The 107657-nt window shown below is 49.5% G+C and overlaps 1 protein-coding gene across 3 annotated transcripts; it reads left to right on the forward strand.

The window, feature by feature from the left end:
* The first annotated feature begins 44013 nt into the window (after window positions 1-44013).
* On the forward strand, window positions 44014-107125 carry LOC146806328 (uncharacterized). Of its 3 annotated transcripts, none has more exons than XM_085620628.1 (2): window positions 44014-44125; window positions 105768-107125. In XM_085620628.1, exon 2 carries the CDS (start codon window positions 105801-105803, stop codon window positions 106926-106928), a length of 1128 nt encoding a protein of 375 aa, XP_085476754.1. In that variant the 5' UTR covers window positions 44014-44125; window positions 105768-105800; the 3' UTR covers window positions 106929-107125. The 3 variants fall into 3 exon arrangements, with proteins under 3 accessions (XP_085476754.1, XP_085476755.1, XP_085476756.1); XM_085620629.1 differs by having other exon boundaries at window positions 44026-44130; XM_085620630.1 differs by having other exon boundaries at window positions 44045-44083.
* The last annotated feature ends 532 nt before the right edge of the window (window positions 107126-107657 follow it).

The raw sequence follows: 107657 nt of genomic DNA on the forward strand, positions 1-107657 counted from the left end.
TTTATAGGAGGAATAACTACTTGTGCCAAAACATCTGTCAATTCATTTCATTGCACTTAAAACAAATATGTTTTTTTTATTCTGGCCACTCCATTTGAACCACTAAGCAATTGAATGTGGTAATATAACTTAAGAAGTCTTGATAGCCACGTCTCAAGGTTGGCAACTCATTAAAGAAAGAGTGTGTGACTTCCTATCATAGAATTTCCATTTCTGACCACAGAAAGCTGAGAACCTTATATAACAAAAGATACTTTCTCCCCACGAACTGAACAATCCAGTTTCAGTATTCCCACTGAAATATAGCAAAACAAAGACTACCTTGGTTTGATCATCTGAAAAGATTAAGGGGAAAAAGTAATCAGAATGGTTAAGCCATAACACTCATTTCATTTGATGTCCAAAAATTCTTTCAGGAGATGCCAAGGTTATGGTAGGAATCATTACTGATTATGAAAGTGTAACAGACTTAATCTTTGGGAAGGGAGAGCCTATCCCTTATAACTGCAACTAATGCTGAACTGACCTACTGCTGCGGGTTGCTTAAGATCTCATGAATCTGAGACTGCGTAATGTCAGAATCCATGTTTTATATTGGATAGGAATATGGGCTACTCAGTGTGTCAGAAAACAATTACTTTGTGCTCTGGATCGAACGAGAGCAATGCACCCTTTGACCCTCCGTACTACTGACCACACACAGTATATGTGAGACAAATAGTGGAAGTGGAGAAAGAGGAATGAATAAAGAGAACATCGTATGTCCACTCTTACTCGTCACTCTGCTGGGCACTGATGCCTGCAGGTTGGAAGGAATATCTGAAGGCCAACAAGATATCCTTAACAATCTGCCGTGAAAGTTCTGCGTCTAACTTGCCTTCAAGATATCTCTGTGTTGTTCTTGGTATGAAGCTGATTTTCCTGCCAATTAAATATAGCAAGATATAAGTGACCACTGTAATGTGTTGCAATCCCCCTCCCTATCTGCAAGATGACTACCCCCGACTTCACATGTGTACACCTCCTTATACTCACATGTGTGCACCTTCTGATACTCACATGTGTACACCTCCTTACAGATGTGTACACCCTCTGATACTCACTGGGAGCTATATTTCACGAGGTCCTGCACACTAGCTCCCGAAAGGGAATGTGTATAAGAGGGGTGCGCAGTTCCTAATTGGACGTGAGGGGAAAGGGAGGTCTTTCTTCGTGATGCCCTCACACACCCCGGAGGATGTCATGCTTCATCATTGGGCCTTGCCCCTCATCGGGCCGGTGCTGCAATGCCCGACGGGCTCCCGTAAACAGGGCTCTTTGTCGGAGATCTTTTGAAGAAGCCATTGGGAGCGTGCGGGTGTGAGTGCTGGGTAGTGCATGGGTAAGTGAAATAAGATAGGTCACGAGTAGTCCTACTCTGGTCTAGTTTTATTGTGTAGGTAGCTCGAACCTGATTAAAAATGGGGTGGGTGCCCTACGCAGATTTAATGTTCCTAGATGTTCCTAATGTTCCTAGAGGGCTGCCAAAGTGAAGTGGGTAAACATGTTTCATGCCCCATTAGCCCCTAAGGGGCCAAGTGGCACTTCATCAGGATCGAACGAAACTAAAGTGTAAATGGTGCACTACCGTCTGGTTCTACAGTATTTCTGACTAGTCACCAGACACAGTAAGGGGTACCCTAGTAGGCTTGTACTGGGGTGTTATAGACCTGGTGAGGAGGGGAGAGAAAAAGGGGGAAAAAATGGACACTCAAGTAGTCATTAACAAGCATTTACAATGCAATGGTCTCGGCATTGGTAAAGTTAGAGCTATTGGCATTGCTCATGACATTATTTTAGTTTATGTTTTTGTTTTTAAAACATTTAAAGAAACGGCATTGTCACGAGCAATGCCAATAGCTCTAACTTTAACAATGCCGAGACCATTGCATTGTAAATGCTTGTTGTTTTCTTTCATTGTTACTATGTATTTGCCTTTATGGTGTCTAGTTTTTACTTTCGTAATTTTTTTCCTGGGTCTTGAAGATCGGATTCAGGCTCTATGATTGGACATTATAAAATAAAAAGAAACTAAACGCTGAACCATTTGTGTGTTGCCTGAGAGTCAAACTACCAGTTCCCGGTCAGAAACCTCTGTGGTATTTAAATGACTTTCGGAAAAATGTCTGATGCTCAAAAGAACCTACGCCAACAGGGTAAACGTGTCCCCTCCACACGGAACGGTGACAACAATAACACTGGCCATTCATGGGTCACCAGCATTTTAAAACAGAGTTATTTCCCATCTCAGTGTTACTCATTTCATCTACTTTAAATGAGTGAAAGGCTGACACAACGCACTACTGTGATGTGATTACGGAACCGGCAGATTTCTGCAGTGGTGACTCAACCCACTGAGCTGTCTTGCCAGCTAAAATGTTAACTTTCTCGTACATTCCTGCCAACGAGAAGACCCCCCCCCCTGTGGAGTTTTAGACATTTTAAATGTAAAAGATGTTGACTGAAAGAATAGGCACATAGGTGGCCTTACAAACTGTGCCTGGCCGAAGGTGAACCGCTTCTGGGCGCTACTGAGGGGATTAATGCTCTAGAACGGTGACAAAACTTCAGCACTGAAATCGTACGTGCGAGGCTCATCACACCCAGTCAGTGCGCATCAGACCCGGTTCGATCAAGAACAGCGTTGTGCTGCGTCATGTTATGGCAATGAACGACTATATTATGTCCCTCCCATAAACGGCCTATCTCTAGCATGTCTCACTCTTTCAGGCGAGCACACATTGTACTTGCGAAATGGACGATGCCAGGCGTTGCTTTGTCAATCAAAGAAACACTCTCTTCGATAGTCACCGACCACTGGTGTATCTCTTCCCACAGATGCAGTGCACGAGTTATGGATATGGGCACAAGGAAAGGCTAAAAACCTATAAAAGCCCGTGGCACGTGACGTTAATGGTCGATGCCACCGGCTCCGCTCCAGCGAGCGCGCGAGACGCTGGAAGCAGACCTGTCACTCCTGGCAGGTAAGTGCACACCTCCTGCCTGAGCGTTTTTGTTCCTTCCTCCCACGCGCACGTCTCCGCACAGAGCAGCATGAATGTAGCAGGCCAACAAAGCCGCCAATAGAGCACCCTCTGCCGCGAAGCCGATGACTGCATTCAGAAGCAAGGAGAAGCGCTCGTGAAATGGAGGCGCTCATTCCACAACACGGGCGCCAATTACTCACTCAAGTGGATGCGTGGATTGTTTGAAGCCTCACATCGTCTACATCCATACCCGACCACATGAAATGGCTCCTACGGCTCTCCACAAAGGTCTCTTCTGTGAAGACCCTGCCCTCCACAGCTCAGGAGGATACCAGAGCAGCAGCCAACACGGGAGCCACAAGCAGGGGGAGAGGACGCCATGAACACCGCCGCCTTTCTCCGAGGTCAAGAAGAAATGCCTCGGAGAAAGGCAGCGTCGTTTTCGGATTCGTTGTCTCCTCCCTGAGACTTCTCGCAAAAAACACGCCCCCCGATCCGAAAAGGACAGGGCCTAATGGGAGTGACTGACCTCTTCTCCAGTGGCTGGCCAGCATTTACAAGGCCAGCCAATGGAGAACAGGGGAGAAGAGGGGCGGGTTCAAGCCCCTCTTCTCCAAGTCATAAAATCTCCGGACTTCCGGTCTGCCGACCGGATGGTCCCGAGACCTAAAAAACAGAGCGTGTTTCATAATGCCAGATCAACAGTTATAAGGGCAGTTTGAATTAAACTGTGTTGGGGCATGCACATGCATGTGCCACTCGTGGGTTTAAAGCACGGAGCTGCCAGATGATGAGTGTAATGCTTTAATTTATCAGATGCAATTTCATCATCAAATGCGCTAGTGAAGAGAACAATTGCGTCATGTAACGGACTAAGTTCCGTTGTTGCTACTGTCGTGCTTGGGGAGAAGAGCTGTTAATGCTTAACCCCGTTATGGTAACTGGTGGGATGCGATGGATAGGAACACTCACGCACGTGTTTCAGTGATCATGCAGGGGTCGTTTTCACAGGATGAAATGTGCCTGTGCTCGCACAGGAAATAAAGTACGCCTGTACAATCATTTCTGTAACGTATTTGTTGTAATCACCACATGGTGAAAGGCGGACATCAACACGGGTGCTAGATTACGAAATGCCGGTATGCGGTGGTTCCATGCAAATTAGTATGCGTCGTTCGTAAAACTGCTGCAGGCGGCGCGAGTTGTGCCAAGTATAACAAGCATTGGCCAAGCCAATAGGTCTCGCTTTTGGGACCTTATAAGTGTTTAGCCATGCAACAGTTGCATAACTAAATACTTATAAGGTCCCAAAAGCGAGACCTATTGGCTATGCCAATGCTTGTTTCTGTTTATTACTGCTCTGAAGTAATGGCGGCGCATGGCCTCCATTACTACATAGAAGTAATAAACAGGGAAAAAAAACGGGCCCACGGACAACATCAGTGAAAGTGATCGCGATCAAACATCAAAGCGGCCGTGCGGCCGCGAAAGTGAGGCGCGCGCGCGCCCGCGCACATGCACTGTAGCTCGAGGCTGGCCTGGTAGCACTTTTTTGAGCCCTCACAAAAAGTCTCGCCAGACCCGCGCATGCGCTGGATCAGACGAGCCCTAAAACCCGAGCTATTACTAACATTCGTGTAGATTGTGATCGTGCCAAGCAGTAAACACGCTATATGGGAAGTGGTCACAGGTGGGTTATAGTTTTTTTAAAATTCAATTCCTGTGATGGAAAAACACTCACCCCCAATACACAAGCCTAGGGCTGACGGGGGAGGCAGAGCACGTTATTGCTCTAGTGCTGTAGGGAAACATTAGCAATGAGTCAAGAAAGTGAGAGAGGTTTTTGGCTTACCGAGATTGTAGGTGTCATTGCGATACTCACTTCTGGAGGCAGATGACTTGTGTTCATCCTACCCTTTGCTCCGTAACAGTTGCTTCCGGATTCCGGCCTTTTATAAGAGCGTCTGTGGCGTGCATAGGCTGGTACATTCTGATACTCACATGTTTACACCTTCTGATACTCACATGTGTACACCTTCTGATACTCACATGTGTACACCTTCTGATACTCACATGTGTGCCACTTCTGATACTCACATGTGTGCACCTTCTGATACTCACATGTGTACACCTTCTGATACTCACATGTGTACACCTTCTGATACTCACATGTGTACACCTTCTGATACTCACATATGTACACCTTCTGATACTCACATGTGTACACCTTCTGATACTCACATATGTGCACCTTCTGATACTCACATGTGTACACCTTCTGATACTCACATGTGTACACCTTCTGATACTCACATGTGTGCCACTTCTGATACTCACATGTGTGCACCTTCTGATACTCACATGTGTACACCTTCTGATACTCACATGTGTACACCTTCTGATACTCACATGTGTACACCTTCTGATACTCACATATGTACACCTTCTGATACTCACATGTGTACACCTTCTGATACTCACATATGTGCACCTTCTGATACTCACATGTGTACACCTTCTGATACTCACATGTGTGCAGCTTCTGATACTCACATGTGTACACCTTGTTATACATGTGTACACCTTCTGATACTCACAGTTCTGATGTGTCTTTTATACAACTGGGAAATAATTAACATTCATTAACATTCTGTGAGTCCTAATCGTAAACACACATACATTACTTACAAAATATCGGTTGCTCTTTAAATGCACATCATGTATACTTATCATATTAAGTGGGCTAGATGCTAGAATCCTTTCTGTCACGTCACAAAGGATTCAAGTTCAAAAGGAATGCAAATGTTACCAAAGTTTTCAACTACTACGATTAGGTAACAGGTTTTTTTCCCCGCTCAAAATGATTTTCCAGAATGCTTCTCTGAAACAAGAATGACTCCCAGCAAACTCTTAAGGAACAAAGTAGTTCATCCAGACACAAGTCCACAGAGCAAGGGTCCTACCTGCAGCAATATGTAGGTTGATTGCCCAACAAGGACGCAGTGAAGAGAGGGAAAGTTACACTCATCAGTCTAGCAAGGGGCACTGCCACCTCCAACCCTCATGCGAGCTCAGCGGTATCTGAGAAGAGTAGTTGGACATCACCACAGACTAACTTCCGAGAGTATGTAGCCTTCCGCCAGACTGCACTGGCAGGCATTACTATTATTGAGAGGGAATTTGTAATATGTTCATGTTATTGTCATTGTGTTCCCTTTTACATTGTAACTAGCTTCTGAATTTTTACAGTGTAACTACCACTCCACTGTTTGCACTAGGACCAGACACTTGCAAGAGAGACTTTGCTTTACAAGTTCCTTATTATTTAGTAAACAGCCAAGTTTTAGTGATTTATGAAACTTGTGCAATGATGCGTACAGGCGAAAGGCTAACCGAAGGGTACTCCAGATCTTCGCTCTCTGTACTCTGAGAGCTCAAGCTCTCCACTTTATATATTTTGCTGATGAATTACAAAGTTAGCTTTGTTTTGTGACCCCACATTCTTGTAAGATACATATTGCTTACATTTCTGCTCTATGAACTTAGAACATATTTTGTAGGAAATTGGACTATTAATTGGGGAAGGTGACTACTCACTCCAAGGAGCAATCACAAACCTTCTCAGGATGCACGTTCAAAGTCAGTAAATTAACCTGAGCTCAACTCCCTGGTAGCTATGGTACAGAGCAGACTTTGGCCAATATGTAAAGTATTTCTGCAGTTCTAAAACAGTAATGAAGTCAAAATGCAAAACAATAAATAATCCCAAACCAAATTAGAAAATTAGAGTAAAATGTATTAAAGAAAATGACACCAAAATGACAAAAATCAAATAAGGGAAACCAGACATATGAATTTAGTACTTTCAGTGGAATAGTGCCAAAAAGCACAATGTGGCAATGATAGTCATTGGTCGCGGCAGATGGAGACTTAAGCACAATTTGAGGCTGACCAAGATAGAGCATGTGTCGAATTGACCAACCAGCTTCGTTCTGGTCAAAGATTTTACATTCAGACTGAGGCCCTGATTTAGAGTTTGGTGGAGAGGGTAGTCTGGCACATTGGTGAGAGAGTGCCTTCTCCGCCAAATTGACGTTTCTCCCACCTCATTTTCTTCAGTAGCTGTTATCTTTCTGACAATCTCTTTTTTTTTATTCATTTAGGAGGCTGAAGTATTAAGCTTTGAATACATGTCTTTTTTGCATAGCATCATGGTCCATCATTAGGCCTTATTTTCGTGATTAAGGTATTCCATGAAGCTAAATGGGACCTAATCCTCTAAAATGATTATGCTAATTACCCTTTTGATAGTTCAAGGAGACAAAGAGTAACTTTCTAAAAGTCACTTTCCCTTAATATTTATTAAAAATCCAACTTCACCATTAAAGTTGATCTTTAAAGCGCATTAGAAATAGTTGTTTACTTTTTATCTAGCTAGTCCCATTCACAAGATATACTATTAGGATTTGTAATCATTACTCTGGTTTTCTACTTAGGACGGCTAGGCCCACCACAGAGAAAAATAGCTTTTGGGGGCTAGTCATCGTAAGGATATGTTTACATTATATTTTTAGATGTCTACTTTTAACTGTCAAGCAATCTGGTTTGTGGGCTACAAGGCCCACATGGGGTGACTTATTAATATTTAAGAGGAAGGTTTTTATTTGTCAAAATTCTTATATTTTGACTAGTCGAATTGCTGTTTTTATACTGCTAGACTCAGGCTAGAATGACAGGCCTGCTTCTCCCCCATCTGCCATGTTGCTTGTCACCATCCCCATTCCCTACATCGTGTCATTCTTTCTAAATTTGTTTTTAATATTTTAAGCGCAGTCGCTGTGCCTCATTTTGTTTTTTAATTACCAATCTGCAGCTGCCGTCTAAAGTGTTTACATTATGTCTGCCTTGAAAACGGGGGCCCAACCAACAGCAGTTATGCTGGTTCGCCGGAATCATGTTTACAAACACTGTGCGCTGTCTAAAAAGAGCAAGCACACAGCTGCAGGTTTCCTCGCTTCACACATTCTCAGAGCAGGAGTGACTGAATAATGTTCTTGCATTGTTCAGCGGTTAGGTTCATTAGTCCACCTTCCTGAGAGATCTGATAATTAGGCCTCCTTTCCAGGTGAGTGGTTTTGTGCTCATAAGTTTATGGCGTTGGAGATTATGTCAGATAAAAATACAAATTATTCTGCAAACTGTTGACCACTGCTGTCACGCTTCTTCTGCTGAAGTGTTTCAGAGATAGTACCTCTGGCAGTTTATTTCTGATTTAGTACCTTTAGGCAGTTTGTTTCTGAGACGGTACCTCCTGGCAGTTTATTTCTAAGATAGTACCTCTAGGCAGTTTATTTCTGAGGTAGCACTGCTAGGCAGTATATTTTTGAGATATTACCTCTAGGCAGTCTGTTTATGAGATCGTACCTTTAGGCAGTTTATTTCTGAGACAGTACCTCTACGCAGTGTGTTTCTGAGCTAGTACCACTAGGCAATTTATTTGTGAAATAGTACATCTAAGCAGTTTGTTCCTGAGACAGTACCTTTAGGCAGTTTATTTCTGAGATAGTACCTCTAGACAGTTTGTTTCTGAGACAGTAGTTCTAGACCATTTATTTCTGAGACAGTACCTCTATGCAGTTTATTTCTGAGGTAGCACTGCTAGGCAGTATATTTTTGAGATGTTACCTCTAGGCAGTTTATTTCTGAGATTGCACCTTTAGGCAGTTTAGTTCTGAGATTGTACCTCTAGGCAGTTTATTTCTGAGGTGGCAGTTCCAGGCAGTTTATTTCTGAGATACTACCTTGAGGCAATTTGTGTTCTGCGAGAAGCTCCTGCTCGTGTGAGATGCCCACATATAGCAGAATCCTTTAGACATACGTCCAAGGTTCCTTATTGAGATTGTCACATTGACCAGTCAAATGTGTCTGCTGTAATCACCCTTGACTCTAGGAAGACGGCCTAGCCAGGGGCAAGCAAACTGAAAGCTGCTGTCAAGATATATATTCTTGCTGCACTTATCCATTTTTATTGTTATCCCTTCATTTTGTTCTTACGTAAGAAGTGTGCCAGGAGTGACAGAGTACTAGCAGCCAAGACGAACCCGGATGTAGGTTTTCACTGGTGCCAGGATAGATTGTGGTGTGATTCAGGTCCATGAGTAATCTGGTGGGCAGGCACGGCTAGATTTTATGCTGTCTGCACTTTGTTGTCTCGACTAGGCAGGGTGTTGCCTGCAAAATAGAGACGAGCGGGTCATCAAGTGTGAGGTCCTGTCCTTGTGGCCAGTGTAGAAAGGTTTGATTTGGGATGGAATGTCTCTTGAAAAACACAATTCCCTTAGTGTACTAGGCCCCATCTGGGTACCAGTTTCTTGACTGCTTGACAGAGAATGGCAGTGTTGGTCAATCATTGATCCAATGTGTTAATTCCCTCCCCCTGTGCCACAGTGCCCATCTTGCACCTTTGCCTGGTTGCCAACCTCATCCACGGTCTCATCAGCCGTTGCTGCGGTGATCTTTGTGGTGGGGACATGCTGCAGGGTCCTGGTTGTGCACATACATATCGATTCTGTATTTGGAAGAAGTGTGTTCAGGGCGTATGTTGGACAGGCCACATGAAGGGCTTGCTCCCTCCCCGCATGACAAGGCCCAAGCCCCGGACTCCCAGGTGTTACCCACAAGAGCAACCCGCACCCCGTCTCCCGACGGAACTCCTGCCCCCGGACATCCATGTATCATGGGGCCGAACCACTACCGGCTCCCCCGGCCGGATCAGCCGCCATCTTGGACACTGCGCCACGAGGCCGCGTGGCCTCAGCTCGACCCTAACCCTGGGCCTGGCCCGGCCCCGACATCCCGGCACCACCATCCACCCAGGAGGTGAACGGACCACTTGGCAGGTCAATGGGAGAAAGAAGTGTCGATGGCTCTCCCCCGCCAGGTGCCGATCGCCCTCCAGCTCCCCCGGGCGCTGGCTCCACCCCCTGCTGGGTGTCTGGACTCCCTCATCCCGGACCCCCCGACCTCCAAGTGCGAGGGTCCGGACATCAAAGGGCGCTAGACCTATAACTATGGCAGCTCCAGAGCAGGAAGGCAGTTGTATCCTGGAGTCGAGAGACACCGAGAAGAACTCAGCCTTGACGGACTACTGGCGCTGCCATAGCCCTGTCTTGTGAATTATCGTCCTGCCTGCTGGCGCTGCCGCGGCCTTCTGCATCATCCATCCTCGTCGGGACCTGCTGGCGCTGCCGCGGACCGTTGTAACGACCACCTTCATCGGGACCTGCTGGCGCTGCCGCGGACCGTTGTAACGACCACCTTCATCGGGACCTGCTGGCGCTGCCGCGGACCGTTGTAACGACCACCTTCACCGGGACCTGCTGGCGCTGCCGCGGCCCGTCCAAGCTAGAACACCGAGCTCGAGGATTGTGAGCTATCCACCATACCATCTCAGCTACCAGATTGGTAACCAGACTGTCCCGCTACCCCCTTTTCCCAAACCAAGAGACTAGAATCGAGGGGACCCCTGAGTCCAGACCTCCTTGTACCATCTCATCGTACCTTAAGAAATCGCCTATAAAGAACGTTAAATCCTATCCTTGTGTGGTGTGTATCTGTGGGGGGGGAAGTTACTCATCTGTACGATCACTGGAGACGGCTCTCCCCGGAGACCTCTCCCCTTGTCCTCGGCCGACCCTCCCGGTCCGTCTAACATTGGTGGCCAGCGGCGCGATCCGAATCAACGCGTAATCGTACAGAGAGTAGCTCACCCCACGACAAAACCACGATGTCAGCCAAAGAGAGCGGATCCACCGAGAAATTCCAGATGGATAAATTGGGAGAGTATAGCCATCATGAACTGAAACAATTCTGCATGGAACTAGGCATTGCTACCACCGGCCTGAGTACCAAAGACGATTTTAAGCACGCCATTGAGTCGTGGGCAGAAACCGGGGTCGCCGGATCCCCAGACCAAAACGGTGCAGCATCGGAGAGGAACGCCACGGCTCCCGAGGAGCGAGGAACGGGCCTCTCGCAGGAAGAGATCCAAGAAAGAGAAAAAAACAGATTACATGAGTTAGAAATGGCACGACTCAAAATGGACGGTGAACTAAAATTAGCCGAGCAAAAACTGAACCTAGAACATCTGCGGCTCCGAGAAGAACGGGAAGAAAAACAGAGGCAGAGAGAGCTCGAAGAAAAAAGACTAACATTCGAACACGAGCGCAAACTGGCAGAAATAGAACTACGGAAGCAGAACAAAGAACCGGAGGTGCCCGAGCGACCGCGCACCCCGGGAGCGACAGAAAAGAAAGTCCACATCCCCAAGGATGTTGTCCGAGAGTATGTCCGAGAGGACGACATACAACAGTGGTTCAAGGCCTACGAGATCGCCATGACCTCCCACCGGATCGATCGAAGTGACTGGGGAGCCGGCCTATGGGGGAGGTTCGTCAACGAAGGCCGCGATGCCCTACTGCAGCTCCCAGACCATCAGATGTCATCCTATGACCACATGAAGGCTGCCCTCCTCACCCGATATGGGCTCACACCCGAAATGTACCGCCAGAGGTTTCGGGACTGCACCCGGATCCCGGGTACAACGTGGGTGGAATATGTCAACTATTTCAGCCGAGCCTTCGAGGGTTGGATTAAGGGAAGCCACGTAACGACCTACGAGCAACTTTTTAATCTCATGGTGTGGGAGCACCTGTCTAACAACTGCTTCGTCGAGCTCAGGCAGCACCTCCTCGACAGTAAATTGACTGACCCACGGCAACTCGCCGCCGAAGCTGACCGGTGGGAAAGCACCCGAGTGGGCCGGAGAGGGCCACACGAGCAGAACCGGAACAACCAAGGTCAGCACCGTCCCCGAGGAGGAGGAGGAGGCCAGGGGCGAGGGAGAGACACCGTCCCGGCCGCTCCCGCTGCCAGCACCCCGCCCCCGGCCAGCCGGGGGAACCCCCCGATGCGCCCGGGGTTCCGAGCCAACGTCACGTGTCACCGATGCCAGCGAGTCGGCCACTACGCCAATGACCCGAACTGTCCACAGAACCAAACTCCAAAACCCCGCCAGGTAGCTGCCGCCGCCCTGGGGGGAGAACAAATCTCCGAAGAACAAGAAGAATACGAGCAGGCACAACAAGAGTGGGAACCGGCCGCCATGGTTCTAGCGTGCCTAGGGGGAAAAGACATGGTCCCGCGGGCCCCCCTACCCGCCAACACCAGAAAATATAGCCAGTGGGTAAACATTAATGGGTGCCGGGCCGAAGCCCTACGGGACACAGGGGCCAGTGTGACGGCCGTCCGCTGTCACCAGGTAAAACCAGAGCAGATCCTGCCGAACATTCTCTGCCCCGTCCGCTCAGCCGACAATTCCAAGAGTCTATGTCGGATGGCCTGCGTCCCCTTCGAATGGGGAGGGGTCTCCGGCATGTTGAAGGTGACGGTCCGGGATGATGCCCCCGTGGACTGTCTCCTGGGGAATGATCTTGAGAGTTCCCCGTGGGCCGCCGTCGAAAGAAGAGAGCACCTGGGGATGCTGGGCCTCCCGGACTGGGCGTGCGTAACCACCCGGTCCATGGCCGCCCGTGCCATCCCCCGACCAGAAGAACCAGAATGGCCTGCACCTCCTTCCCCGATCGCTCCAGTAGAGGACACCGACTATACCGACCCCCCAGAGCAAACCCCCGAAGGGGTCGCCCAGCCCCAGGCTCTTCCCGGCCTGGCTCAGTGGCGTCAAGAAGGGGGGCCCACCCAGGAACAGTTCCGCCAGGAGCAGCAGACCTGCCCCTCCCTCGAGGGACTCCGCCAGCAAGCCATCGCCCAGAGCGCAGGGGACTCCACCGGAGCCCATTGGGTCTATTGGGATAACGACCTGTTATACAGCGAACAGAGAATCGCGGAGTTAGGGGCTAGTCGAGTGCTGGTGGTGCCCCTCCGTTTCAGAGACTTCCTGCTAAATTTGGCCCACGATGTCCCTCTGGCTGGACACCTGGGCCAGGACAAAACCTACAGTCGCCTGGTGACCCACTTTTTCTGGCCGAGGATGCGAAACGACGTCCTCAACCACTGCCGGTCCTGCCCCACGTGCCAGGCCAGCGGGAAGAGCGGCCGCAAGCTCAAAGCACCTCTGCAACCCTTCCCAGTTGTCACCACCCCGTTCGAGAGGGTGGGAATAGACATTGTGGGGCCCCTGGACCCCTGCACAGCACAAGGACATCCTGGTACTGGTGGACCACGCCACCCGCTACCCCGAGGCTGTGCCCCTGCGAACTGTAACAGCTCCGGTGGTCGGCCGGGCCTTCATGGGGATCTTCTCCCGGGTGGGCTTCCCCCGAGAAGTCGTCAGCGACCGAGGCACAAACTTTATCTCGAAATATATGAAGTCCCTCTGGCAACAGTGCGGGGTCACCTACCGATTCACGACCCCCTATCATCCTCAAGGAAACGGACTAGTTGAGCGATTCAACCGCACGCTCAAGGGAATGATTGGGGGATTGGAAGAGCCCCTCTGTCGCCAGTGGGATGTACTACTTCCGTGCCTCCTCTTCGCCTATCGAGAAGTTCCCCAGAAGTCCCTCGGTTTTAGCCCTTTCGAACTCTTGTACGGGCACCCTGTGCGAGGGCCCCTCAGCCTAGTCAAAGAAGGTTGGGAGATGGCCCCCCTAAAGACCCCTCCAGACGTCTTCAAGTACCTCCTGGCACTACGCAATCAGACCCGGCGATTCAGGGAAATGGCAAAAGCGAATCTTGAGGCCAGTCAGGAGGACATGAAAAAATGGTACGATCAAAATGCCTCCTCCGTCGAATTCGAACCTGGTCAACAAGTGTGGGTGATGTCCCCCACCGAACCATGTGCCTTGCAGGACAAGTGGACGGGGCCCTTCAAAGTGGTCGAACGCAAGAGCCCCGTCACCTATCTCATCGATATGGAGTCTCCCCGGAACCCCCTCCGGGTCCTCCACACCAACAGACTCAAACCCCACTTTGTGCGATCGGAACTCAGCCTCCTGATGGCTACAGACAGTGGGGCGGAAGAAGACTCCGCGCCTCTCCCTGATCTCCTGAAGACTCAGGAGAAAGACGGTTCCGTGGACGGGGTCCGGCTCTCCGATGCCCTCACTCCAGAGCAACGCCAAGGCTGCCGGGACCTCCTGCTGCAGTTTGCTACTCTGTTTTCCCTCACCCCAGGGGTCACCCCCTGGTGCTTGCACGACGTGGACACTGGGGACAGTCCCCTATCAGACACCGGGCATACCGCGTACCAGATCGGGTGCGGGCCTGCATCCAAGAGGAAGTGTCCAAGATGCTCACGCTCGGGGTCATCGAGCCCTCGGACAGCCCCTGGGCCAGCCCGGTCGTGCTGGTCCCCAAAGCCGCTGCCCCCGGCACCACACCTGAACTCCGATTCTGCGTCGACTATCGGGGCTTGAATGCTGTCACCAGGACCGACGCTCATCCCATCCCCCGAGCGGATGAATTGATCGACCGCATGGGGGCTGCCCGCTACCTCAGCATCTTCGACCTGACAGCGGGCTACTGGCAGATCGGTCTCACACCCCGAGCCCAAGAACGGTCCGCCTTTTCTACCCCCGATGGCCACTACCACTTCAAGGTCATGCCCTTCGGCATGAAGAATGCCCCAGCTACTTTTCAGCGACTAGTGAACCCGGTCTTGGCGGGGCTCGAAGAGTTCAGCGCCGCCTACCTGGACGATATCGCTGTGTACAGCCACCACTGGTCCGACCACCTCCACCACCTCCGAGAGGTCCTGCAAGCCCTCCAGCGGGCCGGCCTCACAATCAAGGCCGGCAAGTGCCAAATTGGTCAGGGGTCCGTGACCTACCTCGGACACCAGGTGGGAAGTGGTCTGGTGGCCCCTCTGCAACTCAAAATCGCTGCTATCCAGTCCTGGCAACCCCCAGTCACGCAGACCGAGGTCCGAGCCTTCTTGGGACTCACCGGCTACTACCGGCGGTTCGTGAGGGACTATGGCAGCATTGTGGGGCCCCTCACGGGTCTCACGTCCAAAAACCACCCGAAGAAGATTAACTGGACCCCCGACTGTCAAGCGGCCTTCGAGAAGCTGAAAGCCGCCCTGTGCACCGCCCCTGTGCTCCAGGCCCCCGATTACAGTCGGGAATTCATTGTGCAAACGGACGCCTCCGACCACGGCATCGGGGCGGTTCTCTCCCAGCTGAACCCCGAGGGTCTTGACCAGCCGGTGGCCTTCATCAGCAGACGCCTCCTGGCCCGAGAGCAGCGCTGGAGCACAATCGAGAGGGAGGCCTTCGCAGTGGTGTGGGCCCTCAAAAAGCTCTGGCCCTATCTCTTCGGTACCCACTTCCGGGTGCAAACCGATCATCGACCCCTGCAGTGGCTAATGCAGATGCGGGGGGAAAACCCAAAACTATTGCGCTGGTCCATCTCCCTGCAGGGGATGGACTTCACTGTGGAACATCGACCGGGCCAAGACCACGCCAACGCAGATGGCCTGTCACGCTTTTTCCGCCTCGACGAGGAGAGTCCCCAAGAGGATGGGTGACTCTCCCCGCCTTCAGCTGGGGGGGACGCATGTTGGACAGGCCACATGAAGGGCTTGCTCCCTCCCCGCATGACAAGGCCCAAGCCCCGGACTCCCAGGTGTTACCCACAAGAGCAACCCGCACCCCGTCTCCCGACGGAACTCCTGCCCCCGGACATCCATGTATCATGGGGCCGAACCACTACCGGCTCCCCCGGCCGGATCAGCCGCCATCTTGGACACTGCGCCACGAGGCCGCGTGGCCTCAGCTCGACCCTAACCCTGGGCCTGGCCCGGCCCCGACATCCCGGCACCACCATCCACCCAGGAGGTGAACGGACCACTTGGCAGGTCAATGGGAGAAAGAAGTGTCGATGGCTCTCCCCCGCCAGGTGCCGATCGCCCTCCAGCTCCCCCGGGCGCTGGCTCCACCCCCTGCTGGGTGTCTGGACTCCCTCATCCCGGACCCCCCGACCTCCAAGTGCGAGGGTCCGGACATCAAAGGGCGCCAGACCTATAACCAGGGCAGCTCCAGAGCAGGAAGGCAGTTGTATCCTGGAGTCGAGAGACACCGAGAAGAACTCAGCCTTGACGGACTACTGGCGCTGCCATAGCCCTGTCTTGTGAATTATCGTCCTGCCTGCTGGCGCTGCCGCGGCCTTCTGCATCATCCATCCTCGTCGGGACCTGCTGGCGCTGCCGCGGACCGTTGTAACGACCACCTTCATCGGGACCTGCTGGCGCTGCCGCGGACCGTTGTAACGACCACCTTCATCGGGACCTGCTGGCGCTGCCGCGGACCGTTGTAACGACCACCTTCACCGGGACCTGCTGGCGCTGCCGCGGCCCGTCCAAGCTAGAACACCGAGCTCGAGGATTGTGAGCTATCCACCATACCATCTCAGCTACCAGATTGGTAACCAGACTGTCCCGCTACCCCCTTTTCCCAAACCAAGAGACTAGAATCGAGGGGACCCCTGAGTCCAGACCTCCTTGTACCATCTCATCGTACCTTAAGAAATCGCCTATAAAGAACGTTAAATCCTATCCTTGTGTGGTGTGTATCTGTGGGGGGGAAGTTACTCATCTGTACGATCACTGGAGACGGCTCTCCCCGGAGACCTCTCCCCTTGTCCTCGGCCGACCCTCCCGGTCCGTCTAACAGCGTACCTTCCAAATACCGAATCACAGTGGTATGTATGAATGCTCTGTGACTGAATTATTGTCTCAAAACATTCATTTTTTAACGACTACTAAAATGTACTGGTAACAATTTGAAAATGAGAAGGTGTCCCCAGTGGTCCTCTTCTCTTTCAAGAATGTAAACAAGCATTTACAATGCAATGGTCTCGGCATTGTTAAAGTTAGAGCTATTGGCATTGCTCATGTCATTATTTTTGTTTATGTTTTTGTTTTTAAAACATTTAAAGAAACTGCATTGTTATTTACAATGTCAATAGCTTAATCTCTCTCAAATGCGAGACCTATTGCATTTGCACCCACATACAGAGCCACACACAAACCCACCCACACAGAGCTATTCACATAGAGCAAACCACACACAAATAGAGCCACCCACACAGAGCCACCTACACACACACACAGAGTTACCCATACACAGACAGAGCCACCCACGCATAGAGCCACCTACAAAAAAAGCCACACATACAGAGCCACACACATACACACACTCACACACACATTGAGCCTCCCACACACACACAGAGCCACCCACACTTACACAGAGCCACACACACAAAGCTTGTATATTATTGAAAAAGCTTCCACTTGAAGCCCTGGTGAGACCACAACAGTGTTGCTGCTCCTGAGTTTCAAAAAGTGAAGGGAAATCCAGAGAGAAAATTACTCTCTCACCTGGCATAACGTCATGCCGTAACTTTTCCACCAGTGAGAAGTGAGCAGTGTTCGCAGGCGCACATCGATGTGCCTGCTGTCACTGCAGTCCGGAAAAAAATGGACTGTCTGTGCCAGAGCAGAAAACATAGACCGATAGAGACCTGTTTAGAGGTCTCCTTTAAAAAACTGCCTGTACTCAGACCCGGTGAGACCCGGCCCACTTAAAGCCCTGACCAATGGGCACTTTTATTGAAAAAGAAAGACACAGAGTTAAAACGAAACATTTCCTGGTTGCTGAATTAGCTTGCTTTCCATACGTCGTGAAAATGTGCCTCATAAAACGTCAATGTTTGAGCAAAAGAAAACAGGGAAGTAACACTTTAATTTTCTTTGAACAAAAGGATGCTGGTAATCTTTCAAGTTCAGTAAGAGTGCGTTTGTGACAAGGCAGTTCAACAAGAAATGTACGTTGTGCATTTTGTACACTTTGGTGTTTTTTAACCTCCAGAGAACAAAAGTTCCTTTCTAGCAGCAGCATTATCGCCGAGAAGATTAACGCGGAAGGTTTAAGAGTTAACTCTGAGAACTTAATACCAATGTGGTAAAGGCAAATTGCATACTGGGTCTTTCTCTGACGTTTCAGTTAAGGATAAGATATTGCTAATTATTTTGGAAATGTGAGAATGTAATGGATTGGGAACCATTTATTGTTACGTTAAAACCATGACGCAGTGAGGGCCAAAGGAAATCTGTTTAAATGCTGGAGGAAAGATGTGCCTGCCAGCCCCATGTCATATGTTGCTTAACTAGACAGACGAGGTATTCAGTCACCAGCACTTGGGTTTTCCAGTGCTTGTAATTTTGCTTTTCACCATTATAATTTGGGGACTACAAGTCCCAGCATGCACAGGTATTTGAATTGATATTTACAAAAATTGTCCAGGCGAAATCTTGTTGAGAGAACGTGAGTTTTCCTCTCCCATTTCTAGCATGCGTTTGCTTCTCTCGTGCCGGGGTTAACTTCCAAAGTTTCCTGCAGGTCTTGGCAAAAGCTCAATTTCTCCAGGTTGGCAGCGTTTCAAAAGCGTCCCATGCCACTCGTGCCATCTCTGTGTACACTCTGGCGTTTGTGTTGTATTTTGGCCATGATGTAGACAGACAGGACTACAAATACCAGAATGCAACGGGAAAATCCTGACCACAGTAGGTCTACGTATGACATAGGCCAATAAAATGACTCTTGAGATCTGATCTGTCTTTAAAAATATTCCTTGCACATGCCAACATTTTTCTTTCATTACAACATTATAAAAATAATGTGAGAAAGAGTGGGGTTTGGGAAACACTCTGGCTGGTCCAGCGCGCGGTGGAGGAGAGGTGGGAGAGAGAGCACAGCCGCGTTTTGAAGCTGGGCGGGCGAGCTCCTCCTCAATAACTGAATTGGGCTGAGCCTCGCAGAGCTGATAATTGGTGCTGTGCGGGCTGAAGGATTCGTGGCCCACAGACCTTCACAGCTTGCCTCCTGCACATCCCGAGCCATGGCACAGGAGCCCGCACGCACCACTGGTCCCACCTCGGAGCCCGCGAAGACCCCATCAAAGGAGGGCACTGAGGTAGGAGTGGAAGGGGGTGTCTGTCGGTGCGGTGTCCTCCCACGTGGAGACCGGCGAGGGGGTGGGGATGGCTACTCTTCACAGGGAGGAACTTTAGGGGCGGTGGTTGAGGCGTGTGTGCTTGTGTCCTCAAAAAAGTGGGGGTTGATGCTTGGTTATTAATGAGTTTGATTCTTTTAGCAAAGCGACCAAACTTGCTTCCGATCTTAACAGTGAATATATTTTTTTTATTGGAGGGGCTCTGGTTTGGTAAGCAGCCATGCAAACAAACATATGCCCCCTGCGTCACTCTGAATTCTGCTTTAATGTAACGAGTTTCCTCCTGCCTTATAACGTTTTGATTTGCTTTTTATCCAAAAACACAATTTTCTTTGTTGCAAGTTTCTTCGTACACATTTACAAAAAAAAACTCGGAATTAATACCTGATCAGGGGGGAGGAGACCAGAGCAGCAGCCAACACAGGAGCCAAGAGCAGGGGGAGAGGACGCCATGAACACCGCTGCCTTTCTCCGAGGTCAAGCAGAAATGCCTCGGAGAAACGCAGCGGCGTTTTCGGATTCGGGGGCGTGTTTTTCTTTCTCAAACACGCCCAGAGAAAGAATCGGAAAAAAACACGCCCCCGAATCGCAAAAGGACGGGGCTTGTTTGGAGAGACAAACCTCTTCTCCAATGGCTGACCAGCATTTCAGAGGCCAGCCAATGGAGAAGAGGAGAGAAGAGGGGCAGGTTAAAGCCCCACTATTCCAAGTCATAAAATCTCGCGAGCGAGACTGCGCAAGCGCAGCCTTCGCTAGCCGAGACCTAAAAATGAAACTTCGAAGTTTCATTTTTCATTTTAAACGTGTCCCGTTTTCTTTAAGGAAAACTGGCTGCATTAAAAAAAGTTTGCTTTATTAAAAAACAGTCACAGACTTGATGGTCTGCTGACCCCAACAGGCTGATGACTGCAATTCCTAATGGGTCACAAATTGTTACCTATCTCATTAATATTCATGAGATAGGTCGATTCGCCAACCACTAGGAATGACTATTTAAAAGATGTACATTTTCTTACATCGGGAATTGTGATTTCTGAATTTGTTAAGAATCATAATTAGGAAATCACAAATCTAGATTTTTGTACATCTGGCCCATAGAGACGGATACAAACATGTATGGAGAATGATGGATGAAGGTGGGTGTAGGCTGATGCATTCTGATGGATGAATGTGTACAGAGACCGAAGGATGAATGTGTTTAGAGATCCACAGATGAATGTAGTAAGGGATTGACAGAAGTATGCGTATCGAGACTGGTACAAACGTGTATAGAGAGTAATGGATAAAGATAGTGTGGTAAATAAAATAAATATTACCGGACTGAATTTCATACGGAATCTTAAAATAAAGTAAAATAGCTCAAAATAACAAGAGGCAGAATCCGTGGTATAAGAGGTTTTCTAAGTGGGCTTTATTCCATTCAAAATGGCCGACTCGAGTCGCGGCCCTCAGGTTCCGTCACCACGAGGGTTCAGGAAGTGAAGTACAATAATTCATTAACAGACATGTATTTTTATAATAAGTACATTACAATGAAACGAATGTAGAAGGCGTAACATTTGATAAGAAAAGTGACAAAACAGTGACATAATCGAAACTAGGCGTAATAAGGAATAAAAGAAACATGATTGGTTAGAATTATCAGACATAGGTGGATCTATAAGATAATACTTGGCATAGATGCGCGCGCGGCAGCATGACGTGTAATTGACGTGCAACTAGGGGGTGAAGGGGACTTGACATTTAGCTCTACATGTGGAGACGAGAAGTCTGGGGGTCAAGTCATCCTAATCCCAAATCATATCTAACATCCTATGTTTAAAGAACTATGTTATCCACAAGGAAGAGACTCTCGGACAGAATCTATTCTATACTGACTGTGTACGTGTACAAGCGTCTAAGTGTCTATATGAGATGCGAGGGATAGAAAACTTTCCATGGCAACAGGGCTATGAATCACTTGCAGGAGGACGGAAAGGCTGAGTCCCTTGCTTGTGAGCTAAAGGAAATGTTTACCTAAATCACTGGACAGGAATGCATCGGCTGGAGAGCAAAATAGATAATTCGAAGGTGAAATACAACTTCTTGGCAGACAGGCGAAAACTGGCCGAGGCAGGCACCGTTAGCTGCACAGGGAGTAGGACAAAGTTCATGGATACAGATGCGAGCTCAAGCTGAAGCTGTCAGAGACAGAGAGCAGGGAAAGGCTTTAGGACAGAATCGGGCCTACTTGCCTGAACTGTAAAAATGAAGTAACTTAGCCATATAAAGTCGGTGGCCTTTCATACTTAGGAATCGAATATCCAGCCCATTGATGGCGGATCTGACAGAGAACATGTTGACGGTAGACACACATATGTTTGCGTCTTAGAAACTGGAACTGGAGGGAACATACATGTACTTGTAACATGCATATAGAACCGTTGGGGTCCAAGATAGGGGACATAACTGATCAGGAAAATCCACATTTCCACATTCCCTCCTTGTCCCCTTCTTGCCCTTCACGAGACATCAATCTTCATCATTCCATTGATTTGCTCATGGAGCATCATTTCTTCTTCCTTCCGGCATTCTGAACGGGACCTGTGATGTGGAATGCATGATGTGGCACACAGACCACAAATCGCTGGTCCACCTTGCAGGCATAAACAACAACTGAAGAGTATAAGAAGGCCAATACCTAGGAAGGATAGAACTCTCCATCCCCAGGCTGATATCACACTCCAAAACCACCCGGACCACGTCCAAGTGCCTGGATTCTCGTGTATCTGGCTTACAATCTTATGAAGGCGTGTTATAGCTTTATATACAGATGGCGAATTTTCTGGTATGAATATGCAGCAGCTGGATCCGATGACCCTGCAAGCTCCGCCCCTATCGGCCAGGATGACGTCAAGGACAAGACGATTCTGGAGAACAACAATTCTCATCACTGATTGTTCCTCTGTCAGATTGCCTAGGGCGGCTATAGTCTCGTTTACTACAGCTTCAAGAGTCTTGGTGAGTCTGCGTATCAGCTTACTATTTGATATTGTACCTATATAGGGAAAGATACCTTTATTGAAATCTACATACTTGTCCCATGCTGTTTCAGTATAATCGACAACTGGGAGATCTCTTCGCTCTCTATTGTGTACTAAATGAACATTTCGATAATAATCAGGGGGAGCTAGGAAAACAGGTGGCAAAAGGAATGCTATGTAACAGGTACCATCCCAATCTAGAGGCAGACGCATATATGCCGTCTGACCACATATGAAGTAAGAATGGCGAGAAGCTCTAAATGAAGATTTACCTTGATCACTATATTCTACTATGGTAACGCATTGGCTATGGCCCATATGTATGGAACCAACTTTTCTTACACATAATTCACCCTTAACTGGAAATACTGACATAGTGGGCAGAATTAGTTCAACTTCGGATTTGACATTCAGAATCATAAGATTAGGCGTAAAATTACCTAATTTATACACTTCATTTTCTAAATCAGTTCCTGTTCTACTGGGGTGACCCTCCTTATTAGGGTGACAGACTTTGAATAAAACTAGATTCAGATTTCCCCATATCCAATGTTGCTGATAAACTGCTGTGTCTGGGTCTATGGAATTTAATAAACTAAACCATGCTCCACAGGAGCCATTGTGTGTGAATGGATGTGGAAAGAAAGGCAGAACTCCTTTGTTATTCTGATAGGGAGGAAGTCGGCCACACACCCAACAATTGGTCGCATTACTAGTCTGATGGGAATGATGTAACATACTAATGAATGTGTTATTGCGCAGCGCAAGTCTATAAGATAATTCATGTGGCGGTAGGTCACTAAAAGAATGTTCATCAGTTATATTGAAAACACGTTTAGAAACAGGATAATACATATGCAACAATATACTTGCAGTAACTATTAAAAAACTCAAGGAAGACAAAATTAATAAAGTCACAATACAGTGGTTACGCAGTAATTTACAATACGCCTGTCGTTTCAACATTTCTCGGGTATTTTCTCTACTCAGGTCCAAGGGATACATGTCGGAGACAATTCAACCGCTTCACCTTGGAGAGGACTTAAACAATCAAATTGCTCGACTGTTTGGGCCTAAGCTTTAATTTATAGCACTGAGAGTCATTCTGTTCAACAAAAGGAAGTTTTGAATCAGTCTGTGAGGGAGTGCAGGGCACAGTGTCTATATCTGAAGGTAGTCCATGAAATTTTTTGACGTGACTTGAATGAATCCACCCTTTTCGTCCCTCGATCTTCACGGCTGTTCTTGTGGTCAACAGGACCAACTTGGGTGCTTTCCACCTGGGCTCCAATTGACTTTTCCTGTCGAAGTTCCTCACAAAGACAAGATTACCCGGAACAACGTCATGGGGTTTCGCCTCAGTGTTGTCGGGAAAGGCTGCAGCTACCTGTGAACGAGAAGATTGTAGTGCAGACATCAAGGAAGCCAAGTAATCTGTCAGCATGTTACAGTCAACATCAGTTATTTTACGTGGTATAGGCGTCCCCCACATATTCGGCGGTCTACCAAAGATCACCTCATACGGGGATAGCCCTGTTCTAGAGTGTGCTACCATTCTCATGTAAAAGAGTGCAACTGGTAATGCTACTATCCAGTCGACACCTTTCTCTCTACATATTTTGGACAGTCTGATTTTCAGTGTCTGGTTATGTCTTTCTACGAGACCTGCTGCCTCAGGGTGTCGGACACAGTGGAATTTCCACTGATATCCCAACAAGAGTGAGACATGTTTCATTAATTCGGATGAGAAAGGCTGACCGTTATCTGAATATACAACACGTGGTAAACCGTACCGTGGGAAGAATTCTCGAACTAGCTGCTTGGCAGTAGTCGGGGCAGTGTAATCTGATACGGGATACGCCTCTGTCCAACGGGAGAGAGCGCAGACAACTACAAGGACATATTTGAATCCTCGACAACGTTCCATCTGAATATAATCCATCTGGAGGACTTCAAAAGGATGGTCAGGAGGCTGAAATCCACCCTGCTCTACGGGAACACTCTTTCCTGGATTAAACTGACAACATATCATACAGGTACGAACTTTTTGTTTAGCTGCTGCTCGTAAATGTTTGTTGAACCAAATGTGCTGAATGCTGTCTAGCATAGCCTTTTCTCCTAAATGTGCTGGACTGTGAACTGTAGCTATAATGGCTTGAACCATGGAATCAGGGAGAAACCATACAGATTTCTCCTTCGTCATCCATCCTTGATCTGTCTGGATCCCTCCTAGTTCAGTCCACTTCTTTATTTCCTCTGCTGTGGCATGTGTCTGTATGTCAATTACGTCAAGTGCGGGATCCTTAATTGTCATACACTGTGTTGGTGTCTGAACTATTGGCTTTGTCATGTCTAATGTGCGATTCTGAGCAGTCTGTTTAGCTGTTCTGTCAGCTAAATCATTGCCTTGAGAAATGGTATCAGTAACCTTCGTGTGTGCTTTACATTTCATAATCGATATAGCAGTGGGTAGATGTATTGCGTCTAACAAAGCATGAATGAGGGGCCCGTGCTGAATGTGGGCACCATGGGACGTTAAATAACCTCTCTCTCGCCATAGCACGCCGAAGTCGTGTACAACTCCGAATGCATAACGTGAGTCAGTGTATACATTCACTTTCTTATTTGTGGCTTGAATACAGGCTTGCGTTAGAGCAATAAGTTCTGCTGCTTGGGCTGACAGAGTATCTATACAATGTGTCTCAATAACTTCAGTGTCTGTTGTGACTGCATACGCGGCCACTAAATCTCCTGTACTTGCTCTCATGCATGATCCGTCTACATACAACGTCAGGTCTGGATCTAACAATGGAACGTCTGTCAAGTCTTGTCTAGGTTTCGTCTTTATTTCAATGATTTCAACACAATCATGAGCTAGTGGGTCTGTTCCAATTACAGGTAATAGTGTAGCAGGATTCAATGTATTACACCGTCGGATCTCTATGTGTGGTTGAAACAATGTCAGTTCATAACCGGTAAGTCTTGCTATGGTCAAGTGTTGTGTTTGTGTTCGGTTCACAAGAACCTCTACTGCATGTGGTACTTGAACTGTCAATGGGTGTCCTAATACTATGGCATCGCTTTGTCTGATTGCTAAAGCTGTCGCTGCCACTGATTTCAGGCATGCAGGCAAAGCCTGAGCTACGGGATCTAATGTACTGGAGAAATAAGCACATGGCTTGCATGATCCTGCTTGATCCTGAGTGAGTACTGACAAGGCAGTACCTTCGCGTTCTGTAACAAAGAGTGTAAAAGGTTTGCTATAACATGGTGTTGCTAAAACAGGTGCTTGACATAAAGCTTCCTTTAGGCTTTCAAAAGCTTGTGTATGTTCCTGAGTCCAAGGGAGAACAGTCGATGTGGCTGCCTCCTGTGTGGTTAACTGAATGAGTGGTTTTGCTAGAAATGCGTACTGAGGGATCCACTGCCTACAATATGAAGTGAGGCCTATGAAAGCCCGCACCTCCTTTTGTGTCTGGGGTATTGACATGTTAGCAATTAACTGGATGCGATCTGGTGTAAGCTGCCTTCCCTCCTTGGACAGCGAGTGACCAAGATAAATAACTCGCTGAACACAGAATTGCAGCTTAGAAGGGGACACCTTGTGCCCCTTGTCGGCTAGGAAATGTAAAACTGTCAGAGAAGCTTTTTCACATTCTGGCTCGCTTCTCGCGGTGATCAGCAGATCATCGACATATTGAAGCAGTGCAGTATTGACTGGCATGTGGATACTGTCAAGTTCTCGTTTCAGTGCTTGGCTGTAGATGCTGGGGCTTTCTGTAAATCCTTGAGGAGCGCGTGAGAATTTAAAGCTGCGCCCATTTAAACTGAATCCGAACAAGTATTGGCTTTCCGGATCTATTGGGACGCTGAAAAAGGCATTCTTGAGATCAATTACAGTAAAGAATGTTGCTTCGGAATCAATTGCTGTCAACAATGATGATATATCAGGGACCACAGGGAATTGTGGTACAATACACTTGTTTAGTTCACGCAAATCAATAACCAATCGGTACACTGGTGGGGCAGTAGGATCAGTTCGTTTAAGAATCGGAATTATCGGTGAATTACATACATTGGAGTCTGTTTCTACAACTACTCCCTGGGCAATTAGCTCATCAATGATTTTCAACAAAGCCACTACAGCATCATGCGGTAACTTGTATTGTCGCATTCGTGGTAGTACCACTCCTGCTTTCAATGTAACTCGATAGGGTGTAATGTTCATGCAGCCAACATCCGTAGGGCCTTGTGCCCATAGATGTACTGGTAAAGTCTGTAGTCGGGGATCCATGTCTCTAGACACATAGTGACCTTTAAAATCACGCAAGAACAACCTTACTCCTTCCGGAGAACAACATATTATGGCTCCTAGTGCTTTCAGAGTTTTAATTCCTAACAGATTTTCCGGGCATGATTTAGTAAGCAATAAATCTGTAGTTCGTGTCAAAGGTCCTATCGTAAGTGGTAGAGGCTGTGATACTTCATTAACAATAGGTTTTCCTGAAAAACCAAGGGAAACATTTTGAGAGCCTGAGAGGGGTGCCCCTGGAACTTCACTACGTTTTATGGTTGTTCGACTTGCCCCTGTATCGAGTAAGAATTTTCTATCTTGACCTAATAATTCACTATGTACATAAGGTCCTTCTTGATCTACCGGAATCTCGATAAGCGGTAAGTCAACTTCCCTCTCTAGGCTGGTTCATGCGTAACGCTGATACTCAGGGTATTCATACTGTGCAGTCTGATACATTTGTCGTGTTGTGGTTTGTGTGGCAGTAGCAGGCAACGGTGGTGCAGCTGGCACAAACTGTATGGGTTGCTGTGAGGCTGGCATAGACTGTTGCTGAACTGGCATGGACTGTCCATGCTGCATAGCTCCTTGTTCATTCTGATCTTGTCTAACTAATCGTGGTCTCTCTTTTGCAATACCTGTAGCTATATTACGTTTCAGGACTTGACAATCGTGTACATAATGGCCTAGTTGTTTACAGTAATTGCAGGTTCCTTTTACAGGAACTGCAGAATCACCAGAATGTGTCACACCCTTTTTGTGACCATCTGCTGGTACTGTCTGAGAAACTAGCATTTTCATTTTTGTATCCTTCATGCGTCTATGCTCGTGTTCTTGTTCATCCCTAATTCTATTGTGATGATACTGTAACATTTGTAGCATTTGCGACGGAGTGTTACTTTGCCAGGTACTCTCGAATTTCAATATTCTATTCTTCACTGGAGGCAATGCATTTTCCACTAATTTTGTCACAAATAAATGTGGATATGAGTCACTACTTGCTTTTATACCACTATTTATACCAAAACATTTTTCAAATCGAGCATAATAATCGCTTGTGTCTTCATCTTGCTTTTGTTTACAGGCTGTGATTGCACCCCAATCTTCCTTTTTTGTAGTTAATAAACGTGGCAGTACCTGTACTAGTAAACCTGGTAATAGTTTAACTTTATCCCCGAGCCCCGAACCTGCAGCTCGGCCCCTTTCTTCCTCTGCTAATGCTGTCCAGTCTATCTTTTGGTCTCCCACTTCCCACTCTTTTTCTTTCAGTTTTTCATATATGCCAGCAGGCAAAAGCACCTTTAATATCGTCATAATATCAGGAAAGGTGTACTCTCCCATCAGTAACATGTCTTTAATTTCTCGGTGGAAACCCGCTGGGTCTTTGTCATGACTAGGTACTACTTTCTTCATTTCTAATAATTCCATTTTTGATATGGGTGTGTAAACAAATACACGGTGAAACTCATTGTCTTCGCCTTTTATTGGGTGCACTTCTCGTAGGGGATTTTGTCTATCCATATAGTACGGCGCTCTTTCTCTGTGGGGCAGCGAGAGAGAATCCGGACTTACAAAAAGGACGTACTGCTTACGTGACACTAATATCTCTTTAATTAGCTTGTTACTAGAACCTCTCCATCTGTTCGTGAGTAGTTCCGTTAATATATCAGGTAAAGGACCAGGGTCAGCATGTTGGCTCTTATATAATATGAGGAGTTGCTGAATCATATATATTCCAGCTAAACGTTGTTCATCTGTACTGAGGTTAAAAAACGTGTGTGCTACGGTCTCATCACCGTATTTTTCAGGACTATCAATCCAGTGAACGGCTGATCTGGCTAATTCTTGCTCATCCATGGAATCGAGGAGGTGGTAACCTCTTCGTTCTCGTAGTATTTTATCTGCGGCTTGAAACGAATGTTCAGGAGATTTCAGATTTATTACAGGCGTCGGATACGTTCTGCTATTATTTGGACATACAGAGTGTATGGGATCAGAAAAACATCTAGTATTTTCACAAGATCTTCCTCTGCCTACATAGGCTATGGTCTCTGACTGTCTTGCAGAGTTCCCTGATTCGGACACTTCATCTTGCTCAAACTCGTCTGTTCCCAATCTCTCTTCATGAATACGCTCTATTTCTTTACGTATTTTTCGGCACATGGCTATTATACAATTTTGCTTATCGTGTCTCCCTTCTGATATATTCTGACTCCATCTTGTAAGAATAAGCATTGCATTCGGGTCTACCCCCGGACGATCTTGATTTCTGATTACACAGTTTATGAGGAAACGTAACAGTTCCCCCTGTATCTCTACTTTCTGGAATTCCATAGCTCTGTTAATACATCCTGGATCTCGTCCTGTTTGAACAAAATGATATATGTTATCTAGATGCGTAGTCATCCCTGGTAACTTTGCTAAATACTCTGCGGCTCGCCTGATACGTAATGATGCCAGGACCATTTCGTCCTCTTTACCAACCACTGGGTCATATCTACAATTTACAAGGAGTTCCTTAAGCGTACGTTCATTTACGAATTTAGGTGTACGTGAATGCGCTGACTCTTGAAAAACAAGTTTATTTATTCTGGGTGGTGTAAAAGTACTGCTAGCACCTCCCGTGGCCCCATCTGGGGCGTCGGGTGTGAATGGATTCGTTGAACGTGACACAGCAACTATGGGTGTCGATACCTCTGTAGAGTCGACTGCGGAGACAGATGCGGAAACAGATGTGCTTGCCGACGCTTGTGTCGGAACTTGCTGTTGCACGGGGACAGATACCTGATCCTGACGTTGAACCCCTCCGCCAGACGGTCTATGTGGTGTGGCGTTAGCATACTCGGGGGCTGCGTCATCTAGATATGAGGAAAGAAAAACATCTTCTGCGGTTCTGGGATGCCCCTTTGGATGTACCTTAATTGGAAATAATGGGGGTGGCAAGTCTTTTGGCACCTCCGTAACAGCCTTAGGTAGTCCTTCGGCTAGAAGGGGATACATACCATTCATAAGAGCATTTCTTTGTCTATTCACTTGTTCTGATTTCACTCGGATACCTTCCTTAATTAATAGATTTTCTTGAACTTTATTTGAACTTTCTTTACTCCTCTCTTCTTGTCTACGTGCTTTTTCTGTTCGTCTATGAGATTCTTTACGCCATAACTCAACAGCGTCTTTCTGTGACTGTCTGACCTTTCTTTTCCATAACTCTTCCTCCACTTTCATGATGCACTCTGCATCCCAGGTTCCCGCTATGGGCCACCTTTGACTTTCCGGTAATCCTTTGGTATAATCTACCCATAGATCAAGAAACAATATGGCATCTAAGCCATGCTTATGGTACATGAAATGCCCTGGGGTGTCCCTAGGAGGAATAGGAACTGCTTCTTCAAGCACCCCTTTTCTGGTAGTAATCTGTCTTAACTTCGAGAAGAGCGGCATATTGACAACTGATCTGATACTTACTCTTGAACTTGCTTAATACGAGAAACACAATAATGAACAGTGAACAATGAACAATCATTCATACCACAATATGCAAGACATTTCTGAATACTTTAAACATTAAACATTAAACATTATAACAATGATCGACAATGATGACAGTCTGCCTAACTAATCACCACGCTGAATTCTTGACAATAACTGAATACTTCGGAATACTTGATATACTGCTAAACAGTACATATACACTGTTAAACAGTGCAGACCGGATTTGTGTACCCAAATCCGTCTTGACCGGCACAACCTATGTGCGCGTCAACACGCCTCCCCGGCGATGGTACTCACCGAGTAGCTCCTTGAAACGGAAGGCCTCAGAGAATGGACAGGACTCGATAACTGCGGACATCGGACCCTCTGGACGTCGGGATTTCGGAAAACCTGGTGGGCCTCTGTATACCTCGGATCTTGCTCTCTCAGCTAGGCTCTGGTCGGGATACTTCGCACTTCTCACCGCCTCGTCTGGGTTGATCGCAGCCTCAGTCGCCCCCGCTTGACCGGAGGGAGCTTACAGGAAATCCTGCTGGTACGCGTTTATGGTCCGTCCAGCTGTGGCAGGAGACCGGGCCTGCAACGCACCGCCGGCGCGTGAGATGAGAAAGTGTCCCTATTCGGGCGCCATTATGTGGTAAATAAAATAAATATTACCGGACTGAATTTCATACGGAATCTTAAAATAAAGTAAAATAGCTCAAAATAACAAGAGGCAGAATCCGTGGTATAAGAGGTTTTCTAAGTGGGCTTTATTCCATTCAAAATGGCCGACTCGAGTCGCGGCCCTCAGGTTCCGTCACCACGAGGGTTCAGGAAGTGAAGTACAATAATTCATTAACAGACATGTATTTTTATAATAAGTACATTACAATGAAACGAATGTAGAAGGCGTAACATTTGATAAGAAAAGTGACAAAACAGTGACATAATCGAAACTAGGCGTAATAAGGAATAAAAGAAACATGATTGGTTAGAATTATCAGACATAGGTGGATCTATAAGATAATACTTGGCATAGATGCGCGCGCGGCAGCATGACGTGTAATTGACGTGCAACTAGGGGGTGAAGGGGACTTGACATTTAGCTCTACATGTGGAGACGAGAAGTCTGGGGGTCAAGTCATCCTAATCCCAAATCATATCTAACATCCTATGTTTAAAGAACTATGTTATCCACAAGGAAGAGACTCTCGGACAGAATCTATTCTATACTGACTGTGTACGTGTACAAGCGTCTAAGTGTCTATATGAGATGCGAGGGATAGAAAACTTTCCATGGCAACAGGGCTATGAATCACTTGCAGGAGGACGGAAAGGCTGAGTCCCTTGCTTGTGAGCTAAAGGAAATGTTTACCTAAATCACTGGACAGGAATGCATCGGCTGGAGAGCAAAATAGATAATTCGAAGGTGAAATACAACTTCTTGGCAGACAGGCGAAAACTGGCCGAGGCAGGCACCGTTAGCTGCACAGGGAGTAGGACAAAGTTCATGGATACAGATGCGAGCTCAAGCTGAAGCTGTCAGAGACAGAGAGCAGGGAAAGGCTTTAGGACAGAATCGGGCCTACTTGCCTGAACTGTAAAAATGAAGTAACTTAGCCATATAAAGTCGGTGGCCTTTCATACTTAGGAATCGAATATCCAGCCCATTGATGGCGGATCTGACAGAGAACATGTTGACGGTAGACACACATATGTTTGCGTCTTAGAAACTGGAACTGGAGGGAACATACATGTACTTGTAACATGCATATAGAACCGTTGGGGTCCAAGATAGGGGACATAACTGATCAGGAAAATCCACATTTCCACAGGCATAGACTGAGGCAGCCTTGTGGAGGAAGTGAATAGGGCATGGTCAGATGGATGAATCTATACAGAGATTAATGGATGCATGTGCACAGAGACTGACAGAAGTATGTGTATAAAGACTGTCACAAACATGCAGAGAAAGTGATGAATGAAGGAGGAATTAGACTGATGCAGCCTGATGGAGGAATGTGTATTGGCCTTGGTCAGATGGATGAATATGTACAGAGATTGATGGATGCATGTGCACAGAGACTGACAGAAGTATGTGTATAGTAAGTGACAGAGGAAAGTGAACATAGACTGATGCAGCCTGATGGATGAATGTGTATAGGGCATGGTCAGACGGATGAATATGTGCAGAGATTGATGAATGAATGTATACAGAGACTGACAGAAGTATGTGTATAGAGCATAACAGATGAAAGTGGACATAGACTGATACAGCCTGATAGATCATTTTCTAAAGGGACCAAAGGATGAGCGTGTATAGAGATTGATGGATGAATGTGCACAGAGACCGAAAGATGAATGTGTATAGAGATGATGGATGAATGTCTACAGGGACTGAAAGATGAATGTGTATAGAGATGATGGATGAATGTCTACAGAGACCGAAAGATGAATGCGTATAGAGATGATGGATGAATGTCTACAGAGACCGAAAGATGAATGTGTATAGAGATGATGGATGAATGTCTACAGGGACTGAAAGATGAATGTGTATAGCGATGATGGATGAATGTCTACAGGGACTGAAAGATGAATGTGTATAGAGATGATGGATGAATGTCTACAGAGACCGAAAGATGAATGTGTATAGAGATGATGGATGACTGTCTACAGAGACCGAAAGATGAATGTGTATAGAGATGATGGATGAATGTCTACAGGGACTGAAAGATGAATGTGTATAGAAATTGATGGATGAATGTCTACATGGACCGAAAGATGAATGTGTATAGCGATGATGGATGAATGTCTACAGGGACTGAAAAATGAATGTGTATAGAGATGATGGATGAATGTCTACAGGGACCGAAAGATGAATGTGTATAGAGATTGATGGATGAAAGTCTACAGGGACCGAAGAATGAATGTGTATAGAGATTAAGGGATGAATCTCTACAGGGACCGAAAGATGAATGTGTATAGAGACGATGGATGAAGGTCTACAGGGACTGAAAGATGAATGTGTATAGAGATGATGGATGCATGTCTACAGAGACCAAAAGATGAATGTGTATAGAGATGATGGGTGAATGTCTACAGGGACTGAAAGATGAATGTGTATAGAGATGATGGGTGAATGTCTACAGGGACCGAATGATGAATGTGTATAGAGATGATGGATGGATGTCTACAGGGACTGAAAGATGAATGTGTATAGAGATGATGGGTGAATGTCTACAGGGACCGAAAGATGAATGTGTATAGAGATGATGGATGGATGTCTACAGGGACCGAACGATGAATGTGTATAGAGATGATGGATGAATGTCTACAGAGACCGAAAGATGAATGTGTATAGAGATGATGGATGAATGTCTACAGAGACCAAAAGATGAATGTGAATAGAGATGATGGATGAATGTCTACAGGGAATGAAAGATGAATGTGTATAGAAATTGATGGATGAATGTCTACATGGACCGAAAGATGAATGTGTATAGCGATGATGGATGAATGTCTACAGTGACTGAAAAATGAATGTGTATAAAGATGATGGATGAATGTCTACAGGGACCGAAAGATGAATGTGTATAGAGATTGATGGTTGAAAGTCTACAGGGACCGAAGAATGAATGTGTATAGAGATTGAGGGATGAATCTCTACAGGGACTGGAGGATGAATGTGTATAGAGACGATGGATGAAGGTCTACAGGGACTGAAAGATGAATGTGTATAGAGATGATGGATTAATGTCTACAGAGACCAAAAGATGAATGTGTATAGAGATGATGGATGAATGTCTACAGAGACCAAAAGATGAATGTGTATAGAGATGACGGGTGAATGTCTACAGGGACCGAAAGATGATGTGTATAGAGATGATGGATGAATGTCTACAGAGACCGAAAGATGAATGTGTATAGAGATGATGGATGAATGTCTACATGGACCGAAAGATGAATGTGTATAGAGTTGATGGATGAATGTCTACAGGGTCTGAAAAATGAATGTATATAGAGATGATGGATGAATGTGTACAGAGACTGACAGAAGTTTGTGTATAGAGAGTAACAGATGAGAGTGAACATAAACTGAAGCAGCGTGATGGATGAATGCCTACAGGGACAGAAGGATGAATGTGTATAGAGACTGATGGATGCATGTATACAAGGACCGAAGAATGATTGTGTATAGAGATTGATGGATGCATGTATACAGGGACCGAAGGATGAATGTGTATAGAGAACGAATGGAAGTGCATAGAGACTGACAAAATCCACATTTGCACAAGCTATCAGGTCATGACGTCAGCACTGCTGAGGCAACAGTGTATTACAGCAAACTTTCAGCTATAGCGCTTTGAAGACAAAAAGTTAAAAAGATGTTACAGATTCTACCTTTCCTGTTCTTTTCTTCCTTTCTACCCCCTTTGCTTTCCTCATTCCTATCCTCCTATCTACTTTGCATCCTTCCTCCCATCCTTCTTTGCCCACCCACGTCCGGACATCTGTTCCTTTGCGCAGACATGCTCATATGGCTGTTCCCTAACCCTCAGAACCTTAGGTGCCCTCGATGTGGGTGAAGCAATGTGCGCTGTCTCGTTTAGCGCGCCTCCTGTCGCCCTCGTGTGCTGCTTGTGCACCGATGCACGAGTGTGGGCACTGTTACACCCGTGTGTGCTGCTTATGCACCACTGCACGACTGTGGGTGTTGTGGGCAATGTCACCTTCAGCACACCTCAAGCCGCCCTCGCGTGCTGCTTGCGCACCGGTGCACAAGTGTGGGTGGTTTGAGCACTGTCACCTTCAGCGCACCTCCTGCTGCCCTCGTGTGCTGATGTGCACCGGTTCACGAGTGTGGGCACTGTCACCCTCAGTGCGCCTCTTTCCACCCTTGTGTGCTGCTTATACACCAGTGCACAACTGTGGGTGGTTTGGGCAATATCACCTTCAGCACGCCTCCTGCCGCCCTCGTGTGCTGCTTGTGCACCTGTGCGTAATTGTGGGTGGTGTGGGCACTGTCACCTTCAGAGCGCCTCCTGCTGCCCCTGCCGCCCTCGTGTGCTGCTGGTGCATGAGTGTGTGTGGTGTGGGCACCTTTACCATCAGCGCACATTGTTGGACAGGCCTCACAGACGGCTTGCTCCCTCCCCGCTCGACGGGGCCCGAACCCCGGCCCACCTGGCATATCCCCGCAACAAGCACCTGTACTCCGTCTCCCGACGGACCCTCTGCCCTCGGACCCCTACTCATCACGGGGTCCAGCCCCACCGGCTTTCCCGGCCGGGTCAAGCCGCCATCTTGGGCCCTGCACCACGCGGCCGCATGGCCTCCCCTCGACCCTAACCCCGGGCCTGGCCGGCCCCGACATCCCGGCACCACCATCCACCCAGGAGGTGAGCGGACCACTTGGCAGGTCAATGGGAGAACGAAGTGTCAAGGGCTCTCCCCCGCCAGGTGCCGATCGCCCCCAGCTCCCCCAGGCACTGGCTCCACCCCCTGCTGGGTGTCTGGACACCTTCATCCCGGACCCTCCGACCTCCAAGTGCGAGGGTCCGGACATCAAAGGGCACCAGCCCTATAACTGAGGCAGCTCCGGAGCAGGAAGGCAGTTGTATCCTGGAGTCGAGAGACACCGAGTGAACTCAACCCTGACGGTCTACTGGCGCTGCCGTAGCCCGCTCTTGTGAACCATCGTCCTGCCTGCTGGCGCTGCCGCGGCCTTCTGCAACCTTCACCTTCCGGGGACCTGCTGGCGCTGCCGCGGCCCGTTGTATCGACCATCCACACCGGGACCTGCTGGCGCTGCCGCGGCCCATACCACCTAACCACCAAGCTCGAGGATTGTGAGCTCATCATCATCTCATCCGAACTACCTGATTGGTAACTAGACTGTCCCGCTACCCCCTTCCCTACCTTGCGAGACTCTAATCGAGGGGACCCCTGAGTCCAGACCTCCTTGTACCATTTAACCGTACCTTAAAATAAGTGCTTATAAAGAACACTGAACCTTATCCGTGTGTGATATCTGTCTGTGGGGGGGAAGTTACTTGTCTGTACGATCGCTGGAGACGGCTCTCCCCGGAGACCTCTCCTCCTGACCCCGGCCGACCCTCCCGGTCCATCTACCTTTTCTAACATTGGTGGCCAGCGGCGCGATCCGAATCAACGCGTAATCGTACAGAGAGTAGCTCACCCCACGACAAAGCACGATGTCGACCAAAGATAGCAGCTCCACCGAGAAGTTCCAAATGGAGAAATTAGAAGAATACAACCACCGCGAACTGAGGCAATTTTGCATAGAACTTGGCATTGCTACCACCGGCCTGAGTACCAAGGATGATCTAAAGCGCGCTCTTGAGTCATGGACAGAAACTGGGGTCACAGGACCCTCCGACCAAAACAGCGTCACACCAGACCAAAACAGCATCACACCAGAGGGGAACGCCACGGCTCCCGAGGAGCGGGGAACGGGCCTCTCACAGGAGGAGATACGAGAAAGAGACAGAGTCAGATTACACGAATTAGAGATGGCACGACTCAAGATGGATGGGGAACTTAAGTTAGCTGAACAGAAAATCAACCTCGAGCATATGCGGCTTCGAGAGGAACGAGAAGAAAAGCAGAGACAAAGAGAGCTGGAAGAGAAAAAAATAACGCTCGAGCACGAGCGCCGACTGGCGGAAATAGAACTGCGCAAACAGAATAAGGAACTGGGGGTGCCTGAGCGACCACACACCCCGGGGCCTATTGAGAAAAAAGTTCACATCCCCAAGGATGTGGTCCGCGAGTATGTCCGAGAAGACGACATACAACAGTGGTTTAAAGCCTATGAGATCGCAATGACCTCCCACCGGATCGACCGGAGTGATTGGGGAGCCGGACTTTGGGGGAGATTCATCAACGAGGGTCGCGATGCCCTGCTGCAGCTCCCCGATCACCAAATGTCGTCCTACGACCACATGAAGGCTGCCCTCCTCACCCGCTACGGCCTCACGCCCGAGATGTACCGCCAGAGGTTCAGAGATTGCACCCGGATCCCAGGTACAACTTGGGTGGAATACGTGAACTATTTCAGCTGGGCCTTCGAGGGTTGGATCAAGGGAAATCAGGTCACCACCTACGAACAACTCTTCAACCTTATGGTATGGGAGCACCTATCAAACAACTGTTTCGTCGAGCTCAGGCAGCACCTACTCGACAGTAAGCTGACTGACCCCCGGCAGCTCGCCGCCGAAGCTGACCGGTGGGAAAGCACCCGAGTGGGCCGGAAAGGGCCACACGACCAGAACAGAAGCAACCAAGGCCAGCACCGTCCTCGGGGAGGAGGAGGGGGCCAGGGGCGAGGGAGAGACGCCTTACCAGCAACACCCGTGGCCAGCACCCCACCTCCGGCCGGCCGGGGCAACCCCCCATTGCGGCCTGGGTACCGAGCCAACGTCACGTGCCACCGGTGCCAGCGACTAGGCCACTACGCCAACGATCCGAACTGCCCGCTAAACCAACCACCCAAGCCCCGCCAGGTAGCTGCCGCTGCCCTGGGGGAAGAGCAATCATCGGAGGGACCCGAGGAGTATGAGCCGGACCAGCAAGGGTGGGAACCGGCCGCCATGGTCCTGGCATGCCTAGGGGGAAGGGACATGGTTCCGCGGGCTCCCCTACCCGCCAACACCAGAAAATATGGTCAGTGGGTGACCATTAATGGACAGAGAGCCGAGGCCTTGCGTGACACCGGCGCCAGCGTGACGGCCGTCCGCTGTCACCTGGTGAAGCCCGAGCAGATCCTGCCGAACATTCTCTGCCCCGTCCGCTCGGCAGATAACTCTGAGAGCATGTGTAAGATGGCCTGCGTCCCGTTTGAATGGGGAGGGGTCTCCGGCCTACTGAAGGTGACGGTCCGGGACGATGCCCCCGTGGACTGCCTCCTGGGGAATGACCTCGAGAGTTCCCCGTGGGCCACCGTCGAGAGAAGAGAGCACTTGGGGATGCTGGGCCTCCCGGCCTGGGCCTGCATAACCACCCGATCCATGGCCGCCCGTGCCGCCCCCCGATCCGAAGAAACCGAATGGTCAGCACCTCCGCCCCCGGTTGCCCCCGTAGAGGACAACGGCGAGTCCGACCTCCCGGACCCGACTACCGAGGAAGACGCGCAACACCAGGACCTTCCAGATCTGGCTCAGTGGCGGCAAGAAGGGGGGCCCACCCAAGAACAGTTCCGCCAGGAACAAAAGACCTGTCCCTCCCTCGAGGGACTCCGCCAACAAGCCAGCACCCAAACCGCCGGGGACACCACAGGAACCCACTGGGTCTACTGGGATAACGACCTGCTCTACAGCGAGCAAAGAATCGCCGAGCTGGGGGCCGGTCGAGTTCTGGTGGTACCGCTCGGCTTCCGAGACTTTCTGCTCAACATAGCCCACGATGTCCCCCTGGCTGGACACCTGGGCCAGGACAAAACGTACAGTCGCCTGGTAACCCACTTTTTTTGGCCGAAAATGAGGAATGACGTCCTGAACCACTGCCGATCGTGCCCCACATGCCAAGCCAGCGGGAAGAGTGGCCGGAAGCTGAAGGCCCCTCTACAACCCTTCCCGGTGGTCACCACCCCGTTCGAGAGGGTGGGGATAGACATTGTGGGACCTCTGGACCCCCGCACGGCACAAGGACACAGGTTCATCTTGGTACTAGTGGACCATGCCACCCGCTACCCCGAGGCGGTGCCTCTACGGACAGTGACCGCTCCAGTGGTTGGCCGGGCCCTGATGGGGATCTTCTCCCGGGTAGGCTTCCCCCGAGAAGTCGTCAGCGACCGAGGCACGAATTTCATATCAAGGTACATGAAGTCCCTCTGGCAACAATGCGGGGTCACCTACAGATTCACGACCCCCTATCACCCCCAAGGGAACGGACTAGTGGAGCGTTTTAACCGCACTCTCAAAGGGATGATTGGGGGATTGGAAGAACCTCTCCGTCGCCAGTGGGATGTACTGCTCCCGTGCCTCCTCTTCGCCTACCGGGAAGTGCCCCAGAAGTCCCTCGGTTTTAGCCCCTTTGAACTCCTATACGGACACCCTGTGCGAGGGCCCCTCAGCCTAGTCAAGGAAGGTTGGGAGATGGCCCCCCTAACGACCCCTCCAGACGTCTTCAAATACATCCTGGCCTTACGAAACCAGACCCGGCGCTTCAGGGAGATGGCCAAGGCGAACCTCGAGGCCAGCCAGGAGGACATGAAGAGGTGGTATGATCACAATGCCTCCTCCGTTGAACTCGAGCCTGGGCAGCAAGTATGGGTGATGTCCCCCACCGAACCATGTGCCCTGCAAGATAAGTGGACGGGGCCCTTCAAAGTGGTCGAGCGCAAAAGCCCCGTCACTTACCTCATCGACATGGGGTCCTCCCGGAACCCCCTTCGGGTCCTCCACACCAACCGGCTCAAACCGCACTTTGTGCGCTCCGAACTAAGCCTCTTGATGGCTACAGACAGTGGTACAGAAGAAGTCTCCGAGCCCCTCCCGGACCTCCTGAAGACTCAGGAGAAGGACGGCTCCGTGGACGGGGTCCGGCTCTCGGACGCCCTCACTTCAGAGCAACGCCAGGACTGCCGGAACCTCCTGCTGCAGTTCGCTGCCCTGTTCTCCCTCACCCCCGGGGTCCCCCCCTGGTGTTTGCACGACGTAGACACCGGGGACAGTCCCCCTGTCCGGCACCGGGCCTACCGCGTACCAGATCGGGTACGGGCCTGCATACAGGAGGAAGTGGCCAAGATGCTCACGATCGGGGTCATCGAGCCCTCGGACAGTCCCTGGGCCAGTCCGGTCGTATTAGTTCCCAAGGCCGCTGCCCCCGGCTCCGCCCCTGAACTGAGATTCTGCGTCGACTACCGGGGCTTGAACGCTGTCACCCGGACCGACGCTCATCCCATCCCCCGAGCAGACGAGCTGATCGACCGGCTGGGGGCCGCCCGCTACCTTAGTATCTTCGACCTAACGGCGGGCTACTGGCAGATCGGCCTCACACCCAGGGCTCAGGAACGGTCAGCCTTCTCTACCCCCGATGGCCACTATCAATTTAAGGTCATGCCCTTTGGCATGAAGAATGCCCCCGCCACGTTCCAACGCCTTGTGAACCAGGTCTTGGCAGGGCTTGAAGAATTCAGCGCTGCCTACCTGGACGATATCGCTGTATACAGCCGCCACTGGTCCGACCACCTCCGTCACCTCCAAGAGGTCCTGCAAGCCCTCCAGCGGGCCGGCCTCACCATTAAGGCCGGCAAGTGCCAGATTGGCCAAGGGTCTGTGACCTACCTTGGGCACCAAGTGGGGAGCGGGCTGGTGGCCCCACTACAACTTAAGATTGCTGCCATCCAGTCCTGGCAGCCCCCCGTCACCCAGACCGAGGTCCGAGCCTTCTTGGGGCTCACCGGCTACTACCGGCGGTTCGTGAAGGACTACGGCAGCATCGTGGGGCCCCTCACGGGTCTCACATCCAAGAACCAGCCGAAGCGGGTCAACTGGACTCCTGATTGTCAAGCGGCCTTCGAGGAGCTGAAGGCCGCCCTGTGCACCGCCCCGGTGCTCCAGGCCCCCGATTACAGTCGGGAATTTGTGGTGCAGACCGACGCCTCCGACCACGGCATCGGGGCCGTCCTCTCTCAGCTGAACCCCGAAGGTCATGACCAGCCGGTGGCCTTCATCAGCCGACGTCTCCTGGCCCGAGAACAGCGTTGGAGCACCATCGAGAGGGAGGCATTTGCAGTAGTGTGGGCCCTCAAAAAGCTCCGACCCTATCTCTTCGGTACCCACTTCCGGGTACAAACCGACCATCGACCCCTGCAATGGCTGATGCAGATGCGGGGGGAGAACCCAAAACTCTTGCGCTGGTCCATTTCCCTGCAGGGAATGGACTTCACCGTGGAGCACCGACCAGGCCAAGACCACGCCAACGCAGATGGCCTGTCCCGCTTTTTCCGCCTCGACGAAGAGAGTCCCCAAGGAGATGGGTGACTCTCCCCGCCTTCAGCTGGGGGGGACGCATGTTGGACAGGCCTCACAGATGGCTTGCTCCCTCCCCGCTCGACGGGGCCCGAACCCCGGCCCACCTGGCATATCCCCACAACAAGCACCTGTACTCCGTCTCCCGACGGACCCTCTGCCCTCGGACCCCTACTCATCACGGGGTCCAGCCCCACCGGCTTTCCCGGCCGGGTCAAGCCGCCATCTTGGGCCCTGCACCACGCGGCCGCATGGCCTCCCCTCGACCCTAACCCCGGGCCTGGCCGGCCCCGACATCCCGGCACCACCATCCACCCAGGAGGTGAGCGGACCACTTGGCAGGTCAATGGGAGAACGAAGTGTCAAGGGCTCTCCCCCGCCAGGTGCCGATCGCCCCCAGCTCCCCCAGGCACTGGCTCCACCCCCTGCTGGGTGTCTGGACACCTTCATCCCGGACCCTCCGACCTCCAAGTGCGAGGGTCCGGACATCAAAGGGCACCAGCCCTATAACTGAGGCAGCTCCGGAGCAGGAAGGCAGTTGTATCCTGGAGTCGAGAGACACCGAGTGAACTCAACCCTGACGGTCTACTGGCGCTGCCGTAGCCCGCTCTTGTGAACCATCGTCCTGCCTGCTGGCGCTGCCGCGGCCTTCTGCAACCTTCACCTTCCGGGGACCTGCTGGCGCTGCCGCGGCCCGTTGTATCGACCATCCACACCGGGACCTGCTGGCGCTGCCGCGGCCCATACCACCTAACCACCAAGCTCGAGGATTGTGAGCTCATCATCATCTCATCCGAACTACCTGATTGGTAACTAGACTGTCCCGCTACCCCCTTCCCTACCTTGCGAGACTCTAATCGAGGGGACCCCTGAGTCCAGACCTCCTTGTACCATTTAACCGTACCTTAAAATAAGTGCTTATAAAGAACACTGAACCTTATCCGTGTGTGATATCTGTCTGTGGGGGGGAAGTTACTTGTCTGTACGATCGCTGGAGACGGCTCTCCCCGGAGACCTCTCCTCCTGACCCCGGCCGACCCTCCCGGTCCATCTACCTTTTCTAACACACATCCTGTTGCCTTTGTGTGCTGCTTGTGCACCAGCACACGAGTGGAGGTGGTGTGGGCACTGTCACCTTTAGCGTGCCTCCTATCGCCCTTGGGTGCTGCTTGTGCACCAGTCCATGACTGTGGGTGGTGTGGGCACCTTTACCTTCAGCGCACATCCTGTTGCCTTTGTGTGCTGCTTGTGCACCAGCACACGAGTGGAGGTGGTGTGGGCACTGTCACCTTTAGCTCGCCTCCTACCGCCCTTGGGTGCTGCTTGTAAACCAGTACATGGGTGTAGGTGGTGTGGGCACTGTCACCTTCAGCGTGCCTGCTGCCACCCTTGTGTGCTGCTTGTGCACCAGTGCATGACTGTGGGTGGTGTGGGCACTGTCACCATCAGCGCGCCGCCTGCTGCTTGTGCACCAGTGCATGACTGTGGGTGGTGTGAGCAATGTCACCTTCAACGTGCCTCCTGCCACCCTCGTGTGCTGCGTGTGCACCGGTGCACGCGTGTGGGTGGTGTGGGCACTGTTGCCTTCAGCGCACCTCCTGATGCCCCCTACCGCCCTCGTGTGGTGCTTGTTCACTGGTGCACGAGTGTGGGTTGTGTGGGCACCATCACCTTCAGCGCACCTCCTGTTGCCCTTGTGTACTGCCTGTGCACTGGTATACGGTGTGAGAACTGTCAACTTCAGCATGCCTCCTGCCACTCTCGTATGTTGCTTGTGCACTGGTGCACGAGTGTGGGCGGGGTGGGCACTGTCTCCTTCAGCGCGCCTCCAGCTGCCCTTGTGTGCTGCTTGCGCACTGGTACACGAGTGCAGGTGGTGTGGGCACTTTCACCTTCATTGCGCCTCCTGCTGCCCTTGTGTGCTGCTTGTGCCCGATACAAGAGTGTGGGTTGTGTGGGCAGTGTCACATTCAGAGCATCAGATCTCCTACCGCCCTCGTGTGCTGCTTGTGCAATGTTGCACGAGTGTGGGTACTGTCACCTTCAGCGCGCCTCCTGCCACCCTTGTTTACTGCTTGTGCACTGGTACACAAGTGCGGGTGGTGTGTGCACTCTCATATTCTACATGCCTCCTGATGCTCTTGTGTGTTGCTTGTGCACTGGTGCATAAGTGTGGGCGGGGTGGGCACTGTCTCCTTCAGCGTGCCTCCTGCTGCCCTTGTGTGCTGCTTGCGCACCGGTACACGAGTGCGGGTGGTGTGGGCACTTTCAACTTCAGCGCGCCTCCTGTAACCCTTGTATGCTACTTGTGCATCGAAACAAGAGTGTGGGTTGTGTGGGCAGTGTCACATTTACTGCGCCTCCTGCCGCCCTTGTGTGCTGCTTAAGCACTGGTGCACGAGTGTGGGTACTGTCACCTTCAGCGCGCCTCCTGCCACCCTTGCGTGCTGCTTGTGCACCAGTGCACGAGTGTGGGTGGTTGTGGGCACTGTCTCCTTCAGCGAGCCTCCTGCTGCCTCTGCCGCCCTTGTGGCCTGCTGGTGCAAGAGTGTGGGTTTTGTGGGCACCATCACCTTCAGCGCACCTCCTGTCACCCTTGTGTGCTGCTTGTGCACCAGTACATGAGTGCGCGTGGTGTGGACACTGCCACCTTCAGCGCTCCTCCTGTTGCCCTTGGGTGCTGCTTGTGCAACAGTACACAAGTGTCGGTGGTGGGGACAGTGTCACCTTCAGCACGCCTCCTGTCACCCTAGTGTGTTGCTTGTGCACTGGTTCATGAGTGTGGGTGGTGTGGGCACTACCACCTTCAGTGCGCCTCCTGCCGCCCTCGTGTGCACCAGTACACGAGTGTGGGCGGGGTGGGCACTGTCACCTTCAGCGCGCCTCCTGTCGCCCTTGTATGCTGCTTGTGCACCGTTGCACGAGTCTGGGTGGTGTGGGCACTACCACCTTCAGTGCGCCTCCTGCCGCCCTCGTGTGCACCAGTACACGAGTGTGGGCGGGGTGGGCACTGTCACCTTCAGCACGCCTCCTGCCGCCCTTGTGTGCTGCTTGTGCACCGGTGTACGAGTGTGGGTGATGTGGGCAATGGAACGGAGGGCCTGTCATTCAGGTGACATTCGTATTGTTTGCAGAAAGATCACGTGACACGCGCAGGGCTCACAGAGGGGTGATAGGGCGGCGGGTTCAGCCCGGCCCTGAGTCCTGCAGAAGTCAGACCTGTTGCCAGAAGCGGAGGTTAGGCTGTGTGCCCTTCACCCGAGGCTGTGGGTGGGCGAGGTGAGGTGTGCGCGACCTGTTCTGTGAGGGTTGAAGGGTCACTGGGCTGGAGGCCGTGATGTCCCGGTTGTGTGTGTGAAGCTGGCTTTCACTGCTATTGTGCAAGCTGTCCCTGTACTGCAGGATGGTGTTGTTTAGATGTGTCTGTCTGTTCGTGTGCCTGTCTGCAGGGCGGCGGAAAGATGCTCTTTCTACCTGCACATTACCTCGTCTGTGTGTGCAGGTGGCTTGCACTACTGTTGCACAGGCTGCGCCTCCTCTGCGCGATGGGGGTTCTTTGGGTTTGCATGTGTTTGTTTGTGTCTAGGCGTAGTGTAAGGATGCTGCCTGCACATTACCTCTTCTGTGTGTGCAGGTAGCTTGCACTGCTGTTGCACAGGCCCGACTTGTTCTAAAAGGGGGTGCTTTGCCTTCTTCGGGTGTTGTGTGTGTCTGTGTGTGAGGCAACAGGGGAAGCATATGCTGCTACTGCTTTGCTCTAATGTTTTCTGTGAGATAGTGTAGCTTCTTCTGCTTCTGCCATGCTATGCCTGTCTCGTGAGTCAAGGGAGCTTGCACTGCTGCTGTTGTACTGTGCCTGTCTCGTGAGCCAGGGAAGCTTGCACTGCTGCTGTTGTACTGTGCCTGTCTCGTGAGTCAAGGGAGCTTGCACTGCTGCTGTTGTACTGTGCCTGTCTCGTGAGCCAGGGAAGCTTGCACTGCTGCTGTTGTGCTGTGTCTGTCTTTTGAGCCAGGGAAGCTTGCACTGCTGCTGTTGTGCTGTGCCTGTCTTGTGAGCCATGGAAGCTTGCACTGCTGCTGTTGTGCTATGCCTGTCTCGTGAGTCAAGGGAGCTTGCACGACTGCTGTTGTGCTGTGCCTGTCTCGTGAGCCAGGGAAGCTTGCACTGCTGCTGTTGTACTGTGCCTGTCTCGTGAGCCATGGAAGCGTGCACTGCTGCTGTTGTGCTGTGCCTGTCTCGTGAGCCATGGAAGCTTGCACTGCTGCTGTTGTGCTGTGCCTGTCTCGTCAGCCAGGGAAGCTTGCACTGCTGCTGTTGTGCTGTGTCTGTCTTTTGAGCCAGGGAAGCTTGCACTGCTGCTGTTGTGCTGTGTCTGTCTTTTGAGCCAGGGAAGCTTGCACTGCTGCTGTTGTGCTGTGCCTGTCTTGTGAGCCATGGAAGCTTGCACTGCTGCTGTTGTGCAATGCCTGTCTCGTGAGTCAAGGGAGCTTGCACGACTGCTGTTGTGCTGTGCCTGTCTCGTGAGCCAGGGAAGCTTGCACTGCTGCTGTTGTACTGTGCCTGTCTCGTGAGCCATGGAAGCTTGCACTGCTGCTGTTGTACTGTGCCTGTCTCGTGAGCCATGGAAGCTTGCACTGCTGCTGTTGTGCTATGCCTGTCTCGTGAGTCAAGGGAGCTTGCACGACTGCTGTTGTACTGTGCCTGTCTCGTGAGCCATGGAAGCTTGCACTGCTGCTGTTGTACTGTGCCTGTCTCGTGAGCCATGGAAGCTTGCATTGCTGCTGTTGTGCTATGCCTGTCTCGTGAGTCAAGGGAGCTTGCACGACTGCTGTTGTACTGTGCCTGTCTCGTGAGCCATGGAAGCTTGCACTGCTGCTCTTGTACTGTGCCTGTCTCGTGAGCCATGGAAGCTTGCACTGCTGCTGTTGTGCTATGCCTGTCTCGTGAGTCAAGGGAGCTTGCACTACCGCTGTTGTACTGTGCCTGTCTCGTGAGCCATGGAAGCTTGCACTGCTGCTGTTGTGCTGTGCCTGTCTCGTGAGCCAGGGAAGCATTGCACTGCTGCTGTTGTGCTGTGCCTGTCTCGTGAGCCATGGAAGCTTGCACTGCTGCTGTTGTGCTGTGCCTGTCTCGTCAGCCAGAGAAGCTTGCACTGCTGCTGTTGTGCTGTGTCTGTCTTTTGAGCCAGGGAAGCTTGCACTGCTGCTGTTGTGCTGTGTCTGTCTTTTGAGTCAGGGAAGCGTGCACTGCTGCTGTTGTGCTGTGCCTGTCTTTTGAGTAAGGGAAACTTGCACTGCTGCTGTTGTACTGTGCCTGTCTCGTGAGCCATGGAAGCTTGCACTGCTGCTGTTGTGCTATGCCTGTCTCGTGAGTCAAGGGAGCTTGCACGACTGCTGTTGTACTGTGCCTGTTTCGTGAGCCATGGAAGCTTGCACTGCTGCTGTTGTACTGTGCCTGTCTCGTGAGCCATGGAAGCTTGCATTGCTGCTGTTGTGCTATGCCTGTCTCGTGAGTCAAGGGAGCTTGCACAACTGCTGTTGTACTGTACCTGTCTCGTGAGCCATGGAAGCTTGCACTGCTGCTCTTGTACTGTGCCTGTCTCGTGAGCCATGGAAGCTTGCACTGCTGCTGTTGTGCTATGCCTGTCTCGTGAGTCAAGGGAGCTTGCACTACCGCTGTTGTACTGTGCCTGTCTCGTGAGCCATGGAAGCTTACACTGCTGCTGTTGTGCTGTGCCTGTCTCGTGAGCCAGGGAAGCATTGCACTGCTGCTGTTGTGCTGTGCCTGTCTCGTGAGCCATGGAAGCTTGCACTGCTGCTGTTGTGCTGTGCCTGTCTCGTCAGCCAGGGAAGCTTGCACTGCTGCTGTTGTGCTGTGCCTGTCTCGTGAGCCAGGGAAGCATTGCACTGCTGCTGTTGTGCTGTGCCTGTCTCGTGAGCCATGGAAGCTTGCACTGCTGCTGTTGTGCTGTGCCTGTCTCGTCAGCCAGGGAAGCTTGCACTGCTGCTGTTGTGCTGTGTCTGTCTTTTGAGCCATGGAAGCTTGCACTGCTGCTGTTGTGCTATGCCTGTCTCGTGAGTCAAGGGAGCTTGCACGACTGCTGTTGTACTGTGCCTGTCTCGTGAGCCATGGAAGCTTGCACTGCTGCTGTTGTACTGTGCCTGTCTCGTGAGCCATGGAAGCTTGCATTGCTGCTGTTGTGCTATGCCTGTCTCGTGAGTCAAGGGAGCTTGCACGACTGCTGTTGTACTGTGCCTGTCTCGTGAGCCATGGAAGCTTGCACTGCTGCTCTTGTACTGTGCCTGTCTCGTGAGCCATGGAAGCTTGCACTGCTGCTGTTGTGCTATGCCTGTCTCGTGAGTCAAGGGAGCTTGCACTACCGCTGTTGTACTGTGCCTGTCTCGTGAGCCATGGAAGCTTGCACTGCTGCTGTTGTGCTGTGCCTGTCTCGTGAGCCAGGGAAGCATTGCACTGCTGCTGTTGTGCTGTGCCTGTCTCGTGAGCCATGGAAGCTTGCACTGCTGCTGTTGTGCTGTGCCTGTCTCGTCAGCCAGAGAAGCTTGCACTGCTGCTGTTGTGCTGTGTCTGTCTTTTGAGCCAGGGAAGCTTGCACTGCTGCTGTTGTGCTGTGTCTGTCTTTTGAGTCAGGGAAGCGTGCACTGCTGCTGTTGTGCTGTGCCTGTCTTTTGAGTAAGGGAAACTTGCACTGCTGCTGTTGTACTGTGCCTGTCTCGTGAGCCATGGAAGCTTGCACTGCTGCTGTTGTGCTATGCCTGTCTCGTGAGTCAAGGGAGCTTGCACGACTGCTGTTGTACTGTGCCTGTTTCGTGAGCCATGGAAGCTTGCACTGCTGCTGTTGTACTGTGCCTGTCTCGTGAGCCATGGAAGCTTGCATTGCTGCTGTTGTGCTATGCCTGTCTCGTGAGTCAAGGGAGCTTGCACGACTGCTGTTGTACTGTACCTGTCTCGTGAGCCATGGAAGCTTGCACTGCTGCTCTTGTACTGTGCCTGTCTCGTGAGCCATGGAAGCTTGCACTGCTGCTGTTGTGCTATGCCTGTCTCGTGAGTCAAGGGAGCTTGCACTACCGCTGTTGTACTGTGCCTGTCTCGTGAGCCATGGAAGCTTACACTGCTGCTGTTGTGCTGTGCCTGTCTCGTGAGCCAGGGAAGCATTGCACTGCTGCTGTTGTGCTGTGCCTGTCTCGTGAGCCATGGAAGCTTGCACTGCTGCTGTTGTGCTGTGCCTGTCTCGTCAGCCAGGGAAGCTTGCACTGCTGCTGTTGTGCTGTGTCTGTCTTTTGAGCCAGGGAAGCTTGCACTGCTGCTGTTGTGCTGTGTCTGTCTTTTGAGTCAGGGAAGCTTGCACTGCTGCTGTTGTGCTGTGCCTGTCTTTTGAGTAAGGGAAACTTGCACTGCTGCTGTTGTGTTGTGTATGTCTTTTGAGTCATATAAGCTTGCACTGCTGCTGTGCTGTGTCTGTCTTTTGAGTCAGGGAAGCTTGCACTGCTGCTGTTGTGCTGTGCCTGTCTTTTGAGTCAGGGAAGCTTGCACTGCTGCTGTTGTGCTGTGTCTGTATTTTTGAGTCATGTAAGCTTGCACTGCTGCTGTGCTGTGTCTGTCTTTTGAGTCAGGGAAGCTTGCACTGCTGCTGTTGTGCTGTGTCTGTCTTTTGAGTCAGGAAAGCTTGCACTGCTGCTGTTGTGCTGTGCCTGTCTTTTGAGTCAGGGAAGCATGCACTGATGCTGCAGTGATTTCACTTTTCCTGAGAGTTCGGATGGCATGTGCTGCTGCTTCCATGCTGTGTCTGTCTTGTGAGTGACAGTAGCTTGCACTGCTACTTCTGTGCTTTGTCTGTATTGTGAGTCAGGTAAGCTTGCCGTGCTGCTTACGTGCTTTGTCTGTATTGTGAGTCAGGGAAGCTTGTTCTGCTGTTGATGTGCCTGTCTTGTGAGGGACAGTAGCTTGCACTGCTGATTCTGTGTTCTGTCTGTTTTGTGTGTGGCAGGGAAGCTTGCACTGCTGTTGTGATTTCACTTTTCCTGAGAGGTCGGATAGCATGTGCTGCTGCCTGCTTCCATGCTGTGCCTGTCTTATGAGTCAGGGACGCTTGCTGGCTGCTTACGTGCTTTGTCTGTATTGTGAGTCAGGTAAGCTTGTTCTGCTGCTGCCGTGCTGTGTCTGTCTTGTGAGGGACAGTAGCTTGCACTGCTACTTCTGTGCTTGTCTGTATTGTGAGTCAGGGAAGGTTGTTCTGCTGCTGCTGTCTTGTGAGGGGCAGTAGCTTGCACTGTTGCTTCTGTGTTCTGTCTGTTTTGTGTGGCAGGGAGGCTTGCACTGCTGTTGTTGTGATTTCCCTTTTTCTGAGATGTAGGATCGGTTGTGCTGCTTCTTCCCTGCTAATCCTATTTTGTGTGAGAGGAAAGTTTGCTGTGCCTGTTTTGTGAGTCAGGGAAGACTGAACGCCTTGCTGCTGTGTTGTGCCTGTTCTATGAGGGATGGTAGCTTACACTGCTGCTGCCATGCTTTATCTTTTTCTTTGAGGGAGAGAACCTTGCACTGCTTCTGCCGTGCTTTGTCTGTTTTGTAAGGGAGAGAAGTTTGCACAGTGATTTCACTTTTTCTGAGAGGTTGGATAGCTTGTGATCCTGCTGCCCTGCTATTCCTATTTTGTGAGGAAAGGAATCTTGAAATGCTATGTGGTGTCTGTTTTATGAGGGAGGGAAGCTTGCACTGCTGCTGCTGTGTTGTTTGTGTTTTATGAGAGAGGGAAGCTTGCACTGCTGCTGCTGTGATGTGTTTGTTTTATGAGGGAGGGAAGCTTGCACTGCTGCTGCTGTGTTGTTTGTGTTTTATGAGAGAGGGAAGCTTGCACTGCTGCTGCTGTGTTGTGTCTGTTTTATGAGGGAGGGAAGCTTGCACTGTTAGTGCCCTGATGTGTCTGTTTATGAGGGAGGGAAGCTTGCACTGCTGCTGCTGTGTTGTGTGTGTTTTATGAGGGAGGGAAGCTTGCACTGCTGGTGCTCTGATGTGTCTGTTTTATGAGGGAGGGAAGCTTGCACTGCTGCTGCTGTGTTGTGTTTGTTTTATGAGGGAGGGAAGCTTGCACTGCTGCTGCTATGTTGTTTGTGTTTTATGAGAGAGGGAAGCTTGCACTGCTGCTGCTGTGTTGTGTTTGTTTTATGAGGGAGGGAAGCTTGCACTGCTGCTGTGTTGTTTGTGTTTTATGAGAGAGGGAAGCTTGCACTGCTGCTGCCCTGATGTATCTGTTTTATGAGGGAGGGAAGCTTGCACTGCTGCTGCCTTGATGTGTCTGTTTTATGAGGGAGGGAAGCTTGCACTGCTGCTGCTGTGTTGTGTGTGTTTTATGAGGGAGGGAAGCTTGCACTGCTGCTGCTCTGATGTGTCTGTATTATGAGGGAGGGAAGCTTGCACTGCTGCTGCCCTGATGTGTCTGTTTTATGAGGGAGGGAAGCTTGCACTGCTGCTGCTGTGTTGTGTATGTTTTATGAGAGAGGGAAGCTTGCACTGCTGCTGCCCTGATGTGTCTGTTTTATGAGGGAGGGAAGCTTGCACTGCTGCTGCTGTGTTGTGTCTGTTTTATGAGGGAGAGAGCGAAGCTTGAACTGCTGCTGCTGTGCTGTGTCTGTTTTATGAGGAACGGAAGCTTGCACTGCTGTGTTGTGAAGGAGGGAAGTTTGCACACCTGCTGCCATGATTTCACTTTCTCTAAGCGATAAGATAGTTTGTGCTGTTGATTCCATGCTGTTTTTATTTTATGAGGGGCGGAAGCTTGCACTGCTGCTGCTGTATTGTGCCTGTTTTGTGAGGGACTGTAGCTTGTATTGCTGCTACCATGCTTTAACTTTTTCTTTGAGGGAGGGAATCTTGCACTGCTGCTTCCGTGCTTTGATTGTTTTGTGAGAGGGAAGCTTGCACTGCTGCTGCTGTGTTGTGTCTGTTTTATAAGGGAGGGAATCTTGCACTGCTGCTGCCCTGATGTGTCTGTTTTATGAGGGATGGAAGCTTGCACGGCTGCTGCCCTAATGTGTCTGTTTTATGAGGGAGGGAAGTTTGCACTGCTGCTGCTGTGTTGTGTCTGTTTTATGAGGAAGGGAAGCTTGCACTGCTGTGTTGTGAAGGAGGGAAGCTTGCACACCTGCAGCCATGATTTCACTTTCTTTAAGCGGTAAGATAGCTTGCGCTGTTGATTCCATGCTGTTTTTATTTTATGAGAGGCGGAAGCTTGCACTGCTGCTGCTGTATTGTGCCTGTTTTGTGAGGGACTGTAGCTTGTATTGCTGCTACCATGCTTTAACTTTTTCTTTGAGGGAGGGAATCTTGCACTGCTGCTTCCGTGCTTTGATTGTTTTGTGAGAGAAGGAAGCTTGCGCTGCTGCTGCCGTGCTGCATCTGTTTTGTGAGTCATGGGATCTTGCACTGCTGCTGCCTATCTCTGCCTTTCTCGTGAATGTGGCAAGCTTACACTGCTGCTGCAATGATGTGCCTGTCTTGTGAGTGAGGCGAAGCTTGCACTGCTGTTTCCGTGTTGCATCTATTTTGTGATTGAGGGAAGCTTGCACTGTTGTTACTCCATCAGAGCTTTCATGCGGATCATGTACCATTGAATAGTTAGCCATGTCTGTTACAGGGTATTGTGTCAGCTATTTGAGTCCTGTGTATGGTTGGTAATGTTCATGGGGTGTTGTAGAGGGTATAACTGTGACTTGCCTGCTGTTGTATGGTTCTTTACTCCCTATCCTATAGGAAGGCCTACGGCTGCCCTTCCTGTCTCCTAAAGCAGACAGTGACATGAGCGAGGGGTTTCCACTCTGAGTCACCCCCTTGCACCCTGATACTCCTTTCCTTGTAGGGCGATTGCTGCTTTCACTCATGTCCCACTCGGAGTATCTTATCACCTCTGCACCACTCAGGGCTTCCTATCACTGTTGACACACTCAGTTTTCCCTGCCGCTCCTTTCCCATGAGAGCTTCCATGCCACTCTACTCATGTCTGAGGGATGTGTAGGGCCAGTCCTACAACGTCCTTTGATTAGCATTCCAGAACTTTTTTCTCCACCCATCGTCCACCCACCCTCCTTGTGTCACCCCACCACATCAAGTTTGATCCGACGTTAACCAATTACAACCGTCCTTCTGTCACCACACCCCCTCAAACCCTACCAACATTTCATGCCAACCCGCAGACTTCCACCATACCCAGACCACCCATCAGATCCTATCCCAGCGACCCCACCACACCACACAACTCAGACCAATCCGCACAGTTTCAGACTCCTTACACCATATCACATTTCATCCCATCCACATCTTGTTCTGGTTATCTCACCTGTCACACCCCAACAATCCTACGCCCTCTACCACACCCAATTTACTCCACCTCGCCAACCACATCTCACACTAACACCACAATTGGCATCCCAAATCTACCACTGTCAGCACATCACAAACCATCCCACACACCCACACCCCATCGACCCACACCAAGCCCACCGCACTCCACCGAACCCCAGCACATCACATACCATTCCACACACCCACACCGCATTGACCCACACCGAGCCCGCCCCACTCCACCGAACCCCAGCACGTCACATACCATCCCACACACACACACCCCATCGACCCACACCGAGCCCGCCCCGCTCCACTGAACCCCAGCACATCACATACCATCCCACATACCCACACTGCATCGACCCACACCGAGCCCGCCCCGCTCCACCGAACCCCAGCACGTCACATACCATCCCACACACCCACACCCAATCGACCCACACCGAGCCTGCCCCGCTCCACCGAACCCCAGCACATCACATACCATCCCACACACCCACACCGCATCGACCCACACCGAGCCCACCCCACTCCACCGAACCCCAGCACATCTCATTACTTGACAACTAATTAAACTCACCACATTCCAACTTATGCTCAAAATGCTATAACATCAGGCCCAACACAGCCACCGCACCCATAGCCACCATCTCACACAAGTGCACCTATCTACAACCCAAATCACCCACCCCACACCATCATACCTCATCATATCCCTGCTCATCCTTGCCCATCTGTATTCAACAACACGAAATCTCACCCCACTGTACTGCACCACACCCATTCCAACCCACCAAACACTGTACAACCCTGCCATCCAATCCCAAAGCATTCCACCCATCCCAGTTTCATCCATCGGAAAAGATGTGCCGCTGAAGTGTGTCTCTTTTCACTTGGACGGTGTTTAATGTTCAGAATGTGCTATGTAGAAAGCTGGTTACCCCACTGGGGCCTGACACAGGCTGGCAGTGACTCCCTCTGCCACCTGGCCATAGCCCTTGTAGTGGGGTGGGGCCCACTGCGATGCTGTTGTTAATCATATTTATTGTACATATGGTATATATTTTGGAAATGTTTTGGGAGCTCCAAGGCCTGTGGGCCCCGTTGTTAACGAATGCTTACAATGCCAGTGCAGCGATAGCCCCCTGCATCATGGACATCTTCGCTTATAATCCCAATTTACAAACAAGCATTTGCAATGCAATAGGTCTCGCATTTACTAGAGTTTGAGCTATTGGCATTGTAAATGACAATGCCTTTTATTTACTTGTTGATTTTTAAAACATAAATAAAATGCATTATTATTTACAATGCCAATAGCTTAAACTCTCACAAATGCGAGACCTATTGCGTTGCAAATGCTTGTTTAAACGACTCAATTAGACAATTACCAGTACACAGCCGGGAGCAGGAGTGTGATCCAGGCAAATAAAAACACCTCCCAAGCTGCAGCTTCTGACAAACTTGGATGGCCGTAGACAATGTGAGACTGGCTTCTGCTGGTACTTTAAATGCATAACACAAGAAGGATGCAGGTTTTTCTGCTCCAGTATTTAAAAAAAATCATTGTTGCTTCTTCCTGCACACGATCAACTCATGGAAAGTTATCATCAATTCTACGCACAATCACAGCTCAAGGAAAGGTTAGACTCCAGCGAGACTTTGCCTCATAAGCTGCTCTGCCATTTTCAAAGGCCATTTAATTGTGAGTGCTGGGATACCTCGGGGGAAGGAGGGGCGGGAGAGAGCGCTCTGCTGGAAAAGGAAAGAAAAAAAACATACAAAGTAGAAATGTCAACTCAGCAGTTCGTCACAGTATTAGTCACACTTGAAAATTGCCAAATCTTTAAGCAAAAAAACGGGATGGCAGCAAACAAAGGATGAGCAATTGTCACATGTGGGGCTTGAAGAGTCCAATATCTAAAGAGATTTGAGAATGAAAATCCGTGAGAACTAAGTGGAGTTGACATTTAAAGTAACAGCTGAGCCCCTTCTGGGCTGCATTGAAAGGATATTGAAAAATCTATAAACAAAGCCATGGGGCCCACATAGAGTGTGTACTTCACATAGGTATGTGTCACGTAGCACAGCATAATCACTGCAGCACAATAGCCTTTAGAGGCAAAGTAAACAGCAAATATGTTTGGAGGAACGAAACACACATTTTCTGTGGTTGGCAATGCCGATTACACACATTTGATAACTGATAAAGGAACTTGAATCAAATACTACGAGAGTCATTGGCTTGAACCTTACATTGCAGAATCCCGCTAAATCATTAATGATTAACTAATGTGGAACATGCGGTCGCGAAAGTGAAAGTGATTGTGATCGCGATCAAACATCAAAGCGGCTGTGCGGCCGCGAACGTGAAAGCCAATGGTGTGCAGGCTGCCAAATGGTGCGCGCGCCCGGCGCACATGCACTGTATTTGGAGGCCTGAAAGCACTCGTTTGCACTTCCAGATCCCCCATTTACAAAAGCTCTCGCGAGAGCAGCGCTAAAGCGCTGGCTCAGGCGAGACCTAAAAAGGAGATAAATCCCTTCAACAAAATTATCGGGCAATATCGTTGTTCGAGGCCACTGCAAAAGGTATGGGTTGTATACTACTGAACAGATTGCAAAGTTGAGCTTCCGCTAATAATATACCAGCTGATACCCAGTTTGGATTTAAAAGAGGGCTGAGTACAGCCCACCAGTTTGAATTTGAGTATCATCACTGGGAAGTATACGGTGGCTAAGAAGGGACCGCTGCATCTATCCTTCGTTGTATTTGTACTCGGAGCTAACTCCTGTGCGCGTATTGGAAGGGATGGTGAATGTCCGGGCAGTTTTACCATCAGAAGAGGGGTCAGGCAGGGCTGCGTCCTAGCCCCCTTCCTGTTCTCTCTATACATGAACCGGGTTGAATCAGCCCTAAGTAAATCTGCCGGGGAGACAGCGATGATAGGTTTGCGCCTCCTCCCAATTGTTCTTGATGCAGAGGATGCTGTATTAATTGCCAGAACTGGGAGGGGGTTGCAGGGCCTAATTGATGCTTGTATTTCCGTTATGTCGCGTCTAGTCCTGAGAGTAAATGGCACCAAGACGTACATTATGACCTATGGGGTCAAATCCAGGATAAAATCCTTCTATGCAGAAGGGCACAGATTGAGCGAATCACCCACTTTCTGCTACTTAGGGATACTCTTGGACAGTACAACGTCTTGGTCCCCCATGATAACGAACAGGTGTGCGCAAATGGGGAAATCCATTAACGGGATATCATCCTTTATAAAGAAATTGCTTTTTAAGGCACTAAGGGAACTGCTCGCCATATATGTGAGTAAGGCTGTGGCAGGGGCCTCATACGGTGCGGAGGTCTGGGGAATGGCCAACACTCGGAAGATACAAAAGGTTGAAGACCTATTTCTTAAACATATTTTAGCTCTTCCTCCAAGGTGCTCGAACCACATAGCCCATGCTGAACTGGGAACCCCGTATATATCTGATAGGATAAAGGTGGCTTCGATCTTGCTTTGGCATTCAATTTGGTCGTGAGCAGAAATGGAGCTGAATAAGTTAATCCTGAGGGACACTATGAACCTAGATCATGCGATGAAGATCTCGTGTCCGAGACACGTAAATTCTCAGTTTGTGGAGATTGGCTTGGCGGAACTGTTTAATAAACCAGACTCCTCCAGAACTCTAGCCAAGGCTAAGTTGAAATATTGCGTTCAGAACAAAGCCATGGGAGAGAGATGGATGAGGGAAAGAGTTAAAACAACTGTTTTTGCTTTCAGTATGATGGCCCACCAGGAGGACCTGAAATTTTACCTGATCTTGGTACAAAATGATCAGTAGAGGTTTATCCTGATCCGATTCAGGGCAGAGATGTTGCCTCTGATGATGGTGTTTCCGAGTGGATGCCGTTCCCAGTCAGAGCGCGCACTGTGTACGTGCAACAGTGAGTTTCCCATAACAAATTTGCACATTGTATTTTTTTGTCCACATCTTTAAATTCCCAGGAAAAGATTGTTATCGCCTATATTTAAAATATATCCCTTTACACAGTGCAGACCAGCTCTTCTGTTTTTACAGCAAATAAATACTCCGCTGGGTGTTGAGTGTAGTGACCTCATATTTACGGCAGGTATTGAAAATTAGGAAAAACCTGCAGGTGGAAGTTGCCTAAGTAAAGCATAATTGTGCATGATTATCATTTGATTTTATTGCTACATGGAATCTTATGAAGATGAATTTTACTAGTGAACTGTATATATGTAAATTATTGAGTGCAATCTCATCTTCAATCTTTTACTGAGGTGAAAGTTTTTATTAGTCCAGGCTTTTATATATCAGTATACTTTTATGTTACTGAAACATACTAAATAAAGTTATTACTGACTGACTGATATACTGATATATATATATATATATATATATTTATATTTATACTTTTTCCCACAGGGCTTCCTCGCACACTCACGAATTAGGAGACGGTTGTACAGCGATGAATGCAATTCGATTTTTATTTCATTTCAGCATGCCAGTTATGCAACTCTACGCGTTTCGGTCTCTACGGAGACCTTGTTCACGAGACTGAAAACAGGAACCACCATTTTTTTCAAAATATAAGCCACACATGTCAGTAATTGCGTCATTTCTTGTTGCAGGCAGCTAAGCATTCTGGTTTTTGTAGTTTTTTATGATTTATCAAATCAACAGCACAAATTAATTAACACATTGTAAAGAGTTATATGTGAATTCTAACATACCACTTCAAATTGTACATTGCAAAATATTCGACATGTCTTTGATTGTGTCTGATGTTAATCTCTATACTACGCGTATGTAAGCAGTGATCGCACTCTCATCCACTAACGCTTTATTCATTAATATAATGAATTTTGGAAATGAAATGAAATAAAAATCGAATTGCATTCATCGCTGTACAACCGTCTCCTAATTCGTGAGTGCGCGAGGAAGCCCTGTGGGAAAAAGTATAAATAGTCAAACGGCTTGGCTCTGCCGTACCTCTGACGCACCGCCCAAAGAGTGCCCAGGAGCCGAAAAGTGGGCCATTTTGAAAGCATATATATATATATTATCTACTGGCGGTCGCCAGTAGATAGTTATAGTTAGGACCGTGTTTCCATAGGAAATCCGCAACATTCTATTTGGAATAACTTTGGTGCCGGTCGACGAATCCTCGCGAAATTTGCAAAACTAATGGGGCGCTCCGCTCCGCTCCTACCCTGAAAGTCTCGGGGAGATTCGTCAAGCGGGGGCTGAGAAAAAAGGGGGTCCCAAAACGCATTTTCCCCATGCATTTTCCCATAGGACCTTTAGTCCGAGCTACAGCCCGAACGGCTGAACAGAATTACTTGAAATTTGGCAGAGAGGTAGTCCTCAGGTCAAGGATGTGCCTTTTGTAGGTCTGGTGTAAATCTGTTCAGTAGGTCCTGAGAAAATAGCATTTAAATCAATATATATATCTGTAAGCGCGCTCCGTGCGCTTACCGTAAGCTTACCGTACGCGTACGGTGCCGTGCGCGAGCTCAATTCTGATTGGTGGTTACATGACTGTAAACATTCGAATCAGTCGAAATCAGGAAGTGTCGGCCGCCATTTTCTGTCTCTCGCACTGAGAAACAAAGGTGGGGAACGTGAAAAGGGGGCAACGAAGAGAGTTGCAGACCCCCTAGTGTTTGTCAGGGGGTCCAAGAAGGACCCAAAAGTACGGAAAATACATTTAATAATTTTTTTTAAAAATCGCGGATTGCGCGTACGGTAAGCTTACCGTACGCGCACGGCAAAAAAAAATAAAAAAAAAAATAAAGAAGTAACAATCACATTTATTAAATAAATTAAAGGACCCACAAGGGAGAAAAAAACAAATGTTACTGTGTAAAAAAAGGCGAGGCGCGCACGGCATGGACTGCGCAATGTGGGCGCTCGGTGCGCGACGCGCACCGAGCTCCCACAGCGCGCGCACGGTGCGCGAAGCGCAGCGTGCGCGCAGGGTGTGCGCACAGTGAAAAACCAGAATTTTTTTTTTATAAAAAATACATAACTTAGCATTTAAAAAACCGTACAAATTCACTGAAAAAACCATAGGTTTCACACACGTTATAGTTAGGAATTATCATTTACAAAACCTTGCAAATTCACTTAAAAAACCATAGGTTTCACACATGTTATAGTTAGCTGTACATTTCACTCGTAAAAAACCAATGAAATTCCACGTTATAGTTAGATCAGGTAACTATAACTTGCGCGACCGCAATCCACAATGTGTAATTTCAGATGTCATCATTGATGTCATGAGTGATGTCACTGACCATGTCATGAGTGATGTAATATGTGACGTCATCAGCAGTTTATTGTGGGCGCGCAAGTTATAGTTTCCTGATCTAACTATAACGTGGAATTTCATTGGTTTTTTACGAGTGAAATGTACAGCTAACTATAACATGTGTGAAACGTATGGTTTTTTAAGTGAATTTGCAAGGTTTTGTAAATGATAATTCCTAACTATAACGTGTGTGAAACCTATGGTTTTTTTCAGTGAATATATATATATATATATATATATATAGAGAGAGAGAGAGAGAGAGATAGAGATAGATAGATAGATAGATAGATAGATAGATAGATAGATAGATAGATAGATAGATAGATAGATAGATAGATAGATAGATAGATAGATAGATAGATAGATAGATAGATAGATAGATAGATATAGTCTCTCACTTATTGACAGAGAGATGGCATATAAAGAAAAACTGAGAAAGAAAGAGAGAGGATTGAGGCAAAGGGCAGAGATAGAAACAGAAAGATTAGATAACAAGCGTTGGTAATGAATCGGTTTCGCCTATGTGATGAATAAAGTACTTTTTTTATCATCGTCCGGCAGAAGGAAAGAGCTCCCTGACAAACAACACGGGTGGTGGAGAGGGTGTGGTGTAGTGGCCAGAGCTGCTGACTCGAGAGCTGGGGATTCTGGTTCCAGTCTCAGCCGCAGCAACATCCTGTGATTCTATGCAAAAAACGTATTCTCCTCGGTGATAAATTGTTTTATAAATTTGCTGCATGAGTAAAAGGTGAAAAGAGGCAAAACTTTATGAAACAATAGTTCAACCAAAGCAGATGTTAACAGTATTTCGGCAACGGGAAACTTGATAAGAGAAGCAGATAAGGAACAAGCATTGGTAAATGCAGGAAAATATGCTACAGCCAATGGGAATGGAGGACAAGTAAGTAGCTAGCACAGGAACCAATGAGAAGTCAGGAAAGAAAGGTGGTGGGATCAAAGTCCCTTTCAAGTTTATATTAAAAACAATAGATTTATCAAGCACAGGGCAAGTGCTGTGCAGGTGAAACCTAAATCTAGAGATTGAACAGAAGAGATAAAGGCAGAGAAAAGAAAGATGTGGAAAAGAGGCAAAGTCAGAATATGAGAGGTGAAATAGACTTAAAGCCAGCAAAAGAGCGATAGGATAGAGAGAAGAGCTGAGATAGTAAGAGATGGGATAGAAAAAAGTGCATAGAAAAAAATTTTTGGAACAGAGACAAAGTAAGAGAAAGAGTGATAGGACAGATGTAAAGGCAGAGAGTTATGACATATATAGGAGTGGTCTGAGGTAGAAAGAGGGGGGATTGAGGCAAAAATCAAGAAAGAAAGATAAGGACGTGGGGTACAGACAAAGGCAGAGGAAGATAGAGGTGGGCAGAGAGAGCGAAAGAGGGATGGGATATAGAGAATATATCAAGAGTTGGGGGGAACACAAAGGCATTGAAATATAGACGGACAGAGACACAGAGAGAGAATGTGAAATGGGGGAGACTTGAAGGCTGAGAGAGAGAGAGAGAGAGAAAGAGAGCAATAGAAAAGAGAGAAAGGCTGAGGAAAAACAGAAAAGGGGGAATAGACAACAGCACAGAAAAAATAGTGATTGGGCAGATTTAAAGTCAGAGAAAGAACGAGGTGGGATAGTGGTGAGGCCACAGGAAGAAAGAGGTGGGATTGACGCGATTGCAGATGAAGCAAGCGGTGGGATAGACCCATGGGCAGAGGAAGAATAAGGTGAATTAGACACAGGGGCAGAAGAAGAAGAATGAGGTGGGATAGAGACAAGAGCACAATAACAAAGAGAGATGCGATGGACGTAAAAATAGAGAGAGGAATTGTGCAGAAGGGAGGGCTGACAAACAAGAGGTGGGGTAGACACAAGGGCAGAGGAAGAATGAGTTGGTATAACATTAAGGCAGAGAAAAGGAGATGGAATGACAAAAAGACAAGGGACAGAGTTAAATGCAGTAACAGAAAGAAGTGGGTTACGGCAAAGGGCAAATACCTAAACAGATGGGAGAGTGGCAATGGCAGAGAAAGGGAGAAATGCTATAGCTAAAAGCCAGATAAAATAAAGAGGTGAAATAGAGACGATGCCAGAGAAAGAAAAGTGGGATAGACTTAAAGTCATAGAAGGAGAGAAATATGTGTGGTAGCATGAAAGGCACACACAGAGAAAGATGTGGGATAGAGACAAGGACGGTAAATAACTAGATGGAGACAATGCCATAACACAGTGTCGTACTTTAATATTCGGAACCGCGTAGGGGACAAGGCCCTACCCCTGTCTATCTTGGTATTAGCGAACCGCAAATGGTAAATGCGGCATATACGAGTGCTTTATAGATCGTTCTAGCTATAAACGCACTGTTTACACGTCATTCGGCTTCACTACGCGGGTTCCATTTTGGAAGCAGTGGCCATCTTGTCATTGCCCTCACATAGGCTATGATGGAGTTAATACGGGCCTCACAGTACATGGGCTTTCCCTCTGACTTCTCTGTGACCTGGGCAGCTGGCTCTGCTGCCCCGGGTCAAACCGGTCTCACGAGCTCCCCTTCCTCCGTCCACCTGTGATTAGCATCAGGGCTCGACCCATCATAAAACCCTTCTCATCCTACACAAGCCCCCGGCTAATCTCTTCCACACCTGCTTGTTCCTGCTTTATGACTTGTTTCCCAAAACAGGAGATGCTCATGTTTATTGGGGGGTCTATTTACTTCAAATGTGGGATCTGAACCTTACCGTGTAAATCATTGTGGGCTGGCCGAACTGGAATGTGGGATGGTCATCATGACTCTGCCTTTTCTTTGTAATGTACACTTGCATATTGCCGTATCATAAAACCTAGGAATGTATGCTTGAGGCAGGAAAAAGCGTATTTAAGATGAAGTCCGTTCCTATGATTTTCAGCAGTCTCCTGAGAACATACACGCTGTTGTACTTCTAGGATACCTGTCATTGGTCTGCAGCCAATAAACGATTCTTTGACTTCACCCAGAAGACTCTGTGTTTCTGTAGGTCCGGAACAGGGTGAACCCAGAAGTCATAGGGTGTGTGCCCCTGCACCGCTGGGTCTAAAATACCCAGTACTTCAACAGAGGAAATGCAAATACAGAGATAAGGGCTGATTGATAGAGGTGGGCATGGAGAATAGGATGGGGAGCTTTGTTTCATGGGCTTGGTGTTGCCTGGCCTAAGGGTGGTAGCATATGTGATATCACCTGGTGGTGGCCGATTGGTATGGAGGTACCACCATGTGTGGAAGTCACACATGTGATATGCTGTCCAACATTACATTACATTCATCAGTTCAGCCCACAGGCCTTGGCCTCCTTTCAACAAGTAGCTAGTGCAAGAGGACAAGGAAAAGCAGGAAAGGAGGCTCTGGAGAGGTCATGGGAGATCAAATGTACAGAGGTCAGGGGAGGGAAAATGTGCAGAGGCCAGGGGAGGGCAAATGTGCAGAGGCCAGGGGAAGGCAAATGTGCAGAGGCCAGGGGAAGGCAAATGTGCAGAGGCCAGGGGAGGGAAAATGTGCAGAGGCCAGGGGGGGGGGGGGGCAAATGTGCAGAGGCCAGGGGAGGGCAAATATGGAGAGGCCAGGGGAGGGCAAATGTGCAGAGGCCAGGGGAGGGCAAATATGGAGAGGCCAGGGGAGGGCAAATGTGCAGAGTCCATGGGAGAGCAAATTTGGAGAGGCCAGGGGAGGGCAAATATGGAGAGGCCAGGGGAGGGCAAATGTGCAGAGGCCAGGGGAGGGCAAATATGGAGAGGCCAGGGGAGGGCAAATGTGCAGAGGCCAGGGGAGGGCAAATGTGCAGAGGCCGGGGGAGAGCGTAAATAGAGAGTGCATGGGAGGTCATGGGAGAGCAACTGTACAGCAGTCATGGGAGAGCATATGTGCAGAGGCGAGGAGAGAGTAAAAGACGAGAGGTCATGGGAGAGCACCTGTACAGCGGTCATGGGAGAGCACCTGTACAGCGGTCATGGGAGAGCACCTGTACAGCGGTCATGGGAGAGCACCTGTACAGCGGTCATGGGAGAGCAACTGTGCAGCGGTCATGGGACAACAACCGTGCAGCGGTCATGGGAGAGCATATGTGCAGAGGCCAGGAGAGAGTAAAAGACGAGAGGTCATGGGAGAGCACCTGTACAGCGGTCATGGGAGAGCAACTGTGCAGCGGTCATGGGACAACAACCGTGCAGCGGTCATGGGAGAGCATATGTGCAGAGGCCAGGAGAGAGTAAAAGACGAGAGGTCATGGGAGAGCACCTGTACAGCGGTCATGGGAGAGCACCTGTACAGCGGTCATGGGAGAGCACCTATACAGCGGCCAGGAGAGAGAAAATATGGAGAGGCCAGGGGAGGGCAAATGTGCAGAGTCCAGGGGAGGGCAAATGTGCAGAGGCCGAGGGAGGGCAAATGTGCAGAGGGCAGGGGAGGGCAAATGTGCAGAGGCCGGGGGAGGGGTAAATGTGCAGAGTCCAGGGGAGAGCATAAATAGAGAGTGCATGGGAGGTCATGGGAGAGCAAATGTGCAGAGGTCAGGGCAAAAGACGAGAGGTCATGGGAAAGCCAATGGACTTGGGACAGGGGGGAGCAAAAGTAGAGTCCATAGGAGAGCAAAGTCCAGAGACCAAGGAAAGGAACATGCACAAAGCCTTGGGTGAGCAGATGCACAGAGGTCATGGGAGAGCAGATGTGCAGGAGTGATGGAAAGGAAAATGTACTGAGGCCAGGGGAGAACAAATGTGTAGAAGTCAGGGGAGAACAAATGCACAGAGACCATAGGACAGCAAATGCACAGAGGCCATAGGACAGCAAATGCACAGAGAGAATAGGACAGCAAATGCACAGAGGCCATAGGACAGCAAATGCACAGACACCATAGGACAGCAAATGCACAGACACCATAGGACAGCAAATGCACAGAGGCCATAGGACAGCAAATGCACAGACACCATAGGACAGCAAATGCACAGAGGCCATAGGACAGCAAATGCACAGAGGCCATAGGACAGCAAATGCACAGACACCATAGGACAGCAAATGCACAGAGGCCATAGGACAGCAAATGCACCGACACCATAGGACAGCAAATGCACAGAGGCCATAGGAGAGCAAATGCACAGACACCATAGGACAGCAAATGCACAGAGGCCATAGGACAGCAAATGCACAGACACCATAGGACAGCAAATGCACAGAGGCCATAGGACAGCAAATGCACAGACACCATAGGACAGCAAATGCACAGAGGCCATAGGACAGCAAATGCACAGAGAGAATAGGACAGCAAATGCACAGAGGCCATAGGAGACAAATATACAGAGGCCATAGGAGACACATGTACAGAGGTCAGAGGAGAGCAAATGCACAGAGACCAGAAGAGACAAATATACAGAGGCCATAGGAGACACATGTACAGAGGTCAGAGGAGAGCAAATGCACAGAGAGCATAGGAGAGCAAATGCACGGAGAGCATGGGAGAGCAAATTCACAGAGGCCATAGGACAGCAAATGCACAGAGACCATAAGAGACAAATGTACAGAGGTCAGAGGAGAGCAAATGCACAGAGACCAGAGGAGAGCAAATGCACGGAGAGCATAGGAGAGCAAATGTACAGAGGCTATAGGACAGCAAATGCACAGAGGCCATAAGACAGCAAATGCACAGAGGCCATAGGACAGCAAATGCACAGAGGCCATAGGAGAGCAAATGCACGGAGGCCAAAGGAGACAAATGTACAGAGACCAGAGGACAGCAAATGTACAGAGAGCATAGGAGAGCAAAGGCACATGGGCTGTAGGACAGCAAATGCACAGAGGCCATAGGAGAGCAAATGCACAGAGATCATAGGACAGCAAATGCACAAACCTCATAGGAGAGTAAATGCACAGAGGCCATAGAAGAACAAATGCACAGAGGCCATAGGACAGCAAATGCACAGAGGCCAAAGGAATGCAAATGTACAGAGGCCATAGAAGAACAAATGCACAGAGGCCATAGAAGAACAAATGCACAGAGGCCTTAGGACAGCACATGTACAGGGGAGGGGGTATTGTGTAGAGAAGCCATGGGAAAGCAAATGTATGGAGGCCATAGAAGAGCACGTTTACAGAGACCACAGGAGAGCAAATACTCTTGTATTGAAATTTGAGACAGGAATAAAGGATAAAGGAGAGGAGGGAAATGGGAAAGAGTAAAAAGTCCTTGTGGGAAGGTAAAACTGTACCTTATCTCTCTCCTTTTCTTTGAAAAGTTTACCGAAGCAAACCTCAAGTGTTTGCGCGTCTTACAAATGCCCTCTGCTGTTCTGCCAGGGGTTATTGCAGCTGTTTTCCATTCAAGAGAGACCAGAGATGACCTTATTAGTCCGATACTCCACATTTATATAGCATGATCTACGCTGTGATTGGGCCCACAGGAAAGCAAGGACGAAATGCTTTCAGGGACGAATCGTCACCCTCCAAGGTGGCAAGCTTCGTTATAGGCTTCTGTCCCACTCCAGGTGGGCACTTCAATGCTAGGGGTCTCCTCAACGGGGGCTCTTTAGTCCGGACCTTTTCACTGCCCGTGTTCAGTTCTTGTGTGTCAATGATAATAGGGGGTGTAGTGTCAGATGGATCAGAGATTTAAAATTGTCTAAAGCACACCACAGGACTTTTGGCAATATTAAAACACAGAGCATGAGTTGAACCTGAGGTGTTCTGTGGTCCCTTACCTATAGTCGACACGTTTCATGCTCTTTTGCTTCATATAGTCAAGCAGCTCTTCTTCAGGATTTTTGGCAAGATTAAAACAAAGAGCATGAGTTGAACCTGAGGTATTCTGTGGTCCCTTTCCTATAGTCGACACGTTTCATGCTCTATTGCTTCATATAGTCAAGCAGCTCTTCTTCAGGACCTTTGGCAAGATTAAAACAAAGAGCATGAGTTGAACCTGAGGTGTTCTGTGGTCCCTTTCCTATAGTCGACACGTTTCATGCTCTTTTGCTTCATATAGTCAAGCAGCTCTTCTTCAAGACCTTTGGCAAGATTAAAACAAAGAGCATGAGTTGAACCTGAGGTGTTCTGTGGTCCCTTACCTATAGTCGACACGTTTCATGCTCTTTTGCTTCATATAGTCAAGCAGCTCTTCTTCAGGATTTTTGGCAAGATTAAAACAAAGAGCATGAGTTGAACCTGAGGTGTTCTGTGGTCCCTTTCTTATAGTCGACACGTTTCATGCTCTATTGCTTCATATAGTAAAGCAGGTCTTCTTCAGGGCCTTTTGGTTGAAGCCTACTATATACGATCAGTTCCTATACCTATATTCAGGTGATTATTCTGATGCACACAGTAATATACCAGATGGGTCCCTCCTACTTAACACGGGCAGTGAAACGTCCCTGACTTTGAGGGTCCCGCTGGGCATTGCACCGCCCGCCTAGTGTGGGGCAGAATCCTGCGATGAAGCATGCCACTGTGCAGGGTGACGATTCTTGGCCCTAACGAGTTTCGTCCTTGTTTTCCTGTGAGGTCGATCACATCGTAGATCATACTATATAAAATTGGAGTATTGAACTAATAAGTTAATCTCTGGTCTCCGGAACGTCACGTTTTATGATTTCATATTGCGGTGTGGAGGGTTTGTGATGGGCCGTTCACCCCCCCCCCCTCCCCTCCCAGACCCTCACATCCAGGATAGTGCAGCTACTTCTCTCCCACTGAGGGAGGCCTTTCCATATATTGATTCGGGAAAGCAGTAATGAATGCTATAACTGGGTAAATAAAACATATTTTCAGGCTATTTCATTGACACAGTGATAAAGATTCATAGATGGATTTTCAAAATCGCTAAATGTTTAGGGGTAAGACGCTGTTCAATGAAATTGTATAACAGAACATCATAACCAGCACTGTCACCTCAAGAAATAGAGCTTACTTACATCTATTCTTTTTCTAATATGTAATGAAGTTAATTCATTCAATAAAACAAAAAAGGAGCATTTCCTACTACGGCCGTTTCGGGGGGTGATTTCATTCATGTATGCTGTAAGAAGCAGACTACAGTGATGGTATATTTTTTTCTTAACTGTCACATTACACCCACAAATTCTCTCTGTCACATCTCACCTTACTGACCACACCTTTTCTCCGTCACGTATCTCCTCACTGACCTTCTCTCTGTCACATCTCAACTCACTGACCACACCATCTCTCTCTCGCTCGCTCTGTCTCTCTCTGTCACAAATCATCTCACTGATCCTTCCCCCCTCTCTGTCCTGCCTCACCTCACACACCCATTCCTTCTCTCTGTCCCATATCACCTCCCTGACCCATACCTTCTCTCTCTCACATATTACCACACAGACCCTTCTCCTCTCTGTATGTCTCACCTCACTGACCATGCTCTTTCTCTGTCACATCTCACCTCACTGAACTATCTCCCCTCTGTCTGCCTCACCCAACATTTCCATACCTTCTCTCTGTCCCATCTCACCTCACAGACCCTTCTCCTCTCTGTTCTGCCTCACCTCACAGACCTCACATTCTCTCTGTCACATCTCACCTCACAGACCTCACCTTCTCTATCTCACATCTCACCTCACTGACCCATCTCCTCTCTGTCCTGCCTCACCTCACAGACCTCATCTTCTCTCTGTCCCATCTCACCTCACAGACCCTTCTCCTCTCTGTCCTGCCTCACCTCACAGACCTCACCTTCCCTCTGTCACATCTCACATTTCTCCTCACAGACCCTTCTCTTCTCTGTCCTGCCTCACCTCACCTTCTCTCTGCCCCATCTCACCTCACAGAACCTTCTCCTCTCTGCCCTCCCTCACCTCACAGACCTCACCTTCTCTCTGTCCCATCTCACCTCACAGACCCTTCTCCTCTCTGTCCTACCTCACCTCAACTTCTCTCTGTCCCATCTCACCTCACAGACCCTTCTTCTCTCTGTCAACTTCTCTATGTCCCATCTCACCTCACAGACCCTTCTCCTCTCTGTCCTGCCTCACCTCACCTTCTCTCTGTCCCATCTCACCTCACAGACCCTTCTCCTCTCTGTCCTGCCTCACCTCACAGACCTCACCTTCTCTCTGTCCCATCTCACCTCACAGACCCTTCTCCTCTCTGTCCTGCCTCACCTCACCTTCTCTCTGTCCCATCTCACCTCACAGACCCTTCTCCTCTCTGTCCTGCGTCACCTCAAAGACCTCACCTTCCCTCTGTCACATCTCACATTTCTCCTCACAGACCCTTCTCCTCTCTGTCCTGCCTCAGCTCACCTTCTCTCTGTCCCATCTCACCTCACAGACCCTTCTCCTCTCTGTCCTGCCTCACCTCACAGACCTCACCTTCTCTCTGTCCCATCTCACCTCACAGACCCTTCTCCTCTCTGTCCTGCCTCACCTCACCTTCTCTCTGTCCCATCTCACCTCACAGACCCTTCTCCTCTCTGTCCTGCCTCACCTCACAGACCTCACCTTCTCTCTGTCCCATCTCACCTCACAGACCCTTCTCCTCTCTTTCCTGCCTCACCTCACCTTCTCGCTGTCCCATCTCACCTCACAGACCCTTCTCCTCTCTTTCCTGCCTCACCTCACCTTCTCTCTGTCCCATCTCACCTCACAGACCCTTCTCCTCTCTGTCCTGCCTCACCTCACCTTCTCTCTGTCCCATCTCACCTCACAGACCCTTCTCCTCTCTGTCCTGCCTCACCTCACAGACCTCACCTTCTCTCTGTCCCATCTCACCTCACAGACCCTTCTCCTCTCTGTCCTGCCTCACCTCACCTTCTCTCTGTCCCATCTCGCCTCACAGACCCTTCTCCTCTGCCTGGCCCCGCATCACCGTACTGTGTATCTATTGTTTGAAACCCCTATATCCCCCTGTAGAGGTCAAGCCTGCTCCTGGTTTCATGGCTGTGAGAAGCGGGTGGTAGGAAGAAGCAAGGGCCAGGAGCATGGTGGAGAGGTTGGCGGTGTTAAATAGAGTAAGGTGACGAAAATAAAAAGAATAAAGGCGAGCAACTTGTGGTTGGCAGATGTGATAAAATTAGAGGCCAGAACAAAAGCTTTTTCTATGCAGTGGAGGTTCCAAAAGACAGAGTTCAGAGGATTTTGTAAGTTGTAGTAGGGGAGATGGTGAGTGGGTCGATCTGATACAAAATATTCAGGGATTAAAAAATGAATATAAACAAATATAAGTAAATATATATATTTACACACACACACGCACGCACCCACACACAGTCACGCCACAAGTTTCACCACAAAGCTACAGAACTCTTAGAGGCAGGGGCTCCGATGTGAGGGTGAACTCAAATATAAGTTTCAAAAACTCCACCAACAAAGCAGGTCGAGCACTCATGGGGTCAACGATTACATTTTATTTCTCCAATAAGCATGTGCAGACGCATTTCGGGAACCATGCCTATGTCACATCGGGGCACCGATGAGTTTGGAAGCTTTATAGTGAAACTTGTGGTGTGACTTTAAATATATGCTACCGTAAGCTCAGCCTGGAGATAAAATTTGACTCACATTTACGCTGGCGACGGTCGAAGGTTACCAAACCTGAGGAATCATGGCCATCAGGCCAAACTCCAACAAAACATATGTGTTTGTATTAAATTTGTAAAACCCCATCCTTTGAAAAAATAATAGCCAGTAGGTAGTTATAGTTATAGTTAAGACCAAACTTTCCATAGGAAAAGCATTTTTTGGTTTGCCAAACACTTAGGCACCGCTTGACAAATCTTCACTAAATGTTAAAAAAAACTTCCCTTTTTTGGGTCCAGCTGCTGTGTTGAAAGTTTCGGGCTGGTCCATCAAGCGGGGTTCAAGAAAAAAAAGGAGGGTCCCAAAACGCGTTTTCCCTATGTTATGTCTATGCGGATTTTTCTTTTTTTTGAACACGACTACAGCCCGAACCGATACCAAATTTGGCAGAAAGCTAGATGTTGGTCCAGAAAGCGTGCTTATTGTAATTTGGTGTAAATATGTTCAGTCATTTCAGAGATATTTAAGTTTAAATATATAGATATCTGGGGGCCCAAAATCCTACTGAAATCCTACTGAAATTTGATTGGCTGCCAATGCTTAAGCAAGGAAGCGTTGGCAGCCATGTTAGGAATCAGCTTGAAGCCGAGTCCCACAAAAAAAGATTTGAAAAAAGAAAAGGGGCCAGGGTAGAAATACCCTAACCCCCAAGGCCTCTTGGGGGGCATCGCAAAAAACTTTTTTTTTTAAATGTTGGTGAGACCCGCAGATATATAAATATAATAAGCAAACCCTCTCTCCTCTTCACACGATCGATGCTGACACCAAAAAGCAGTTTGTATCCTTTATTCGTGTGCATTTCTTTTTTTTTTTTTGATAACCAATTTTATTGCCTTTTGATTGCAACCAAGAACACAGCACCATGTAGAAGTACACTTGGAGAACAAGACCGGGATACAAGCCCATCACAATGATACAGAGAATTTGATGCACCAACAGCTAATATCAATAAGTCCACTTCCAGCTAGAGATCATAGCAGTCCAGGTCAGTCTTCTATGATGCCGACCCACTTGCCCCAGATACGGCGAAACTTCCTAGGACAGCCCCTAGCCACATAAAGAGGCCGTTCCTGCGCGGCACACCAGTCTACTCCCCTGCGCCAGCACGCCAACGTAGGTGCGGTATTCTTCATCCAATGAGCTGCAACGTCCCTCTTAGCTACTGCTAGCGCTGTACTTAGGAAGAGCTTCTTGGCCCTGGTGCCGTCCAGCCCCTCCGTGATACCCAGGAGAACATGAGTGGGGTCAACGGGAACCTCCCAGCCCAAGACCTCCGAGAGCTCTCCCGCTACTGACTCCCTGTATCGCAGGACAAAGCCACACCATGTGATAGAAATCAGCCTGGGAGTGGGAACAGCGGGGGCAGAGGGCATCAGGTCGCAGTCCCGCGCGGTGGAGATGCAGCGGTGTGAGATAGGCAGCATGCAAGAAGTATACTTGGACTAGCCGCAGCCTCGCCGAGACCGCGATGAGTTTAGGGGCCATCAGGGCGTCCCTCCAGTCAGCGTCATCCAGAGTCCCCAGCCACCCCTCCCATTTGTCCTGGAGCTGGGGGAGAGAGTTGGGAGTGTTGTTAGTGAGTGAGCGGTAGATACGGGATATCCCTCCCCGACCCAGGTTGCCCGTCATGACTTGAGCCTCAAGGAGGCTATACTCAGGGAGCGCAGTGCCTTCTGAGAGATAGGAGCGGAGGGCATGGCGCAGCTGCAAGTATGGGAAGAACTGTGACGAATGGAGGGAGTGTCTGGCTTGCAAATCCTGGAAGGAGCGCAAGTGGGTCCCACTCCAAACATCGCCTAGCAGGGAAATCCCGATAAGGTCCCAGGGCCGAAACCCGGAAAGAGAGGCGACGTACCGAAGCCAGGTGCCGCACCACAGGGGAGTATGTCGGGTCAACCTACCCGACCAGCGGGTTTGACGCAAGGAGGCCCGCCAGGCCAAGAGCACTCCACGCGTGACATCAGGGAGAGCTTGGGGGACGGCGTCCCCGTAAAGCATCCCCTGGATAGGTGCAAGGCCAAGGGTGTGCAATTCCAGGCGGTACGCCGGATTGGACCATCCGCCGTTGAACCAATCATGCACCACCAGAAGCCGGGTCGCCAAGTAATAGAGGTAGAGGTTCGTCATCCCAAGACCACCGCCGAAGGGCGGGATGCGGCATTGGGCCAGGGCCAGTCTGGGCCTCCGACCCCCCCATAGGAACTTAGTAGCCAGCCCGTCCAGGTCTCGGAACCAGGATCGAGCGAACAAAAGGTTCGTGTTTCGAAGTACACATAAAAAGCGAGGCAAGACCATCATTTTAAATAGAGCTATCCTGCCCAGAGGGTTTAAGGGTAGAGTACGCCACTTAAGGAGGTCAGCACGAACCCGCTTGACCAGAGGGGTAACGTTGAGGGACCACGCAAGATCCGGGAGAAGGGCCACCCAGATCCCCAAATATTTGAAGGAGTGCCGTCGAAGGGGGATCGTCGTCTGCCAAGCAAAACACTCACGAGACAAATGAAGGGGGACCAAGACCGATTTGGCCGGGTTTAACCGGAGGCCAGAGGTGCGCTCAAAGAGACCCAGAGCCTGACGGCCTCAGGGTCCCGATCGGGCCGGGTCCGCTAGGAACAGCAGGACATCATCAGCATAGAGCGCGATCTTATCCTCCACAAAGCCCGGCCACCGCCAGCCAGTGAGGGAGTAATCAGATCGAATAAGGCAGGCCAGGGGCTCCATCGCTAAGGCAAACAGAATCGGCGAGAGGGGGCACCCCTGCCGCGTACCTCGCCTGATAGCGAAGGGACGAGATAGAGTCCCATTGACAAGGACCTGCGCCGACAATACAGCGTCTTCACCAAGATGCGGAAAAGAATGCCGAAGCCCATCTGTTCCAACACAGCCTCTATCGTGTGCATTTCATTCACCATAATGAGTTTCAACCGTCAGTTGCGGTCTTGGTTACATGACATGCATGCATATCGACAAATCTTTTACATGTTACAAATGTATAGACATAAAAACAAGACTAGCATTACAATGCATTACAGAGTCACTTAGTCAAAACACAGTTTAGTAGACCTGTATAGTTTTGGCATTATTACATTTTGACAATAAATCTAGACTCTGTCCATAGACAGCAGTATTATGTATGATAGCTGGTATATGGGGCTCCAAGTCAGCAAAAGTGTCTCGTGAGTCAAATCATTCTCTTTAGCCCAAGCTGGTACACTTCCTCGGGTTTTAAATCATTTAATGTACAAAAGGCACAATATTCACGAGTACAACTCTGGATAAAAACTCTAATATATTGTTGCATACTTTTTATAATCTTTTTGCCACTGTGGGCCTCAACAATCTTAATCAGAGTTTTTACCCCTCATTGCATGCGCACCACACTGGACCAGCATTAGCGCGCTGTGTGGGATCGCTGTTGACCACTGTGTCTAAGCATCACTATTGATTCAATTTTGTACGTTTTTTTTGTTCAGTCTGACCCTGCTGCCCGTCTCCCCTATATCTCAAAGATTGCTTCATACTGATAAGCTTCTACATAAGCCAATCATAGGTCCAACTGTGCAAAGAAAACCAAGTGTGAAGTGCATATCCTTATTGCTATTGCAATGTACCATCATTAATATAGTTTAGCCCATATATGGTGCCCTAATATTCTACTGATTGTGCAGTGTTAATGATCACAAGTTCTGCCAGCAGCAATCCATAAACACAGCTTTAACACTATGGTGCAAAATTTAAATTGATAAAATACAATGTCACAAATTAAACAAACACAATTTCTTAACAGTTGTGGGAAAAGAATTAAGCCCATGTGGGCAGATTACGCAAGTGCAGGTTCATAAATTCAAGGCAAGAATGTAATTCCTCATCACCATTAAGCCCATTGGGTGCCTTACAATTTAGGCTTCTAGTGTACCTCATTTCAAACTCTTAATGCTTTGACATGGTCCCCGCCCCTTCTATCAAAGGCCCCTCATTGATTACAAAATACCTAATTTGATTAGGATCATGTCTGTGGTGTGTTGTAATGCCTCGCACACGGGTAAGTCTGGTCAATGTTGCTGATGGCATGCATGTACTGCAACACTCTTTTGTGGACTCCCAATGTGGTGCTCCCGATGTAACATAAATTACATGTGCAAGTTAACGCATAGACTGCAAATTCAGTCCTGCGACTGTATGCTCCTTTAATCTTAAATGGCCTATCCCTGAAGGGCGATGTGTACTCATCGAGTGCAGACCTTGCATCTTGAGCATTTCTTAAAACCTACCGCGGGCTGCAGCCAGCTCACGTGACTTGCCATCTCTGGGCTGCTCTGTACAAGTGTATCCCTCAATGAGTGCGCCCGCTTATAAGTAATCTGAGGGGCGTTCGATATAAGCTCACCAAGCTCAGGGTCAGCCTTAACAATATGCCAATATTTCTTCAGCAGGGACCTCAGTTTGTTGTCCTGACTGCTGCAGGGGGTTATGAATCTAACACTCTCCTTACGGCCTTTGTTCTGCCTAGCAAACCACGTAGTGTCCCTTTCTTTTTTGCTGGCTGACCTCTGTGCCTAATCAATTATTGGTGTACTGTAACCTCTCTGCAGGGATTTTAATTTAATTTCTTCCTGGCATTTAAGCGTATCTGGCTTGGTGCTGCAATTTCCTTTCGCCTGTAGCACCTCACCATGCGGAATACTCATTTGTGTGAGCCATGGGTGGAAACTGGATGCGTGAAGGGTCATGTTCCCTGTAGTTTCTTTTCTATGCAGACATGTTTGTAATGTTTTGTTATATATAGATATGTGCAGATCCTACGGATTAGTAGGAACTACATGACACTGGGGGTCAGCTACAGCTACTCAGGGGGTCTGCAAAAGCTTAGAAAATAAAAAATATAACATTAAAGATTCATAAAGTGTATGTGGATAAAGAAGCAATATGTGGATGTGTTTGATGAATGCTTGTTTCCTCAATTCTGTGCGTTGTTTTGCGGTTCAAATAATTGAAATTGCTTAGTCTGGGCTCCCCAGATTCTAATAATGATTCAGTGAGGGTCCCCGGATTCTAATAATAATTCAGCGGGGGTCCCCAGTTTCTAATAATAATTCGGTAGGGCTCCCTGGATTCTAATAATGATTCAGTGGGGGTCCCCGCATTCTAATAATGAGTCAGTGGGGCTACCCGGATTCTAATAATGATTCAGTGGGGGTCCCCTGATTCTAATGATGATTCAGTGGGGGTCCCAGAATTCTAATAATAATTCAGCGGGGGTCCCCAGTTTTCTAATAATTATTCAGTAGTGCTCCCCGGATTCTAATAATGATTCAGTGGGGCTCCCCGGATTCTAATAATGATTCAGCGGGGGTCCCCGGTTTCTAATAATGATTCAGTAGGGCTCCCTGGATTCTAATAATGATTCAGTGGGGGTCCCCGGATTCTGATAAGGAGTCAGTGGGGGTCCCCTGATTCTAATGATGATTCAGTGGGGGTCACCGGATTCTAATAATGATTCAGTGGGACTCCCCGGATTCTCATAATGATTCAGTGGGGGTCCGCTGATTCTAATGATGATTCAGTGGGGGTCCCCGGATTCTAATGATGATTCAGGGGAGGTCCCTGTGTTCTAATAATGATTCAGTGGAGGTCCCTGGATTCTAATAATGATTCAGTGCAGGTCCCTGGATTCTAATAATGATTCAGTGGGGCTCCCCGAATTCTAATAATGAGTCAGTGGGGGTCCCTGGATTCTAATAATGATTCAGTGGGGCTCCCCGGATTCTAATAATGATTCAGTGGGGGTTGCCGGATTCTAATAATGATTCAGTCGGGGTCCCTGGATTCTAATAATGATTCAGTGGGGGTCCCCGGATTCTAATAATGATTTAGTGGGGCTCCACGGATTCAAATAATGATTCAGTGGGGCTCCTCGGATTCTAATAATGATTCAGTGTAGGTCCCTGGATTCTAATAATGATTCAGTGGGGCTCCCCGGATTCAAATAATGATTCAGTGGGGCTCCACGGATTCAAATAATGATTCAGTGGGGCTCCACGGATTCTAATAATGATTCAGTGGGGGTCCCCGGATTCTAATAATGATTTAGTTGGGCTCCCCGATTCTAATAATGATTCAGTGGAGGTCCCTGGATTCTATTAATGATTCAGTGGGGCTCCACGGATTCTAATAATGATTCAGTGGGGCTCCCCGGATTCTAATAATGATTCAGTGGGGCTCCCCGGATTCTAATAATGATTCAGTGGAAGTCCCTGGATTCTAATAATGATTCAGTGGGGCTCCACGGATTCTAATAATGATTCAGTGGGGCTCCCCGGATTCTAATAATGATTCAGTGGGGTCTGCAGTTTCTAATAATGATTCAGTGGGGGTCCCTGGACTCTAAAAATGATTCAGTGGGGGTCCCCGGATTCTAATAATGATTCAGCGGGAGTCCCCGGTTTCTAATAATGATTCAGTAGGGCTCCCCGGATTCTAATAATGATTCAGTGGGACTCCCCGGATTCTAATAATGACTCAGTGGGGCTCCCCGAATTCTAATAATGATTCAGTGGGGGTCCCCTGATTCTAACAATAATTCAGTGGGGGTCCCCGGATTCTAACAATGATTTAGTAGGGCTCCCCAGATCCTAATAAAGATTCAGTGGGGGTCCCTGGATTCTAATAATGATTCAGTGAGGCTCCCCAGATTCTAATAATGATTCAGTGGTGGTCCCCTGATTCTAATGATGATTCAGTGGGGGTCCCCGGATTCTAATAATCATCAGTAGGGCTCCCCGGATTCTAATAATGATTCAGTGGGGCTCCCTGGATTCTATTAATGATTCAGTGGGCGTCCCCAGATTCAAATAATGATTCAGTGGGGGTCCCCGGATTCCAGTAATGATTCAGTGGGGTCCCCATATTCTAATAATGATTCAGTGGGGTCCCTGGATTCTGATTCAGTGGATGTCCTAGGATTCTTTTTTTTTTTTTTTTTAAACCGTTTATTACAAAATTCAAAAAATAAAAAATATACAAAGATGGGCCTACAACCTTCAGGCCGGCCACTAGCAAGCAAGAGGAGCATGTGATACAAACAATAGCGCGCATGCTGCGGCAAAGGGAAATGCACAGGAGTTAGAAGCGGTGGTAGCCACACCATCCGGACCCCACATAACGGTTTCATTTTAATATAAATAACAACAAAAAACAAATCCACAAGGCAACCCACAATCGGAAACAGCAGCATGTGCTCCCCTAGAGGGGGGACTGTAGGAGAGTAGGGTCTGCTATCCTATGGTCACCCCAAATTTTTGCTTTTTGCTTCACTGGTTTTTGACATATTGAGGCTGTGGGCCTGCCAATCAGACCCCCAGCCTGCTGTTCTCTCTACTAAATTAAAACTATGCACCCTAGGTGCATAACCAATTGGAAGTGGATCACCCTGTCAGCCCCTGTACCAGTGTACACTAGGTACCCAGGGCATTGGTGTACCCAAGGCCTGCCAGGGGCTGAAGCATGTATTATGCCACCCCAGGCTTGGCCTAACAATTTGACACAACTGGCTGATCACTCAGCTGGGGTAAGTTGGTGTAATCACCTCTTACTTAGGTGTAGTATACCTATACCTAACCTTAAATGGGACACCTGGTAACCTATAAGTCACTCCCATGGCAGGCCTTAACAATCCTGAAGGCAGAGTGCTTGGTTCCATGTGAGATGGTGCTCTGGCATGAGCTGAGCCTGTCTGCAGTGGTCGGAACAACTTCCTTCTACTGTTTCCAGATATCGTCATACCATATACTCTTAAGTGCATTATGAACCTCGCGGTTAAATGCTATCTTTGGTTTGGCTTTATCAAAACATGTCGAGTAAGGTGTCATACGAATTGGAATACTAACCCCTCGCCAATTCTGGCGACGGGGTTAGCATTCCACCCTTCTAGAGGGACACGACATGTACAGTACCTGAAACCCGGGTAAAATCAGACATAGCCTCAGCTCCACAAAATGGATGCTGCCACCACAGACACAAGTCTGCCCTCCTGCTGCTGGGAGTCCTTCCAGCTTGGGAGGTGTGGACAAAGGGTTTCCTGCCAGGGGAGGTGCGTGCACCACCCCAGACAGGATTTTGTGTATTGGTCAGGTAGGGCTTGAAAGAAACCAGACATGCCTGTGGCTCACAAGGAGCCTCGGTGCATATGCCAGTTCAAACCGGTCCTGGGGCACACCAGTCCCGGGCCTGGGGCGAGCTGGACAAAGGATTGGGGGTGTAACCACCCCCCTTCCTGGTCCCACCCATAGGGAGGGACCTAGCAGGTAGTCCGGCCCCTAGAATCCGCTTAAAGGTAGGAGCTGTGTCCTAAGACTTCAGACATCCTGGAATCAACTTGAAACTAAGAAGAAGACGGGAACTTCGACATTCTGCTGCACAGAAGACTGAAGGAAATCTCCCCTGTGGTCAGGGAGTGACCACCTTGCTAACGCAAGCACCATCCAGCGAATCAACGTCTGCTTTGCCGCCGCCTCCCGCCGGAGCCCGAGCCCAGAGACTGACAAGACCTGGACCTCCAGACCTCTCACCGCCCGATCCACAGTCCCTGAAAAGAGGAGACCCGTGGAGGCACCGAGACACGTGGAGCCAGCCATCTTGAAACGACCACGACAAGCTGACAAGTGCAACAACCGAGGCTCCCTCCAAGTTGTGCTTTGGGATCTGAGAAGCCCAACCCTCGAGCAGCATCTGCACCAAAGGTGAGCCCTCCAGCATCTCCACGATCTGCGTGGGGCCCTTCTGCATTTTGCCACTCGACGCGCCTAACCGGTTGCTGGCCCGCTGGCTAGTAGCCATCTTGGCGACGAACTTTACAAAATACACCACTGGTCTGGTTGCTCCAGACTGGCCCTTGCTCCCCTCCAAAGGAGCAGTCCTTCTGACCTTGCTGGTCAGAACCATCAGCTTATTTCATCTCCTACAACAATTGCTTTTGCCAATGCTTGTTTGCTTCGATCAAGTCGCCGACACCGCCGACAGCGAGAGCCTGCGTGGAACAGCTCGTGAACCGACTCCTGGACGTCGTTGACCTCCAGGGACCACGTGGCTGCAGAGACAAGCTACACCTTTCTTCCTGTTTGCACCCGACATTGCCTGGTACCCACCTAGTGCCACGCTGGTCACTGGCTAGTGACTGTGAACACTGTCCCCTCTGCTTACAGGTCTTCAACATCTCCGATCCACTCTTGGATCCACTGCATCTCTCCCGGACCGACCGCCTGCAGCATCTTTGTCTTCAAGCTCCACGGAACAGATAGAAGAAACCTGACGCACTTCGAGGCCTATGCACCCGCTTCCTGTGGGTGAGGTAAAGCTGGCACACCTGTGCCCAAGTGTAGTATTACATCTCTAGTGCCTGTGTTCCAAATCTTGAGTTCCGAATCCATCCGGAAGATCCTTCTTGCAGTAACTTTGTACTTTTTACGCACCCATTGAAACCTATGGGAGCACGCGTGTGACTATTTGCTCTGCACACGCCACCCGTGGACCTCCTGGTCACTAACTGAAGTTAGCTCCTTGTAGGCCCAGCGATTCTAGAGGCCCTAGGCCTTTTCCCTTTTCTGTTCGTGGTACTTATACCACTATTTTAGTATGTGGTTTGAGCGGCCACCAGGGCCTATCCATATAAAGTGCAACTTCTGTGTATTCTACTGTATTCTTGTTTGACGATTTGTGCTCCTGTGCTCATAAAGAGACTAGGGGTTACTTTGAGAAATAAATACATATATATTTTGAATATATATCTGTGTGGTGTCCTTTCATTGGTATAAAAGGGGGTTGCATTTGGTAAAACAGCTGGCTTAACACGCTTCACGAGTTTAGCCTCAAAGACTGCTTAGCCTACGCTACCACTAGGGCAGCTAGTCCGAAAAGGTTGACTTACAACCACACCATAAGGGTTGCTTGGCATGGTACAAGGTGATCACTTTAACTAGTGAGCATCATATACCAGGCCAACTTCTCACAGGGACCCTACCAATCCATAGGAGTATCAAGGGGGGGAAAAGGTCAAGACGGGGATTAGGTGGACTCAGTGCCCGGAACCGGGGAGATAAACTGGCTAAGGGGACAGGGCCGGTGACGGATCGGGCAATAACGGCGGGGTACAGATTCCCCCGCGGTAGGCGTTCCAGGGGCCCCATACGTTCACCCATGTCCCAGGCTTACCTCTCGCAACATACACCACCTTTTCCCGAAACATGCACCAATCCATGTTATCCTTCCATGCCGAGACAGTCGGCGACCTCTGGGAACCCCACAGTTGAGCAATGTCGCGTTTGGCCACCATATATCCCAGAGTCACCCACCGCGTCTGCGGCACCGAGTAGTCGGTTGGCTCCCACATATTCAGAAGGCATCTCCTCGCTTCGGGCAGCAGCGACACACGCGTAACCACCCGCAGGACCTCATGCACACCACGCCAGAATCGCTCCACCTCCGGGCATTCCCACAAGATATGGAGAAAGGTCCCCAAAGAACCACACCCACGCTTACACAACCCGTCCACAGCATAGCCCATACGCAGTAGCCTTGGCCCCGTAACATAGACCCTAAGGAGTATCTTGAGCTGGACGAAGCGAAGGCGGGCCGGTATGGCCACCTCTTTCGGGGAGGCCACCGCAGATACCCAGTCCTCGTCATCCAGCTCCAATCCATCGGCCACCCATGCCTCACGAAGGTTAGTCAGCAGTCCCGAGCGGTCATTGATAAGTTTTTTATAGATTAATGAAATCGTGCTGTCCGGTACATGTCCATCTAGCACTCTATCCTCCAGAGGGGAATACTCCGGGATGGAGGCAACGTCCGGGAATACGGAGCATAGCGCATGACGGATCTGCATATACCGAAAGTACTCCCTGTCCTGCAACTGGAATTCTGTCTGTAGCATCTCAAACGTTTTGAATCCCCCCCTCGTCCAGAGATCACCCACCTTGCTGATGCCTATCATGTCCCACTTCTCAAAGCCCTTCGAGGTCCACAGGGAGCCCAACTGCTCAGATGCGTATAGTGGCGACGCCCGGGTCAAACGATCTTTCCACCCCATCGCCACATTAGCCGCGTGCCACACTCGTACCATGACACGCGTGGGGCCCGTCAGACGTGCGTCAAGCGAGCTGGAGTAAAGCGCTCGGTTATAATCACCACCCGGCAGTAACATCTTATCCATTTCAAAGGCCGGATTTAGAGCGGGCCCGTACAGGCCGTGATTAATCGCAGCCAGCTGGGAGGCCCAATAATACCGTTTGATATCCGGGAGGGCAATCCCCCCGTCATACCACGGGAGCGTCAGCTTCGCCAGGGCGATACGCGGTCTACCCTCCCAGAACAGTCGGCGCTGCAAACTCTCCACCTCGCGAAAGTAGCGCGCCGGGACGACGTCCATTGTGTTCTGCAGAGCGTACAGGAAACGCGGCAGCGACATCATCTTAAACAATGCCGCCCGGCCGAGCGGCGAGAGCGGCAAGCGCCTCCAACGCGCGACATCCTCCTTCAGGCGCTGGAGGGGGGGAAGGAAGTTCTGACTATATCGGGCCTCCGCGTCCAGGGTAATGAAGACACCCAGGTACCGAAATCCCCGCGGGGCGATCTGGATAGGACAGCCCCGCGGAAGGATAGGATCCTCCCCAGAGAGAACATAGACGCACGATTTAGCCCAGTTGATGACAAGGCCGGAGTTAAGACCAAATGAATGCAATACATCAACCAGTACTATCAGTGATTTACGTGGGGAAGCCAGGTATAGGAGAATATCGTCAGCGTATAGAGATACGCGGTCCTCATACTCGGGGGTCCAGCGGAGACCACGAATAGAAGGTTCCCACCGCAGCCACTCCGCCAGGGGCTCCAAGGCGAGCGCGAAAAGGAGCGGCGATAACGGGCAGCCCTGCCACGTGCCCCTGCCCAGCTCGAACGGAGCCGACACTCTACCGTTCACAACCACCTGCGCCAGCGGGCCAGAGTACAACAATTTTACCCAACTGATGAATCCTGGGCCAAACCCAAACTTCGCGAGCGTCGCCCAAATATAAGGCCATTCAAGTGTGTCAAACGCCATAGTGGCGTCCAAGGACGCCAAAATGGCCAGCTCCCGTATGAACGGGACACGTGCGAGCACCCCATGCAAACGCCGCAGGTTAAGCGCTGTGTTGCGATGAGGGATAAAGCCAGACTGATCCTGGTGAATCAAGTCACACACTACGCCGACCAGCCGATTGGCCAACACCTTGGCGAGGATTTTGGGCTCCGCATTCAATAGCGAAATAGGCCGATAGGATGTGACCCAGTCCCGTGGCCTCCCCTCCTTATGGATAACCACGATAGTAGCTAGACGCTGGTCTAGCGGGAAGGAACCCGCCGAGTGGGCCGCGAGGAACATAGCACGGAGATGCGGCGCCAGCGTATCCGGTCACAGTTTATACAACTCGATGGGAAGACCATTAGGACCCATGGCCTTGCCGGAAGCGACCGAACGTATGGCGAGGGCAATTTCTTCCGAAGTTGGAGCGGCGTCCAACGACACTCTGTCCTCCTCCGAAAGGGAAGGCAGCGCGATATCCCTGAGCAGGGCATGGGAATCCTCTTCAGAGCGGGAGGACACCGGGGAATACACCCCACGGAAATAGTCTGCAAAGCAGGAGACAATTTCTTCTGGTTCAGTGACACACACACCATTCTGTTTCTCAATCAACGGGACAACTCGACTCGCTCTCTCCTTTTTGTCCAGCCACGCAATCAATTTACCAGCCTTATCACCCACATCATACAGTCTCCCCTGTTGCTCTCTACTGAGGCCCCTGGCCGCCTCCGTGACGAGGGCCTTATAGGCCGCTTGCTTGAGTCGGAGAACATGTAATTTGTCATCCGTCACCCCACATTCTAGATCACCCTCCAACTCGGTTATCTCAGCCTCAACACGGGTCACCTCCTCCCGCTCGCGCCTCCGGGAATGGGAAATAAGGGACAAGGCCTCTCCCCGGAGTACCGTCTTGAACGCCTCCCACAGTGAGACCGCCGATGGCACAGACCCCACATTCTCGTCAAAGTAGCGCTTAATGGATTTAACCAGCTCTGCGCGAATGGTGGGGTCACGCAGGTACCAGGGATTAATCGGGACCACCCTACCCTCTCCCCTCGGAAGAATATCAAAGTGCAACAAGAGCGGGGAGTGGTCCGAAATACCCCGTGCCAAATGGCGCACCTCCCCTATCCTCCCCACATGCGCCGCCGGAACCAGGACATAATCTAGCCGTGAGAGACTACCATGAGCCCCTGAATGGAAGGTGTACTGTAGCTGCGTGGGATGTTTCAGACGCCAACAATCCACCAGCCCCAAGGTATCCAAGAGGCCAGACAGCCACGCCTGGGCACGGGGGAGATCCCTAGGGGGGTGACGATCCACAGTTCCGGAAACCACAGCATTAAAATCCCCCCCACCACTAGAATCCCCTCCGGAAGGCCAAGGAGGAGGCGCCCCAGATCCGCAAAGGTGGTCGTCTGCAGCCCCGGCGGGACATAAACAGACACAAAAACGACCACTCTGCCCTCCATTCTACCCACCAAAACCGTGTAACGTCCCCTGTCGTCATGGAGCACCTCATCAATCTCCAACGGGAGCGAGTTCTTAACCATAATGCCCACACCCCTTGAACCAGACGTGAAGCCCGAATGGGCCACAAGGCGGTAGCCCCGTCGATTCATAGCACAAAAGGAGTTGCCAATGAGGTGTGTCTCCTGCAGAAAAACTATATCGGGCGAAATTCGCTTCAAGAACTGCAGGACCACGCCTCGTTTTATCCTGTCCCCCAATCCATTAACATTCCAGGACAACATCCTCAGTCCCCTACCCCCCATCATAAACAGAAGCCATCACTCGTCCCCCAGAGAGCACTTTAGAAATAACACAACGATACTTTTGCCTTGTGGTATAAACGAACAACACCCCACCCCAACCCACCCACCCCAACAAAACTCCCCCCTCCCTGCACCCCTGCATGAGCCTAGACAGCCCCCCCAACTTGCAGTGTGCCTGTCGCCCCTATATAATGAAACTAGCTAGACCCCCTAGAGGAGGAAAGAGTACCCCTTCTAGACCCCACACAACCTCCAAGGGAGGGGAAAGAACAAAGACAGAAGCTTGGTCGAAAGTGGCATCATAGTCGTCCAGAGTGAGGCCCAATATCAACCCCTCAGTCCCGATCCAGTGGGCCGTCTCCTCCTGCCGCCCCCCCCCACCATCTCGATCACTACCCCCAGACAGAGTGTCCAGCCAGTCCCCGGCCGCTTCGGGACGATCAAAAAAGTGCGTGCGACCATCCACCTCTACCCGCAGCTTGGCCGGGAAGAGCATGGCGTATTTTAAGTTCATGTCCCGGAGCCGGCGCTTGACACCCAGGAAACTCAGTCTCTGCTTCTGGACCGCTTGGGTAAAATCGGGATAAAAGTTCACCTCCATATTTTCCAGCTTAAGCGGCCCTTGCAGTCTGGAGGCTTGCAAGATCGCGTCCCTGTCCCGAAAGTTAAAAATCCGGGCAATGAGAGGCCGCGGAGGGGCTCCGACCTTCGGCCTTCCCCCGGGAACTCTGTGGGCCCTCTCCACGGCAAAGAATTTACTCAGTCCCCGAGGCTGGAGATGGGTAGCGATCAGGTCCTCTACAAAAAGATCCGCCGCCACCTCCTCCCGTCCCTCGGGTACTCCGATGATGCGGATGTTATTCCTCCGGGCCCGACTCTCGGAATCCTCCAGGCGCCGATCCATAAGCGCACTCGCCTGACGAAGTCGGTGCACCTCCGTTTGGAAGGCCGCCACCTCAGTCGTGAGGCCCGACGCGGTTCGGGCCAAAGAATCAACCCGGTCGTTGGTCTTGGAGAGATCAGCCCTCACCAGGCCGACATCCACGAGGACCGCGTCGATCTTATGCGCCAAGGTGTCGAACCGCTGGCCCACCGAGGCCTTCATCTCAGCAATGGCACCCATGACATCTTGCAGAGCCAGATCCGTGGGCAAATCCGGGGCATCAGGGGGGCCCTCAGAGGACTTGTGCGGTCCGCCGGGAGATCCCTTCTGGAGGGTATAGCGGTCCATGATGTTGGCCTGATGTACGGCGCCACGCCGGGTCGACTTGGTCTTCGACCGATCTCCGTCTTGTTTCGTGGCCATCGCCACGGGTCACACACCCGCACCAGCTACGCCGTAGAGGGCAGGCAATCAAGGCCACGAGCTCCGGGGGGCCACCCCAGGTCGGCGGGGTGGGTCACAGCCGGCAGGCAGGCAGGGTCTCCCAGCGAGGCCACACCAACACAAAGAGCTCCGCGATCTCACTTGCAGAGACGGCAAGGGGGTGCGAAAGTGAAAGCGAAAGTGCGGGGTACGCGACTCGCCAGGCCCATCCCGCCGTTGTTGTTCACTTTGCCACTGGGTCACCCCCCAGCGCAAATCCGGGGTCCGGCGAGAAGTAGGCCGCAAACTTCAATCGGTGCTCACTCCGGTACCCGGAGTCCGATTCGAGAACGGGGAACGGGTACCACCTCGGCTCAGGCTCACCGACACAGTCCCCTCAACCGAGGCAGGATGAAGACAGGATAAACGTAGGAGGTTGCGGAGGTCCTCGGGAGCCTCGCACCTACGCGGCCATCTTGGTTGCGCGCTAGGCTCCTCCCCTGTCCTAGGATTCTAACAATGATTCAGTGGGGTCCCCGGATTCTAATGATGAATTCAGTGGGGTTCCCGGATTCTAACAATGGTTCAATGGGGCTCCCTGGATTCTAATAATGATTCAGTGGGGGTCCCCGGATTCTAACAATGATTCAGTGCGGCTCCCCGGATCCAAATAATGATTCAGTGGCAGTCCCCGGATGCCAGTAATTATTCAGTGGGGGTCCCTGGATTCCAGTACTGATTCAGTGGGGGTCTCCGGATTCCAGTAATAATTCAGGGGGGTCTTCGAATTATAATAATGATTCAGTGGGGTGCCCCGGATTCTAATAATGATTCAATGGGGATCCCGGGATTCTAATAATGATTCAGTCGGGTTCCCTGGATTCTGAAAAGGAGTCAGTGGGGATCCGAGGATTCCAGTAATGATTCAGGGGGTCTCCAGATTCTAACAATTATTTGGTGGGGTATCCAGATTCTAAAAATGATTCAGTGGGGGTCCCCAGAGCCAAATAATGATTGAGTGGGGATCCCCAGATTCCAGTAATGATTTAGTGGGGCTCCTTGGATTCCAGTAATGATTCAGTAGGGCTCCCTGGATTCTAATAATGATTCAGTGGGGGTCCCCGGATTCTAATAATGAGTCAGTGGGGCTTCCCGGATTCTCAAAATGATTCAGTGGGGGTCCCCTGATTCTAATGATGATTCAGTGGGGTTTCCCGGATTCTAATAATGATTCAGTGGGGCTCCACGGATTCTAATAATGATTCAGTTGGGGTCCCCGGATTCTAATAATGATTCAGTAGAGGTCCCTGGATTCTAATAATGATTCAGTGGGGGTCCCCGGATTCTAATAATGATTCAGGGGAGGTCCCTGTATTCTAATAATGATTCAGTGGGGCTCCCCGGATTCTAATAATGATTCAGTGGGGGTCCCCGGAATCTAATAATGATTCAGTGGAGGTCCCTGGATTCTAATAATGATTCAGTGGGGCTCCACGGATTCAAATAATGATTCAGTAGGGCTCCTCGGATTCTAATAATGATTCAGTGGGGGTCCCCGGATTCTAATAATGATTCAGTTGGGCTCCCCGGATTATAATAATGATTCAGTGGAGGTCCCTGGATTCTATTAATGATTCAGTGGGGCTCCACGGATTGTAATAATGATTCAGTGGGGCTCCCCGGATTCAAATAATGATTCAGTGGGGCTCCCCGGATTCTAATAATGATTCAGTGGAGGTCCCTGGATTCTAATAATGATTCAGTGGGGCTCCCCGGATTCTAATAATGATTCAGTGGGGGTCCCCGGATTCTAATAATGATTCAGTGGAGGTCCCTGGATTCTAATAATCATTCAGTAGGGCTCCCCGGATTCTAATAATGATCAGTGGGGCTCCCCGGATTCTAATAATGATTCAGTGTGCGTCCCCAGATTCTAATAATGATTCAGTGGGGCTCCCCGGATTACAGTAATCATTCAGTGGGGTCCCCATATTCTAATAATGATTCAGTGGGGTCCCTGGATTCTGATTCAGTGGATGTCCCAGGATTCTAACAATGATTCAGTGGGGTCCCCGGATTCTAATGATGAATTCACTGGGGTTCCCGGATTCTAACAATGGTTCAATGGGGCTCCCCGGATTCTAATAATTATTCAGTGGGGGTCCCCGGATTCTAACAATGATTCAGTGCGGCTCCACGTGTACAAAGAATGATTCAGTGGCAGTCCCCGGATGCCAGAAATGATTCAGTGGGGGTCCCTGGATTCCAGTACTGATTCAGTGGGGGTCTCCGGATTCCAGAAATGATTCAGGGGGGTCTTCGAATTATAATAATGATTCAGTGGGGCTCCCCGGATTCTAATAATGATTCAGTGGGGCTCCCCGGATTCTAATAATGATTCAGTCGGGGTCACTGGTTTCTAATAAGGATTCAGTGGGGGTCCCCGGATTCCACTAATGATTCAGGGGGTCTCCAGATTCTAACAATTATTTGGTGGGGTATCCGGATTCTAAAAATGATTCAGTGGGGGTCCCCAGAGCCAAATAATGATTGAGTGAGGATCCCCGGATTCCAGTAATGATTCACTGGGGCTCCTTGGATTCCAGTAATGATTCACTGGGGATCCCCGGATTCTAGTAATGATTCAGTGGGGGTCCCTGGATTCCAGTAATGATTCAGTAGGTTCCCGGATCCTAATAATGAATGAGTGGGGGGTCCACGGATTCTAATAAAGATTCAGTGGGGGTCCCTGGATTCTAATAATGATTTAGTGGGGGTCCCCGGATTCAAGTAATGATTCAGTGGGGGTCCCCGGATTCTAATAATGATTCAGTGGGGGTCCCTGGATTCCAGTAATGATTCAGTGGGGATCCCCAAATTCTAATAATGATTCAGTGGTGGTCCCCGGATTCCAGTAAAGATTCAGCGGGGGTCCCTGGATTCCAATAATGATTCAGTGGAGTCTCCGGATTCTAATAATGCTTTAGTTGGGGTTCCCGGTTTCCAGTAATCATTCAGTGGGGGTTCCAGGATTCTAATAATTATTCAGTAGGTTACCTGGATCCTAATAATGATTTAGTGGGGTCCCTGGATTCTAATAATGATTTAGTGGGGGTCCCCGGATTCCAGTAATGATTCAGTGGGGGTCCCCAGATTCCAGTAATGATTTAGTGGGGTTCCCCGGATTCCAGTAATGATTCAGTGGGGGTTCCCGGATTCTAATAATGATTGAGTGGGGGTCCCTGGATTCCAGTAATGATTCAGTGGGGGGTTCCTGGATTCCAGTAATGATTCAGTGCAGGTTCCTGCATTCTAATAATGATTCAGTGGGGGTCCCCGGATTCCAGTATCGATTCAGTGGGGGGTCCCTGGATTCCAGTAATGATTCAGTGGGGGTCTACGGATTACAGTAATGATTAAGTGTGGTCCCACAGAAGGCAAAGGGTTAAGAACCACTGGTCTAGATCATATGAATGATGAGGGGTGAGGAAGCAGTTAATAACACAGGACAGTTTCTGGGGTCGTGGTTTGTGAGAGGAAGTGAAGGTGATGTCGTACATTCAATTGGCTGAGTCAGAGGTAGTACCCTAAGGCCCTCCTTCTTATTACCTCGTCATACATATTAGATTTGCTATTTGTTTTAAAAAACATATTTTTGGTTGACCTCGAAGCTGGGGAACCAGCATTCAAGTCTCAGCAGGGACACTCAACATCCTGTGATTCTGAGCAAACCACTTAATCTCCCCGTGCCTAACAAAATAAATGTGTCACTCTGTAAGCAACTAGTGCTTATTCGTATAAAGTTCTCTGATACCTTCGGGTCGAGCTTGCGCTACATAAAATACCCCCCAAAAAACCCAGCCAATTATATTTATCACTGTTCTTCATGAAAGAAATACCAGCAGCGTTTCATTATTTCATTCGGGCTCCTTTCGCCACGTGCCACGTGCTGCACAAGGGTGCTTAGTGGGAGCGAGGTTTTTTTAGGTCGAGCCTAGCGCAGCGCGTGTGCTGCTCTAGAAAATCGACCTCTAGGAATCACTTCAGCTTTCATCGAAGCTCGTGCATGCGGTGCTCACACGCTATTGGCCTTTGCGTCTGGCTTTAGTACGCAAGTGCCCAAAGGTGTGTGGATGTCCCAGCTTCTTTTGAAAGGTTTACTCCCAGAGCGTTTTGCTCTCGGGAGCCAGAAGCGGCGTGCAGGGGCCATCTGTTTTTAATCAGCATGGGCGCGCTTGTTTCACATGCAGTCTCTCTCCCCCCTCTTGCAGGCCGTGGTTGTGATAAAACGTAGCCTCTGGGCCCTGGAGTCATCATCTTTACGCAGCGGCGCACAGGGGCCATCTGTTTTTTATTAATAGCGTGGCCCTAAATGTTTATGGCTATCTTTATCCGTCTCCTTAAGGAACCAACATTTACTGCGCAGCTCCCTGAATACAAGTGCCTCTGAGCGCTGCCATGTCAGCGCTACAAAACACAGTCGGCACTATGTGCGCTCTCACAAATGCCATCACACACTGGCCTTTCCCTTCTTCTACGTAGAAGACTGTCAGTCTCGTGCTAATCTGCACATTTGCTGGTTTAACATATAGCCTAATCAGGGCTTTAAGTGGGCCGGGTCTCTCCGGGTCTGAGCACCGGCAGTTTTTTTAAGGAGACCTCGAAACGGGTCTCTATCGGGCTCTGTTTTAGCCCGGGCACAGATGGTCCGTCTTTTTCCAGACTGCAGTGACAGCACAGTGACTGCAGTGACGCTGCTCACACTGCTCACTTCTCACTAGTGGAGAACTGACAGCATGACGTCATGCCAGGTGAGCGTTGTAGGGGAAGGGAAATCCTTTAAAGAGTCATTTTCTCGCTGGTTTTCCCTTCTCTTTGAAACGTAGGAGCAGCAACATTGTCGTGGTGTCACCAGGGCTTTAAGTGGAAGCTTTTTCAATATTATATACAAGCCATAGTTGCTGCTTATTTATCTTATGCAACGAACAACCATTGATAAAGCCAATAGGACTAACTTGTTGTAGGTATGATGTTACTTGTTGTATCATATATCTGGATGCAATGACAGAAACAGCAAAATTCAAGTTGGGCGGCACACTATGCTAAGCACTGATTTTTAGCTTAGGTGTTTTAAGCCACGCCCTTAATTACATTGGCCACGCACCCTTGAGAGACCCTCCCCAGTTTTTTCATCCCACTTAAAGCCCAGGCCCTTACCTCATGTATTAGTAGTTTTATATAGCATACACTACCCCAAAGGGTGAAGGCGCCCTTCACATACATTCCACTTGCAAGAGGAACAGTACCCATAAAATATAAACCCAATGAATATATTTAATGTGTGTTCAGTGATTGCATTGAACATTTACACTGGGACTTTAAAAAAAAAAAAAAAAAAAAAAAAATATATATATATATATATATATATAAATTTCCCTCTTTCCGTGTGTCTGTGTATTTTGTTGTATATGCTCATGCCTCTGTGTTTTTGTGTCTTGTTTGTGTGTGTGCCTATGCGAATATTTCTGTATGTTTAGCTGAGTGAATGTTTTTCTGTGTGTCTGTGGGCGTGTTCTGTGTGTGTCTGCGTTTTTCTATGCAAATAGGTGTGTGCTGGCATGAGTGGCTTGCTGTTTTCTTTTTTGCCGATTGTTGGTGTTAATGCAGTTAATTCATTAATATGACAGGCAGTACTGTCTACTGCTGGATACAGCACCACAACTAGCACGATAAGGGCTCAAGATACTTATAGAGGACAGAAGGAGGTTTATTGTTCACCCAGACAGTGAACAATTTTGACATGCATAATTGTGCATTTTTTCTTTATGTTGCTGGTGTGTAACACTCCTTACCACACTGCCACAAACCTTGTACACTTACCCCAGTCCTCGCCTTGTCTTCCCAAGCCTTTCTCAAATCTTTCAACTATTTCTCCAGTACATGTGATTGTGTAAAATGTGACCACAAAAGTTTAAGGTGGTAACAAAAATTGACCATGGACATGTACTATATGAATCCACGAATCAGGTAAAGCACCGACACACCGAATCCGATAGCTTACAGGGAGATTATGTGATTGTAAATAAATGCATAGGGTGAAAAAGTCCTCACCAGGGTACATTTCAAAATCAGCATTTCAATATTCAAGCCTAGTCATTTAGGTGTCTACATTTTGTTGTGTGTTGCCTGGGTTCACAGCCCTTCTTTTTTCAACACACCTCAGTGCTCCCCCCTGATCCTCATTTTCTCTCCTCACTTGTTGATTCCCCGTTGTCGCTGCTTGTCCTCCCCCTTACATCATTGCTTTCCAATTAAAGTTGCCTGCCCTGCCCCTCACCCTCCTTGCTGCTTGCCTGTTGTTACTGCCCTGTCCGCCACTCCCAGGCTTCACTCCTCCTGAGATAGCTTAGAGGGCACAGCAGCCGGGATAATGTTCTGCATGGCTAAGACCTATTGGCTATGCCAATGCTTGTTTCTGTGGTAACCGAGGCTCTTTGCCTCTTCGCAGCTGCTTTCTGGTTATTTTTAATTCGTCCACTGGGTGGCAGTCTTTCACTCCTTATTCACGTGTTCTCTGAGAAGTGTGAACTCATTCAGCTGTAATCCTGCAATGTGGAGCAGCAGAACTCGAAAACATATACACGCGGACATGTAGGTAACAAGCATTTGCAATGCAATAGGTCTCGCATTTATGCGAGTTTGAGCTATTCACATTACAAATAACAATGCCTTTTATTTTTGTTTTCGTTTTTAAAACTAAAATAAAAGGCATTGTCATTTACAATGCCAATAGCTTAAACTCGCGTAAATGCAAGACTTAGTGCATCACAAAACGATGGATTAAACCCAGATCTATTACTGGGTGTGAATGTTTCCATTGTTCATCATTCCTGTAATGGTTGACGGTCTAGAGTTTACGCTGTGCAACCGCACGTCATCCGCAGGCCAGGCGTGGCCTGCGGAATCCAATAAAGGGAGCCAGCCCGCTCGGGGGCGAGGTCTCCAACTGCATCACGTGTGTGGCGCGCATCCTTTGCCTTGCGGCTCCGCGGCAGCCCGCGCCCCGCTCCCCGCCCGCAGGCCCGGCCTCTGGTCCCCTCCCCACACAACACTGGCGAAGAGGGTGGGGGCCGATTGGCCTCGCGTGCTCCCGCAGCGGACCCCGGACGCCCGCACTCCCAGCATCGGGACCGCCGTGCTCGCGCACGTGCGCATCGGTGGAGCTGCGGCCTAGCACCACGTGGGTGCCAACGAACACGGGCCCGTCGCTCTGTGGTCCCCGCGGAGCAAGCAGGGGCTTGTAATCAGCTGCCTGTCCCTCAAGCGGCGAGCAGTCCAAGTAAGAGCACTCACCTTCAATCAAGCATTGGTTGATCCACATGGGAGGACGTTGGCTGTCACATTGGCTGTGGTCACGAGGGGCAGCTCGCTAGCGCACTGGGCGCACTAGAACCCCGCTCACTGCCCGTTACAGCACCCAGGGAAGCGACACTTGCCGGCCTAACAGGGACAGAAGGGGATAAACGGAGGAGGGACAGAAAAGGAGAGACATACCACCCACCGCACGTTTGGCAGTTTAGCTAGTGCGGGCAGGCAACAATGAGCAACAATGGTCAGGCGGCCGCACCAGGCCCCGGAGCAGCACCTGGCCCAGCGGTTGCGTCAGCCCCCGTCCCTTTCCAGCATGCAGCTTCGGGAGGTCCTTCCCCCTTTCAGCGAGCTAGAAGACCCAGCCACAGCGGCGCCTCGGTGGAGGGTGTGGATAGAGCACCTCAACAACTACTTCGTGGTCACAAGAGAGGTGGACAATACCATCAAAAGGTCCTTACTATTACACTACGCGGGGGATGAAATATTCAAATTGTTCAAGCACCTACCAAACACAGGCACAGCCGCGGACTATGACGCAGCGGTGGCGGCCCTCGATGCCCACTTCGACCCACAGCTCAACCCAGATTTTGAGCGGTTCAAACTGCGCCAAGCCCGACAACGGGAGGGGGAGTCGATGGACGTCTTCTATGCCCGGCTGCGCGAGCTGGCGAGCACCTGCACGGAAGACGACCAGCCGAAAGAGATACGCGCCCAGCTCATCCAAGGGTGCAGAGACAAGACGCTCAGGGGCCTCATCCTTCGCCAGCCAAAGATCGCGCTGGAAGACATGCTGGTGCTGGCAAGATCGCACGACTTATCAGCCGCCCGGGCCAACGAGATGGAGCAAGCCCTGGTCAAGCTCCCAGTGAAGACCGAGCACATCAAGACGGAGCGAGCGGACGCCATCCGAGCCAGACCACGAGGAGAACCACCAAAGACCACACAACAAGAAGGGGCGAAGCAGAAGTGTGGATACTGCGGGTATGAGCCGCACGCGGCAAAGGACTGTCCCGCGCAGTGAAGAACATGCCCCAACTGCGGTATCCCCAACCACTTCGCATCAGTGTGCCGGAGACGCACCAGAGGCCGAGAGTCTCGAAACAGGAAACCACCGACCAAGGCGGTACGGCAACTGTCCGTGACCGAAAGAAGGCCACCCGTCGAGCAGACAAGAGGAAAAAGGTACCCAGACGTGAGCGAAGAGTCGTCAGACGACGACGAGGAGGAGGTGCATATGATCTCGTTTGCGAGGGAACTCAAGTTACGCCGCAGGCCCCAACCGACGTGCGTGGTGCACGTGGCAGGGACGGAAGTGCAAGCCGTGATTGACACAGGAGCCACGGTGAACGTGATGGGCCTTCAACAGTACCGACGCCTAAGACCCCGCCCGCCGGTACAGACATCCAAGACGAAGATCTACGCATATGGGGCTGACACTCCCCTACCTCTAAAAGGGAAAATAACGGTCCCCGTTAAAGCCGACGAATACGAAGTGATGACAACGATCCATGTCATCGACAGGGAGGCGGACACCCTAATAAGCAGTCACACGGCAGAAGACCTGGGGCTAATATCCTTCGCCAGGAGGGTGCAGACACACCAAGTGGAGGAGCTGCTCAATCAGTTCCCTGAATTGTTCCGAGGCCTCGGGCGCATCAAGAGCGACCCCGTGAAGCTACACACCGATAAGACAGTTGTCCCTGTCGCATTGAGGCCCAGAAGAATCCCATTCCACTTGCGCCCATTGGTGGAGAAAGTGCTAGACAACCTGGAAAGACTTGGCGTTATCGAGAAAGTATCCGGCCCGACGCCGTGGGTGTCCCCGATGGTTATAGCGGAAAAACCAAAGCAACCATGAGCGATACGGCTATGTATCGACATGAGACTCCCCAACAAGGCCATAAAAAGGGAACGGCACATCACGCCGACAATGGATGACATCATAGCAGATGTAAATGGGTCGAAGTGGTTCTCGAAGATCGACCTTAACGCGGGATACCACCAGCTCCCGCTGGCCAAGGAGAGTCGCTACATCACAACGTTCAGCACCCATCTGGGACTCAGGAGATTCAAGAGGCTCAACTTCGGGATATCCTCGGCAGCAGAAGTGTTCCAGAATACCATCCGGGAAATGCTGTCGGGGCTCCCAGGGGTGTTGAACGTGAGCGACGACATTCTCATCCATTCGGCCACGGCGGCTGACCACTACAGACATCTCCGCAACACCCTGGTGGGCCTCCAAGAACACGGGGCCACCCTCCAGAGAGACAAGTGCCAGTTTTTCCAACCGTCCCTGGAGTTCTTCGGATACATCTTCAACCAGGAAGGCCTCCAGGTAGACCCTCGGAAGTCCCAGTTGATCAAGGACGCCCCCGCGCCCACCTCGCCAACAGAGGTGCGCAGTTTTCTGGGCATGGCCACATACTGCGGGAGGTTCATCCCGGGACTGGCTACGCGAGCAGAACCCCTCCGAGCCCTCACCAAGTCGGATGCCCAGTGGCAGTGGGGACCGAAAGAGGAAGAGGCGTTCCAAGGCATCAAGGATGCCCTCCTGGGAGAAGCTACGCTGGCATACTTCGACCCCTCGAAGCGGACGGAAGTATTGGTCGACGCCAGCCCGGTGGGACTCGGTGCCGTGCTGGCCCAGGAGCGAGAACCGGGCCGATGGGCCGCCCTGTCGTTCGCCAGCAAGTCCCTCACGCCTACCGAAACAAGGTATGCCCAAATAGAGCGAGAGGCGCTCGCCATCAAGTGGGCCTGTCACCACTTCCACTTGTACCTCAAAGGGCAACCGTTCACGATGGTGACCGATCACCAGCCACTCGTGCCACTTTTCAAGGGGACTTCACCGAACCCCCCACCTCGCATCGAGAGGTGGGCAGTTCAGTTGCAACCATATGAAATGGAGGTGGTGTACCGACCTGGAGCCAAGAACCCGGCCGATTTTCTATCACGGCACCCGGACAAGGCCACTACGTCCGAGGACGAGGACGACACTGAACAACATGTGCATCTGGTGTCCGAGGCAGCCTGCCCGAGGAACATGACCCTCGAAGATATAAAGGAAGCAGCCCTGACCGACGGAGTATACACCCGAACACTGAAGGCCGTACAAGAGGGATCATGGGCACATTACCTGAGGCAAGCTAACTCATGGAGCCCGGAGGAACGGGAGTACACGACAAAGATGTGGCGTAATAGGCACGAGCTCAGTGCCACCCCAGACGGGATCCTGCTACGTGGACCTCGGCTAGTGATACCCCAGGCGTTACGGCAGAAGGCAACCCAGATAGCCCACGGAGGGCATCAAGGAATCACGAGAATGAAGTCCAGGATGAGGGAAAAGATCTGGTTCCCAGAGCTGGAGAAGATGGTAGAGGAGTATGTCAGGCGGTGTCCGCTGTGCCAACTGACTGGGGAAATGGAGCGGCCTGCGCCAATCATCACAGAAGACGCCTGCACAGCCCCGTGGTCTCGGGTCAGCATAGACTTCGGGAGTTTCCCAGGGGGGAAACACACCCTTGTCATAGTGGATGGATTCTCGAAGTACCCCATAGTGGAGGTAGTAGCGTCCACAGCCTTCGTCCACGTGGCACCGATTCTGGAGAAGACGTTTGCCATGTTTGGCTTCCCGGAAGAGATCCGCAGCAACAACGGTCCCCTGTTTCAGGGGGCTGAATTCGCCACGTTCCTTGCCCAGAGAGGGATACGTCATCGACGCATAACACCCCAATGGCCGCAGGCCAATGACGACGTAGAGCGCTTCATGCGCACATTGAACAAGGTATTCCGAATTGCGGGTGTTGAACAGGCCGACCCCGAGAGGTGACTACACGAGTTCCTGCGGGAATACAGAAGCTCTCCCCACTGCACCACTCAAAGGAGCCCATGGGCGCTGATGCTCCACGGCCCACGAAGAGACTTCCTCCCCACGTGTCCCGGGTGGGCGCCGCCCCAGCTGAGGGAAAGAGAGACACAAAATCGGAGGACCCGCCGCAATGACCGCGCTAGTCACCAGCGGCGTGCGACAGAAAGGACAATCCACCCAGGGGCCACCGTGCTCATACGGGATCGCCGCCCTGGAGGGAAGTTTAGGACCAACTACGAACCAGGGAGCTGGACAGTCACCACCAATCAGGGGTCAATGGTCACCGCCCAAAGAGGAGGCGTGGAAGTGTCCCGCAATGTTTCATGGTTCAAAGAGATACCCCAAGACCCCTCCGCAACCACCACGGAAGGACCGGCAGACACCCCACCCCCCGCCACACCAGGAGGGGGCGAGAACATCACAGTCTCCACGGCCAGTCCCACTCCGGCCAGCGGGCCCAGTGCCAGTCTGTGCCTGCGGAGCTCACCCAGGAGATACCACCTGAGACCCAACCCTGGGCCCAGCCAGAGACTGAGGGACTTTGCCTGCTGAGAGGTAGCCGGAAGCGGTGGAGGCGGAGCACGCAAGTAACCCCACCTGTGTAACTGTACTATGTGATTGTCACGGGGTTGTTCTGAAATAAAGGGGAAGGGAAAGTTTTGTTTTGAGTTTCAGATAAAGTTGGATAGGGATGTAATGGTTGACGGTCTAGAGTTTACGCTGTGCAACCGCACGTCATCCGCAGGCCAGGCGTGGCCTGCGGAATCCAATAAAGGGAGCCAGCCCGCTCGGGGGCGAGGTCTCCAACTGCATCACGTGTGTGGCGCGCATCCTTTGCCTTGCGGCTCCGCGGCAGCCCGCGCCCCGCTCCCCGCCCGCAGGCCCTGCCTCTGGTCCCCTCCCCACACAACAATTCCGTCCATCAGCTGTGCTGTCAAGCCAGACCATAAAAATGTATGGCTGTGGACTTAGATTCCCCAAAATGCCAGAGGTAGGATGTGACATGACGCAACCCTTGACCCCCAACAAAAATCACAAGAATGACCCAGTGTACCGACTTGACTGTTCTGCAGCCTCTTGCTGCTCAGGGGCAAGGAACTGGAAGTCGAGGAAGGAAGCATGCCTGTGAAAGTCTGGTCAGGTGTATCTTGTGTTCCTGCTGCTGTTCCCAGGCCCCCTGAGATCCTGGGGTCAAAAGCAGTGCCTGGGAGGTAGCAGCTACTACCCGTGGCTACCTAGAGTGTGGCTCTCGACAGCCCTTTTTCCAGAGGACCTGCCCAACATTCTACCCTAATTTCTGGTCACTTCCTTGGAGCGACCCCTAGTGTATTTCAACAGAAAGTGCATCGAAAGCAGAATGCTTTTCACAGGTAGCACAAAACCAGTGGCATGTGGATCATGTTAAGTTCTCAAGAGGAAATGGGCCCTGAAATAGTTCCCGCAGCAGTGTTCTAAGAAACACAACTGCAGCAGAATCGTGACCGACATCAAGACGTGTCTTAGAATTTTATTGAATTTCACAAAAGAAATAAGTATTTTAAGACTTCCTGTTCCAGGCATCTGGGGTAGGCGAGAAACTGTGAACATGTCACGTGGGACAGCTGTGCTTGCACGCGCCCTGAATGCAATATTAATGTCTAGTAAGAGAGCAGGAGCACAGAAAGGAGGTAAACTCTAAACTACAATGCACAGAGCACACATGTATTATGGGGAGTGAATGTGGTGAGAGCAAAGAATGAGTGAAGCTCTGTAGAAAGGAATCTCCTCCGATTTTTTACTCGTCACGCTGTCTGGTCATGGCGCTAACAAGATCACACGTGCAAAGTGAGGCGTCGCCGTCGTTTCCCTTTCTATTCTTTATAGTATTCCTTTATTACACCTATACACACCAGTCCACATGAAGTTCCCTGAACGAGACCAGTGATTTGCTGCCAGGCGCTCAGGCCGCTGATATGTGACTGCTTTTGGAAATAAATTGTATAGTAGTATAGTCCCATACCCAGGGCCACTGGAATTATGTGATTGTGCATAATTATAGAAATTAAAAATAGATTTGTTGCATTTGCCACATAATCCATCATCTACTGCATAATCTGCAGAGATTAACAAAAAACTGTTCCAACTCAAACGCTTCAAAAGCTACTAAGAACGCAGCGCAGCGACACGTTTTGCCATTCAGTGGAAGGCTCTTTACAAAGGTTGACTGGTCATCTTTCTGTAGCTTATTGTTATATTTGTGTGTTAAACTGGTACTAATGAGGTACAACTAATGCCCAGACAGTGTTAACAAATTTACATATTACAAAATAATGAAGAAATACCATCAGAATATGTGCCGCATAAATGCCTCATGATTTGCCTTTTCTTGCCGCATCATTTCTTAACCCTGCCGCATAATTTGCCCCTCTCATGCAGTATAATTCCAGTGGCTCTGCCTATACTGTTCACATACACTGCCATTAATCACCTAACATGACTATAGCAGCAGAAACGAGCAGCTCTGATGTCACATCAGAGTAAAGTATAAGTGATAGCGCCCTAGCATGACGTCATTTTTTAATTTTAAGCAACTTATAAAGCATGCAAATACCCTTGGGTGTCTCGGCGCTGCGGACAGTAGTTTCCACATTGATTTACATTGACGCTGAGTATGTTACTAATCAGGAAAAGTTCAAATAAAGCCGTTTTGGCTTAAAAAATCGTTACTTTTATTAAGGGAGGTGGGATGAAAAAACAGGGGGCCTTTCAAAGGTACACGGCCAGTGTAATTTGGCCATGGTTTAAGAACACATAAGCAAAAAATATGTGCTTAGCATAGTGTGCCCCCTTGACACAGGTAGGGACTTGTGTTAAGCAGGGATCCCTTCTTCCAGTCAGGGTAAGGGGTTACACTCTAACAATAACCCCTGCTCACCCTCTAGGTAGCTTGGCGCGAGCAGACAAGGCGTTATCCTAGGCGTAATGGTTAAGCATTTGGGACCACATACAACAATTCAATGATACCCCCACAAATGGACTCCACACTGGGTTTATCAATAATAAGTATTTTATGTATAAGCAGATTTAGCGCAATACCCAATAACGTTAAGACGGGCCCACAATACCTTGCAATAAGTAGTTCTTGAGTTTAAGCGTATTTCAGAAGTTCTGTGCGCTTCGTGCGCGTCGTGCGGTTCGTGTGACTGGAAGAGGCTTGCGAGCGCGGCTCACAAGCGTTTGCAGACACTCCGGGCGATGCGTACACCTTACGGTGCGAAGGGGGCACAGTACCTTTATCTTTCAGGAGTTCGTCAAGGACGACGCGGTGAATTCCAGCGCGGGTGTACGGCGCGATGTCCTTTCAATTGCGGTGCGAGCTACGGCTCGAAGGGGGCCTCATTCGCGTTGCTCAGGGGGACAATGCGGGTGTATGGTGCGCTGGCTCTTCGTTGCGGCGTTCGAGCCGGACCTTGAGAGTGGTGCCTTTGTTCTCAGCGCGATGCGAAGCAGGCAGTACACTCCCGGGGGAGCCGCGTGCCAACCACTCTATGCACCACAGCCTGCCCTCAGCAAGGGTAGGGGGCACACACCAGGGGTACGATGCGGAGAGGGGCAAATAGCAAGTGTCACGAAGTCCTTCCTTTACGTTGCGAGCTACGACTCGAGGGGCCTTAGTCACGTTGCTCGGGCCAGGCAGGGGGCACAGGCTTGCCAAAGTACGCGCCGAGTTGAGAGGCGCACACCTTTCTCGGCGTCAGCTTCACGGGGAGATCGGCGGTTCTCAAGGGGGGTGAAGTCCACTGGTCCTGGGACTTCGTTCAGGGGGCAAGCTCAGCACAAGCCCTTGGAGACCTTAAACAGCACAAGTTGAAGCAAAGTTTCTCAGCAATCTTTCTCCTCTCCTTCAGCAGCAAGGCAACCACTGCAGGCCAATCCCCCAGGTCAGGGACAGTACTCCTCCTACAGCTTTCCCGGTTCCTTCCCCTCAGGCAGATGTTCGTCTTGTAGCAGGATCTGATTTCTTAGGAGCAGGGCTCCTACATTCATACTATATTTCTTTTGTTCTCCCAGGCCAGGGGGGCCCTTGCCTTGTTCAGTCCAGTTCTGGAGCACTTTGTTTATGCGATGCAGGCTTCTTCATTCAGGGAGCAGGGCAGAGTCATCAGACGCTCCACAGGGGGCGGAGCCGGCATTGTGGTGGCAGAGCACAGTCCTATTCAGAGTCCAGGTGCGCTCCTCCAACCCACCTACCTGTCAATCGTCCTATTCACCACCAGGCTACCTAGCCCTGCCCATCTGGGTTTCCCCAGCCCTGTCACTCACGCAAGCCATACAGCAGATACACATCACGCAGAGGCGGGCTGAAATGGTTAGGCATGCAAAGGCCATCTTTCTAAAAGTGGCGTTTGCGAACACAGAACATTAAAATAAACCTTGCTAAAAGATGTACCATATTATTCTGAGTTCAGGCATACTAAACTCGATTTTCTACCATGTTCCCTGGGCCTGTTAGGATCATAGGATGTAACAATCTTAACAGCCCATGCTGGCCTATGAGAACAAGGTAGCCTTACAATAGTGAAAAACGAAAATGGCTGTAATTCACAATTAGGACATGCCACACACATCAGGGCTTGTCCTACCTTATGCTTACAATGCACCCTGCCCTTGGGCCTGCCATAGGGGTGACTAATATGAAGTTAAGGGAAGGTTTAGGGACTGGCAAGTGTGTGCACTTGCCCAGTCAGCATGTCAGTACCAGACTGCACGCAGGTTCTGCAATGGCAGACCTAGACACATTTTACCAGGCCGCTTCTGTGGGTGGCACAACCAGTGCTGCGAGCCCACCTGCAGCATTTGTATTTACACGCCCTGGCACTCCTGGTGCACTTTACTGGGGTCTGATAGTAAACCAAATAAGCCAATCATGGAATCCAACCAACATATAATTTTACATAGGGAGCACTTGCACTGTGGCACTGGTTGGCAGTGGCACAGTGCTCTGAGCGGCCAACACCATAAAAACACATGAGGCACAGCGACAAAAAGTGGAAGGGAGACTCACGCCAAGGTGCCAGGTCTAACACCCTTCATTGGTATTTTCTGCTTCTGCCATTGCATCCAGACATATAATACAATAAGTAACATTATACCTACCACAAGACAGGACTATTGGCTTTGTCAATGGTTGTTAGTAGCATAAGATAAATGAGCTACAACTATCACTTCATTGTATGTAACATTGAAAATGCTTCAGTTCTGAAATGATGGGACTGAAAGAACTATAACGAAGTGACATCACAGGCAGTACAGGATGGCACTGCTGCAGAGTTAAGATTTTGTTTTCACCTGAAGGTAAAAATGAAGAGCCCAATGGGGACCTGTCTCAGCAGCTGCTTTTTAGAACTGTACAGCATAGTCAAAATCCCAGTCACTGTACAGCATGAGCAAAAGGAGAGAAACGAAGGTGCAATACCATGCTGCTGACGGTTGCGTCATTTTGTATGCACGTGCATGCGTCATCAAGCACACACTTCCAAATGATGCAAATGAACCGAAACAGGTAGGTAAATAAAAACAAAGTAGTGCAAAACTCCTTTTTAAGCTTAAATTAAAAAGAAAATAGAAAATTCGACTACAAGGATGGGGAGCAATGGAGGAGCAGATGGGGCAGGAGGCAAGGGGGAATGGGCGCGGGATGGTGAAAAGCAGCAGACTTGGGAAAGCAACATGTGAGACAGGTGGACAAGGACACAAGTAAGAGAGCAACATGGAGAGCTGGGGGTGGGAGAGAAGCACACAAGAGAGAGAGGGACAGAAGAGAAGTATACAAACCAGAGAAAGCCACATGGGCACGCGAGATGGAGACAAGAACACGGGTGAGGGAGAGAAGCACACAGTGTAGGGAGAAGAAAAGCACACGGACGAGAGTGAACAACACCAAGCATGGAGGGGGAGAGAAGCACGTGAAAGACACAACTGCCAAGCATATGCACTGTCTTGGGGCGCTGAAACAAAAAGTCATTCCTTTAAAGTGAGCAGTGGAAGGATACAAGTAAAGAGGTTATGCCAAAGGGGAGGGACAAAAACTAAACGGGCAAGGAAACCATCAAATAAGAAACAAGCCAATAAGAGTGACAATAAAACCAACCAATGCTAAGTAATGTATTGGCTTAAAGCCCACTGTTAGCTCTAGGTAAGATGACAATAGGTCTTTTGCAACCAGACACCCAGCGCTGTCTCATAGGCTCAACCTAGTGACTGTGACACTTTACCATTGAAGTACAGTAATTGTTTTGTGTGTCTGTTAGAACTGGGGGTCTCTAGTTGGCTGAGGTGGGTACCTTAGTCCAAATAGGAGGCCTTGCTTGTAGTCAGGGAAAGGAGGGACACACCCTCAAATAGCCCCTGCTCACCCCCCCGCCCGGTAGTTTGGCACGAGCAGCCAGGCTTATCTCCAAGGCAATGTGTAAAGTATTTGCAATCACACTCCCAGTAACACAGTGATAACATCACAAATGGACACCACACAAGTTTTATAAAAATAGCGGTATCTTTATCAAAAAGGAATACGATGAGACCAAACGATGAAAGTCCAACACATGCATATTTGTAATATTTCACTTTGCCGGTCATTAGGTCAATAATTCACTTGTAGGTATTAATGAGCTGTTCACTCCAATACTGGATGAGGACGCTTTTTCTCCAACTAAACTGGAGGATTCCCCATATCCCACACAGGATTAGCGGTTGTGTGACACTGACACCACATCTACACTCAGGTTACCCCATTCCGTCCTGAAGAAGACCCACAGGCCGAGGCCCACAATTACACCTTGAGCCCCAAGATGAGTCGAAACGTTGACGCCGATATTCACCCTACCTGGACCTCAAATCCCTGATTGTAACGTGCCACACAAGATTTGAATTGTGTATCCCAGAATCAAATATAAATAGCACTCATTATGATGGAATAAAACCTGTTGTAAATCAAATATTTCTTGGTTGTTGCACTTTGATAGACCATTTGTATCAATTACTGTGAGCCAATAGGTTACCGGCTCAAGAATGAACATGTTGAATAATTTATTGTTGGTTGTGATTTGTTTCATCTACTGAATAAGGACCAGGACCATTGTTTTTTGCACCACATATAACCCAGGTCCATGACCACTGGGACACCCCACTTTGATAATGGCGGGGGCAATGCAGTCACGGGGCACCTCGTAAACAGTACCACCGACCACACAGCAGTCTCAGGCATGCAAAAGCACACACACTAAGCGTCGCTGAGACACGGTCAGAAACTTTGATGTTCCTGAGTTTCCACAACAGGGAGCCAGCTCTCCTCTGGCCCTTGGAGACAAGTTACTTCAGGACACAGCACACAGCAAAGTCCTCTCAAGCAGGGGGACACAGCACACAGCAAAGTCCCTTGTCCTCTCCTCAGTCAAATCAGCAAACTGCAGGCCAGCCCCAGAACACACAGCAAGGGCAGTCCTTTCCTTCAGTCTCTTCAGCTTTTCTCCTTTGGCAGAGGTTCCTCTTGATCACAAAGTAGTTTCAATCCTGTTTCAGTCTGTATTGCAGTCTTGAGTTCAGGGGTTTCAGCTCTTACATTTATACCCCTAAATGCCTTTGAAGTCTTTGTATTCAGGGGATTCTGAGCCCGGTCCAAACCAGTTCTCGGTGTCTTCCTGCCAGTGCACACCTTCTTCCTTTGATAGTGGGGGTCTGGTCCTCAGACACTCTGCAAGAGGTGGAGCCATTCCTTCGTGGCAGCAGCACAGGCCTCTTCGCATCAAAGGGGCTACTCCTCCACCTACACCAAATGCAGGCCAGCCTGTGTTGTCTCACATACTCTTCTCTGGTGTCAGGACACTCCCCAGACCCTGTCACATTCAAACCCAGACAGTTAATACACAACCAGGCAGAGACACACAGGATGGTTAGGACAAGAAATCAGCCACTTTTAAAAGTGTGGTTTCTGAAAACACAATTTAAAACCATCTTCATAGAAAGATGTATTATCAAATTCGGATTTCAGGCACACTAAACTTCACCTCTCCATCATATGCCTATGGGAAGATATGCTGGAAACATGTGACAGAGCATTCCCCATTCTGTCCTATGGGCAAGATGGCCTTGCAACAGTGAAAAATGAATTTGGCAGTTTTTCACTATCAGGACATGGTACACACCTCGGTACATGTCCTACCTTTCACATACACTGCACCCTGCCCAGGGGGTACCTTGGGCCTACTATAGGGGTGTCTGATGTGCATAAAAACGGAAGGGTAAGGCCTGACAATTGAGTGCACTTGTCAGGACAACAAGGCAGTTTAACAATAGAACATTTATATGACTCAGAACAATAAAATACAACATATTCAAAGATAACAAAATATGAAAATAAATTTAAGTGCATATACCGAAACCTAAATTAATAAAACTAGCAAAACTAAAACAGAATATAGAGAATAACAAGTCATAATTTTAAAAATAAAACAATATAGAGGATAGGAAATTGTAATCTAAGAAAATAAAACAATACAGAAAATAAGAAATCATAGTGTATGATAATATGGAATACAGAACATGACTGCTCTCTGTTGTCAAAGCCCTCTTAGGTTGTAAGACTATCACTAACACCTCATCATCTAGGATAATAAAAACAAATAATAACAAATCACACTCTGACGTAATCACGCAGACTATAGATAATACCAAGCCATGATCTAACTTAACACAAAATCAAAACATAGGAACTCTGGACAAACTATTATAAAAGAAAGGGACAATTGCATACAATATGACTCTAATCATAACGTGGTACACATAACTATAAAACCTAACATACAAACATTAAATGTAAGAGAACACATAAAAACATAGCATAAATAACTTAGAAATGCATATTTAATAGGATATAAAATATAACAAAATGGAAACATAACAAAACAGAACATACAGTAAGCCATACCATTGAGCATGGCAACAGAAAATATAACATACCAGACGTACGTTCTATACTGTAAAACATAACATAAATTGTTTTGCATAACATGAAGCATAGAGTGAGAAATGAATGAAAGGTTGAACAAATAGACAACGGTACATAATATAACCTCTAAGACCAAACATAAGTTATTTAAAGGCAGATAGGGTCAAAGAATGTACATGTTGGCCACTGTTAAAAATGCTACTGTTTTTGCGATTCCTTGTTTTTAGGTCTCGCCTGACCCAGCGCATGCGCTGGTCTGGCGAGACTTTTTGAGAGGGCTCCAAAAAGTGCTACCAGGCCAGCCTAGAGCTACAGTGCATGTGCGCGGGCGCGCGCGCCGCGCTTTTCCGCAATTACTTTCACTTTCGCGGCCGCACGGCCGCTTTGATGTTTAATCACGTTTGCGATCACTTTTGTGGCCGCACGGCCGCTTGGCATAGCCAATAGGTCTCACTTTTGGGACCTTATAAGTATTTAGTTATGCAACTGTTGCATGGCTAAACACTTATAAGGCCCCAAAGGCGAGACCTATTGGCTATGCCAATGCTTGTTTCTTTTTCTTTACAGCTCCACAACCAGAGTCAGCTAAATATTTCCATGATATCAGAACACTCGTAAAAACAGGACTTTATTAATGTTTTCTAGACTACATTCTCACTCAACTGTATCGATTATTCCAGATGTCTCATGGTGTGGAACGTGTTCTTTCGCTCTTAAACACTGGCAGTCTTCCTCTTCATACCTTGAAGGCCAGGTGGAGAGGCCAGGCCAAGAGATCTGAGATTTGCAATCTATGGCAGCTAGCCCTCAACATCTGTTTCATGTATTTCACCCATGCCCAGCTCTAACTGATACCAGGAAGCGATTTCTGTTGCCTTTAGTAGTACAGGTTGACAGTATCACCCATCAAGATGTAATTAATGCATCTTGTGACAAAACCTCCGTCTGCACCAATTTGTTATAAGATATCTACATGTTTTATGAGATTTTTGCGGATATTTTACATGAATTTATTTTCCTCATATTCTGATGAATTGTTATTTTTACTGCATTTCTATCTGTGAGAAGGTGGCTTGAAGAACTACTCTAGGATTTTGCCATATGTTGTTATTGTATTCAATTGCTGACCTCGGTAGAGGTCTAAATTAATTTTAAAAATAGACTTGAAACTTGGCTAACCTCTCAAGTGTCATTCACCAGTGTAATCTGATATTGGTTCTCTAAAGTCCATGTCATTTTTTTTATCTCGTTTGGTTTAGTTTGGAGACAAGAAGAAACCTTTAAAATCAAAAATGGCACTCTTTGGTAAAGTCCTGGAGCCAGCGGGCTACATGCAGTCCATGAAGTCGGTGGTGCTGGGAATCGAAGCCTACATCCAAGGCGTTGCAAAGCCGGAGGAAATAGAGTTTGTGAAGAAGAACTTGGACGCCATCAACAAGGAGCTGGTGGCAGTAAAAGGTCTGATGCACGACTCGGATGTGGTATACTGTGAGGATAACATCACCGTGGTGTACTACCAGCTAGACACAGTGGTTCGGGCTGACAAGCAGTTCACCAAGAAAGAAACGGAGGTCTTCATGCAGTACATTGCCGACTATAAAATCGAGAGACAGCTGAATGCTTTATACAACCGCCTGCTTGGCGTGTCGGTCTTAGCCAATCAGACAACCCTTCTTGAGCAGGTCATTCTGGACCACAAGCCCCGCCGGTGGGAGATGATGGTCTTCTGCGAGAAGATTAACTTTGTCATCGGAATTGGCCTTCTCTGCCTCTTCACGCATGCTTCCCTCACTGGCCGGGATGGGGCTCTGATGATGGCCCGGTGGTCTGACAAGATGGCGGCCCTGTATCAGCGGATGAAGGTAGTGTCTAAAGAGTGTTTCCACTACTTCAAGGAGCAGGCAAAGTGCGACATTGAGAAGTTTGTGGAAGCAAAAGGGAAGATGAAGAATGATGAGATTGCTTCTGGGATCCTGAAGACACTGGAGAAAAACTATGACTGGCTGAGGTGGGCGGTAATGGTGACCGACTCCTCTGTTGAAAGCTCAGATGAGGTGCTGGTGAGAGGCAGTTTCATCTCAGTGACGCAAGAATGTGGCCTGCAGGTGGTTGTCTGCTACAGCGAGAGCCCCTCCTCCCTGGATAAGAACAAGACCCACCATCTGATTGGTGAGCTAGAGTGGAAGCTACCCAACCCACCACCAGAGGTGTACGCCAACATTGAAGCCGACCCCAACTACGCCAAGACATACCTGGCTCAGAGGATGCTGCAGAAGCTAGACGAAGGTCTCGGGGAAGGTGTCACCATTCATGTGGTCCCCGGGAAGCTGGTGATGAAAGGAAACTTCCCACAAGCATCTTCTGTCCTCTATGAATACAAGCATCGCCTGGCGACAGGAACTGTGTGCATCTTTGGATGAAGTCACTAGTCTGGTAAAGTAGCTGAGATGCAGCAGTTTCACCAATCTAGCTCTCGGCCACATATGTTTAGCACTTCTTTACATTGTAAGAAGTTGTGAGCTTGCAGTATGTCAATGCTAGGCCATGGTCACATGGTACTGCGGTCTTAATGATGCATTTTTATTTTTGACTAAATCAATAAAGTCTTTGTACCTTATCAATTGGTAGTATTCTTTGTATGGATGCGTTGAAACAGTTATTCAGTTTGTTATTGAATTGTAAAGAGTATGTTTGAAAGAGCCCTGCTCATGGGATAATCAACTCCGGGGCTCATGTAGGAAAGGAAAAAACACATATTTACCATTAAATGAGATACTACTTCTTGTTCAGTGCAGCCATCTTCTTAACAAAGACCCTTGTTGCCTATCTCTTGAGTTCTGACCACAATTGTATCAAGGTACGGTCTAAAGACGGTTTAGGGATGTAAGGAGTACTACGATACTAAGATGTTTTTGAGTCACTTTTCCATATTGCAATTACTCACAGTCGTAAAGCCAGTCAAACCCTAATATATCAATATACTTAGAAAACATGTTCCACTAGGAGTCCCTTTTTCGATGATAGGTACGGGACATTTCTAGTAGGTTCCTTGGGCTTGTGTTGTTTACTGGCTGGGGAATCTACACCATTACCATCAACACAAGTCATAAAACCGCAAACTATTTGTCCGCTGTTATATTATATCTGGT

Source organism: Triturus cristatus, chromosome 8 (genome assembly GCF_964204655.1).
Source record: "Triturus cristatus chromosome 8, aTriCri1.1, whole genome shotgun sequence".
Taxonomy (NCBI): Eukaryota; Metazoa; Chordata; class Amphibia; order Caudata; family Salamandridae; genus Triturus; species Triturus cristatus.

What these genes read in the sequence shown, in the direction of transcription:
- LOC146806328 (XM_085620628.1), top strand. Translation starts at nt 105,801, where the DNA reads ATGGCACTCTTTGGTAAAGTCCTGGAGCCAGCGGGCTACATGCAGTCC.